The following is a 144,179-nucleotide window of genomic DNA, read 5'->3' as shown; positions in this document are numbered from 1 at the left end:
TCCTGAAACCTTTTACAATCAAACACAAAGATAGCGTCTATAATTGCAGATAACCACCTCAGTGTGTCACAGTCTAAGACAATAGGCAGCTGTTTACCTCGTGTAGTGCAGTAATCAGAGTCGCACTGTTTTTAGCCAAAATTAATTTAAATGGTAGAAATTTGAATATTCGCTAGTCCAGGATCTCAAATGTCAACTATTTACATCTTAAAAGAGCGAAAGCAGCATACAATCTGAACAGGCAAAGTATCTTATCACAGGGCAAGAATAAAGAGACAATAACACACACATATTCACTCTTATGGGCAATTTGAAGTCATCAGATGTTTTTGGACTGTGAGAGGTAGAACCTGTTAATAGTTCTGCTTCCACCGGCTACATATTAAGGTCCATTTATCCTCAAGACATAACAGGCATTTGGAAGCAAACTGCAGTCTTCTCTCGGTCTTCCGCGTTCATTATAGGCATAATTTGGTAAGTATGGAGACGGCTGACGGTTGCGTAGCAAATGGAGTAGGACCGCTGATTACGTGTGGGAGCAGTGTTGACGAGCTCATGCGAGACCAGCTGAATAATCACAGAATGCACACACCAGATTACCAACATAAAGAAAGCATTTTGGGGGCCTTTAGATGAATTTTCAGTTGGCTGAATTTTTAAAGGGGGACCACAATGGGAGTGTGAGTAGATTATTTCTCATGGGAGAAAATGCATCTATGATCTGATTTACATACAAAAGTGGCCAGTCTGAAATCCGTCCTCCGCTCACACATAAGCCACAACACAGATGTGCCGAAGTCACTTAACATGTTGTCAGCAGACTTATTAAACAACGTGTTGCATATGTACTGGTTTCACGTTTACAAGATTGCCATGGCAACAGTTGACCACCCTCACCGAGTTGCTGCTTGTTACAGCATATGTTCATGTTGGGTCGTGATACTTGGAGATCTTATTGGCAGCTTGCGAGTTTACAAAAAGTTTATCGATGGTTTGTGAAGTCGCTGTTAACCTCAGTTGAAGCTATATTGTTGAAAATCAATGAAATGTCTGGTACTTGGCTTGTTACTTTCGTCGTGCCTTCCCCTGCTGTAGCCCCAAGGACGAATGATCAATAAATCAAAATGTAACTATACAAACACTTGTTTAAGAAACTTGTATTGTATTGCTGTCACGACTGAGCCGTGCGCTTCCTGCCTGCCCTAATGAGATATTAATCAATGAATAATATTGGTGCAGTTATCTTTAGATAAGGTCCCCCACGCAGCTCAATAAGCCTGATGACTTCAGTGTGATTGGCCACTGTTCCTTCAACAGGAAGCAGCAGGACGGAGACTCAAAACAAATGCTGGATTTACCAATCGAACATTTCAGCGGCGCCTGCTCTCAATTTTAATCACAAGTCAATTTGAATGTGGATGCTGACTTAAATCCAGCTTAAAGCGCCACTGCCAAACTGGGATAACAATGCGTGGGTGCACTTGGAAATCACTGAAAGCTGTCAGCTTGTGGCCCTGGAGGAAATAAATAGTTGATATAATAAACACACAGAGAGCAACTGGTTGCTCCATTTAACAACACCCGATTGAGTGTGAATCATGTGTGCGGCAAGACAATGAAACCCTTTTCCTGACTATAAGCGGGGGTTAAAAATAGCGTGTCGGGCCTGTCACCAAGGTGCCGATGACATGCTTGGGGAAGATGAGCACCGCAGTCTGAAGCTGATCGGAGCCTGAAAGCGCACTCCCTGAACTCGGTGGCACTTGCTCGGCTGCCCGCAGCGGTACTTTAACAATGACTCACCGTACGTGAATACAAATAGCTGCTTAATGCAGACAATTTCACATCTGTGTACAGTATCCAGCATTCAAGCACATGTACCGTGTGCCTCTTCGATAAGGATGTGGGTTCAGAGTTTTAGATAATAGGCTGTTTTTATTGCTTTATTCGCAGAATTCAATGTGTGTATTTCGGAACACAAAAAGGGACAGGCCTTAAAATTCTTTTCACATGAAATCATAATCTGAAAAGAAATTAAGGGACATCAAAGGTAACTAGTATATCCTACTCATGCATCTCTTATACTGTCATTACCACTCAATTGTGTGAACATTGAAAACGAGTAAGAGACGTGTGTGGGAAGATTCTCATCTGCCAGAGTTCTTGCCGTCTACCTGAGAAATAAAGGAGGTTTTTAGTCACTACCTCTGTATGCCTTTTAAATAATGTCATCATTCCATCTGCTGGTTTATTGGAAAGATGAATTTCATTCAGTCTTACTATAATACATCCAAAGATTCTCCATGGAAACAAAGATTCATCGTGTATTTTCTATAATAATGGTGTCCACTTGATGTGCACAGTATATCTGAGTTGGTGAAAGCACATCTTATCATAACTGCATGTAGGGGAATGTTTCAAGGTTTGTATAATGTGAAGGTCTTGTGAAGATCATACAGTTAGAATTACACTGTTGGGTAAAAATGTATTTGGATGCTGTTAGACTGTGAACTTCCCAGACTTGTATTTGACATCATTCAACATGGCAGAAGTTTTTGTAAAATATAATAAGATAAGAAAAACAACAACCCACTACTATTCCCAGACCCTACGTCTCAGTGAAAGGTTAATATTATAATCACAGCTTCACTTATTCCGGATAATTTTTCTTTTAATCCTGTCAGCGCAAGAAATTGTTGCATGTTATTCGACTTCACTAGTCTTAATAATTGTCTCATTAAGCAACATGACACAACATAGGTGGGACCTTCAATGACTGAAATGGTAGTTGCGTTCATCGGGGTTCAAATGAATCGGGATCTGTCCTTTGCTCAGCAGGTGATTGGCTTATCGATCGAGCCGCATCCCTCTCTCAGCCTCTGTGTTAGTAATAAAGGCACATCACCGCATTGAATATGAAGGAATGAATAAAAAAAAATAAAAAAAATATCCTTTCGTTTCAGATCATTTAAACATTTGAATAAATATTGTCAAAGTTCAAGTTTGGCGGAAATTATTCTGTATACACTGAATCTCAAGGGACACGTGATTAAAGGTTTATCAGTCAATAGAAATGATGAGTCACTGCGAATGCAGTTGAAGTGAAGGAGGACTGAGAGCTTCATTTTCTCTCTGCAGCTGCTGGAGCTGTTCGACAGCGAGGACCCGAGAGAGAGGGACTTCCTGAAGACCATCCTCCATCGGATTTATGGGAAGTTCCTGGGGTTGCGAGCCTTCATAAGGAAGCAGATCAACAATATTTTCCTGCGGTGAGTTCATAACAGCCAGGAAACATCTTATTACTTAATTATATGAAAGGAATTTTATTCCCCTTCTTATTTCTCCACTATATCTTTATTTTATTTAATTTTTTTACTTCACTAAATTGGAATCTTGAATCCAAACTTTCAGAAATGGTTTGCGATGTGGTTTTCTTTGTGCTGTGGTACATGATCAGTTGCAAGAATAGAAAATCAAAAGGTTATCAGACAGTATTGTGTGAAGGCATTCTGACTGGTGTGCTGCTTTCAGAGAGTTACCTTTGCTTGTGTCCTTTAAAAAAAAAAAAAAAAAAAATCTGAGTTTCTCTGTTGATCATTAGTAAGAGGGGGAAGTATTTTAGAATGGTGAACTAGAGGCAACAGCTCCACAGTGAGATGAATTCACACACTAAATAGATTGTCCTTCACAAGGTCGTGGACTTCCAAGTCATGCATTTCAAACAGATCAACTAATGACTAAAATCTGCAGCAGTTTTCACTGATCGGTAAGTTGTGGACTGATGCAAACAAGCCCCACGACTCCAAGATGTGCTCTGCTTCATTAATGAGACAATATAGCCGCTATTAGCACTGATATTGGCACAAATGGAGGCAGTTTCTTCGGAAAGACTTTACCTTAAGTAGCGTGCGTATGACTAACATGACACGTCAACAGAAAGGTTCACAGTCTGTGAGATTTGGGACGTTTTTGTTCCCACTTTCAGTTGTGTGTCGTTTCTTTGGTTACACGTAGTTACTGTTAAGTATTTTGTCCAAAACTACAAATATCTGGTGCAGTGGACTTGCAATAGAAGCACGAATGCCATGAAAAAGGTGCAGAACGTGTGAGAATTCCTGACGAGCTCAATATGGGGTTTCTCCTCAGTCCAGAAATCATTTAGTTCTCAGATGTCGAACAAAATGAATCGCGGAGAATAAAAAAAAAAAGCTACTGGAAAACAATGTCATCCGCGATACAGATTTGGAATCGATTAGGGCCATTATTGATCATATTCATGGGTACAGTGAATACACGAGTCAGTGTTCATTAAAGTGTGTTCATCCAGCCCTTGTCGTGGTTGCTACTAACTTGAACAGCTGGGATAGCGTCAACTGGAGATAATAACACAATGCAATGATTTTCAGAGTTTATAAACCCGTATTTTCAGTTTTAGAAGTACGTTGTCACCTTGGTGTCTGATCAAGCATTCCAGCGGCTTGTTTTTCATTCCTGAACGTGTCAAATGTTTTGTGTGCATCCGTTTTGGACTGCAGACAGGCCGTCTATGCTCTGCTGTTGGGAGGAATGTAGATTGTCCGGCTGAGACATTCAAGGCCTTCCTTCCTTAAAAGTTTTTTTTTTTTTTCTTTCTGGTAAGGAGCTCTGAAAGCTCAATGTGCTTTTCATTCGAAAATGCAGCCTCTTCTAACCTGCCCATGCCACCGTGGTGGTTTTTGTACATCATGTTGACATGTTGTTTGTATGACGTAGCTTGTGGATTGCTGTATTGATGTAGATTTTCAGAAATGCAGTGCAGCAAGGGTTGGTCTTTAGTCTTGTCCTTTGTCCATATAAATTATTTCGATGCCTCAAATATACCTAAATCCTTCTGAAGTCGTTCCACTGGTTTTCGACAGTTTCTTTTAGATTTTTGAACCTCTGTCCATCCTCCAGTTATTATAAACTATATTTAATTATGCCTTTTCTTTAGAACGATCCTCCGCTACTAACATTTGGCGAGCTGAGGAGAGAGAAAGAAAGCACAGTTGATTCCAATTTGGTCAAATCTATTGATTAATGTACAAAATACACTTGAACGGACGTCTCGCCATTTCTATCAGAGCCGTCGAGGAGCTTTTCCTGGAGACGTCGCTCAGTGTCTCTGCCATTGCTGCGTGACAATGAGCCTCCGATGATTGAAACAAGGGACACTTGATGTCGTTTCCAACAGTCAAGGTGGCAAAACGGGTGCACCCACTTTGACCATCTGCCACCGGGGGATAAAAATAGGGCCGCAGTTGTCAGGCCCTGTCTGTGCATACCGGCGCTGCACAACAAGATGGAAATGCGTTAGCAAACAGACGGCATGACTGATGTATAGATCATTAAGTTACGTAATTGTATTTCAGCTCCCAGTTAAATAGGTTTAATTTTTCCCCAGTATAGTCGTAGTTCAACCTGACTTGAGCTTCCAGTCAATGAAAGATTTCGCAGGTCTCAAAACTGGCGGACAGAAAATGCGAGCAGCTTTTAGTTGCTTTCACGTTGCTTGTAAGTCGCTTTAAAGGATTATAACGCTCCGCATGTGACTTTTTATTCACTCAGCCCGGGTCTGAATGGGAGTATTTAAAACTTGAGTGCATTACTGGACACAGTCTGAATCAATTGTTCTGATCAGTGTGTTCTGCTCCCAGAGCCGCGATGTGTTTCGTAATGCTGTCGATGCGTTCCTGCAGGTTCATCTATGAAACCGAACACTTCAACGGAGTCGCTGAGCTGCTGGAGATTCTGGGAAGGTGAGGGAAGAAACGCGGAGAGAAGCGGTTGGATGAACTTGTTCCTTTTCCCGTAATGTGTGTGTGTGCGTGAGAAGTACGAGCACACACACTTTTAGTTTAGCTTTCTTGGCTCTCCTTGGGTCTTTTAAATAATAAATTCCTTTAAATACTGTGTTTTTATCCTTCAAGGACAGCAATGTCCATTTGTACCCTCATTGGGAAAAATCCACCAGATTTCCTGCAGACAGTTTGGACGTTAATGTGGACAACCCTTGTATATTATACGTCCCATCAGACTTCCCTTATCGTCTCTTTGGGCTGTTTCTGCAATAAAATTGCTCCAGATTTTCACAACAGATACCCGGCTCAGCTCCGACTTCACCGTGTTAGATGTCAGGCTGCTGTTTCGTCTTGTGATCCAACACTTCTCTGTGGTTTTGTCCGTTTGCAGTATCATAAACGGGTTCGCGCTGCCTCTGAAAGCAGAGCACAAGCAGTTCCTGATGAAGGTGCTCATCCCACTGCACACAGCCAAAGGACTGGCTCTGTTCCATGCACAGGTAGAAGAAAAACCTCACTCATACCCCTGACATAAGGCTTGTACTGCTTTTTTTTTGGAATAACTGGAATAAGCAGCTGTGAAGTCTCAGCTGGACTGATAGTACTGTAGATACTAGCTCATAGCGCCTTCTAGTGGCAAGCCATGGAAAATACCTTCATTTATTGGTTTCTATCATGTTACTGTGTATTTTTAGTCAGTCTTAGTTTGTACATTCATATAAACTAAAAAGTACTTTATGATTATGTCCTATGTCGAGAAACAGTCAAAATATCAATTAAAAATATCAGCTTTTATGAAATATTTTAATATTTGAGCTCCTGTATGCACAGAGATATTCAACAATAAAACAAAACAAATGATGATTTGTGTATAAATGATCTTTTCCCTTATCTCATTTTTATAGCGCGACCCCAATATTTAACTAAGAAATCTTTGTAACTCATGTTTCTGCAGATTATTTTTGCACCTTTAAAACACTCTGAAAGGAAGAGACTTGTCTCATTGTTTTTTTTTACCTAATACAAACATGCAGGCTTTTAAAAAAAATTCAGTAAAATTAAAAAGTTACCTGTTTTTTTTCAGTTGTTTCCACAGAAAGAAAATTGGGCATTTATAAAAAAAAAAACGATAAAAATCATCTTAAATGTGATTTCATATGCTGTATTTTTCATTTTCATGACTTATTAGTGGAGATCATGATGAACAAATCAAAAAGGCATGAAAATATCTGAAAGTTTCACAGTTTGTCCAGTTAAAAATACATCTTGAATGAAGTTTAATATGGAATTTCTCACTATGAAAGTGTCGTCGAGCTCCCAGCAGCTGCTGCAATGTCATTTATCAAAACATCTACTTTACTTTAACAGTTCGTGTGAAAACAACCAGACTTTTTGGAGGAATATGTAATCTTTATTGAATTCATTGTTTAATACGGGTGCTAATAATATCATAATAAATAATGTCATTTATCTGCAGATTTTAATGAACTTGTAGGTCCTATTTTTTATTTTTTTTAGGTATCTGCAACATGCACCATAATATATCTCTTTCCAACAAGAATGCCGCTTTCCGGCTGATGTTTGTGTGACACTCCAGACCTGTGTGCTTCTTTCTCTGCTCCTCAGCTGGCCTACTGTGTGGTCCAGTTCTTGGAGAAGGATCCTACGCTCACGGAGCCGGTACGTTTTATTCCGGTCCTTCCTCCTACTCAAAGCGCCAAGCCTTGAGCGCTAAATTTGTTCCCACTGCAGAGACATTTGTAGAAGCCGCCCACTCAGAGAATCACCAGGGAGATTTTTTATTTATTAATTTTTTTTAACACTCAAGAAAATGTTTCTCATCTCTGCAGGTGATCCGCGGCCTGCTGAAGTTCTGGCCTAAAACCTGCAGCCAGAAGGAGGTGGGCTATGGATTAAACACACTCTCGCGGCCGTGTTTGTTTTTTCTGCCCGATCACGTGTTCAAGGCTTCTTGTTCTGCGCCTCTGTCATGAACAGGTGATGTTCCTGGGCGAAATCGAAGAGATTCTCGACGTCATCGAACCGACGCAGTTCAAAAAGATCCAGGAGCCTTTGTTCAAACAGATCTCCAAATGTGTGGCCAATCCACATTTCCAGGTACAGGAAATGTTTATTTTAACCAGCTGGGTTCTTTGTCCAAATAACGGACACCTTTTTTTTTTCTTTTTTTCCCCCAAAATCCTGTTTACCTCTCTGGTTCTGTTGCAACAAACTGTTACGAGCCCCTTTGTGGTGAAAATGACTCTATTTGGTAACTTCCTCGTTTCGCTTTATTTTCTTCCAAATGAATATTGTCGAGTTAATGACACTAGAGACATGAAAAACAAAAAACCCTGATATAATATTCAATGTTCAATCACAGCACACACAAAAAAAACCAACTGGCATTGCGAACACTTTTAGAAATCTTTACGTGTACATTAATTTGGAAATATATTCAATTTAGAAAATAATTTAGCTATAAATGTGCAATTTTGATCAGTTGTACACTTCTTTCAGAGATATGTTTTTACATATTGTGAAAAAGAATTTAAAAAAAAGAGTTTGGGTTAAAAAAAAAAACTAAAATATGGTTGAGAAAGCTTTTTCAAGGCAAATAGGTGAAAAAAACTCCAACAGAAGTGTGAAGATTTGTCTTCATTTACACAAATTCTAATAGTCACACACAAGCAGCATCGATTACAAAGTAGTGTGAATGTTTTCCCATGTCATGTGTAAATCATTATTTCTTTACACAGTAAGAAATGAGGAAGTTACTAACCTGACAAAAAGGCTGAACATCGGTTTAAACTTTCCATTTCAATTCTATGTTTTTACTTGTAGCTCAATTGTGGCATTTGTTATTTCTAATATTTGTTGAATTTGATCAGCCTGTGCCGTCCCGGCCACTTCTCACCGTGGTTTTCCACCTTGTGCCTGCGCTGTCTGCGCCTCTCCGTCCTCGCAGGTGGCCGAGCGAGCGCTGTACTTCTGGAACAACGAGTACATCCTCAGCCTCATCGAGGAGAACATCGACAAGGTCCTTCCCATCATGTTCGGCAGCCTGTACAGGATCTCCAAAGAGCACTGGAACCCGTACGTGTGCCCTCACTACGGCTCAGACCCTTTCCTCTGCTTCACTTTTTATAACCGGGACCACGCCGACGCATTTGAGCCTTTTCTGTGAATTATCTCAACGTCAATCTAAATCTGATCTCATTTAATCTAAATTACAATCCTTTCACTCAAATGAGCTCATAAGAGTTTATCTCTTTGCAATAGTATTTTTTTAAGTTATGAGTGTTGAAATAAAGGAGAAAGGCGTTACCCTTTCAGTGAATGTTGGATTTATTTGAGATGTTATGAAGTGAAAACTCAAAAGTATCTCGCTGCGGTGAACAGTGATGTTTTCATTCAACGTCCTCTTGTTGGAAGTGATGGATGCTGCCTCCTTTTTCAGTTTAAAAAAAAAAGTCTTTTGACTTCATCTTCACTTGCCTTGCTCCATATAACAGCTTCATGTTCCTTTAAAGCTTCTCCTGGATCGTTATAAACTGCTTCCTGTGCGTGTCTGTGCTGCAGGACGATCGTCGCTCTGGTCTACAACGTCCTGAAGACGCTGATGGAGATGAACTGCACACTGTTCGACGAGCTGACCTCCTCTTATAAAGCAGACCGGCAGAGGTGAGGACCTGGAGCCGCCTCCTGTGGGCGAAGAATTAAAATAAAAAAACGGACGACTGAAATAACCGAGAGCTCCTTCAAGGTCCAAAGTTCCTGAGAAACTGTTAACATGATGTATTTCAGATCCTCTGCAAAGCAAACAATTGAACTAACTTTTGTTCTTTTGATTTGTTACAAAACCTCAAATGTTGAAAATTCAGATAATCAAAGATTTAAGAAAAATTTTTTTTGATACAGCTGACAAAATGCACAGCTCATGCACAGCTCATTCTAGAGATATATAAGATAAACACACTTTTCAGTGGTAAAAGAACAAGTTTTACAGGAAAGAGCAGGTTTCCTCACTACTTGTGCAGTTTCATTTCCCTGGATCTTCCCTCAACATTCAGTTGAGCTTGTTACAAATTCCTCGACTCAATCCGCAGCTGCAGTTCCATGAACCATCAGTAATCCTATTGAAACGGGGTCATGTAAATGCTTCTGTCAGATTATACTGCCCATTTTATTGAGATTGGAGGAGGTGTAATCCTGTTTATGATCCAATCAGACTCCACGTTAAGGGCAGATTGGGTTTTTTTTCTCGCCATCGTGTGTGTGTCTGTTACGCAACGTCACCACCGGATCGTTCACACATCTGAGAAATAACGGCAGGAGACGACGCCGAAAATACATTCCGGATCCGATTCTGAACGGTCAAACATTCTTTGGTGTTTCAAGCTTGATTATTCGAGCTCACGAATCCGTCGACAGTACTCGAGGTCAAGACGTGGGAATATGTGTCACGTTTTGTTTTTATGTGTGCAACATCTTCATCTTTTCTTTTTCCTCAGGGAGAAGAAGAAAGAGCAGGAGAGGGACGAGCTTTGGAAGAAGTTGGACGAGTTGAAGCTCAGCAACTCGACTCTGGTCCAGAACAACAGCCACGGGCTCCCCAACATCGCAAACAACAACAACAACAACAACAACAACAATAGTAAGAGTGATACCCAGGACAGGAGCGCTGATTCTGCTGCCGTCACTGCAGAGCATCAAGATCCTGAAGTGGCCGTTTCCGCCAGCGAGAGCAGCACATGTACCAAATGACAGCGGATATCGACTTTTGACTCCGTGACGGTTTGACACCGTGTTCAGGACTGCCGGGGGTGGAAATCAACGGAAAGAAAAACACACCGTAACAGTATATTAAATCTACTTATAGTGACTTAGCATTTCTTTGGCAGGTAAAAGAAAAGAAAGAAAAAAAAAAAGTATATATTTCAATTTAAGACTATTTTTGGATGTTACAAGTGTGGCTGCAGTATATTGTTTATTTGTCTGATCAAAGATTTATCCTTTCACATTTAGTTTCTTAACGGAAATTGATTTTTCTTTTTCTTCTTCTGTTCTACTCATTGTATGATACTTGGGGGAGGGGAGAAAATAATAATGACTTGAATTTAATGTTTCCGATCGTGCTGCACTTAGAAAAAGCTGAACAGCTATTTAAAGATGTCTATTTTTAATGTGCTTTTCCTCGTCGCTGCCAACACTTGAGTGCAAACCTTAAACGAGAAGGGAATGGCAGATTTTTGGGAGCTTCTTGTTTCATTTTTTCTTTTTTGTTTCTCCCCGGGGGTGGGGGACCAGACCCAAAATCAGGCATTTAGTGTTTATAATGAACTTACAGACCTGAAGACGGCGTCAGAAGAAGCTGGAAGACAGTCACAGAATGGGAGATGCACAAATCAAAAATGAGTAAATTAAAAAGAAAAAAAAAAAAAAAGATACAGAGCAGCAGCTCTGGAAGTGACTCTTACTTCATACCATGGATTTCACACTTGTTTTTTGTGTGTGTGTGTGTGTGTTTCGGGTGTTGGTGACTATTTTTACGTGAGCTGGGTAAAAAACATGAAGCTAATTATATTCTAACAAAGCAAATGATTTCGCACTAAAGTATTGAGAGAGGGCCTTCACGGGAGGAAATGTGTTTTGAAATGACTGAAATTCAAAGTAAAAGTTCAACATGTTTTAAGAGCTTAAAGAGGAAACTGCCACAGATAGAAATCCACCCTGCCCCCCCCCCCCCCCCCCCCCCCCCCCCCCAAAGAGATGCTGCTTGGTGGAATTTGTTCGATTCAGGCCGGCTGTTCGCCCCAAATGTTGAACTTTTCCTTAAAAGCAGTTGATCTTACGCAAGACCTACAGTACTATATTTTTCCAGAGTGTCGTTGAGGCGTATATTTTTGGATGTTTCCTTTTGCGGATGGATGCCGGTGGGATGCAGGATGTCTTTGAGTGTGTATTCGTACCGTTTGTGAATTCCGTCAAGTGTGGAGGCTACTTAAAGGGAAAACGCCACTTCTGTGTACAGTGTATGTGTCTCTGTGGTCCTAGGAAAGTGCAGTCAGTGGTTCTAGAGACATAAATGGTTCTTATTCAAGCCAAAGAGCTGAGACGAGTGTCTGAGCTCTGCTTTTCGTGTACACAGAAATCCGCTAATAACCGATCACCATGTAGAAAAATGACTCCATAAAACTCCACGGTGGCTGTTGTCGCAGCCACTATTTACCGGGTTGTTTTTTTTCGACACGCTTCATAGAAATCAGTGTTTGTTCTCCAGTTTCCAAGAACTGAATCTGACTGCCATAGATCATAGGACCGACTCCTGAGAGTGACTCTTGTTTTCTTTCTTCTTCTTTTTTTTTTTTTAAATCGACTGGTGTTCCCTGTGCAAACCTTGGCGTCTGCTCTCTTACTTTTAACGTTCATATATTAGGTCCAGTCTTTTCTGATGCCTTTCTGTCAGTACAGCATTCCAGCCTCTGTGACGTTTTAAGAAACTATGTGGGGAACCTGTTTTGTAATCACAGATCTTATTTAGGTTTCACCATCAAATAAAGTCTACTTTATCTTTCTACTCCGGCGTAAACCACCTGTTTCCTTTTGTTTTGGAGCTGCTGTACACCCCGGAGGCCAGTAGATGGTGGTATTGCTCCCCTTTTCCCCCCTCCCCTTAGTCGGTCTTCAACGTTCAGCTGCTACGCTCACAACAAGTTATATCTGTTAATACGTCGCCATATTGGACAAGGCAACTTGAATTCACGTGGACACGAGAGGTTTGTATGTCATTCTAAAACTACAGTTCACTTTAATAAGCAGATCACAGTCAGAAATGACAATTTAATGTGTTACATGGATATAAAGTAGTTCCTGACAGTTTTATTAAAATAATCTAATATCCTTGTATTCAGGGCTGCAGCCCCCTTTATTTTTTTTAAGTTATTTATATTTACTTTTATGATTAGATGCATGAAGTTAAATTGTTTATTTGATCACTATGCTAATGGATGATATTCCACTCATATTGCTCTCTGCCATAACTACAGCTTGGCTGATTGGGGTGTAGAAGCACCTATTTTTTTTTTTTAGGATTTGAAGGTCAAGTATTTCCTTCCAGGTATGGTGCTGGAGGTCACTCTCACCTCTCAGCTCCACTGTTGCAGCTTCTGTGTGGGGTTTGCATGTTCTCGCTGTGCAGTGGTGTTTTTCAGGTCCTCCAGTTTCCTCCCACCGAACAAGTCGAACCTTGAGATGAAGTGGAACAGAGACGGGATGGTTTGATGGACCTCCATGGGGAACAGGTGATGAACATTTCAGAATGTGAATGAAGGACATTTGGAGACACTCAAATAAGCATCCTTATGAATTATTTGCTTAAACTCCTCACATTTGTGACTCCAGCAGCAGTTGGCTGCTCACTATTTATCACCAACCGTCCCATCAGGACATGCATAAAATATAAGAACCATCAGTGTTTGGTTGATGCTTTACCTGTGGAAACCGTCGCCGCCGGAAAGTCTGTTAATTCTCCTTTTCAATAGTTACAACTTTTATAAAGGACATGCATTTGTGGGATGAGCAGCCATGAAACATTTGTCTTCTCTGTCAAAGGCAAACGTGTGTGAAGTTTTGATGCAGCAAAGACGTAATCTACTGAACTTTATTCTCCCTGGAGCACTTCTCACTGCTTCCTCCTCCTCATCCTCTCACTCCTGCTCTTCCTCCTCCTCCAGCTCCTCATCTTCCTCTCGTAGTCCTCTTCCTGCTCTTTCTTCCTCCTTTTCATCCAGCTTTTCGACCCCTTTCCCCTTCTCACCTTTTTCCTCCTCTTCCTGCCTTTTCTTCAGTTCTTCATACTTGGCCTTCCCCGTCCCCTCTTCTTCAACCTGCTTTTCTTCCTTCCCCTGCTCCTCCTCCTCCTCCTCCTCCTCCTCTCCCTTATCCCCTTCTTTTCCTAACCCTACACCCCCCCCTCCCTCCCTCCCTCCTCTCCATGCTCCTCCCCTGTCTGAGTAAACCTCTCCTCTTCAACTCGCATGCTTTAAACACACCAGCGCTGAGGCGTTACCATGGCGACTCCTGCCTGCATAAAAGAAAGTGAGGCTCCGGCAGAAACGCCTGCCTCCGACTGGAAATAAGTGCAGTCGTTTGTTTTGTTTAGTTTAGTTTTGTTCAATCCGCTCCCACAGCAGCAGGACCCGCAACAACCAATGCCTCTGAACCTGTCTGATGACAACCGGACCTCCTCTGCCTTCACCTCCAAACTCACCCCGGCTGCGGACATATGTGTGGGACTGGCCATCCTCTCAGTGGGTACGTAGGAGGACGTCCGTCTGTGGCATCATCTCGAGGAACGTCTTCGTTCTGTTTTTAATCGTATTTTATTACCCGGTCAATTCATTTTTATACATCTTCACTGTATTTTCAGCAGTTCAGCTTCAAGTTCTTTTATTTTTTCCCCCCCTCTCCCCGTTAGTTTTGACATGGCGTAAAAATAACATTTCAACAATTTGAACACTTTATTCAAATATTAGATTGAAGGGAATTCATTTTGTTGGGGCATATTTGCTTTCCTTAATCTCCTCAGGTTCACCACTTCTAACTACTTAGTTCTGGGTTTTTTACATATTGCCAAATTATTATTTGTTTATAGTTTCACATATTTTCACCATATATTATTTTTATCTTTCACACTTTATCTAATATGCAAACATTTAGTCTGCACTTATATTTTAAATCTTTTTTTTTTTTTCTTACCACTACCGGTATATATTGTTTTTAATTTGTTTTAAACATTTTGACCACTCTATGCACATGTTATTGTTTCAAATTTATTTACCATGTCTTTTTTGCTTTATAAAATAATCAAACCCGGTTCACCTTAATTTGATCTATTTTCCATTGCAGTGTACTTATTTTTACATTGTTTATTAATCCCCTAACTCACAAAAAGCATCAAAATCTCTATCTATTGATTGTTTATTCAAGATAAACAATTATTTTCTATAGCATATATAATTCATTGTTTACATTTCAATCTATTTTATTTTTTACTTCATTGTGATGCCTTAATTTCCATGTTTATGTGTTTAAACTAAAAGCTGCAGGGAAACACAGTGTTGTGACATTGGTGTAACTTCACTCCTTCGCCATCTGTCTGTGCAGTCCTGCTCTCCATCGTGGGCAATGGGCTGGTGCTGGTGATCTGCTACCATAGGAGGAAGAAGATGGCCGACTCGGAGCTGCTGTGCGTCAACCTGGCCGTGGTGGACTTCCTGAGCTGCATCTGCTTCTACCCGCTCTCCATCCTGTCCTCGTTCCACCACGCCTGGCTGGGGCAGAACGTCACCTGCATCTACTACGGCTTCGGCTGCTTCATCTTCGGCCTGTGCGGCATGTTCACCATCGCCGCCATCAGCCTCGTCCGATACTTGAAGACCTGCTACAGCCTGACCTACGGTGGGCGACCATTCGCGATTATTCTGCGTTCAGAGGCAAATACAAGCTTGTGGCTGGATGCATCCATTTTCACTAATGAAACAAATTAATCTTAAAGTGTCGTTATTTTATATCGGCTGTTGTTTCAAAGTGAAAATTATATTTAATTTAGCAGTTTATCGCTTAAAAGAAAATCTGCACATTTCGCCACTTAAAAATGAAAATCAGAAGTTGGTTATCCTCCAAAAAAAATCATAATATTATAAAAACTTGATATGAAAGTGAACACATTGAAATAGAACCGGTATATATATATACATATATTTTTCGATAGTTATTAGTTTTTACAAATAAAATGGGAGATTACATTTATTTTTATTACACGTTCAAGCTTGCGACAAATGGGATCCCTCACAGTCGAACCCGACGAGACGTTGTAACTCCAGATGTTGTCTGTCCTTCCAGCTGTGTGGATGAAGGGAGCAAACATCCGGGTGTTGTGCGGCTCCTTCTGGCTGGTGGCCACCGTTTGGTCCAGCTTCCCCCTGTTCGGCTGGGGCGAGTACGTGCCCGAGCCCTACGGCCTGTCCTGCACCGTGGCCTGGAGGGGCTACCACACCTCAGCCAAGGACGCCTTCTACGTCATCTGCTCCTTCGCCTGCTTCACGCTGGTGCCCGTCCTCCTCATCGTGGTGTCGCAGTGTCAGATCCTCTACAAGGTGTCCCGCTTCTCCTACTCGCTTTCTGCCAGAGGAACCCGGCACAACCTGCGCCACGCCGAGAGGCAGCTCTCCGTGGTGAGGAAACGGCTTTCATGACGGCTTCAGGAGGCAGCAGCTTTAAAAAAAAAAAAAAAAAATCATTCCCATGATGGAGGTGTACTATTGACTCCCAGGGGCGGGGGCCATAAGTCTCACTGAATTCTCCTCAATATTGACATTTTCCTGATAAAAAAGTTGCTTGGCGACTTTAGTTCTGAGTTTTTCTGCAGGTTTTCTCTCAAAAACTGCATTTTAAAGTGTAATCCTGAAACGTGTCCTCCGAGTTGTGACTTGAGTCAAGTTAGATCAACTCTTTTCTCTCCTTGGCCTGGCCAAAATGGCAGCATTAGAAACAAAGGATGAAGCCAGCAGGCATATCTATGTTATTCTTCTGAACTACTCTCCTTGTGGCTTTGAGTTACAAGGAGAGAGAGAGAGAAAAAAAAACAGCTCCAAGGAAACGCGTCTCATGTTTCCAGTGTGTCATTAAAGATGATTCGCCACGTCTTCACGGTGTCTCCAGGATACTGACACTCTGCCGTTACTTCCTCTTCCAGATGTTCTTCTGCATCAGCCTGGGCTTCGTGATCGCCTGGGCGCCGTACACCGTCGTGTCCTTCCTCTTCATATTCCACAAGGGCCACTGGTACATGGCCCCCGAGGGCTTCGTCTTCCCCGCCCTCTTCGCCAAGAGCTCCCACGTCTACAACCCCTTCATCTACTTCTACTTCAACAAGACGTTCCAGCGGGAGCTGCGCGGCCTGCTGCTCTCCTCCTACCGCAAGCTGGGCGGGAACCGCGTGGGGGTCCACATCACCACGGGCCACCAGGCGCCCTGCCCCATCCACATCCAGCTGCAGGAGCAGGGCCAGAGGAGGAGGTTCGGCTTGTCCCAGGACAGGACCCACAGCCGGAGCAAGGCCAAAGGCCGGGCGGCGCGGACGGGCAGCAGCCGCGGCCACGGCCGGCAGGTGTACGCCTGCTGGGGCTCCACGTCCAAGAACGTCCTGGACGGTAAACCTGCCAAGAATTCCCTGCCCGTCTCCATTTAAACAACTTGTTGCTTTTCTTTTCTTTTTCTTTTTTTTTTTCCATCGTCACAGTCGAATTGATTGGATAAAAGTTGGCGAGGTTCGAGAGGGACTGAGCTGGCAGAAGCGCTGTCTCTGTATTTTAATTTCACTTTTTTTCTTTTTCACACCACTTTTATAAACGGAAATATACCTGAACGTCGTGATGTTTCAGAAGATGGAACGACAGCGTACGCTCTAGTTTGTTGCGTTGGTAAATAGTCCACGTGAAAGTTCAATTTTGTTGTGCGTAGGTTTGTGTTTTTTAACCAAAACGATAAAAAAATAAATAGGAAGAGGTTTGACAGGTCAGTTCAAACCATTTTTTTCCCCCAAATTTGGTCAAATTTATTCTTAAACAGTGGTCCAATTCTTCTAATCCGAGTGTATAAATTAGTTAATAAGCACATTTGATCTATATAGCATTTTTACAGATCAGAAGAATCAGTTTTAGAAAATCACAATTAAGCTGAATAAAATGTAAAAACACAAAAATTTAAAGCTTTTTGGTATAACTAAAATAACGCCATCCCACTCTTCATCTAACATGAGCTGGATCACTTTGTTGTTCTATTTGCAGAGTTCAAACACATTTCTTTTGCGGTCGTCCCAAAAACAGAATAAGATGTCATTTATCTGCGCTCTCTTACAATGAATGAATGAATGAGCCACTTATATTGTGCACATTTGGTGATCATCGCTCTCATTTCTCAGCAGTTTGATCCTTTCAGTGTGGAGTTTCCATGTTCTCCCTTCAGAATGTCCTCGTTTTGCTGTCACAGTTCAAATACGTGTTTGAGGTTCGCAGACGACTCTAGAAATGTGTGCCACGATCAGGGATTTAAAAATCTGTCTTTTCCCCTCATTTTAGAATCTAAAAGAAAGGAAAATAAATTCATACTTTTAACTCATATTGAACTTAACTACACAGATTAGTGACCTGTTTACAAGACAGCACTTTCAAAAAGTCTGTAAACTTTTGTAGCATTTTTGTTTTTCAGAGTCGATGAAAAAGACACTTGTATCTCCTGTTCGCACACAGATTGACTGAAAAAAGCGTACATTTTTTTGTTGTTGCAGACGGCAAAATGAAAAAAAATAAATCAATCAATCTCGTGTAATGTAGTTTTCATGGAAGGCCACTAGTGGGTGCTGTTTTCATATAATTAAACTACAGAGAATTGTTCGCTGTTGAACATCAAAGCTCCTTTAATCTGTCTTTCTTTGTTGTTTTTGGTCCACTCACGTTTGTGTGCAAGAGAAAAAAAAGATGTTGGTTATGAATTGGATTGAGTTAAATGCAGAGAAATAATTCCCCCAGAGGAATTAATAAAGTGCTATTTCTTTCTTTCAGGCGCTGTTAACGCCACAACGTTTTCATCTGACATGCAAGCGCCGTCCTTTTCTGCGTTTCTGAGGTTTCCGTGTGTAAAAGGTGACCCTTTTCAAAATGTTGCTGTCTGAACGTAATTCCGATGCCATTCGGAGTCGATTGTTTACAATCCCTCACTTTCCACATAGATGAAGGCGGAGTGTTGTCAAAAAAGTATTTTTGTTTTCAATGGTTCAGAGAACTGCAACAAAAGTTTTCCGTTTCCATTTGAAAACATAATGGAAACAGAAGCCATGATTTTTTTTTTTTTCTTTCACTGTAAAATACACATGCTTTGTACCTCACACTGAAAATGACTCTGCTTTGCTTCTGAAGGAAGCAGATTTATTTTTGTTGGGCCGATTGAGGTTTAGCTCAGACTCCCACAGCACAGTGACTCAATATACCAGGAAAACATCCAGTTTACATTTTTTTTATTTTTTTTATGGAAAATAAGTTCAGTTGACTTTTCCTGTTATTTGTTTAGCCCCCTCCCGTGATAACGACCATCATCTTAATTAGCAAACAGAGATGCACAATATCCGATTGTTTTTAATCATGTGGACTCACGTAATGAAAACTTTGTGAGTTTCTTCCCATGCAGCACACAGCGCTAAATCCAACTCAAACTACTTGATGTTTTTCTAGTGTCCTGAAAACGGAAACATTTTAATTATTTAATCACTCAGTCAAACCGACCTTTCCATTTCATGCCTTCCTCTTTGTTCCAAACCTTTTTTTTTTTATCACTTACTTAACAAAATTGCATTTATTGCCCTAGAGTTTGCGTTTGAACCTGGAAAACTCCCCAAACATACATTTTCTTCTTGAGTCAATGACCTAAGAACTGATACAATCAGACATTCGGTGTTGTGCTGCATCTGCTAATCTCATTATAACTGAGATTTAGTTCCTTTGTAAAGTTTACTTTATAGGACACTTTAATGTGATTGAAGTATATTTTTATGCAACAAACGTTACATTCCAAGTGTGTTGCAACGTGGTGTAAAACTGAGAAGATTCATGCATATTTCAACATTTCTAGTTAAAAAAAACTTGGATCTTAATAAACCAACGGCCATATTTAGAAATTATTTATCAGAGAGACAGAAAGTGACGAGCAGTTTCAACCTACTACAGCATTGAAAGAAGTAAATAATGCAAAATAGTGTAATCAATTATTAAAAGTCTCACCAGATGGTATGTGGGGATCATGGTAGGGATTTACTTTTGATGCCAACATTTAAATGTGATCCAATATACATTTATTTCTGAAGTATTTGAAAAAACCGAACGGATCAATGTGGTTCACATGAAGATAATAAAAGCAATTAAAATATGTGAATAAAAACAGAAATACATATAACACAACATTTTTAAAACTGTACAGTATGACAGGATAAAAGTGTGCAAATAAAACCAAAAGCAAAACCAGAAAGTGTTAAAAGTTAAAGAAATTTGGTGAGTTAAAAAAAAAGAAAAGATTTTGAGTCCAGACTTCAAAGCAAAGAGCTAAACGTTAACTCTGTGACATCCTGGGAAAAGAAAATAAATAGAAAAGTGATGCACAGAAACGGCAGCTCACAAAAACAGTGACATAAACTTCCTTTTATCGAGAGATATTTGTAATTAAGCAAAAATGCAGTCAATTTGTGTATCTCAATGCGTAGAGAACAACTCTCCCACATTCACTTTATGTCTCAATTATACACCGTTCAGCAAGTGAAATAATTGCTAACCTCAGAAATATGTTAACTATAACCTTTGGGAGAAACACTTCATTTGAATTGTAGACATGTCCTCAGACCATTAATATACAAACATTCCTAAATGACGAATTTGATGCTGTGTCTTCGAACGAAATAACGTTTACTTTAACTTTTCATTTCTTGCTGGCCGACTCAAGTACATCCTTTCAGAAGTACACATGAAACTCCAGCACAGATGATCATCGAAGTCCTTCAGCATGCTCTTATTTCTATTCAGTCCACAACTCAATTACCCCGTGACTCAGAAAAATGAAAGGACATCAAATTTCCTCAGAGAGCACCACTGCCTTCATCTCATCTCTTGATTCCTCTCTCAATGATTTAACTGCTTCATGCATGTTAATAAGCCACATTTCTCATTGTTCAAGCATGTTTCTGCACTCCTCAATCACCAGACATTTGTAGCTGCTGATGGAATTAGAGGGACGTGTCCCTCACTGCCAGACCACAGTGGTCTCAGATAAACTGCTACAGCCTGATGTTTCACCATTCATCACCATTTTTGTCTGGAAATGTGTATTTTATGTAAAATTGTCCAAAAAGTGTATAATCTGCCTGTTTTCCCATGATGAGCTGATCGAGGGTTGATTCACAAAGCTACTCCGTGAAGAGTGCCAAATTAGATGCTCAAGAAACCCGATCGCACCGGCAGGTGATATCATTGTGTAAAATGTATTGGATGTATTAAATTGCATGTTGTACATTAACCTATTTGCATAAACTTCTCAAAATTCCACGTTCATGAGAGCAAACAAAGACAAACCTTCAGCCAAATTTTACCTATTTAAAATATGTGAAATGCATTAAAAGTGCGAGAAATTAAGTAAAAGATCAGCAGCGTGGCGGCCTTCCCCCTTCCAGCCCGAACCTTGTATAGAGCCCCCCCCCCCCCCCCCCCCGAGTTCTTCATTTTTAATCACAAGCGGGAGCTTCCTCTCCCCGGCACGTCAACACAGAGCGCATTGCCAACGGTAGACATTCATTCCTCCGTTTCCTGCTCGTTTTGGAATGGGGCAAAAACGAGCAGGAACTGGAGGGCGGTAAAAGGGTTAAAAGCCAAGTTTTCCTCAGTCTGTCTGCTAAAATGCATTATTTGTCCACAATTATTCATCAGTCTGAAGTTTAATCAGTTTGGTGGGAGTCTGTTTGAGACAGTCAGTCTTTGTTGCAATAAATTGTGAAGGTAAAAACGTATATATATATATATGTATATATATATATATATATATATAAATTTTTTTTTTTTTTTTAAATGCATGAGAATCCAGTGTGCATGAATCCACACCACATCAAAATTCATCCTAAAGAACTACATTTGGAAAAAGTAAAAGCTACATTTGATGGAATAAAAGGTATTTAATCGATAGTCCTGTAAAAAAAAATGTGTTGTGAAAGGGAGAAATAACTGTAGGCAATTTCTAAGAAAATGTTCACATCTACCCTAATGGAGCAAGCAATTACTATTATATTGTTCTGTTTCAGAGCTGTAATAATTGAGAACCTTTTAGTGTCAAAACAGGTTTTATTCAAAATTCACTTTCTAATAGTTTTCTAGCAATATGCGTCGCCAAGCGTATTGCTCCATCGAGCGAATCAGAAATCACACCCTGTATAGTGTCATCGGGGGTTTAGCCAATCCCAATCAAGGTAGGCTCCTCCCTTTGACTCCTCCCACAATTAGGCAGCTGTGCTCTGGCACATGACACCAGGAGAGGAAGCACTTCCTCCTCTTCCCAAGATGGGCATGTGTGGGCGGAGCCAGCCCAGCTCACGCGACACAGCAGATTCTGAATGGAGTTAATATGATCCAATGTTCAAATATACGAAAAGCTGGATTTGGAACAACAAACTTTGAATACAACGTCTTTAACACTGGAGGTTTCCCATTGAACAGAACAGAATGTAACTTTAGTGGTGATATTAATGTTACAGTGACAACATAAAGATAAGCAAAGCCCTTCAACGACAGCCAAGAAAAACAGCCATTCTGTCACTAAATGAACACGAGCAAAGTTTTAGATACTTTTTCATGCAATCAGACTGGAGTGTTTCCACGACGCAATTCACCTAAATAACCACAATTGTAATCACCTAAAGCCTGGGTGGAGTCCAGCAGGTGCATGTTGAAAAGCAGGACAGGACATTAAACTATTGTATCTTCACGGATTGGAAATGACGACCACAGACAGCCAGAGAAAATCTTCTGACACTGTTAGAAATTTCACAACCATCATCTCGCCACACTGCTCAGCGCTGCTGCAGCAGGTTACCGCTACGAGCAACCGGCAGAAACCAGAAGGAACAGATGTGAAGACAAAGTGACACCAAATAGAAGCTGTAGTTTGCGCCCAAGCTGCACAATACGTCACATGATTATCCTTATGGGAATATACTACTGGCTGCACTGTGATCATTTCAATTTGCATGCATTGAAGAACAACAATTTACCTGGTTCGGATTATTATGTGTCAGAGTTGTTTTCACTGTTTGCTTCTCTGGTACTATAGCAGGAAAGAATGATATTATTGATGCAAGCAGCAGGTAATTCTGGAGCCGTGCAGCGTAAATGCCAGACGTGATCAGTCCGCCTTATTAGGATTTCATCCGACATGCATGTACGCGTCTGTCGTATTTCCCAGGCTTAGCTCTCACAGCCTCTCTGGCAATGAAGTCACGTGCAGAAATCCCCCCACCATGGCAGTAACACCCTGAATCGATAAGTCGATAACATGACAAAGAGAGTGACATTTCAACTTCAAGCAGGCGATGCGCCAAAGTGAACTGCCAGGTACAGTATGTTTACCGTCGTCAGACTTTTGGGCATGAAAGGTCTTTAAAGATGAGCAGTGAGATGTTTACCGAGGCTTTTGTGTGTCTGCCGCTGATTACGTAAGATTCCCACAATAGGCCGCATTGATGGACGGAGCCACAAAGCAGCACAGTGTCCCCCCCCCCCCCCGTTCAACCAAAGGCTTAATTACATTTTCCCGAACAGAAGCTTCGTCGGGAGTTTCAGTGGGACTCAAACACAGAGGCGGAAAGAGGACCGAACATTTGTGCTCAAGTTCATCTATCCTCATGTCACATTGATTGATATCCTCCATGTCTCGACAATTAATGAAATAAAACTCGAGAGGACTTCCTTTAGCACAAATGGATTGGGGGGGGGGGGATGACGAGGACAGCCATTCAAATGATGGTTATCGCTGCCACTCAATGATACTGTATGAAGATTGTCATTGTGCTTTGAAATAGAGTGCTAATGGTAGAAATGGAGGACAGAAATGGAAATATAATAAATGTACGATTTGCGGAAGGAGGAATGGATTTTACAGTGTCAGACAGGACATGATGTCTTTGAGCCGTTGGGTGTGAATGGGTCCACTCTTTCCGTCTCAGTCGTATTGTACGTCTTTCTCAGTTAGATGGAGGATAAGTTGGTTTTTTGTTTGCCGGAGCCATTATGGTTTGAGTTTTAGGCAAGGCGAATGTATGTAGAGAGCACCATTCAAATCCAGGGCAATTCACAGTGCTTTACAGAGAAAAAAAAAAAAAAGGAAAGGTCTTGAAATAAGTTTTTACCAATTTTTTTATTTTTTAATTTTTTTTTATCAAAAGTTTCACATTCATCCGTACAATGTCAATCTTCAAGCTCCTTTAAACCGTCTTTCTTCATTGTATTTCACCGTCACAGTATCTGCTGTGTTAAAGAAATGTGATCACATATGATCCAGATGATGGTTTTGTGAATATATGCTTTACTGGAGGACTTGGAGTGGTGTTAAATTCAAAAGATCGAAGATTTATCTTCTTTATGCCAACAATGCAACCTGAACTGTATTCGCATCATTTTCTACAGATAACCTTCAATAAAGGAGAAGATTTCTTGATTTCTCGCTCTCTTGTAGTGTGTGTGAGCTACGGAAGAGTTTCAGGGCCACTGAAGAAAAAAAACAACAAACCTTCATGCACTTCGAAAATCAAAGTCGAGATTTTTTTTTTCTCGATATAAGCTATGAGCATTAACAATGGTGGGTGCACGGATTGGAGTGTTTGACTCTTTCCACGTGTGCATAGAGGAACGTGTGTTCATTCCTCAAGTAGAGCAACAACAAGAAATGCCGAATAGGAAGGTTTTTCTTGTAAAACTATTTCTCAGTATGAATCTCCCGTCCGCAGAAGTGCGGAGGGGGCCGGTCGGTGAGCCCCAGTTTGTCACGGCATCTCGCCCTCGTTAAGCCTGGAAATGGGGACGTGGCGGCCGGCCCTGGCGGGATGCACGGCGATCTCATTATAGGAGAGCGATGCCCCACTGGAGCGTAACAGGACAGGCTGTGACGGCGGGGCGGAGGGGAGGAGGACTCTGGAACGGGGCGGCTGGTCGTGGTGGCATTGTGTGGCGGCCAGGCCTCCATTGTAGCGACCCTCATTAGCAGCAGTTAGACGAAGTTGTTGTCATTCTGCAGCCGCTCTCCCAGCTCAGCCCCACAGCACGGCTTTCCAACCCCGCCTGCACACATCGGATGAGGCCGGGGCAGCAGGGGGCCGAGGGCTCGCTCGGAGGCTCCGGCATGGACGCTCCGGACAGCAGGGGAGCAGTGATGAGGAGAGGAAGCTACGACGATGCTGCGGCTTCACTGCGTCCTGTGAGTATCGATCCAACAGCGGCAAGAGGTGGAAAAGATCCTGTCTGTGACGACCGCTGAGTGTCGACTCTGTTCCAGGCTCAGGGGTCTGACACCTGGAGGAGCGTACTGATAGGATCCTCTGTTTTCTCTGTTACATAAAGAAGGTGAAGGGGTCATTTATCGTGTGATGAAATCGCCTTATTATCACTGAACTGTGATGAGGAGCTCAAACAGCACTGACGTATCCAACATGTGTCACTTCCAATGAGTGCAAACCAGTAGTATACCAGTTTTATATGAAGAGGTTTGTGCATCGTGTAAATACAGGCACATGGAAAACCTTTTTTTTTTTTTTTTAGCGTCATATAAACAAACAAGTTCCAAACCTCTAAAACTAAAAAAATTAAAAATTGTTAACGTATTATTATCACCTGTGTTACGAGTCGCCTTCTATATACCAATAAAATTGATTCACCAATAGTCTGGTGTTTATCTATTGTTCGGTTGTTTTCACAGCAACTTTATCGCACTTTGAAATTCAATATGATTTTTAAAATAATTTTTTGATCATTAACGTGACAAAATCCTTTCCGATGCCAAAGCAGCTTTTGGTTGCTGTTGACTTTTATTTGGTTTTGTTTTGTTGATGGGAGGAAAGACATCTAAAGAAACAATACATTGATTTAACAAACCGAAGCCTCTGTAGTATGTGGAACAACCAGAGATGTTCACGAAAGTCTCTTCATGTTATTCCCCAACTTTCTCACGCACTTTATCCACTCCTCCAAGTCAGTTCTTCTGTATCGGAAGCTCAGCAAAGAAACCCCTGAGAAAAGGTGTTGTTTTGTTTCATTGGTACCAACGTTTTACGTTCGGCACCACACTTTGAAAGAGAAATAAACATGATTTCAAATGGCAAATGACAAATTGCCAAAGAAAAGGAACTACTAAACTAAAGTGCTAAAATCGAAGCCACGTGTCTTTCGCTTCAACTTTCCAATACTACAACATGCAACATGAGTGATGCGTCCCTCACAACTGAAAGCATCACAATGGCTCTGGCTTCAATATGAGGAAGGTCAAGGCATTGGTGACTTGTGGATTGCTTTGACATCAAAGAGTTGTTCATATTTTCGCCACGATTTATGGATTTCTAATAAAAAAGGGAAAAGGGTCAAACTTGGGTGGGGGGGGGGGGGGAGAAAAAACTGCCAGACGTCAAAGATAAATTCATCTGTAAGGCCAAAGAATAGAGGAGAAAGAGTTTAACAGCAGAGTAAATCCTCTGGAACAATCAATACCTGAGAGTGAAGTCCTGATGTGTTGTGGTCCTTTGTGTCCGAGAGAGACGCATGCTTTGTCCCCTTTGTTTGTTTTGTCCCCAATTTCTTTTCCCTCTCATCTTGAACTCCACTTAACCCACTTTTTTTTTTTTTTGTTCAATGCGTCCAGCAATTAGAGGACAAGAGCAACAAGATGGACGGCCTGTTTGTTTTCAGTCGCGCAAACAAACAAATGTGGATGTGTGAATGGGAGCTTGTTCCCGCTGGGAATGATTAACAAATGGAACAAACAGGTGGTCTTCAACGTGTGGGGCTAGACGAGGTTTGGGGGGGGGGGGGCGTCTTTTTTTCCAGCAGGACCGTTTCCTTTCAATTTGTGAGTCGAAATCAGATTAAAATGAAAGACAATGTGATAAATAATTTGAATAATACGTACATACAACTGATTTTATTGTGAGTTTAATATCCAATGAAAATCCTGAAATAACAAAAACAATTCAACATTCAAAATGGAATCAAATATTATATTACAATGGTCATAATCATTATTTCAATCATTAAAATGGCTTTTTTTTTTAAATAAATATGATTGTAGATTGGTTGTGTTCTGCCTTCTTAAGAAATTTAAATATTTGTAGACTAATGAAAAGGAGATTAAAGCCTTTTCCTCACAGGAATAAATAACGACTAAACCTGTTAATGTTTTCATTAAAGCACATAATTTAAAACATGTAATGGAGATTAATGAATGGCAGAATTCTAAATGTGAATGAAAAGAGCTATTAATTAATACACACACAGCATAATTAATAAAAAAAGAAAATCGGATTTTCTTTTGACACTGTCGACAGTAAATACGCTGTGATAACTGCAGTGATTTCACAGTAATTTCACAGTCTTTCCTCTAAATGCAGTCCCTGCTGCTCGGCAATTCTCCAGTCAGACTATCAGCTCGTGAAAGAGCCTTTGTATGTCTGAACAAGAGGGACAAAACACACGTGGTGAACAACATTGTTGCTGCAGCACAGTATCCAGGATGCTTCTGCTTTCCGTTGCAGCATCTCAGACACCTGGCCCACAGAAGACGCTCGGCTCCTTCGCTCGTCTTCGGGAAGGCGCTGGGGATGTCGTGGACTCCTATACGGTGAGCGCATCGTCTCAAGCATTTTATTAATCTGTCGGACGGTTTTGTCACCGACGATTAACAACCCAGTGTTTCAGGAGTAAAACACAACCGAAAAATAGCTGCGGGAACCGTATACATTATGGTCTTATCGCAACAGTGTGACACCTAGTGGAAAAATGAGGAACAGCAGCTGCTTTGCACTCATTTTTTTTTTTTTTTTAACCTTTTGAAGTTCAGATTGAACTCTCACCAGTAAGTTTTGACCCACTGCCACATGTTAGGTAGCCAAACATTATCTACACGTCTTGGTGACGTTTGTGATGGAGAAAGTGCGCACGGAGATTTGTAGCAGCAAAAATTCAATTATGAGCCCAGTGACAGTCAGAATCATATGTGGCAGCACATGGGAGTTAAGAAAAAAAAAAAAAAAAAAAGATTGTTTTTTCTTCTTCTCACAGACAGAAACAAAAAAAATCGTATCGGTCTACATATTGAAGTATGTCAGATCAGGACGCCACCTCACTGTCACCTTGCTGCCCACAAGCACAGATGTCCCCAAGGGGATTTACACAGCAGAGTGTTGAAACTAGCGCCACAAACACTGAGAGACCCCACAAATACAATGTGTTGTTTTTAAATCTCATAATCAGCAGTTTCCTCAGTTTGGACTTAACTTTGACAATATGATGTATGATACACCCTATACTATGTTACTCAAGGATAAACTCAAGAAGCCTCGTTTTAGAGAAACTTTAGAGAAAATGTTTGCAATAATGAAACAACTTCATAGTTTATTTGAACAAAAATGTCCTTTTGCAACCTGGGGAAGTAAATATGATCCTTGATAATCTCTATTGCTGACTTTCACTTATTGTCGGCAGTATGGGTGGAATCATTCACTCATGAATATTGAAGACACTGTTGGAGGACTGACATGAACATGAACCCTGTAAAAAAAAAAAAAAAAAAGTTCAGGGTCATTACATCTCTTGGATCACAGTCGAGCTCTTGATGTAGAAGAGCAGCCAGAAAACTCACTATTGTCTTACATGACGACAAAACAGGCGATCGAAGATAGTAAATGCTATAATTTTACAAAAAAAACGTTATCAACTGTCAAACTTTTTCTTCTTTGATGTGATCAGGAAACACCTCCAGGGTGTTCAGTGTGTGATCTGATCAGCTGCGTGGGCTCAGAATCACCTCCTCTCATTTGTCTGTCATTTAACCTTTTCCAGTTCTCAAAAAAAAAAACACAGTCGGTATTGAGACCACCGGAGCAGATGGTGGGCGAGTCCTCCAGAGCAAACACACTCGCATCACACATTTCCGTGACACGTGGGCAGGCGGCCTGTGGGTGTTGGTTTCACTACAGTGGGAATGCCGCTGACGCAGAACAGCCCACCTTAAATAGAGAGGCTGTCCAACGGCTAAGTGTAAAGCTTTTAATTTTAAATGGTCTCTAATATGCTTGAGGGAAATTCAATGTTTCATATATTTTAGTGTTTTTCTGTGACATGTGATCCTGAGTTTACCAACTGCTAAGTTAAACTGTCATTGTACATTTCTGTCATCGCTTTGCCTTGAAGATGTTATTGAAAGAAATGTATTACATATGATCTTCTGATTGAATAGTAATGGCTGACTTTATACTCACAATGGGTTGAGGTCTACTTCCTTTTTTGTTTTTGATTTTTTAGCTTGTTTTGTTTATAGAGTGTACAAAAAGGTTCCTCCAGTGCCGGTATTTTATGTGTCACCTTCAGCAGACCACAAGGGGTGTAACGGGGAAAGTACCCCGGCTGGGGCAATTTGAATTTCTGCCCTTAGGTCAGGATCAGTGGGCAGCAACATCACCAGCACCGGTTTCACAATGACTGACAACAAACAACTCTTACTTCTCTGCTCTGCACCTTGACTTGACAAGTTTGATCCACAATAGAACATCAGCGTTACAACCAGACTCCTTACTATTAAGAAAACTAAACACTTACAGTTTTCATAAATGTCATCTGAAATGAAAAGAAATCTGTCTAATAATAAAGTAAAGACGACCAAAGCCACTGACTTTTTTTTTTTTTTGTACTTGTTTGTTTTGGGCCAAAATCCGATTTGCTCTCAGAGGATACAGATGCCACAAACACGACGCCTTTGTTCTCTGAGCGGAATAAATACTCAAAGTTCATTTGGTGAGCTAATGCTAGTTTATTCCTGTGTGATAAAATTAGATCATATCATTGATGTGATATTGATCTGGCGAGGTGGGAGATGTACTCACACACAGATCTGACATTTGTATTCTAATTAAAGCTCGGCTCCGTTATTGATGGACCATCGCAGTGTTTGGAGACACTGATTCAAGCGAGTTTGTTTGTTTTACAATACGAAAGGAGTTGGAAGACACAAAAAACTGCCACCAGTGAGTTCACCTCATTATTAAAACGGTTTGAATCAAGTTGGTGTTAAATAATTGATGTTAAAACACTTCAATTTCTTTCTTTTTTCTTGGTTTTTGTGCTTCTGAGTTTTGCCATTTTTCCACCAGGTATGAAAGGTTTTCTTAAATGTTATTATTTGAGCCGTTTTTACCAGTCCTGGTTTTTACTGTTTGTAATCCTTTTTAATGTCAGGTTTTAGTAAATGTAATTTTAGTTATTGTAGCTGTTTTAGGAAGATGTTTTCAGTTTTAATAATAATTTTCCTTTGGTGGATGGAGTTTTTGGTATTTTATCCTTTTTTTAATCACTTTTAGCCATTTTAGCTGATAATTGTTTTTCCGGAAAACTTTTGTGGCATCACGGGTGACCGTTTACACCACAACGGTCCTGGAGTCAGTGTAAACGCAACTTTTTGAAAACGCCTCCCGAAGTAGAACTTTTCGAAAATGTTCCAACACCGTCCCAGCGGAAATGAGGGGGGAAATTCAATTATTTGAGAATGCGCCAACTCCGTTTCCATGTAGACAGAGGAAAGTGTTGTCCCTTTAAGTATTAATATTATTTAGCTAAGCTATTTGAGAAAATGCGTTGATTGCTAAAATAATAATGTGACTGTTCTGGCGGTGGGTGTTCTTTCTCCGTTCTCAGGGAGGAGGCCCCCTGCTGGGTGTCTGTGGAGCAGAGCCCGTTCGTCCTCGGCCTCAGCGGCGAGAATGGGGAGCTGCTGCTGGACGAGTGCGTGCAGGTCACCGAGGGCGCCAAGACCCGCGAGAGACACCTCTTCCTCTTCAGAGACGTCATCGTCTTCGCCAAGCTCAAGTGAGATATTCACACACTCCAGTATTTATAGATGCTGTGATAATTGTTTGACAATCAAATCAGTGTGCAGATGAGGAAAAATACCCTTCGTCTAAAATAATAAAGGATACAGTTCTAATCCCGTGGTGCTATTTCAGCAGCTTTCAGTTGAAGATTTACGTGCAGCTGGACGTGGAGAGTGAAAGAGGAAGTGCAGAGTGAACGTGTACCAGTGGAGAGCACAGGGACAGTTGGGGAATCTCCAAACGTGTTGTGGCCTACCTTGACTCGAAAATAACAGACGGCGAGAGCTGGGTGGTTCCCGCTGACTGTTGTTACATCCACTAATAAAAAGTCCCAAATACTGTAGAAACCCTGTTTCGGTTTAGGTTGTTTACACACTCACGTTACAAGTTTAACCCGAGTTGGGAATTACAAATATCCAAAGTATATGTGACATGGCAAATTAAGCAGAAGAGTTTCGAAGTTTAGAGCAGCTCAAAAGTCCATATGGGAGTTTGTGGTGATTCCAGGAGCTCTTCTCTGAAACAAACATCAAATCTATTGTTTAAAAGATCCACCTCATTAGTTGGCTTGTATATGGCTCCTGGAGTAAAATGATGATGTTCAGTGTTAGAAAGAAAATTACATTTTGAAAGCTTTTTTTGTTGTTTAATCTGATGATTTTTGAATAGGTCTCTGCATCTGCTGATGTCATCCACAGGTTTTTTTTTTTTTTTTTTTTTTTGTTTATCTGGTCAAGTCAGTTTCTTTTCATTTCCTTTTTGACAGATGTGACGTACGTTCATGTGCGTCTTATATTCCTCGACATACGGTACACGTGCAAAACACCACCACAGCATCCAAAACTTCCAATCCTAACAACGGCAATATGCTATAGTTTTCATTTCACACAGTATCCCCACCTTAAATCTTACAAAATTGATTTAACACAAGCGCTACTGGCTGTAATCTGCTGAAATATAATGCACAATGCACGTGTTCAATAGATGGCTGCCTTTGCTCCTTTCCCATAGATTTTCTGTAACTTATCACTTCTCTACTTGTATTTCTACAGCACACACTGTGTATAACACCTCCTGCCTCCCCGAGCTCAGTCCATCTGTTGTTATACCTTTTGCTCGCCTCGCCTCTCTTTTTCTCCTCTAATGCTCCGGGATCCAATCAGCAAACACGGTCTACCTGTACGGCGGCGTAGTGGGGAGGTGAAGTCTCTCTGTAAACACGGCAACGTCAACAGTCTGAAGTCTATTTTTAAAGCACTTAGGGAGACGTTTCATTCAGACTCTTTTACTTTCAGCCAATTCCACTTCTTAGAATTCTTGTAATCAAACCGAGCTGGAAAGAAAAAGTGCTTCACTGGATTTTTAAGGTCACCATACTTAAAGCACTGAATCAATAAAAGCATCAATAATTCTGTAGTTATTACTTACTGATTGCCTCTCCAGGTACAGCTTCACAATTTATTTCAGAGCTTTTGACTCATCTGCATTACATGTTTACACATTTTGTAGAGCTGTATAGTATGTCACAAATTTATTATTATAGCAATATCAACACCTGTGATATACAGTACATATAGATAGATAGATAGATAGATAAATACTTTAATGATCTCCAAGAGAAATTCACAATTGTATTGTAAAAAAAAAAAAAAGACTGAACTGACTGAAAAGACTGAATTACTTTAAAATAATAGAATTTAGAGTATCAAATATAAGTTTAATTAATTATGAGTATTCACAATGACTAATTACTAACTCTCAAAGTACAAAAACAAAAACATCATGTAAGTGTTTGTTTATAAGGCAAAATCATGTTTACCTAATATTGCAGTATTTTGAATGAACACAACAAAACACATTTCATAAATGAAAGACAACAGACTAAATGTTTTAAATTATATTAATAGTTATTGATAATTTATCCCACATTTCTGTATTCCTCTTAAAGTCTACAAATACTTTGGCTGAATGAAAAAGCCACATTAGAAACAAACCCAAAATGTACTTTTGATTAAAAAAAATTCTATTTCTCTTTGTAATAAAAACAAAACACCATGCAAGAAAAAAAACAAAAAACATTCAAACAGCCTCAGCGTCTCACCGTTCACCAATTACTGTGATGTTGACATCTGCTCGCTGTCCCTTTATCCTCGACTCTCTCATTTCTCGTCACTTTGTGCCGGCACGTTGTTGCACTCCATGTTTTCATGTATGAAAATCAATTTTCCACTCGTCTGTAAGAAAGAATAAGTCATTTCTTTTCATGTCCTGTCATGTGTACATTTCAAAAGCAGCTCCGACTTGTGCTTTTCATTTCAACATTGTGGTTCAGGAAACAACCTCAAACTCTTTTTTTTTTTTTCAATCACCATTGTTGAGTTGGAACTGTGTGGAACTGAAACTTGGAGGGTCAGCTCGAAAATACCACTGAAGAAATAAGTTTTCCTTTCTGCAGGTCAGCTGCCAGCTACCGCCTGAAGCACAGAGTGAGCCTGGAGGACGTCTGGCTTCACGGCTTCGAGGACGAGGAGGGCACGATGGAGGACGTGGACCTCAGGTTGACCCTGGTCCTGGCCTGGGCCCTCACGTTCTGTCTGGTGTGTTTCCGGTAAGGAAACAGATTCATAAGCAAAAATCCAGATATCCGAGTGTGCATAAGGAAAACGGTGGATATTGGCCTTCTTCATGTTTAACCTCTTTTTCCCACCTTTACATCCTTTTATTCTGCTTTTGACTAGAAGTATTCGTGTCTCTAAAGTAACCGGGGATTTCCTGCAGCAGAGTTTTCTTTCTTCCAGAGCTGTGAAGCTTAAATACAAATATAACCAGTTAATGAACGTGACCAATTACCAGAGAAAGAAAGTGCAAATACATCATAAAATTAAATTAAATGCATCTGAACTGATTTCATTCATATTTTGAATAGAACATTTCAGTACTATCCCTCTCCATCTATCTATCCATCTTTTTATACCACTTTTTCCACCTCAGGGTCACAGTGAGCTGGAGCCAGTACGCTACCCTGGACAGGTCGCCAGTCCATCACAGTGTCCTTTCAACACCTTTCATTTTTAATTAGTAACCTTTAGAGACACCGGCACTGAGTTTAGTCATTCAGACAGGATCAGGTTTGCTGTTTTCTTTCTTTGAGCGCACAAGTAAAGTGCATAAATGTCAGGGCTCTTCATTTAATGGTCCTTTCATTCCTGTCTTGTCGTGACTCCATTCAAAAGTTGCTGGGAAGAATAGAAATAAAGTTTTGTGTTCGTAGCAGCCATTGGAGTGACTTCCACGGTGCGACAATGTTCCTCTGCGTGCCACATGTTTTATGGCCTTGGCCATTTGTTTCCACATGGCATTGTGATTTTACCCATTTGGATTGTTGCTGAGGCTCTGACTGCATTGGTTGGTGAATATCCTCAACTGAACAGACGGGTTGGGTTCTCTCAGTGTTTTCTCTCTCTCTTATAGCCCAGTAGGTGACAAAGGAAAGAGCACTGTTATTGGGAGGAACAAATCTCAACGCACAAAAACAGTAGCTTTTCTACTGCAATGCATCTGTTATTTTCCTTTTACTTCTTATGTTTGAAATTGAATTAAATAAATAAATAAATGTCAACTATTTAAGGTTTGTATTAATAAAAAATGATACCATTATCAGCTGTGGTTTTGGCAAGCATCACATCTGAAGCAAGGTCAATGATATTGTACAATACTGATTACAAACTTCATTCAGTCAATTATCACTGAATTCATATTAATCCCAATGTGGGGCTTGTGCTTTTTTGCAGTTTTCTTTTTTTTTTTATTATAACAAGCTGAATCATAGTTAGAGTAAGAGTGTGTTGATAAAGTCTAGATTATTTGAGAAAAACTGCGATATTGAAACACTGCCACATATTGAAAGTTGACTTCATTTAAAAAAAAAAAAAAAGAGGAGGCAATAACACACACTAATTGTACATTGTCTGGGACATTTCTAGAGCCATAATCATCAAAATATGTCCAGGCGGCTGAAGTTGATTTTAACAGAAAAACAAAGTCACACACGTGATTTTGCCCGTCATCGTGTCTGTGGCTGTCAGTGGAATATGTAGGTCGACGTGTAGTAAAACCATCATATGACTTGTTGCCTTCGTGAAAATGGAGAAGTAGCAAAGAGAAAGTCATTGGGGCCGAATCACAAGACAAGATGGGAAGTTTGAAGCTTCATGGGAGGTGATCGACATCAGCTGACTGTAAGCTTGGTCTTTACTGTAAAGATGAAACCCTCGTGTTCATCGGCGAGGCTGAGTGAAGAAAAAAAAAAAATGTCATTGTGGCGATGTGGCATCTGCTCCGATTCCCGATCAAAGGTCATCGTCTGAGAAAAGGCTTCGCATGTGGCAGTCATTTGTGATGTTCAACAACTCCCACGTTTAAACGAATCACAGTCAAACAATGAGTTAAAGTCTTTCAAGAAGCAGATGAGTACCCTGGCGGGGTTTGACTCGCGTTGGCACTCCTGCAATGACTTAGGGACACAATTTGCTTTGGTCACACGAGTTCCGCTGCTGAAAAGCTCCTTGTAAAATCCGAAATCAGGTCATCATCACACCGTGCAGGTATCTACGTAGGTGTGTGTATGTGACCGAGTGCTGTTTCCACTGGTGGACGGCACGCCGCAGCAGACGTAGCCGAGGAGGAAGTGGAAGGTGTCTGTACCGGGGGCCCGCCGTGACGCTGCTTCCTGTTCCCGTGACTGACACGCTGTTTCCAACGGAGTTATTAAAAGCGCCTGTGGGTGCACGCTCCGCTTTAGTCCTCCCTCTGCCGTCGGCCCCGTCTCTCTGTGGATCAGTAGCTCACACCATGCTGTTATTTCGCCCACAGCTCGCCTGAGGTGAAAGAACGCTGGTTAGATACTCTTCACAGGTAAGGACAAACGCACGGTTTATAAAGACACGCTATTTCTACTTGAGTTATCAACGATTTGAAGAGTCTCCGCGAGATCGGGGCTGAGCCATGGGACTTCTGCCTCAATTGAGTTGAACTCTACTTAAAGACAGTGTTACATGGTTTTAATGAGCAACCTCCCTGCATTGCATCAGTCGAATTCTTTCATTTCTTTTTGTTTCTTCTGTTAATGACAATCTTTCAATTCAGTGAAGATGGTTAAAAATATGCCAACAAATATGCGCTTTGCACATTGTAAAAATAATGGTGCTGCCTTGTATTGCAAGTATAACACAAACTTATTTTCATTGGATTTGTAATTTCTGCTTGACCTCTTGAGCAGTGCTCAAGGCGGCGTGAGGGCCGAGGGCACAAGAGATCATATTCAGACTCTATGGGCTCAGATTATGCTACGAATGTTGGTTCAACAAACTACATTGAGGAAAAGGTGTGTTTGACTATGAAGAGAGTGTCTTTAAACAATGAGGGATTGTAACCGAGAGGCCAGAGGTTAAACGTTTAAAATGTTAGCGAATGAAGCAGAGTTGGAATAATCACAGTGGGTTAACAGGATTACGGTTTGAGAGGGGATTTAATGTCAGTTTTCCTGTGAAGAACATGGAAGTTCAATTAAAAGGAAGACTGACCAATAACACCGACCACAAGTGGGACATAGTCATGTTTTTTTTTTTTTTTTTTTTTTTTTAACAACCCAATGACTACACAGTCCATTTTGTCAAGTCAAATATGAAAGTTTGAAGATTTTCAATTGCATTTTGTTCTCATCACAGAAACATTAAAGAGGCGAGAGCAAGGGCTGGCTGTGCTTCTTCTCCTCCAGACGTCCTCATGAAGGTGTTGAGCGGCAGCATCGCTGTAAGTCTGCTCGCTCATCCACGCTAACTGGAAATCGATGAGATCATCGAGAATAAATTGTAAACATTTTCTGTTCTTTTGTTTCCTCGCCGTGCTGCAGACTAAAACCCTGACTGGAGGTGGTATGGAACAATTGATTGAGTTTCCACTTGATGTAAGTAAAGAAACAACATTTCACTTGCTTTTCTGATCGAATCAACTCAAGCGAAAACACTGCCATGAAAACACACCTCCATCTGTCTGCGAGGCTTAAACGAGGCTACATTACTCAGGAGCCGCAGGAATTTCCTTAAATACTAGATAATGATGCATTGGATGAATCATCAGCTCATATTTTAGTCTTTTGAGAGGTTGTTAATTTCACTCTGTCACATGTTTGAAGGCATGAGCAGTGAGGGTGTGTGGCAATGAAAATAAAAAAAAATAAAAAAAGAACCAGCTCCTCCCTTTTCTGCTCTGGCTTACATAACCATGTTCCTCTTGCATTGTCATCACCATAAGACTTTTTTTTTCATTATTTTGTTGCCAGGGCGATGCAAAGATCCCGGTCGTGGCGAAGCTATTGAATAATCAAGAGGAGAAGCTGACACAGTCCGTTGGTAAGTTTGAAAAGTCTCTGCTGGTGCAGATGTCTCGTGGTGGCAGTTACTGCCGGTGGGTGTGCCCTGATGAAGTGTGCCATGAGCGGGGATGAGACCAAAGACAATAACAACTGATAAAGCAAATAGGAAATTAAACCACTGATAAGAGCTCAGTGGAATTCATATCTTGTTGCATTAGTTTTTTTTTGTTTTTTTTTGCATTGTCCACATCGGGAAAGTTAATGGAGAAACTTCTTCTACTGCCAACAGAAACCAAGTGGAACCTGGTGAAGAGGCTCAGGAAAGGCCCCAGCTTCATCGGCAAAGCATGTCGGACTGAAACAGACAGCAGGACTCAGCTGTTTGGACAGGCCCTCTGCAAGATCTGCCCGGATGACTGCTCACTGCCCAAACCAGTCACAGTAAGTGGATGTGTTGGAAGTTGTATTCTCATTTATATCTTTGTTAGATTTGAACAGTTTAAGACGTGTAACCTTAGATCAGTGGTGGGACGGGTGAGTTACAGAGCAGGAAAGCTGTGGGGGTCGTGGCCTTTACCTGCATTGGTTTTTCCATTTTAATGCTGAGGAACATTGAGATTTTGAGTGTAAGGACCCCGCTTTGTATCTAGTTAAAATAAATAAAGTGGAAGATAAAAATGTTAACTACTCAATATTGTGAGCATAATGGTGATGAAGTAGTAACGGTTCTGACTGTTGCAGATTTCATATAAAGACTAACTAGCTTTTTTTTTTTTTTTTTTTACTAACACAAGAGTTGTGTTTTTTACCGCCGGGGGGCAATGTGGTGAGAGACCACATTGGTGTGTGACCTACACACTTTGACAACACACCTCTCGGTTTTGTTTCCGCTAAGTCTCCATTCACCCCCGCCTCTTCTTCCTCGTCTGCCCCCAGGAGCTGCTGGTGCTGCTCAGGAAGAGAGGCCCGTCCACAGAGGGGGTGTTTCGCAAGCCATGCAACAGCAAGAACATGAGGGACCTCCGAGAGCGGCTGAACAGCGGCGTGGAGGTGGACCTGGAGGGTCTGCCGGTCGTCCTGCTCGTCGGGCTCCTCAAAGTACGTTTTCTGCAACCCGCTGCAAGCAGTGTCCAATCACATTGTAGATGAGCGCAACTCAAAGTCGTGGTCAATAAGTCCACACGACACCATGGGTTCATGATACGAAGAGGACTACTTCACTAACCAATGCATAGTTTAGGGGCGGTGGAATTAATGTAGCTTTTAATTATTCATGACATAATTTTGAAGAAGTAATAAAATACTTGTATACTTATGGTTCCTGATCTTCCCTTTAGTGATGATAATAACTCATTTCACCTCCTGTTTATAGAGTTTCCTGAAGGACCTCCCTGGCAGCCTGCTGCTGTCTGAACTTTATGATAAGTGGATGATGGCCCTGGATAACCGGGACACCCAGCAGAGAGCTCTGGAAATTACCAAGTAAGTACATGTCTAGTATAGAGGTCTGCAATCTTTGTGGCCAAAAGAGCCTTTTCTTCCCACTTCATGCCAAATACAATTTATCTGGGGCAGCAAATCATGTCTGACATGCAATTTTGTTATAAACACAGCTCATTAACTTCTGCATTTCATTTACATTCACCATATGAGACATGAACTTTACCTGAAACTTCTCTATAGTTGGAGTCATCCATGGTCAGAGAGGCGCAACACAATTCTGGAAATTTACCTCTTCCAGTGAAAAGCAGCAGATGTGTCGGGATGATATACAATGTGTTTTTAGTTGAAAATCTATTCAGCTATTCTTTTATTTATGTCTCACTTTTAGCTCCTCGAACTGGAAGATAAGAATCATGTTTAAAGATTTGAAGGGACAGAATGGAGGAACACCTCAAAATAACTTACACATGACGTCCTCCATTCATTAGCATTTTACATTTTACAGAATAAACAGTGTTAAATTTGGGTAGTTTCATGAATGGTTTTGCGGTTGTAAGTCGAATGGGGTTTTTATGGTGTGGAGTTTTGCAGATCTTTTCCAAGGTCCTCTTTCTGAAATATATTCCACTTCCCCTTTTTCAGTCTGTTGTCTGTTCGAAAAAAGGAAGAAACTTTGAACTGCTAACAAAAAAAAAGGGCGCGAAGTTAATGTTCTTCCTATTCCACCCCCCCCCCCCCCCTTCCTCTTTTCGCCGCCCATGAACCAGGGTGTTGGATGATCTGCCGCATCCCAACAAGCTCCTCCTTCAACATCTAATCTGCGTCCTCCATCACGTCCTCGAAAGCGCCGATACCAACAAGATGGACGCCCACAACCTGGCCGTGTGCATCGGGCCCACGCTGCTGTGGCTGGACGACACGCCGCTGGATGAGCAGCAGGGAAAAATGCAGAAGGTAGAGAGTCTGGTTATGATTAAGTTTTCTCACTTTTAGTGCTTTGAAGCTTTGTGGTATAGGGTGCACAAAACCTCAAAAAGGTTTCAGAAGCACAAAGCGTTTGTGTTTACACTGCAAATGAGAAGAAAAACAAAAACAGGACTGATCTGGATTTTTGATTTTTCATGTTGTTGTAAATGTGGGATGTAGAGTTAGTTACATGCTTTCATTGTGAAATACCTTCTAAGCTTTTATATCATCTGCAAATCTCTAACAGCAGTCACTTAATTTATTTTTATCAGGACTTTTTCCGAAACATGAAAAGGAAAATAATTATGCTTGGAAAAGGCTTCTGCTGGACATTTACATGTTTCCTGCTTTGAATTAAAGCTGATCTAGAAGAACTAAAGCTCCTCAGAATCTAAATTACACTTTTAGCATCACTTTTTATGACATTTATGATTTTACTCATCATGATTCATTTTTTCTCTGCTGCAGGCCACAGAATTAACTCAGTTCCTGATTGAGAATTACGAACTCCTCGGAGAAAACATCCCCAATCTGCTGGACACTGATAATGGTAAATATACACCCTACTCACATCATGACACATACATGTGTTTTGGTGTCTTACTAAATCCATCCATATTTAGATTGTCCTCCTTCTTACATTCATCATATCGGCTATGCGATTAACAAAAAAGACTCTGATGTCAACAAAGACATTAATATCGTCTACATCATTTGCAGAGTTGTTATTATCTTAGTACTCAACAGTATCTCATGTTTGCTTCTTGCCGTGCAGCTCTAGAGGGAATAATGCTCTTCTTACTGTTCACAGACTCGCTGTCCTCCCAGCATCAGGACTCGGCGTACGACAGCACCGACCCGGATGGAGACGGCGAGGCAGCGGGGAACAGACACGTGGAGTATGGATCGTCTTCCTCGTCTTGCTCTCTCAGCCCCTCGTGGATGTCGGACGGTGCCTCGAGCACGAAGCCGTCGGCCTTCAGCCGCCGCTGCTCCGAGCCCATCATCCTCCTCTCCGCCGACCTGGAGAGCCTCCGCGGCCACGCCCGGAGCCACGACGACTGCTCCGTGCGGAGGCGGGACTTTGACGGGCTGCCTCTGAAGAAGCAGATCTCCGACGACTCCTTCTTGCTCCGATGCCACGGGGGCGCCGACTCGGTTCTGTCTTTTCCCAAACTGAGCAGCAGCTCCAACATGGACCCTCTGCCCTACATGGGCAAAGACTGCTCCTGCTCCTCCCTGGAGAGCGCCGCCTCCAACCAATCAGACGGCTCCGTCTTCACCAGCTCTCCAGCGGCGTCACCAGGGTGCTCAAGACGAGCAGAGGCCGCCGCCACCCAGCCCTTAGCGGGGGCTCAGGCTCAGCAGGACATCGTCAGGCCGCAGGAGAAGCGGCGCTCACATTCGCTGAGAGTGGCCACCAAAGTCCTCATGAGGACCCGGAGCTTAGGGGGCTTCGGCAGGAGCAGCCTGAAGAAAGACTGCCAGAAAGAAAACTCCTTCCCCTGCGAGACCCTCAGGGAGGACTCGCAGAGCGAGGCAGACCCCCTGGCCGAGCACCTGCAGAAGCCCCGCCCCCTGTCGGCCATCGAGGTGTTCAAGCACGTGGACAGCAGGCGGCCGTGCAGTCCCCCGTCGTACGAGCAGGCCACGCAGAACACCGGTCTCCCCCCTCAGTATCACTCCATGACGGTACAAGACGCAGTGGAGCTGGAGAGGAGGTCCCGCCCCTCGTCTGTGAGCTACGACTTCCAGTCAGGGTACAGTCAGGACTTTGGTGCAGTGGTGCACGGCTCAGCCAACGTGGCGGAGCGACGGCCTTTCCGCCAGAGGGCCATGTCTGAGACCGCCTCCGGTGGCCGCCACGAGGCCGTGTCACGGAGATGCAGCCAGCCGGTGTTCGAGGAGTTCTCCTATGCCAAGGAGTCGTATGTGTGAACCCGAGCTGGACAAAGACAGAAATACTCAAAGGGCACCAGTGGAACTGCTTGCTTCCTTTGAGTTCCACTTCTTCACGGCCTTCAGAGGTTCCTCCTCTCCCAATCTTCTCACTCGCATTTTTGGAAATTGAGCGGCTGATTTGAAGATAAGTGGAAGATGGACTTATGTCGCGCATTTTACAACTTCTCCTCGATCACATTTTCTCCCCTGCGAGGTGCTCATGCATCGTTAGCAGCTCAAGGACACTTCCACACATGTACAGAGTGAGATCGGGATCAAACCGCCAACGCCCACATTGGAAGACGAGCCACTCTCCCAGCTGAGCCACATCCACCCTCCCAAATCTTTCTATTGTTTCACTAGTGTGCCATCTTCACGGTCGCACGTTCCCAGTAGTGCTATTAAGAGTACGAGTAATTAACACGATAGATATTTAGTCTATCACCATAAAGCTATGTACACACAGAGTGAACTATGCTACCACTTTGTGTTTGGTTTGCAGTGTGACATGTACAGAATGTGATTTCTATGTTTCTCTATGTGCACTTTACCGTGCATCTCTTTCTTCCACTACACGAGAGCACTTTTCTGACCATTAACGATGCTTTCTTTTTTTTTAAACTTGCATATGCTGAGTTGTAAATAAAGTGAGATAATAATGCAGTTTGATGTGTGATTCTTCTCTAAAAAAAAAAGACAAACTATTTAAGACCTGATAACATTTCACTTTGCTAGAAGTGTTACCTAACTGCAGCTTGAAGACTCGTTGAGAGAACATCGTGTTCCGCTGCATAAAACAGAAGGAAACCAGATGCAGTCACATGGGCGGATTTGGTTTTTCTCTGAATCGCTCTTCCTCTCGTCTACAACTGCACGACGAACCGATGTCACCCGCGGCTCATTTCCTTTCTAAAATATTTGTATCCTTCCTCTCGACAAGTAGATTTGGCTGATAAAGCGCAACAAACCACTGAATCTGATTGCGACAGATGGTAAGATGTATTCTGAATGTTGAGATGATCCCAGGTAGTATTTATATTTGACATTTCTCAATGTAAGGACACAAAACTACATCAAATATCAAGTATTCCTGGCATCATGTCAGTGGGATCTGACATTGTTCTGGCCAACAGACTGAATGAAACTCACTGTCATTTTAAAATCTGACTGAAAGTCACTCCACTGAATCCAAAATCGCATGTTTTGCATCGTAGCAGAGCTCCGCTGGTCCTTATGGATGAAGTTTTGAAAATTTGTACATGTTTTTCTCGGATGTGTCGCTGAGGTTGAGTTTGACCAGGAAGGATCAGTAAGAGTCACTTACTGAAGTTCACTTATAACTTTGCAGTTAGTTATGTCTTCAAATCAGTAGATTTTTGATATTATGTTGAGCCTTCCAGTTCATGTTATTTCTAAATGTTTTTTCTTCACTCGATGACGAAAGTAATCCATTTTGAGTTCTGTTCTTTAGAAATCCATTTTTAAAACTTATTTTTCCATCTTGCATGCATTCAATCGGCTTTTTAATGCGGGTTTATGAGCAGCTCTCTCTTGTTGTTATAATCGGCCCACGTATGATGACATATCACTTTATAAATGTAGAAGATGGATGAGCACTGCGCAGTGGTGAAGTGGTTAACTTTGCATGTTCTTCCTGTGCATGTGTTGATTTATTCCAGTTCGTCTGATTTTCTCCAACTTTAAACAGAAAAAGTCTAAAGCACAAACCTGGAATCAAATCACTGTGAGGCACTAGTACCCATCCTGCAGACACACACTCCTCTCACATTTTTAAAATGTGTGTATCTTTAATTGGTACCTCTAATTGGAGCTGCACACTGTGTTTTTTAGCGGAATGTACAATAAAAGACATTTCATGAAAACATCAATCCTGATTACGGATTTTGGAAATACCAGTGAAGCTTCAAGACTACCAGGGTTGCAATAAGAATTTGTTGTGAGGAGCAAACTTAGAAGGACCAGTGAACATTTTTACTCAAATAAAACTACGGTTGCACTGCTTTACTCACTACAAGTAGAAATACTGTTTGTAAGTCAATGAAAAAAGTATTAGGTATATTTTTGAATCATCTGTATGACATATTTCCAGTTTTAAAATCTAATTTTTTCTCAGAAAATCACATTAAAAAACAAAAGTCTAAATATGGTCTGATTGGCTCTAAAAATGCAGATTAATAATCATCCAAACAATAAGGAAGTAGAGTGGATTTCATGTTGTAACTTGTACTTAAAGATTAGTAAATGTACATACTAGATGTACCATGATGCAAGTGAATACACAACACTACTTTTTAAAACAATGAAGTCGTATAGTATTGGATAATACAGTATATAAAAAACTGTAGATTCAGTGAGATTTAAGATAACATAGAATAGATATTGGAGCATGAGTAAAGTCACACACTTGGAAATTACTCTTGAGAATGACTTATACCAGAAAATACAAGATCGCATTTCAAAAGTAGTAAAGTAGATTACATGGTGTCGAAGATCCCATACTTGGAAAGATACTCGTAAAGGTAAAAGTCACCAAAGTAGTGATTGATAAAGGGATAACAGGGGGATTAATAAAGTGTGATTCTTCTTCTTAAAACAATTGAAACAGATGATTACAACTTCATACCACTAAAAGTATAAGTACATAAACAAAGTACAAAAAGGATTTATTACATCCTCGTAGATCCTGCTGGGGGAGATATTTATGAAAGTACTTGAAACACTATTTAATGAGAGCAGCGTAGTACTCCATTACTCCCTCGTGGTGTGTGGAAATGTGCTTGTTGCGTAACAGCTCTGCTGTGGGGCAACACTAATGAGAAGAGGCTAAGACGGAGTAGTTTACCCTTTAATAACGTGTAACCACTTGTGACAGCTCCGGCATCAACAATGCAGCAGCACCCCCCCCCCCCCCCCCCCGCCCCCCTGCTTTGAATGAGAAAGTCATTAATGATCACAAACACACATTTTCTCCACCGTGTTACATAATGAAGCTTTATTTAGACGCCATCCACACACAGAATCTAATCCCTGACGTGGAAGCGACACCTCGTCAGTCACCCTTGTACAGCGTGGCATCGACCCTGGTGGGTTGTTTTCCTCTCAGACGGTTTCAGACAGGTGTCAACAATGATCTCTGTGGTTTGACTTCACCCGGAGTAAAGTGTCTTCCTTTAACTGAGTAAAACCAGTTCAGAGTGGACTGCAAAAAAAAACAACTGAGCGGTTTCCAGCAAAGCTGGAACAGTACAAGTAAAGATACTTGTGTAAACAATCACTGACTCAAATTTACTCTTTTGCATGAACCTACACACACACATATTAGAGTAAGTGTTCTCTTTGTTCCTGTCATTCTGTCTACAATCGTTGGTGTTTTGATCTTTGTCTTGACGGTAATGTCAATCTTTGTGGGCTGCTTGCTCCACCTCCTCTTTCCTCAATGCTTCAAATAAATCAACCTCAGTGTTCGGCCTCCTGAATCCTTTATCCAGCCGTCCATGACAGAACGAACCGGCCAACGTATGGACTCAGTCACGCTGTAGTGAGAACTTAGAAGATTCTCTGTTGCTCCAAGATAACCAAGGCCTTGCTGCTTACAGCTGTTGTCTCCTTACAGGGGTTCTGCTCCAGTCAGTCTGTCCCACACCAGATAGCGTCTTGCGTGGCCCCCTGGAAACGCTCCACATGCCCGGCCTCCTGACCTCCTCCCCCCACCTAGACCTACCTGGGCCATCAGGAGCAGGCTGTTGAGAGGGAGGTACTGTCATGGTGTTTCCTTTATTTCCATGATGCGCTTCACTTGTGCCTGAATGTGTGATCGTCTTCACCTGGTGACAGCGGCACGTATTGGACCTGGGGTTTGTCTCTTTCAGCCTCAGGCCACGTTTACATGTACTCGAGTATTTCTTTTCTTTTCTTTTAAAGTATATTTCTCTACATTTGGGTCTTGCATTTAAACATAAAAGCAGCTCTGAGTCTCCACAAATGAGGATTCCTTGAAACTCCGGGCACAGTGGAGATCTGCAAAAACTCTGCGTCTCTGTTTGCATCTAAAAGTGGGTTTATTTGAATCTGAACACTGTGGGAGTTAATTCAACTCTGGGCTTTTTGCTGTGTAGGCGAATATTTATGTCTCAATTAGTGATGTAGTGTTTTTTCAAGAATTCTGATTGATTATCATTTGATTGATTTAATCATGAAATCTATTTGATTTAATGATCAAAGATACACATCATGTTTCTATACAGATGAACAAAAACTGAGGCTACAGTGGAAACTAAAGGCTGTATCAGTATGTACTCAGGTCGAACGGCTCACATACAGTTCATAAAATAGTTAATGTAACTTGTTGAAAACTTTCCCGAATTAAGCAAAAAAGGCAAAGAATAAATGAAAAAACAAAATCAGAAATGCACCAGTTTTATTTCACAAATGCATTATTTAAGGCTTCACTTAATGAAAGCGTCGTCTGGGATTTTGCCCTCCGCCTGTAAAGAAACGACAAAGTGTTTCAGAGTTTTGGCGCTACAACAATGTTTTTACACAAAGGTTAAGGGTAAAACAATCGAGATATTAAAGTCACCTTCAAATCAGTGAAGTCCTGTGCCGCCTTGTAGAAGTCCCACTGGTTTCCCTGAAGACACCTGCGAGAGGAAACGAGTGGTGCGATATTCAGAACTTATCTTGCCTCATCAAGGCCAAGTGTGGAAAAAACGAGACTTACATTTGGGACCATTCGAAATTCATGCCCGACTGCTGTGAGAAAGCCGTGAGCATCTCCTGCTGCAGGGCACTGAGGGTGGGGACGGAACTGGAAGGCGGGGTCGGGGCAGGAGCCACAGCCGCTGGGTCGATCTCCTCAGTGGTAGCCACAGCCGCTTTGTCGAACTCCGTAGTCGTAGCCACAGCCGCTTGGTCAAAATCCTGAGTCGTAGCCACTTGCACAGAAAGCTGGTCATTGACGATGCGCAAACTGTCAGGATGAACACAGAAGATGAACAATTAGGTGGATTTGAAGGTTGGTTTGATGAAGAAAAACAAATAAATTAGAGTCTCATCGCTGTGTTTTCGCAGCAAAGAGCTTCTTGTTCAAAGCCGATACAGACAAAATTAGTTAAATCGATGGACGACAACAGGAGGAAAATGCAAGCAGCTGGGAGCTCTGTACTTACCCAGAATTCCCTACCGGGACTGCGACGAAAACTCGAGAGAATGCCTTTGTAGACTCCCGAGATTTCCCATCAACTGAAATACAGACGCGACCAGTAATTTAGCAACTGAAACACCCAGAGGGAGTGAATGAACATGACACCTGATAAATAGGTTAAAATGACTCACCTTCTTTGAAGACTCCACTCACGGTAAACGAGAGTAAAGTGGTCTGTCGGTAGAAAACATGGAAGCAGGGTAAGGACAAAAAAAATCAAAGAGTGACAAGGACACGTGCCCCTCTGCAGAATGAACCGGGGGACTCACCGTGTACATGTTCACGTCGACGGTGAAAGACGCAACGTCGTGGTGAGTTTTTGGCAGCTCACTGAGGAAGGCCACCACGTTCAGCCGCGTGTGTTTCAGCAGCCGGTGGCGCATGTCTAAAGGCAGGCGCGGTTCACAGAGGGAAACATTAGAGATCGTCTCACACAAAATGGTCGTACTATGAAACACACGATGAAGGAAAACTCACTTGGGTTTTTCAGCCTCTTCAGGTTCCGACTGTGTCTGCGATACTCTCCCAGGCTGCTCCTAAACACCGGGGGAATAGAGACAGATATGCTCACTATGAGACAAAGGCTGGCAGCGATGGAGGACACCGATACTATACTATACTGGAAAATCTAAAAAAATATATATATCCCCCAATTCCTTTTAATTGGTTTTTGTTCTCACTTGGACGGATTCTGGCTGGAGGACGGTGTTGAGAAGGATAAAGATGCTCCTTCGTGGTAGGCATCCAGGAGAGGCTGCCGGTCCCCCGAGTCATAGATAGTGTAGTACCTGTGACACACACATCACAAAGTTATGAGTAACTGGTGTTCAGTCCTATGATTCCTATTTAGTGTGTAGCGCTTTTCTAGACTTTAAAGTGCAATCAAATTGATGCAAACACTCACAAAAAACCCTCTTTTTTACATTAAAGAGGCAGAAACTTACTGATTCAGGAACCGGTAGACGAAGTCCTTGATTTCATCGGTGCAGAAGTAGCTGCCCTGGAAGTTCACAGTGGAAAGATTTGTCAGGTATTAGAAAGAAAAACAAACGTCTTCCTCCAATCAGGAAGAAGTCAACACACCTTAAAGTGTAAAAACGCTCGAGGAAACAGTGCGTCAGTTCTAAAGCACAAACCCTACTACGACTACGTTAAAAATAGCAAATGGATTTCACTGAGAAAGAGCTTTTCCAAACATTAATCAACTGACCTTGCATTCTGGGATGGTGGTGGGACCTTCCAGTCCAAAGTTGCTGGGTGGAGGGAGGTCATTACCATCCTTAAAACAAAGATCACAGAGAAACAACATAAGAAAAATGCATTGTGGGCATTTGTGTCTTACTGTGTACACTTTGTTCAGCAGACATTTTTTTTATATCGAGTTTCTTAATCACAGGTACATTTAAAAAAACAAGATTATAGAAAAGTTTTTTTATTACGTGAGGTCATTTTCAAAACAAATTAAAAAGTTTCCAGCACTTTAAATATTGCATTTGTGGTAATAATAATATCATGTAAAAAAAAAAAAAAAGGGAAACTCAGAAAACTCGTGGCCAAACTACGGCTTCAGGATTTTGTGACGCATTGTAAAGTACCAAAAAACTATCACATAATCATATTGAAAAGAGAAATGTTTTATACTTCTAATCAACTCACCTCATTACGTTGATGGTTGCTGTCTCCTCTTTTGCCTCTGTCATCTCTGCCATGTCTGTCATCTCTGCCTCCTCTGCCATCTCTGCCTCCTCCCACCTTGCCTTTTCGGCGTCGGTTAAAGCGGGCCTTCCGTGCCGGTCTTGAAATTGGGTTGCTACAGAAGACAAAGAGAATTCACTTTAAAACCTATACGCGAAGACGACAAGTCAAGTAGAGAACCGGTTGTCACAGTTTCAGCTGCTTCAGAGCACTTGACATGCAAGGTGAGCAACTTATGGATTTCCTCAATTAGACTTCAAGCTTCCTTTCAACTCTAATGCAATTACAGTAACTCAAATGCACCATTTCTATAAGAAACCTAAAGAACAATAACTGCATTGTGACAAATGAGAGAGCTAACCCATTTCAAATCACACTTTCATTAGAGACGAGGGACTCTATTTTACAAGAAGAATGACTAAACAGCCAGTGATGTTTTCCTTTATTCTATTAAAACCAGCAACTGCACCTCCTGCACCACCAGCTGCCAAGAGGTTAAACCCGATTCTATTTTAATACTTATACATATTTTAAAGAAGGCTTTTCATCTCATACCAGGAAGTAGAGTATTGTATTGAAATCATGAGGGAATCTTCCAACACTTACTCTCTCTGCTGGGCGTTGTGAGACCTGCCACCAGGACCATGGAATGTCGTAGACTGGGCCCCCTGCTCACGGTCTCTGCGGGCCCTGTCACGCCTGGTGCCTCTGCCTTTCCTTTTCAGAATGGCTTCGCCATCATACTCTGTGAAAAGGAATTGTGTGTGAATTTAAATATCACCATGATGAATATGATAAAAAAAGGTTACAAAAATTCACCCTCAAGAACAAAATATACAGATTCTAACGCTATTTTGTTTTAATTTTTCAAGACAACAAGGCTCATATGCAGATGCAAGGCTCAGATGCAATAAAGTATAACCATAATGGGGAGGTAGAGAAAAAAATAAATTAATACAAAATTGGAACAGGAACTCAGTCAACAGCTGTTGTATCTTTTTTTCAAAATGAGCAAGAAATGGATTCCAAAAGTTAGTGAAACTTTTCATGGAGCCATAGCGGAGTCTTTCCATTGGTACTACAGATAACATGTAACTAAAATGAGGTATGACAAGGACTACACAAAGGATAAGCCTTTCTGTAGGTTTAGTTAAATAAACGTCCTCCACGTTCCCTGAAGTGGAAGTATGGTTCTGAATTCCTAAGCATGTTGTCACAATCGTGAACTACAACATTGGGCTGTACTAACAAAAACATTGAGCATATAAACATGAGATTTAAAATAAAATCTTAGCTCTAAGGTAATCTATAAATAGAGGAAAAAATGAGAAGTGTTGTTAAATCCATAATTTCCTCCTAAATAATGGAAATGGTGATGCTTCTAATCAAGCCCAAGATTAAATACTAAAATGGATCTTCTCTCATGGGCCGCAGCCTTTTGTTTCTCATCGTTATTAAACTGAGCATCTGATCACCAAACAGTCATTTTCTATTAAGACTGAGATCACAGAGTCCTGGACACAACGTTACCTCTTTGAGCCATGATTCCGATGCTGCTGACTTCTCTTTTCATAGTTGAGTCAATTATTGTGTTCAATCGAAGCAGGGAGGGAGAACTTTTCTCGTGCGAAACACAGACAAAATATCTTCCTGTCGCTCACTCGGTCTTGCAAACACATGTGACATTGACAGAGGTATTATCTAGCATGGGAAAACCACCTCATTGAGGAGACCAAAGAAATCAAAGGAAGCAAAGGTATCAAAGGAAGCAAAGGAGATCAAAGGACAGCCTGCCTGTTCAATGTTTGACCTACATTGTAAAAACATAAACATAACATGTTGATGTCAATTTTTATTAAAATATGCAAATTCATTGCCTTATAAAAACTAATTGATGTTAACTTCAGGTTACATCCACACAATGAAAAGGAAAATTTTCTTTTTTCTACCCAGCCTTCTCCAGAAAAATTCTGTCCACACCTCACTATGAACACGGCTCAACGGGAGGCTTCAGGGCATGTTGTACACATGCCTGGCCTTTAGGAGTTCTGTGACTCACCAAACACACCAAAAACACAGAAGAATACAGGGCATTATAGTAGTTTAGAAGTAGATTCCTGCTCATAAACCTGTATATAACTCTAGTTCTATAGGTCTATGGCCACGCTCTCCCTCCTGTTAGCGTTATGTAGCTTCCGCAGCTCCATCGGAGCTTGTAGAGGACCTGCAGTGGTTTTAGTCATGCTTCTATTTTATTTTTATCGTCCGTATGTAGCTTTATAGTTGAAACTCACACACGTCTACTCTGTGTAATTTCATTCCAAAATCAAGAAACAGCACCCTCCTGTGACCCGGCATACTAACTAAATCGTTTTCTCTGTGTCTGCTACAGCGTAAACACTCTCTTTTTTTCCCAACGGATTAAGTGTAATTGTGAAACCTGCGTTCCGCAGAATGTTGGAAAGGAAGACGACTTTTTATTTTATCTGTAAAAACGCTTTATTGCTGAACAATACCAGACAGCTCCTTCATTCTGCTTTAACTAGACACAGACACAACATCATCATTAAACATTATCATTGCGACAAGAACACAACTGCAGACATGTTTCACTATTTTTTGTAATTTTCCTGAATAAAAAGATATATTGGCAGGAGTTGTTGTAAGTCATCAACACAACCACAGAGGCTGACCGATTAAACGTAACCTCCTGTCCTCTGACGTATCCCAGGACATTGATATTGTTCTAGTGCCATCTAGTGCTGCTTGATTAACATTACAGAAGTCATGGCTGATTTATTGATCATTATCCTGCTTAAAAGAGACAGAGATCAACTTTCATTTAATAGTCGCCAATTCCACCGCATTCCCATTTTTGTGAAGAAACCAAAGACATTTCTTAAATGTATTAAGCTTAAAGTGTTTTGCGTTTAAAGAAACACAACATGTAAATAAATCTATTTAAGACCATTTTAATACTTACATTATGAGAACTTGTTGTAAATATGACGTGCAAGTGGTTGTAGTTTTATCCCTCACAGATTTGTATCTTTCAAAATTAAAGATACAGTGTTTTTTGGTTTGATTAAAAAAAGGAAAGAGAAAGGTTTGAAGAGAGCACCAGGATCACTCTGAAGAACATTCAAAGTACTTTACAGTGACTTTAACCATTTGCATCTGTCATGCATAACTAAATAAACCGTTCATTTCAAAGCACCAAAATTCAAATTCAATGTTTTGCATTACATGTGATTATTTCACCACAATAAAACTGTTGCATCTTAATGTTCCTGCTCCATTTGTTAGTGTGTTTGTTGGTCTGTACACTTTAGATCGATCACATAACAGAGGGTTTGTACTTAAGTGCAATTTACAGCTACCTAAACTTACAGGAGTATTTATTTTACTTTTACTTTCTGCATTCAAACACAAATGTCTGTACTTTCACTTGCTTACATTCATGAAACTATCTTGTTTCTTGTTATAACAACTATAATGATATTTACAGTTGGAAAATGGAATAATCTCATACACGATTAATTATTGTGGATAAAAACGATGATACAAATTTAATCTTTACTCTGTGTCAATGCTACCAACGAGTCTTATATACCGACAGTACATACCTTTCACCTCTACTTAACCCTTTCCTGTTCACATTTGGCAACTGTCACTTTTCTCAGTTTTATCTTGTAATATATCAACTGTGATTAACTGTTATTATGATATTAAGTAATATAGTTTCATATCACACAATTATATTGTAGAACTATGGTGCTCAAACATTTGGATTATTTGCTGTTAAGAACAGGTGAAAATTGGCACATGTGCCTACATGACTTTCAAAAATATGAACCCTCTAATAAATTATATTTAGGGGCTTATTTTTAATGTATTGGATACATAATACAATAGAAATGCTTTATGAATCCCAGTGGGAAATTCTCAGTGGTGTCACATTTAATGATAGCACCCAATGATGAGCTACTAATTGTGAGGTATGTGTGGTTTTGGTGATATTGATTATTTCTAACACATTCAAAGGCAGATTTCTTCTAATCAGTGTCATGCTGCTGATGGAGGTATGAGTAGTTGTACAGGATGAAGTAGTTAATGTGATAAGAGGAAGAGGTATGCAGGTCTGTCACCTCACCCATGACTTTGGCATTCTGGTGAGAAGAAGATCTGACCTCTGATTTATACGGCTCTATTTTAATCCTCTCACCTCATTGGTCGGCTCCGCTCTGGACCCGCCCAATACACCCTTCAGCATTTCCTGGATTGAGCAGTCATGCAATTTTCATTTTAAATCCGCGAATGTATAAATATTCTGTTAAAAATGCAATAAAAATGAGTTAGTTAAAATGAGTTAGTTAAAATTGGGTCAAGTGGAAATATGTATTTGTGTGATGAAGAAAATGATAACTAAAGAGGATTTAAAAGTGCACAGCAGCTTCTACTAGAGACATCATATCTATTTTCACCCGTGACCCGATGCAGGCTGTGTAGGTATCTGGAACAAAAAAGATTCAAAAAGTAGGAAACACCAATCCATGTTCAAAATGCTCCTTTAATGATAATAACTCGGATGTTTAGATGGATTTGAGTCCACACTTCCCACAAAGCCCACACTGTAAACCCGAACAAGCTCACAGAACTTTTTGTGTACCTGTTGTCTCACTGTAGGGGGCAAATAGGTTTATATTTGTTAGTAGCCTATAATTTAATAATTTCTTTAAAAAAAATATAATTATAACAATATTTTCGATTTCATAATGGCCCTGTCATGTTGTGTGTATCTTTTGAATTGTCTTATCTAATCAACAAACTTTCAGTCAACTATTTTCTTATTTTTTCTAAGTGATGAGTTTAGTAAAAACAATGATGTAAAATGAAAAAAAAAAAAAAAAAAAAAAAAGCTGTGATATGATATGAAACCAGTACTCAATGGATTATAATTTTTCGTTCTTATTTGGGTCCTTAAGTGTGAAATGTATGGTATGATCAATTTATTTCATTGTTTGCAAAAACTACTTTTTCTGGGGTTGGATTTTTCTTTTTTCTGTAACGTAATGAAGGGGTGCACAAGTGCTGTCTTCAATATATCACATTAGGCTCAGATTATATATCATTTATGGAATTAGATTGTAATCTTTAAGGTAAATGGATCCTGTCTGATAGTGGACCTCTTGGCCGCAGACAGAACCTCTGAGGTTTGTGCGCCTCTGCCGGCTGCGCTCCGGAGCTCCAGCAGCGCGCACAGCTGATGGCTGAGCGCCATATTGCGCTCGGCTGAGCAGACAGACAGAGGGAGGGAGGAAGGGAGGGAGGGCAAATCTGCGGCTGCCGTCCTTCCTCACCTCCGTGATATCCACCACCGGACTTCACCAGCTCCGGTAAGAATCCACCTGAGCTGCTCTGTGGGTCTGTCAGCCGCTCTCACCACTGCCAGATGAAGCTTCAGCCCCCAAAAGTAGATATGTAAAGACAGTTTCCGCACTTTTTCCCCCCCTGTTCTGCTTTACACAAAGGAGGCAAATCTCCCAACAACAACAGGTGTCTGCGGGATTACCGAGAGGATGCGCGTGGCTGCCGCTGCGCGCACGGAGCGGCTGCGCGCGGAGACGCGCAGTCACAACAGAGACAGTGGCAGTATTACACGTCTGAAGGTTTTGTTGTGACATCACTGATGGGAAAGGTGGATTTTCTCGTATGCTGGGTTTGAGTTTGTTCCCTTGCTCCTCTGTGGGTGTGTGTAACCAGCAGCGCCCACAGATCCTCACCCTGCAGGGTCAACACCTCTGAAATCGACTGTGTTTGCGCCTGAGCGCAGCTTCTTGCCGGGGTACAGCAAGTTCGCTGTTTTTTTTTAAAATTTTGATTAAAAAAAAAAAAAAATCCTTTAACGTGTTTATTATAAAGGTAAAAACGCACAGGGCGCTGGCAGGAGGCGTCACACTGCGTGAGGTGCGGGATTACTGACGGTTGAAGGTGTCAGAATGAAAGCCTGGAAACAGAGACGGGTGGAGACGACAAATTCATCATAGGCGGGAGAGAATGTTAGGCACCAAACACAACCTGAGTGCCTGAATCATTCAGACACGTCAAGATAGGACAGGAAGGAAGAACATCCGGTGTTATAATTCAAAATAAAATCCTTCTTTGCCCCTATTTTTAGCTGAGGAGAAAGATTCAGCGCATAAAAGGACATGAGTCATTTATAAAGAAATGTGTTTGACATGAAAGGAGAAAAAAACTAAGTGAGTCGGATTTAGACCAAACAAGCAAGTTGTCTGTCATCCGTTAACCCTGATCAACTGTTGAATCTATAGATATTCACAGTAATAAAGTAACCTAGTCATATATATTGTGGGATGATTATACACATAGTGCCACTTTAACTCTGTAACTGGTGACTGAGCATATTCATTTACTTCAACATTTCTTGTAAACCAACTTCTAAGTTAACTAAAATCTTATAGTAAATGCTTACTTTGCTCACATGCAGCTAATTTGTACAGTCAGTAAAATTTGAGGCAGTTTTTGCAACTCATCACACATAATAATGAATGTGCACTCAATCAAGGTCTTCATACCAAGTCCATGAAAATGTGTTTAATCGAGAAACAATTTGAAGACGATAATCACCATGTGTGTCAATCACCTATGTCCATGTTGCAGACTGAGATTGGCTCTAGTATAGCAGTGTAGAAGATCAATTGATGATGGATTTCTTCATAAAGCCTGTTGGCTCATCTTAATCTCCAAATAGTGCAAGTGATGTGCAGAAACAAATGTTTTTATAGAATAGAATTAGCTTATTATGGTTACTTTTAATGAACCAAAAAAAGCTAGCAGTGACCAGATGTGGTTATTTGCCATATAAGGTGTTAAATGCACAAACTTAATGCAATAGAAAAGGACAAACCATATAAAATATGATTAAAAAAGAATGAAACGATTTCAAAATAAAGTGGGATTAAAGTGAAAAATAGTAAACAGATTGCTTTGACCATACACTGTCATTTTCCAGTTGCTAAATGTAGATTTTATTTTGCTCCTGTTTTAAAAATAAAAGTGAGACTTTAGTGTGGGCAGCTCTTATGTTGAAGGCCGGGGCCGGCCCCTCGTGTTCTGCGAGTGACTTGTCGGTCGGTCGTCCGTAAGTTGCGGGTTTCGGCGGTGATTCATGCTGATGACTGTCGCTCGCAGGAGTGTCGAGCTGCTCTCAGCCGCTTTAAGAGAGGCAGAAGTGGCTGAAACTCGTTTCTCCTCTTTTCTCTCTCTTCAGGAAGGCGCACCGAGGAGCGCACACGGACGCGCGGAGACACGCTCAGATCAGCTTTCTTCTCTGGAAAAAAGAAAGAAAAACAATTTTTTACCCCCTCATTATAAATATTATTTAACAGCTCCTCGCACAGAGCCAGGAAAAAAGACGGAAAAATGCCCAAAGCGGTAAGTACACATTTGATTTATTCATCTTTATTACGCATAGCTTTGTCAAGACACCTGGAACGATTATAGCTTCCTGGAACCAGAGTATTATTCTGTATTTGGCCATTTATTAATCAAAACCTCAAGAATTATTCACAGTTATGGTAGTACATTAATATTATAATGATAGAACTTTATATTTAAAAAAAATCTAATTTAAGCCCAGAAACATTGAAAATCAGTACAGACCTTGATTATGAATGGATTTGTTGAGATCTGTTGCGTAGTGTTTCGTGTTTTCACAAAAAAAAAAGAAAAAAAAAAAGATCTCGAAAATTTCGGTGATTGAGTAACATACCAAGCTATACGCGGAGCTTGAAAAACCACAAATCACTTCCAGTTTTCACTGCTTATTCATGTCATTGAAATGTTAAATAAGGGTCTGCGTTAAAGGGAAATGCCACTCAAGTCACATGTCCATCATGTATCCTGAGGGTGTCCCACATTTATGGGAACATTTTGCACCATAGAAGTCATTGGACATTTACTCTTGAACATATTCATGAAAAGAAAAGTGGTGTGTTTACGTTGTTGGTGGATATCGTCACAGATTCAGATCATATAGAGCAGAGGTTCTTAAAGTGATCAAGGATGAGTCCTGACAGAGCTTCAATCACATTGCTCTGCTTTTATAGACTCTAATATAATGTTTTTCACCATATAAGAGATTATTGTTGGGATCCATAATCAATAGAAAGCAAATAGCTGCTCTGAATTAGAAATCTCTGGGAGAGCTTGATATAAAGTCTGCAACCGTCATAACAGTTATTCAGTTTAATGCACATTTAACATTTTTAATCATCATTCTGTTACACAAACAATAAATTCAGCTAGAAAAAGTGACTCTTGATCAGATAATTAATAAGTTTGTGACTTGCTTGTTCCATTTTATTAACAATCATGCTGGGGAAATTCATCTCCCCGACCTGCAGATTTCCCAGACGCTTGTGGCTCTCTGGCGCCCCCTATGGTTGCCTTGCTCCACACTTTAATAAACACTTTTTGGGATTAACTAAATCTGTGCTGTGCCAGTTAGCTTCTTTTGAATTGTAATATCTGGCAGGTCTTTGTATATAATTTGCAACGGTCATAGTGTTTATTGTTTTTGCACTAAAACATTTTTTTATATATTTTAGTGATCATTTCATCTCTTAATTAATTCACTTCTAAAAATGTGAAGCAAGTAAAACCTTTTTTTATCCTCTACTTGCTTCCTTTTGGTCAAAAGGCATTTCCCTGACCGCTCAAATTCTTCTGGATGCTGAAGCTCTCATGAACAATCTGACCTCATGTTATAACTAATCAATATCTTCTGGGGTTAATGCAGATGTTGGATATATAAATTTTGGGCTCTTAAAGTCTTTTTTGAAACGTCTGTGTTTTGTTTTCATTTCATCAGGCTGTATTTTTAGTTTGACTGAGGTGCTCCTGGCTCATGATGCCCCACCCCGTCTATGTAACTCACATCTCTCTCTCACTGGTTGGAAATTTCTAGTAGGCACGTGTATTCGAGTCCACTTGAGTCTACTTCATATGGAAAGAGCGAGAACCAGCTTCTGCTTTTTGCATTGAGGTCATGATGGAAACATGAGTTGCTGCCGAACAGAGTGGTATTGTGATAACAATGACTGAAGCCTTGATCGGCGTCATAAAGTGTGTTGTGGGTTTGTTTAGAAAAGGCCTCGGGGTTGTCATGAGCGCCGCTGTGGAAGTGACATCATGGACGTCTGATAGCAGCATCAACTCATTGCATGCATTTTCCACAAACAAAACACACTTTTTCCTTTACAGCCACCTCAGCCCGTTTTGGTGAATGACTTGAGCTCTGTGACGAAAGTCTGTTTTAATGAAGCCAGCTTCTTAATGTTGGTTTAATCCTGCAGGTGCTGACTCTCACTTCTCACATAGGGTAGATATGTAAAGAAGGCTTGTGTGAAAACGCTGAAATTGCATTAGTGCTTGAAAAGTGTGATGAAGCACATCGGGTCTGGAGGCAGAAACATGTGGGCGAGCAGAGCAGGGAGGTGTGATGTGAAGGAAGCAGCACTCTACATGCACAGCGCCAACGATCCTCTGTTTTGATTCTCACCTTCATTTCAAGTAGCTTGTTTTCAGTTGAAAATGCACAAATGCTCAATAATAATTAAGTAAATCGTCACGTATGAGATGTTGAAACATTTATAAACGTGCAGTAGAAAAATGTCTGAAGCAATGAATCGATAACTCTTTGAAATATATGTGGCTAAAATTGCTTGATTTTTCCCACTTGTCCTCCTGTTATTTATGGTCTAGCTATCCCACTGAGAGTCACGATAGCTGGAAGCTTTCCCAGCTCACACAGCATCAGACATTAGTCATGAAAAGATGTACAGTAACTAATGATAAAAGCTGATGTGTTTGACTTACTTTGCAGCAATACATATCCATAATTCCTTCAAAAATCGTATTTTACTTGAAATGTCTAACAATCTTACTTTGCATATGTTTTTGATTGGATCTTAAATCGAACTGTTCATCAGTTTGATTCCAGATAATGAATATAATTATAAAAATGTACAATATCACTGGCACGGAAATTTTAAAGACGACCGCAAAGTTTCAGCTTTCTATATATTGTATATTTTATTCTAGATTTTTTTTCATCCAAGGTAGAAATCATATGTTCTGAATATTAGAGGTCGCTCCTGTGTCTGTAGCTGCAGTCTTCCTAAGAAGCACATAGGAAAGAGAATTAAAGTGTCACTTTCCTCTCAGATCTGGTCAAACTTGTGACTGGCACAGGAGCCTTCAGGAAGTCTGAGATGTGACGACTCGAATGTTTGGCCTCTTATCGAATATTCCAACACTGTGTGTTTGGAAAGTAGATACTCCCTTATTTAAATACAAAACAACCAGAGTTGGGGAGTTTGGATCAGGTTGGAGGAGCAGTGAAGTCTCCAGTGTTGACGCTGGTGTGACTCAGGTTTCACCTGCATCAATGACACATTGTCACAGGTAAACGATAGCGCTCCTTGGCTCTCCCACAATCCTGCATTCTCCCGCAGTCACAGCCCGTGACACAAGCCACACAAGGCGTGGCCGCCATCAACATGGATGGGTGTTTCCTCTTCATGGTCAATTTCCATTGTTAGTTTGTTCTTTTAATCATAGATAACCCAATCGAACCTGCAACACCCTGAAGGTGTGATTCACCAATGGGAGCTGACTTCATGTCTTTGAACGATCGTTCTCAACCCTTTAAATAAATCTCTGCCTCTACCAACATCACGTATCGCGCAGGATGTGTCGGGGCGATTGGAGCAACAACCACATTAAGTTAAACGTTTGGCTGCTGATACTGCTAACTATGCTGGGTAGTCACGCTGGCTAGTTTGACTTTGTTTGAGCTCTTATCCGTCTGACACGGTTCACCAGCACACATGACCTCGCAAAAAGCACTTCCACCTAAGTTTGGTGAAGTTGACGGCGACAGGAAGTTGTTACGTTGAGTTAACTGACAAAACGCTAACTTCCAGAGGAGTGTACGCTCCTCTGGAAGCAGCAGCTTTTAAGTTCCAATGTGGTCAGTGAAGGCTGTAATTAAAGACTTCAAATGTAATATTCACTTATATTACGTTAAATCGTCATCTTACATATTAGATTAAACAGAGGAACATCCGCTACAACAAGATACTGTATATATTTCTAACCCTATTTCAGAGAATCTGTCATTCCATGCCCCCCCCCCCCCCCCCCCCCACACACACACACACACACACACCTTAACAAATCAAAGCATGCACTCAACATGAGAATATAAGGGAGTATCATTTTTGAGCACAAGCCTACAAAATAAGCATAGTAAATAAGTCATTAAGCTACCTGCCTACAAAGCTTTTTTTTTTTTTTTTTACACCATCCTTCTTGTATGGCCACTTTGGACTTTTATGGCCCTTTTGTTGTCTGAGAAATCACCATAGCAACTCCTCTGCGTAACACACCCCGCTAAAGCCATGCAAACTATGCAGAGGGTTAAATATTGAATAGTCTTCAGCGAAGAAAGCAGCATGGCCCAATTACAGTTTAACTACTGAGGTGAAGACTGACTTGACCTCACCACTGAGTAGTCTGAAGGAAAGTTACTCAGTTCATGATTGTCCAGAAAAGGGAAGGGTGGCCTGATGGGACACTATAGAGAGAGAGAGAGAGAGAGTCCTGGGAGGAAATAGCTTGAATGCTTGAGGAGGACTGGCTTGATTGATTAATTGACAGAATAGCACCTGACTTTACTAAGTACTAAGAGGATCACTAATTTTTACTCCAATAAAAGTTGAATAAAAATAAAATATAGTCTCTTACTCTTCATTGGGGCAATAATTGGAAAAGCATGTTACAGACAGTTATTGAAGGTTTTTTTTTTCCAAGACTGAGGTCAATGATATTGAAGTGCCCTCAATACGTTTTGCCATTTGTATTTTTTTACTTTGGTCGACACAGTAAGTGTTTGATCCAGACATTGTAGACTTGGCTCGTAGTGCTGCAACCACAACTTTAGCCAGAGTCCCTCATTCTCAAGGTTTAGACTAATCTGACTGTAAAAGCTGTTAACATGTAAGGGACCCCCCCCCCCCCCTTTTTTTTTTTTTTTTTTTAGCTTTTTAAGGCAGTAATTTGAAAATCCAGGTTCTTATTGCTGAGTTCACAAAATCTACATAATGATGTCAAAAATTGTGTTTACAGACAACATTTTATTAGACTTTTGGATGTATTTTCTGCCCCACCCCGGCTCTCACACATCATCCAGTTGCACCTGGCTCAGGCTCTCCCTCAGACCTGTTTTGACATTTCTCGTAACAGGACACTTGCGGAATGTTTTTTAAGGATATCTGAACTTCTGGTTACAAGTTTGCTGCCTTTCCTTCAAGGCCACCACTGCTCCCTGTTAAAAGTTTCAAATAGTGATACTATTATAATGACCAAATTTGCTCATATTTCACCAGTCTCCAAATTTAAAGGTCTTTCAATTGCATAAATATGTCACTAGATGTCTTTAGAAGAATAGATGCACAGTGTTTAGTGCCACTCTAGTGTTACATATGCAGAAAGGACTCATATTTATCACACACATTTTGTAACATTGACTATGTTACGAAATGTGCCACTATGCCACAGGCTGAAGACTGGAAACTGAGACAAACAGCTTTAGCACAGCGGCTGATCTGATAAGAACGGTGTCATTTAGTTTCCAGGCTTTATGTTTAACAGATAATTTTCTCTTCATATACCGGAAAAAGCTCCGCACCATTGGTTTTCTCACCTGACTCCCTAACAGAAAGCAAATCATTGTCCTTCCTCAAAAAAAAAAGAACGATAGAAATAGAGCTGATACCGCAGTGTTTCTGTGGACTGTTTGCACTTTGCACCATATACCGGCATCTGAACTGTAAATATGTAGCAAGAAGCATGGAGACTGCCTCAGCAAAGACTCGACACTCACCCTGACTCCCAGTCTCACTGTGGTATTTTCAACTTGCACAGTTAATGCAACACTAACACACAGACGAAGCCAATCAACTTTCGTTACATTTATGATTGTCTTCCAAAAGGATGACGAGGAGTTAATATTGTTATTTGTCAAGGAAATACACTTTAAAAACTCATGTTCAGGCATTAGCCTATTCCGTTCTATGTTAATCTATTTGATAATCACAAATCTGGACGTTCCAAAAAATGGGATTGATTCTGTCTATCAAACATTTTTCCAAAAAGTTCCTTTTTTGGACACAGTGAGAACACGTTTACTCCAGGAGCCATGGTACCACAGTGTAAATATGTAATAACTGGCACAGAGTCTGCACTAGCAGGCACTGGAAACCAGGAGAAATTGCTAGCTTCAGCAGTGACTTTATGCTAAGCTAAGCAAATAGTTGGAACCATCCAGCCATGTGTTCAATCTTCTGACCTCACCCTAAAGCAGAAAGTAAACCAGCTCCATCCAAAAGCGCTTTTTTTTGTTGTTGTTGTATTTCTGAGTCTTCACTACGTTTCCATAGTGCTTCTGTGTTGTTTCCTAGTGACCAGCACTTAGTACCACTAATGGAGAACTTTTAGGTGCTTTGTGTCATAATAGAAGATTAGTTTTGGAAACGGGGTCTTCACAGCTACAGTGATCAAGTCAGGTCCTACTGCACTGACCTGTGAGGCTGGGATATAAACAGTTAATGTGACCCCCCCCCCCCCCCCCGGACTTTCCTCTGACTGAATTTGCTCATTGTGGAACTCTGGGTCTTTGCCCGGTATATTTTTAGAAATACACGTCATGTTTTCTTTACCGCTGTGAATGGCCTTAGTTTATTGTGAGTTACCGTTGGAGAACTCAGTTTGAGATCAGATATCCCTCACTCAGTGGTTTCTGTTGGCTCCTCTGCTCTGCACATTCACATGTTCCATTCTCTACTGGTTTGGGTGTGTTTTTCTAGGTGCTCCCTCTTTGGCTGCTGTAAATATAGACCATTATGTTAGGAGAAGCATTCAAAACTGCCAGAGTTGCAAAACCATCTGTCAAACAAGTGAAATCCGACAAAGGAACTCTTAATAGAACAACTTTGGGGTCTCTTTTGGTAGGAAGGTTTTAAAGTAATCTGGCTCTATGAGGATGCAGAGGACGATAGGAAGGGAATGCTGGGGCTCTGCAGCTGAAAGGGGATCTTTGTTTTGCGGTGTAAAGTAAATGCAGGGTTTTCCCCTCCTTCCCCCGCTTTTTAGCAGTGAATTGGAGCTGGTATGAGCCGGTTAACCCTTTAAAACCAAACCTATTTTTTCAGGTTTCTGCTTGAAAATGATAAACATTTAAATTGTCTGTTGTCAATGTCTGTCAATGGGGTATCATCTGAAAACTGGCAAATGGCAAAATTGGAGTCCATGGTTTTCTTATGAAAAGATAAGCAGGTTTGAGGTCTTATTCACAAATCGATGGAAGAAGGATTGCATATTTGCAATCTGATGTTTGTAGTAGAGGTTTCCATCTGTGTCTCAATGGAACGGGTCCAATCTACACTCTAATTACAGCCACATGTCCTTGTGGGTCTCAGTGCATCCTTATTTGATTAACTTGATTTACTTTGCTGAAGTTTCAAGAGTTTTGAGGCTAAGTTAGTTGTCTTTGCTAACCTCACTTGACACCAGCAGACTCACGGTTGAATAAATATGGCATGTTGAATATTCACTGTCTAGACTACTGTGTTCTTATGACATCCTCAGCAGCACAGTGCTGAGGTGCTTCCCGAACCAAAGCTGCGGTTGGATTTGCCCTCGCTTTGGGATTTGCTCCTGTCAGTTACCGGCGCAGTCTGCATCTATCTTCATGGGAATCGGTGGAGCACTGAGTCATCGGTCGAGTCGCTGCCTCAGCCCAGACGTCCCTTTTCCAGTGGGCGTCATTGAATTTGTGCACAATGGAGAGGAGATGAAAGATGTCACTGGAGGCTTCTGTTCGCGGGCTTCCTCTCCTCACTGTGTCCACCAACCTCTTTGTATCACTTTCACTGGGCTTTAATATGTTCGGTCAATACCAGGAGGGTCTGTGTCATTTCATAACCCCCCGCAAATACCAGAGACATGTGACATCACACACACACACACACACACACACACACACACACACACACACACACACACACACACACACACACACACACACACACACACACACACACACACACACACACGCACACACACATATTCAGTACATCCATAACCTCAAAGCAGCCATTGTAAATATTTGTGCGTTGTTGTATGGCCTTTGCACGTTACTAACCAAACGTACAATGTACAATATTGTTTCTGTCCATTATGGGACACAGTTGACGTCAGTTTTTATTGTCTTGTGTGGCACGCCAGTCATACTGTTTGCAATGATTTTGTGCATTAATCATTGGGGTGGTTCCCTGTGAGTGGACATTAAGTCCTCTGCACATGAAGGTAGGTTTCATTTGGGTCTTTCTTTTTTGTGTACTCACAGGCCAGCCTGATCAGTCATTAACCACAGATCTGAATCACAGGCCTTATTTCTTTTTAATGGGGCTGAGTGACTTCAATCGAAACACCCAAAATTAAATGACTAGAGATCATGTATTATTTCCTTTCTCAATCATCCTCCTTGTTTAATCGTTGGACTTATGACTGAATACTTAAAACAGTAAAACCTCAGATTTGGAGTTCAGTTCAAACAGCCCGTCTGGCTCTGAGAAAGCAGCGCCCCATGTGTTTACTCTGCAAATACCCCCCCCCCACACCACCACCAACGACCCATATACATACTGCTCTGCTGTAGTTTACTATGCTTTACCTATGTTGACAGCTCTCTGAGTCTCGGTAAGTCATTGAACTCCTGTTTATTTTCTCCGACAGGTCAATGTTCGCGTCACCACCATGGACGCTGAGCTGGAGTTTGCCATCCAGCCCAGCACCACTGGGAAACAGCTGTTTGACCAGGTACAGAAAAAACCCCCAAAACAAAACACTTGCTATATTTATAGTCTCATCTCATGTCACATTTAGGGTCGCTGAAAACATAACCCCTGTGTCTGTTTCTCCTACATCCATGAATCTTATCTGAGGTCTTCCTGATCCCATCTTCACCTGCCCTCTCCAGCTTTTATCTCTGAACTCAACCTGCTGCTCATTCCCAAATAAAATCTCATCATCCACATCTCTACTCCCACCAACTCAGCCTCCCGTCTCTCTCTCAAACCCACACATCGTAGCATGCCTTACTCTTTCATTACTTAAATGCATACACTGCTGTGTAAAACCATTAGTAAAGTTTTAAGTGATATTATCTCAAAGGTTTTAAATTTCAAATTCAATAGAGGAGGCCGGCCCCTAACATACAGCCATCAAATAAAAGATTATTTCCAGCATAAAGACGAACTGGGGGTCTTAGAACTGATGGTGTAGCTCTTTTCTTATTTGTTTAAAGTGATAGAAAGGGACACAGATTATATCAAGCTTACATCCACAGACGGATGGACAGATGAATGTATAGGAAGATGCCTGTTGATGCCAAATACCCTGTTGTCTCAGCAGCATTTGATACGGTGGATCATTCAATCCTCCCGTCTCGATTAAAGAATTCCATTGGCATGCGAGGTACTGCACTCAAGTGGTCACAGACATTAAGCTGTGGTTCGGGAAACATTTCCTCCATTTAAATCAGGACAAAACAGAGTACATCCAATTTGGTGAAAATGTTCCTTTGCTTTCTGATTCTTTGTCCTCACAGAATCAGCACTTTGGTCACTGTGTGTGTTGTAAAGCGCTTCACAAATATTGTTGATTGATTGATTGATTGATTGATTGATCGATTGATTGATTGATTGATTGATTGATTGATTGATTGATTGATTGATTGATTGATTGGATAGATGGATGGCTGGTTACAATGACAGATGAATGTTGAATTGATAGATTAATGGATACATAGATAGATAGATAGATAGATAGATAGATAGATGGATGGAGGGAGGGAGGGAGGGAGGGAGGGAGGGAGGGATGGATGGATGGATGGATGGATGGATGGATAGATAGATAGATAGATAGATAGATAGATAGATAGATAGATAGATAGATAGATAGATAGATAGATATGGTAAATGGACGTGACTTATATAGTGCCTTTTCACTGAGAGCAGCCCCAAAGCGCTTTACATGATTCGTCACATTCACCCATTCACACATACATTCACACATGCAGCCTCCAACGGTGACACGCAAACAAAGATTGATTAGCTGGACAGACATCCTGTGTGAGGAGAAAGTGTCCTCCGTCATTATCCTCCCTCAAAAGCTCTTTCCATTCATCACATCCAGGTCTGGAAAGTTATCTCCGCCACAGATGAGATTACAGGAGCTTTTGGCCTCAAGAGTCCTGACCTGTCTGTGCGCTGTCTCAGTCTGTGTGTCCGTCCCTTTGGAGAGATCCAGGAGCGGTTTGTGGTGGTTTTCCCCGATGAATAATGGAAGTTAAACACCAGAAGTGAACAAGCAGAACTTGGCGTTCATCACGTTGATGGTTAGTGGCATCAGAGGCGTTTGATAAGAGTTACGCAGAAAAAAAAAGTGTTGCCACAATAAAAGCCTTCTTGTGGTTGCTGCTCTTGATTATTTATGATCATCAGTCCTGTTTTCCTATTATTTGGTGAAATCATGTTTTGACTGTACTTTTCAAATATATATTTTGCAAGTTGAAACATTATTTTCCTCCGTCACAGCTGATGAAGCCATGTAGGTTACTTCCTTTATTTTCTGCCTCTGTATTTTGATTTTGCGTGTTCCTCTCGCCATGAGGCTAAGCAATTTAGGGCCAGGTGACATGTCATCAGTGCGAGCATGTCAGTGACATTATGACAGCACCGGGGGAGGAAAGAATGATTTTTGTTTGAGCTTCTTCCTGTAAAACCTGTTTTTCAGCGGCAACTGTAGCACTTTGCATGTGGAGTGGCTGCATGTCAGGGGATTCAGACTTTATTTCAACAGAAACCATTTAAGCAAAGACATGTTTCAGTTCAATCGTGGACTTTGATATCCTTGAAAAGTCAACTATAGCAGCAGGTTTATTATTCAGAGAACGTCTATTTAGTTTTCTGTCTCTAATCAGGGAACAAGTGTCTTTCACCTTGACATATTTGACTAGACGTGTTTTCAGAGGTTTGTATTTTCAGCTTTGTTATTAGAAAGACCTCAGTATTTGAATGTCATACCTCTATTAATACACTATCAGGCAAGTGACTGTTTAGTAACATGTGTTTTCCTCAAACTAACTAATACTCAATTAACACTTTATTTTAAAATTGTATAAATTAGAGAATTAAATTTATAATTGGACTAAAGTGAAATTCTTCATTTGAATTAAAATATCTACTTTGTTTCTGACGGGAGAGTTTGACAGATAAAATAAATTCATGAAGCGGTGCAACACTGGACCATGAAATAATTAAATAGTGAAATAAAAAGGATGTACGGTTTTTTTACATCAAATGAATTGGTATTTTAATGAATTAATGACACATTTAATGATACATCTACATAATTAGATTCCAACTTAAATTCATTAATGACACATGTAGTTGATTATTTAATGGTATATTTATTTATTTAATTTTGGCACATTTAGTCCTCCATATACTTCAGTCCTACATTTGAATGTGTTAAATGCGAAACAGCTCCCTGATATCATTTATTAGACTCAGTAAATATTTTCCATATCAAGCGTGCACAAATACACACGCCATCAAATCAAGCCACAGTTTTGTATTTCGTCTCTGCCACAAAGTATATATTCCCATTGCTGTTGGTTGGTTGGCTGTTTGTTTGGTTTGTTTGTTGATCGTTTTGAACAGGATAACTCAAAAACTTGTGATCGGATTTTGATAAAAAAAAAAAAAAACGATTTTCAGAGGCTAACATATGGGTTTAGAGTTGTAAATGGATTGACTGTGACTGTGCTGTATCTGGTGCTATATGGATAAATACAATTTAATTGAAATTGAATAATGGGACAATGGAGAATCATATTCTCACTAAGGTCTCTGGGTGCCTTCTTTACGTTTTCAATTGATTTAATTATTTAGATGGATTTTTTTTATGACTCTCTCTTGAAAATATTACAAAAAGTAACTCAGACAGCCTAATGTCTTTTACCACATCAGGTTTGAATTTAGCTATTTCCAAGTATTTTTTGAGTTGACTTTAGGTGCTCCGCCTCAGATAATCACACACTCCCTGTGATAGTGTCTGACAGAGTTCAGTGCGCTATTTTCATGCAAAGATGTAATTTTCCAACTTGAGCATTGCGGAAACTCATATTAGCCTGACAAACGTGTCTGTGGTTCAAAGGCCATTTGCGGAGTCACATTAGCTGTCAAATGTGTTCAGCCTGGGATGAGTGGAGCGTCTGATGAGTGCACTCGTGGTCTGTTCGACAGGTTCTGTGGAAATGCTGAGTAACAGCAGTGCGCTCACTGCCGGAGCGAGTGTGAGGCCTGGTGTGGCCCGTGTGGCCGCCGCTGATCATAGCCTTAGTGCCTGTCATGCCACTCTCAGAGAGAAAAGCCTGCCACTCCCCGACACACCCTCACGCAGTTTCACTTCCATATGAATGCACACTGCGGCTCCTCCTTTCATTTGCTTTAACCTGAAGCTTCAGTTAAAAAAAAAAAAAAAAAAAGTGTTTAGGATGATGTACTCGTTCGATGTATTTGCATCAAGTTCAGCTTCCTCCATGTGCTTTGTCTTTTAATCAATGTGGCTTTAAAGGTTTATTTTTAAGTTCCAGTTTGATTCTTTCATTCATATTATGTCACCACTGAAAAGATTCAGCATACCAAACTGCCATAACTATAACTCATTACATCATTTAGGATATCTAAAAAGCTCAAAAAGCACCAAAAACCAGAGAAATGGGGCTTTTATATGTGTATCCTAGCTAATGCAGGGGCATGTCTAGACACTCTGGGGGCCACAGCCAGAAGCACTGAGGACGCCTCAGTGTTGGTAAATGTGCAATGAGGAAAAGTATCAACCAGAACAAAATGACTTAAATTAAATGAATTCATTTAAAGGAGCATCAGTCCTTTAAATGCTCATTGAGTCCTCATTAAGGCCCTTTAATTATAGCCCTTTTGGTTGTCGCTGACCATTCTGAAGGAGCTCAGTGAGAAATTACGAATAAAATAAAAAAGTGGACGCATGCAATACAACCTATTTACTTCTGGCGAAAAGAAGTTTGCGAGAGCTGCTGATGCATGAAACAAATGAGAGAAAGACTTTTAGAATCTCGACAGAGTAAACGAATTGGTATATTCACCTTTACTAATTTCTTATCAACGACTGCATACCTTCACCATCTCGACTGAAAGCAGTGCAACAATGTCTTGAACTCCATCCAAGTTGAGATAGTGTGTCTGACAGGTGCCAGGGGGCAAAATGTGTCCATGTAGTCACACAACCCACATGACAAAGCTGCTTTCAAAAGCCTTCAAAAGCCAACCTCCTTCATATCTGTGCAGTCGTATTGTAGTCGAGCTTCTTGGATATCAAAGTGCAGCTTTGCCGTTCACATCAGTCACTGTGAGCAATGCGGTCGCACTGTAAAAGGCCGGTTCCCTCTTCTTTCTGTGCCAGTCCCCACTGAGCCCCTCCACTGCTCACCTATACCTTGAAACACACTCCTTCCTCTTGGTCCCTTTATGAGTCCTGACTGGGCGGACCCCTCCCTTCCCCTCGCTGGAAGACTCTTGAGTTATTCAGCCCGGAGGATGCAGGGAGCAACGCTGTTACACCACAGAGCCTCAGTCCCATAAACTTTCACTCTGTCGAATAACGTTCAAGTTCAGGCTGCAGATTTGACTTTCGCTGTAACGTTGTTGCCTTCAGAATGATTCCGAATCTATCAAAGTGTAGCTCTCTTCCACTCTGAGTGCAGTTTCTTTAATTGTTGCCAGGGCGAAGCAGGTTTGCCTCTATCAGCTCATGATCTTGTCCTTTTGCATATCCATGGGCCTACTTTTTCACAGTATTTCATAGGTGTCTACATCCATCCATCTTCTATACTGCTTTATCCAGCTTGGGGTCGCAGGGCAGAATAAACCCTCACACACACACATTCCTTCCTAATGTCAGTTTTAAAGTCACCAATTAACCTCAAGTGAATGTTTCTGGACTGTGGAAACCAGAGTACCAGAGGAAACGTCATTCATGCACAGAGAGACCATGCAAACTCAACACAGAAAAGCAACCAGTCTTTATGTTTGCAGTCTTTATTTAAAACATGGTTATTTATGTGGCATGAATCATTATTGTCTATTGATTGTTAGGATTAGTGCCACTTGCTGCAGCTATTCTTCTTTCATATGATCAGCACACATTTACATAATATTGCTTTTGCTTCTTGTCATTATATACTACTATAACTTCTTTGGAGCTAAAAGCAATTAAACCGTTTTTAAATTATCATTGTCAACTAAAAGAGTTTTCAGAGTAACAGAAAAAAATCAGATTAATGGAGTGACTTGTATTTTTTCAGTGGAAAACACACACACACACACAAGCTCACAAATCTAAAGGGTCAAATTAATGGAGCTTGAGCTTTTAGTGTTTCGTTCTGATCAGCGTCACATGAACTGAAGTGTTTGGTGCTCAGTGTTCTCACCGGACGCTGAAGCGAACTTGCAGCCCATTAAAGTCGGTGCTGCATGCCAAACTCACCTGCTGTGATGTCAGTTTACTAAACCAGCGTCTCCAGACTCACATTTAATCCTCCTTTAATGAACCTTAATCACTTTCAGCGTCCTCACGCAGCGGCGCAGCACACAGAACATTCTTGTTGCCAGTTTATGTATACAGGTGGAACACAGAGTCGTTCGAGGCTGGTGAGAGTTGTTAACCGTGTTTTAATGCAGTAGATCTGTGTTTGTTCAGTGCGTTTCATGCCTTTCTGCCTCTGCTCTCAAAAGTACCATGAAAGGGCTGATTGTTTCCTGAGGCCTTATGAGTTTCATTACAGGTGAGATACAGCCTGAGCCACTCTCTCATTTCAGACCTCATCTGGAGCTACTTGTTGTCGAGGCTCACTTCAATCCATCAGGAGGTTTTCCTGAATCCAAGCCATTCATTTTCACTCCTCCAGGTCGACCTGCCCTGTATTCAGTGTCGGCTACTGGGGAGGGGGGGGGATTTTAATTTGAACTTTGGCTGCAGCTTATCATTGGGAATGGGCTCACATGTTGACTCAAACTTCTCTCGTGTAGTTCAGCACCTCACCTGGTGACAGCGTGGAGAATTTAGCAGGCATGCATTGAAAAAGGCATAGCTCAGGAGTTTGACTTAATCATGCACACATGCACCAAAAAAAAGAAAAGAAAAAAAAAGACATGATTTTCTCGACTGTTCTGTTGGAAAACCTCTCACTCATCCATAAAGAGCTGGTGGTGGTTTCCTTCAGCAGCCAAGTGGAAAAATTGTGACTCCTCCTGCAGCAGGAGCGATTATCCCGGAGCTATAACTGTCTTCTCAATCTGCCCTCGGCTGCATGGTCTTTAAAAAAAAGTCTCCAAAATGCTGGCCATGAAAACATTCTTGTAACGTTATATGTGAAGTGTTTCCAGTGAGGCTGAAATTTCATAAGCTGCGTTTTTGGTTGATAATAAGGAGAAGCTGCAGTTCGGGTGCAGACTCTTCCTCCTCCTCCTCCTCCTCCTGCGTATGTTCCTGGAGTCAGAAACAGGATGGGAGTCATGCAGCACACCCTCATTTTACAGCGTCACTCCCCTTCTCCATGCTAACATTAGTATCATTATGTTAAAGATCAGCTCATCCGGCGACAAAGGTCTGAACTGAATGTGCAAGTCGAGAAAAACGTTGATTTAACATCAGCTGTGAAGCTTTTTGCGCCATTGTAATGACGGAAAGGTCTTTTTCGGTGCTTTCTGGTAGTTTTTGTATTTTCTAGATGTTATTCAGTCTTATTTATGAGAAGTACCACATCTTGTTTTGTGTGATGGGACAAGAGGTTTTCTGTATCCAGGCAGGTGAGGTCTGTGAGAGTGTCACTCTCTGAGGTCTGTTCTGCAGATTAGTGGTTGGATTCTTCACACCTCGTCAGAGGAAAGGCCATTTCGCTGCTGAGTGAACTGAAGGCATGATCTTATTTCTGTTGATGGCTTCACTTAAATATCTTATATCACCTCCACATTTCTGTTCACTGATTGGCTTCTTCTTTATTTTAGGATAAAATAAAACTGCTGACCTGCTAACTCTTCCTGACACAACCAAGTACTTCTAAACTTCTCCCCACTTATTCTTCTCGTATTAAGACTCGTAGTGAGGAAGGCCTTAATACTTTCTTATGGTCACAGGCATTCCACTGTAGAGTCTTTAATCCAGTTGCACTTCCGGCTGCAGCTGGGATTTGAACCGGCATCCCCCACACGCTGATGTGCCAGATACACGATGGACCTACACTTTGAAACATTTTAACACTTTAACCTGAAGTTTTCCGAGATAACCAGCAGGTTATGACTCCATATAAGTAATTGTTGCAGCTCAAATGTGTCTTTTCATTGTGCAGGTGGTGAAGACCATCGGCTTACGGGAGATCTGGTATTTTGGACTTCAATATATGGACACCAAAGGTTACACCACTTGGCTAAGACTTGACAAAAAGGTAAGATCACATTTGAAACTGTGTATTATTCTGTCTTGAATGACACATGACCGACTGCGCAGTGTGTTTTCCGCTTCACTCTCACTCATTTAACGGGACCAATCTGGTTTCGGAGGTTTTTCGTTTCATTATTTCATGAATGGAGGTAGATTCCTCCAGGTTCAACCCAGCTGCTCAGGTTTCGCAACACTCTTCCCCTGCGGTGTGATATTGACTAATACCCAAAGAATGTATTGTTTGAAGGGAACGATGCAATCAAAAGCTCCAGTGTTTGCCTTTCAGTCAATCAGTAGCCACCATACTACAGTAACCTCACATACTGTGTTCCTCCCTTTCCGACATGGCAGCTGATGTGAAGCCCTGCCTGCTTTCTGTCTGCGCTCAAGGGGCTCTGAGCTGCAGGTTATCAGCTGAACGTGGGTTATTGGGCGAGAGCTCGAACTCTTTGTGAACCACAGCTGCCTTTCTCTGTTACCCCGAGTAAACAGCAGCAACCCGGACAGTTTCTGTTAGATTGGTCAAATCTGCAGCTTTATAGATCCTTTCAATTCTTTATAATCATATTGGAAAAGGAAGTTACATAGATTTTTACATATACAAAAAAATATATATTTCCACCGTTAGTGCACACAATGATACTGTCAAGCTGAAAATTACACATTATAATGGACAGTTGCACTCAGTAATCTTATATGATTTACAACCGTTATCAGAAATCCAATGCTAAATCTGTCCTATTGAGAAATATATTAAAGCTCTAAATTGTGCAATGTGTGACATTTGCAAAACTTATACCTTCCAAATGATTTTATTACGTATAAAATGCATACAGGCTGCAGATTATGGTGCAAATACATTGTTTTTGCAATACCAATATGCACAATATACTTTAAGGAATTATTGCGAAAGATGAACTTAAATGCACGAAATTATCTTTACATGAATTCTGCATTCATAACCTGCAAATTCTGAATGACCAATTTTTTAAAAAGAAAAGTGCAGAAAAACATAATTGATTTACAAAAACTGTGCGATGATCTAATGAAAACAAAATGGACAGGGGACATTGTTATTGTAGGAAACAAATCTCAAAGCGCAAGGACCTGAACATCTTTTAAGTATTTTTTTGTATTTTATTTCCAAATCTTAACGTTATCGCAACACTGAACAGTATGACATGTTGCATGGTCACCTGATATTGTGCAGTTTTAACGCACTGTGCTTTCACTCTCATATTCACGTCAACGCATACGGCCAACCAGAAAGAGCTGAACGCTCATGAGGTTTAGAGCTGGTGTGAATTAGAGGAAAAAGAAAGCGCACTGTTGCATAGGAGAAAAAAGCTGAAAGCACAAAGTCATTTACCTCATCTATTTAAGCGAATCAAACCGTGATCCGATTACTTGACAAGATCATCGCATCGTCTGCTGATCTCATGCAGCTGTAGTATGAAACGCAAAAGCATTGCTGCCCAGTAAAGAGTTAAGTGGTGCCACACTCCTCGTCCATGAGGATTTTTGCCAAATCTTCTCTAATAATACCGAAACAGCTTTTCTTTGACAATGACTTTTTGACTTTAAGGTGCTGACAGTGACGCATTCTGTAATATTCTATACTTTAAGAGTCACGTGAGACTCTTTCTAGGTCAGACATGATAAGAAAGGTGCTTGCGTGTTTTGATCCCAGAGGAGTGTGACTCGGGGGGGGCCGAGAGCGTTGCGTCGGGCCGTTCGCTGTGTGTGCTGACACATCGCTGCAGCTCATCAGCACAATGCAAAGCTCTGGCTGGAATATTCCCGGCCCCGGTCTCTCCATCAAGACCGCTCTGTTCCTGTTTTGTAATTAGAGGAAGAGCCACGTTGTGTAAACACACCCTGCAGCCAGCAGCTAATATAGTGTATTTTATATAAATGAGAGGCTACATCCTCTTTTCTGTGATGCCACTATCTACAACTTTCCAGCCGTCCAAGCGGTGACATCCTTTTTTGTTCCATTTGTCACAGATGTAGTTAATGTAGCTGACGGAGAAAACAAGCTTTTTTATTCTCTGCATAACTTTTAGCTGATTTTCTTTCTGAATGAAATTAAAATCACTCTTTAACTCTCTTTAACTGGATTGACTGGATTTATGTTGATTTTATGTCCCAGAATGTACAATGAGTTTCCCTCTTTCCAAGAAAACCTTCAACTTTTCATATCTGACAGTTTTATTTTTGTATTACTGTGTGCTTTTGACAGTACATAGCTGAATGTGTGACACATTAATGAATCAGTATTGGACTTATGGCACTGATCACACATTGTTTTAGTTGCATGAATATACAGTAATGTCCAATTCATGAATGTTTTACACAAATCCACCAAGTCATCTTTCCCACTCAGAAACATTTTAAAACTGGTAAAAGGTCAAAGGTCAAGTGACCAGTTTTTTTCGATCTTGTGGAAACCCAGTAAGACAAGAACTTTGCATTTAGCTGAAACGTAAATATGGTTTTGTGCCAAAAAGAAATGAATTAAATTACAAGAATGTGAGTGTATGTATTCCATAATTAATACAATAATAATGATTAAAATACAAACTCCACAAATTTTTCTCTGCAGGTGTCGTCTCAGGACGTGAAGAAGGACAATCCGCTGCAGTTCAAGTTTCGGGCCAAGTTCTTCCCCGAGGACGTTTCCGAGGAGCTGATCCAGGAGATCACCCAGAAGCTCTTCTTCCTGCAGGTGAAGGAAGGCATCCTGAGCGACGAGGTCTACTGCCCCCCGGAGACGGCCGTGCTGCTGGCGTCCTACGCCGTTCAGGCCAAGTACGGAGACTACAACAAGGAACTCCACCGACCCGGATACCTGGTGTCTGAACGGCTGCTGACGCAAAGGTGAGCGACGGATGGGAACGTCCTCCAGAGCGAGAAATGGGGCTTTGCGTTCGTATTAGAGGAAAGGCAACTCAAAGCTCTGCAAAAAATACGATCCGCACCCAATCAAATGGAAGAGGAGGACAATGTTTATACAACATTACTTCTCCCTGAGTAATAATACATGATTCACGCTTTTGACATGTTCTCTCTGCGTGCAGAGTCTTGGAGCAGCACAAGTTATCCAAAGAGCAGTGGGAGGAGAGGATCCAGGTGTGGCACGAGGAGCACAATGGGATGATGAAGTGAGCGAAAAGAGCTGAAACCTGAATTCAAAACAACATCTTATCGTAATGCTGTTGTAATAATCGTTGACCTGTCTGCGCTCACAGGGAGGACGCCATGCTGGAGTACCTCAAGATCGCTCAGGACCTGGAGATGTACGGACTCAACTACTTTGACATCAAGAACAAGAAGGGGACAGAACTGTGGCTGGGAGTGGACGCCCTGGGACTCAACATCTACGAGAGGGAGGACAAGTAAGCAGTGTGTGTTGATGAGCGCTCGGAATGAGCGGTCTTGTTTTGAGCACGTTGCTAGCTGCAAACCAGTCTCACACACACACGCGCACACACACACACACACAGCTGAACTGGCTGAGCCAGGTACACGTCTGCACTTAATCACCGTTTCAGTTTCCCAACAGAAGAGCTGAGCAGGTCAACTGAATGCAGAGTTTGTAAAATTAGGAGCTCGTAAACATTTAAAAGCTGCATTGTTGCAGTGATACAACTTTGGTGAAATAGTGAGTTTTAGTTTGGGCCTTTTAATGATTCTGGTGAGTTCTCTCAGAGGTTGCCAGGCTTGAATCTCACTGCATACACTGTGTGTGTCTCTGAGCATGACATTTGACCCCACAGCAACTCCCCTGTTGCTGTATAGCCTCGCTAGGCAAACTAGGGAAAAAATCAGTTCAAGGCAGAGTAAAAATATAGAAATTAATCAAATTAAAAAATCTTTATCTCATGTGTCTTTTCAACTGCAGATATTAAATGTTGTTACAATAATAAATAACAATCAACAATAAGTAGAGCACATGAGTTAACTTATAATAACAGCCTATCAGAAGGTAATTAAACAGAGCTGCTTCATCAAAGTGACATTCATTTGTTCAATCAGATAAGACTTTAAACCAAAGCTCAATTGTCGACTTGTGGTGAAAGCAAACTGAGCAAATATACATATTTCACAATTTAGACACATTTATTCCAAATTTACACAAAAGTTAGAAAATGATCAAAGTGTTTTACAGTGTGCAGTTTAGAAATCAAAGACAGATTTTGTTATAATAAATCTTTTGTCTTTATAGACATAGACCTCATTGCCTTGTGAGGGAATTAGATGTGACAAAAAACTGTTCATGATTGATAACATACTCAACGTATATTTTGACTAGTGTCCTACTTGTATGAGTTTTTAAAAAAATTTAAAGGTTAACCTACATTTTCAACGTTTGGCCGTGTATTTCCACAAGCTCGTGTGGTTTTTCTTATGAATTGTATTTGAGGGTCCGGTGGTTTTTGTTTCGGGGACAATAACCGTCTCTTTGCTGAATGATTTCTGTTCTGTGCTCTGGCTGTTGTTGCCCTCCTCTGTGGAGCCACTGGAGTGAAGCACTCCGTGTTAAAGGATCACTTCATCCACAGGTGACTTGCCTTTCAGTCACTGACCCTGCACTTGAAATGCGGCTGACTGAGCCGGGCTGCTCGCTCACTGTTTGCCCCGTGGGGGCCCTGAATGCAGCATGTTGGTGGCGGCGTAATGACAAAGTTTAGTTGCCCCATGCGGCCTCTAATTGAACCTTTACTGGCTGATTCTTTATCATCTTAACTCTAAGTGGTTTAATTACTGCCAGTCCTCATGTGGTTTAGGTTTTCTGTCCGAGGAAACGCGTTGCAGCGAGAAAACTGTGAATCCTGGTCTGTGTCTTTTGTGTTCTCTCTGGGATCAGCAAAGAAATGCCCTGTGCTGTAACCATGGCTATGGACTGGTTTTTCAAGCTTTGCGGCACTTAAGAATGTGAGGCCAACCTACAACAGTGTCTCTCAAATGTGGGCAGCCGGCCCACAATGCAACGCTGCAGCCGAGGCTTGAGCGAGGAGCTGGTTTAACTCCTTCTGCACCTGCTGCTGCAGCAACGCTCAGCACAGACACTGTTTTCTGCTTCAAACACACACGGACACTGCAGCCGTGATCTGCTGAAACAAGATTAGCAGTTAATGCAGTTAAAATTAATTGGATGAAAATGATTTTGCGCGCTCACTTTTCCCAATAAACCCCTGAAGACTTAACAGTTTAACAAGCTAGTGACTATTTCTGGTAACTTCTAATCTTCTGAATCAACAAAGATAAATTGAAGGATATATTAGTGTGTAGGGGAGAAGAGGAAGTGCCAATTATTGGGATAAGTGTTATTTGTTTAGGATATCTTGCAATTGCATAAACAACATCATGTTTACTTGTACTACTTGAAAAGTATAATTTAACATGATTGAAATACATAACGTTACTTTTGAATTTTCATGTCTCCTTGCTGGGTTTTAGCAGTTCTGCTTCAAATACATGCTATAAGTTATATTTCAAATGTCATTAGAATAAAATCGCGAGTCTCGCAAGCTTATAAAATATTTTTTCTTGCAGGTTGCATTTTAATTTATTCATAAAAAAGCTGAACAAGCAGTAAAACTTGAACGGACGTCATGATAAAATAACCTGCACATTGTTTTCTTGATTCCACATGTATGTGTCAGGATGTGAACTGGAGTGAAATTCCTGTTCAGGGAGTTCGGTTTCACAGCAGTTTTGCCGTGAGGAGGATGACTGCTTCTCTTGATTGCAACACTATCGGCTTGTCCATGTTTACAGTATTGTGTTGAATGAAATTGGCACCAGTTCAATTTGTCTGGTACGACAGAAGTGCTGGCCACTCCCCCGATTCATCCGTCGTACCTGAAAAGTTGGTCTTAGTAATCTATGTTCGCAGTCTACCGATCTAAAGCTGTTTGATGTTTTCTGTGTCACTGTAATAAACACATCTCTAACTGACAATTAGTTTTTTATGAACAGTTAATCCGCCAAGTGTTAGAAAGGTTTCATCACATACGCGCAGGTGAAACAAGTAAGCAGCCCAAATATTGCTATTTATAGTCGTCAAGAGAATGGGTGAAATATTTCACATTTTTGCTTTTAGATTAAAGATATGATTTCGCTCCCAAATTTTTTGCTGATTAATTTAGATTTATTATTGTAGCTCTAATTACTAGTATATAGGTCCCGACAAAAGTCTTGACCTGTTTTTGATGCAGTGGTACCAAAGGATCTGAACACAATGTGAGGAGTCATTGTTTTTTGCAAAATTATTGTAAATGAGATATAATTTCACAGGTTAGAAGCTCATGGGAAACAGACTGAAATATAATGTTTAAAGGACTTTTGATGAGACACTCAAGTGTCATCACTTATTAGTTCATGTTTTATGTGGTTTTTTTCAGATTGACCCCAAAGATCGGCTTCCCCTGGAGTGAAATCAGAAACATTTCCTTCAACGACAAAAAGTTCATCATCAAGCCAATCGACAAAAAGTCTCCGGTAAGTAAAAACGCATATTTCTCTTTTTTTAACACTTAATAAGCTTATGAGACACTGTCGAGTGATCTTCTTGTATTTAAGCTCTCGGCTTCAGTTTCACCTTCAGCATCACGTTTCTCTGTAATAGAGGCGAACCACGACACATATCTTCAGTGTGATCTCGCAAAGCAAATAGCCGGAGCTGTTTCCTGAGCAATGCGACTCGTGATTGACCACAAACACTCACACAAAAGCAAGTGGTATAAACCTTATCTCACTGCCTCAGGCGACTTTACCTTTTACCGTATGTAGAGCTGCTCTGATGGAAGTAAAGGTTTTTTTCTCTGGACTGACACAATAGACAAGCGGGAGGTTTTTTATCAGCATTGTGTGTGTGTCTGTGTGTGTGTGTCTGTGTGTGTGTGTGCACACGCACGCGCTGTCTTCCCTGTCTTATTCTTCTCTTTGGCCTGTGTGTTGTTGTTTTCAGGACTTTGTGTTTTATGCGCCCAGACTGCGCATCAACAAGCGCATCCTCCAGCTGTGCATGGGCAACCACGAGCTGTACATGCGTCGCCGCAAGCCCGACACGATCGAGGTGCAGCAGATGAAGACTCAGGCTAAAGAGGAGAAGCAGGCGAGGCTGACGGAGAGGTACGCTGTGGTTTTCACACAAGCCTGTCGCGCACTTTTGTTCCTCCCTCGTTTTTCTCACCAGGAGGTTGTTTTGCACGCATAGTGGGTAAATGCATCACTGGGGCCCCCTGCTAGTGTTTCCGCTGTATGTTTCCTGAACACTTACGTCATATAAAATACAAGTCAGCTATCCATTTGTGTGCGTTTGTTCAATTGACAGGCGGTTTTCAGTCCAAAAATGAGACTCAATATCACTCACTTATTCATCTGCTAATATGCACCTGACTTCAGGCAAAAGAAAAGAAAGAATAAATGCTAAATTTGAGTTCTTACACACTGTATGCTGTGGTTTCAGCAAGGTTTATTGAAAGTATGTGATTATTGTACAACACATAAGTTGTAAAAACTCATTCTTAATTTATTACAATGTTTCCTAATATAAGAATTTTGAAATGCATTTTTAACTTAATTATCACACTTGAAACTATTTAGTTTATATATTAAACAAATTGACATATTTTTTTTTTATTGCTTTCCTTCCTAAATTGGCAGACATTTAAATAATGACTTCTGTGTTTGACTCATAATATAAAAAAAATCAGTATTTAAAGAAATATTGTTTCTTTCAGACTATACATACAGTGAATTATTGCTTTGAGTAGATTAAACCATATAGCTCCTCTTTATGGTATCTGAAAACTTTCAAAACCAACCAGAAAAGAAGAGAAATAAAGCTTTGCGCCAATATACTCATCATTATTGTTGAGCACTAGACACACAGAGTAAATTCTAAAAGTAACTAAAAGTTGAAGTTATCTTGTAAAAATGGGAAATTCCACAGACGTCCACAGACGTCCCAGTTACATGTGGATTAAGGTCAGCAAAGCACCAAAATAGTTTCACCTGGTTGAGTTGGAACAGCTTCATCACTAACCGATCCAGTTCTTACCTAATCTGGCAGAGAGTTCACTGACACCGACAGCATTCCTTCTCAAAATCCAGAACATCCACTTCCTGCACTGGATGAGCTGGAAGTCGAGTGGATGTTGACCCCGGTTTGGGCGACAGCTGTCTGTCCCGCCGTCTGTCCCACACAGCTGTTTAAACACGGTGACGCAACGGCGGGCAGACAGCACGGCGAACACCAGAGGGACGGCCCAGGGTCACACACAGGAGCAGAAAGAGGTCAAACAGAGCAAGACAAAAAAAAAAAAAAAAAAAGGATTCAACATGAGTAAAATTTAAGGAGGATACCAGGATGGTTGCAGCAGCATGATTAACGTAATTTGAATAGCAGTTATTTTTAACCACTTTATGATGAAAGCAGGTGTGAGCTGCAGTCAGGGTTGGCCAGCATGCAGAACTTTTCTAACCACCTATTAAAAACCATAGCAACCAGAAATAGTGAGGAAAAACCCTGCGGATGTTTACTGCTGTCCGATACTGTCACATGCACAAGGGTGGATCAACAGGTGGCGCACCACGTCAGCCTGGACCCCAAGAAGTGTCATTTACTGATTAATTTACCTGTGCTCTATTGTTTTGGCTTTAACCCTGATATTCCTATCCTGTGACTGCTGACAGGATTTGGCATGCATGCTTCTCATAGCCCAAAATCCTGGCTTGCTTATGATATTTAGAAGATTTTAAAACTACCAGAAAGATGAAAAATGGTTGTTTGCGTCCGATATGCTCGTCATTAAAGTCACCTCTCGGTATTCTGCATGAGCACCGTACGATCACAGACAAACGTCCCTGGGCTGATTAATCAAAGTTGAAGGTAACCTTGAGGAAGAAGGCGCTGGAACGCTCACATACGACACATATTTTTGACAAATCTGCACATATAAAAAAACGTTGTAAGGAAAGTGGTATGAATATACGTATAACCATGAGAGACATGTTTTTGCTATTTTCCTGCACACATGCAAACTCAGCATTTTTGGGTATTTTTTTTCTGCCTAACTCTATTCTTTTTCATGCATCCTATCATTTGCATTACACATTTGCTAATTTTCCAACTACAATTTGCATAATGAAAAAACATTGAAAAACATTTCCTGATGGATACGACTTGGAACGGTTTGGTTCGCTTCTTGCAGCTTCTGTGCAGCTTTTTGGGGGGGATCTCATTAAACTTTAAAAGGAATTACTGTAAGACTTCACCTATTGTCAAATACTGGTGGATGTCGCACCTTTTCAAACCACAAAGTAAACTGTCACCATGTGAAAGAAATTATATTTACATTGAAGTTGTACTATGCAGCGTGTGACCAAGTCTGATGCAGCGGTGAATCTGTGTGTGTGTGTGTATGTGTGTGTGTGTGTGTGTGTGTGTGTGTGTGTGTGTGTGTGTGTGTGTGTGTGTGTGTGTGTGTGTGTGTGTGTGTGTGTGTGTGTGTGTGTGTGTGTGTGTGCGACATGCATCACCTACAGCATGTCAGCTCTTGTTGTTGGCTCACGCTGCCTGTGTCTTATCTGCAGAGCCCACCTGGAGAATGAGAAGAAGAAGAGGGAGGCCATCGAGAGAGAGAAGGAGCAGATGGAGCATGAGAAGCAGCAGCTGATGATGAGACTTTACCAGTTCGAGGAGAAGACCAGGAAGGCGGAGAAAGGTGAGGGATGGGGAGGGAGGCACCTCTTCATTTAACCTCGAGGACACAAAATGTGAACTATAATGTCACTCCAAGATAAATTTAAAGGGGATGACATGAACCAGTGAACAACTCCAGTTCGACACTACAAGTAGAAATGTCATTGCAATTTGATGTTTATTGTTCAAGTTTCCCTAAAATGACTACTACTCTGACTTACTACTCTGTGACAGCTTCGACTGACATTAATCTCTGAGCAGAGTAGAGCTCAGTGAAGGAGGAGCTGACTTAAGTTTATGTCGATCAGTAGACTATATATTAACGATTGAAGCAATGATTGTCTTGATGCCAGGCGGTGCGCATTTAAAGTAATTCCAAGAATTGCAATTGCATTATCATGTACTCTGAGACAAAGGAAGTACTCTTACTTGTAATCAGCCTGTAAAGAAAATGTTATTGGTGCATCCCTACAAGCCAAACACATGAAGTGACTTCAGACTTCTGCTTGAGTTTCCGCCTCATAACTTAGCTCTTTACTAGGGGCAGTGTTTGTTTTGAAATGCTTCACATACCAAGTGAACCTTGAATAACGCACGTAACATACGGCTTACACAGTGACAGTTTCACTTGACACTTTTTTGCTCATAATCGCTTGAAACAGGTTTCACTTCTCATTGTCTGCACTTCTTTTACAACATTATGTGTCCAAATTATGATTTGTATGACCCATTTTTTTTGTCATTTCCAATTTAATTGGGTGAAAAACAGAAGGTAAAATGATACAAAACCGCTAAAGTGCATAACAAATGCATCATATATAAAGTTGTTGACACTGAAACTGTTTTGGAGGATCAATTAAATGGTGAATCGATTCCCAAAAGTATAAAATCAGCAAATGAATTCTAAAGATAAGCTATGATTGTTTATTACAACGAGGTGATATAAACAGGCTTAAATGATTTAAGTCTGAATAATTTGATAAAAGTCATCAAACTAAAAGAAGCAGAATTTAAATACCAAATAATTTAAATCTTTTAACACTAAACTTCCTTCAGATCAAGTCCAAGATGTTTATTTGATTCCTCAGCAAACAATTGCATTTTTACAAACTTTATTTTCGAATGAAAGAGTGCAGAAAGAAGAAATATCTCAAACACAAAGTTATTGCAGGATTTCTCACCAAAGGTCCTGGTTTGACATTTCCTGGCCGTTTGAGTCATGTTCCATAATCTAAGGTATCACACTCCGAAAAACAAAAGGATAAGCAGCTGAATTAACTTTTATTACAGGATGAGCTTTACTGGCTTTGTATGAATTAGATCAAGATAGTTTGGTTGGTTATCAGTGATAAAACAGAAAAGAAATGTGATGGTTTAAAAAACTGGCATGAGCAGCAGGAAAAGTGTCTTTCTCTTGCTGTGAGCATCAAGTTTATCATTCACCTTTATGATTCCCCCCCCCCCCCCCCCCCCCCCCCCTCTCTCTGTATTTCAGACTTGCAGGAGCAGCAGCAGAGGGCCATGTCTCTGGAGCAGGAGAGGAGGAGAGCTGAGGAGGAGGCGGCGCGTCTGGAGTCGGAGCGACAGGTCGCCCTGCTGGAGAAAGAGGAGCTGGCCCGCCACGCCGAGAGCCAAAAGAAAAGCCAGGAGGAGCTGGTCAGTGTTTCCTCTCGAAAGAATGTTCCCAGGTTTTTCAGTGACACATGGCGGATTCACTGGTGGGCTGCTGCTCTGCAGGACGGTCGATCTTTTCTTTATGTTTTTAATGGTCACCTTGCAGCCGTCTGTAGCATCCAGCAGGACCACACCTCCCGCCCCCTCGCCGGACCACACACACACACACGACCGCTCGTTTGCTTTTCACAGTCCTGACACTGAAGCTGTGGTTTTCACTCCACGGTTACACACCCGGACAGCTTTATTGGGCAGACACCTGCTGTGAAACCTTTATTCTCTCAAACTTAAACCCTATTAGGACGCCATGGATTAAGTCTCAGTGGAGCGTCTCCTGACCGTGACCGAGGGCATGTGCCAGCCGCGTCATTAACTTGTTGAAAAGCAAGCCCCCGAATAATGATAGTGTCCTGAATTTACCAGCCGAGTACCTTTTTACATCACAATTTCACGGCTTGGTGCTGCGCTGCAGGATGAGACAGGTGCAGAGAAGAGAGGTTCACATTGTTGGCAGAATGAAGCACAGAGGCGGCACAGAGCGGTCACATTTAATCAAGACGTCCTCAAGGACCCTGACGGCTTTCCAGTACTGTCAAACCTTATTTTTCAAACATAATGTGCCCCTGGTAGCTGTTTTAAAGCCAATATGTTATTCAACTGAAACATATTTACCCTTAACAAACAATTATAAAAACCTTTCTAGTTGTATTTAATGCTTTGAATACAATGCAATATCACAATATACAGTAGCATACCAAATTAATAAAGCAAAAAGTTATTCGGAAAAAAATATTTTTTAAATAGTAATCTGTGTTGAGGAGTCACAATGAATTGAGGGAGGATCAGCGCTGGATGGGAAAGGAAGACTTTGGCGCCAGATCAGAGCTGCCGACGTCCGTTTTCATGCTTCCATATTATCTCTATTCACCACTGTTGTAGTTCTCAATATTTTCCATTTTATCTTTTCGCTTTCACAATCCTTCTCATCTTTCTTGACAGCTAACAGAAGAAGATATTACAAAAAAATAGCACTGTGATCAAGGTATAGTACCTTTATGAAGGTGGTTGCTGAAGTGACTTGGTCACATGGCGACACGCTGCCTGCTGTCTTGATCCAATGTCTTCCAAATTGCTAGAAGTTTTTAATTCACAGATAGGCTTATTTTGAGCCACTAAAGATCAAGAATGTAATATTTTTCATTGGAATCCTCAAAAAAAAAAAATAAGTGAACCATGCAAAACTACAGTCATAATGTCATTTGATGAATTGTCTATATGTTATGATGTTATGCTGTCCGTATCAATACTAATAATAGCATGTTAACCAGATAGTATCAGCTTGTCCAGTCTTGTAAATTTCAGCATCCAACAAGAGCAATGGGTGGACTGCAAAGTGAACAACAGAGGCTGGAACAGTTTGTAATTATTAACTAAAAAAAGAAAAAATAAATCCTGAACTTTTGAAGAACCTCTATGAAAGACAAGCTGAATGCTCCACTGACTCACTACTGCCATCTAATGCACAACATGAGCTTTATTTGAATTTTACAAACTGCACCTTGAACATTAAAAAAAAAAGCTTTTTCATAAATTGAAGTTTAAAATGAATTATTTAAGTGAATGTTTGTTACTGTGCATCACTTATAAATAGTAGATTCTGGTTGTTGTACAGATGCTGGTTCAAAGCAAAATAATTCAATGCACACAGTCATCAACAGAGATCCCATACTCCAAGCAATATGTGTTCATTTAGTTGTTTTCCTATATTTGAAATATTTGGCTTAGCTGTAGGTCAAGGAGCTTGTTCTCGTCTTATTTTGAGGGCACCAAACTCCATTGACAAAAATGATAATCGTGCCTGGTATTACCTGGGAGTTGCTGGCCTGCTGCTTACTTGATTGGTTAGTTTGTGTTATTGTGTAACTTTAGTCACATGACAACATGGCACACTTTAGTCACGCTGACGAGGTGAACAAACTGAAGGAGGAGTTCAGCAACTCTGACTGTTTTCTGCAGGTTTAAAAAGCCATTTTTTTCTCAAGGAGGTCTGGTACCTTTAAAGAGAAGCTAAATAATTGTGCGTTTACATACTTGAACCTCACACAAACACTAAACCTGACCATCATTTAAACTTATTTCTTGTTGTAAGCGGTGCTAAATACACTTATAGTTTTAGTCTTTTTAGTCACTGCAGTTTTTAACTAGTGATTCAAAGTAACAGAGTAAATTTAAGTTCAGCAAATGATGCCAGTCTTCTGTTCTTTAATGTTTAGATGCTAGGATGTGGCCTTTTGTGTCATGTGTTCTTAAACTTCCCATGTTTACTATTCGATTACATTGATGAAGATCTAAATCGATTCCCAACATGTCAAAGGAATTCAGAATAAGACACATTTAGTGACAGTGGTGAGAGTGGGTGTGTCCATTAGCATTTGGTTTCTTTCAAAACCATCATCTTATCCACAGGCAATCTTGGGTCATCAATAAGACATGGTTTGTGTAAAGGATGGATTCCAGTTGGACTGAAGCAAAACCCCTTATGATTCCAATCCTTGACTAAAACTGGTGCATCCTTTGTTGCTTCTCAGTGTCTTTATCTCTATTAAATGGCTCCTTTTTCTTTCTTTTGTAGGCTGCAGAGCTGGCAGAGCAGTCCGCCAAGATCAGCCTGCTGGAAGAGTCCCGGAAGCGCAAGGAGGAGGAGGCCAGCACATGGCAACTGAAGGTGAGAGCGTCGACTGGCAGCTGACTGAAGAACAATCTAAGATTTCTCTCCCCTGGGAAATTATACCACAGTCAAGTGCAGCAATGCAGCTCGATTTCAGACTCCCTACCCGGCCAATGTTGTTTTAATAAAGAATACTCTCAGTTTTTACTTCAATACTTCAAATATCACATACATCCTTGTCCACTCAAGCTAGCACACTTAAAGCAGGAGCAGATTCTGGTTTTCTGATGTTTAGAGAATCTCAAACTTCATAAGTCACCCTGAAGATTTTGTCTGATGGGATCAAAATTACACACACGATGCCTTTACTTCATTAGTTTCAGTGGGAATCATTTCCTCAATGGCCTCCCTTGACTTAATTGACTATTAATATTTTTTCTATGCTTTGTGTTATTCGTGTTGTTCTTTACTGCTGCATTGACTTTGTGAAAGATCATCCATCACATTATGTTTCTCATTGTCATAATTCAGATATTTTTACCGTAATTCTCCAATACAGTTGCTAACATGAAGTTGGAAGTGTTGGTGGATGAAGTTAAGAAATTATTTTTGTTAAATATACATTTTTGAATGTTATCAGATGTTGCTGCACTTCACTGAAATAGATCAGCCCCACACTTTAAGAACAATTATTGAAGGAACTTTATTTGGAGTGTGGTATAAATTATGCTGTTATTCTTTGTTGCTCCTCAATGAAGCATAAGAAAACCGAAAGAACAATTCGTTTCCTAATATTTATTTTAAATCCTTACAAATCAGTCTGTTACTGAGAAAGAGAAAGCTAACTGAGTATTTGTTTTGCCCTCAGGCCTGGGAGGCAAACAGGGACCTGGAGAAGACCAAGGAGGAGCTGCTGATGGCCATAAGACAGGACACGCCCCCACCTCCACCTCCTCCTCCTCCCATGTATGACCATCTGGATGACAACAGCGACAGCGAGGAGAACAACAGCACGCACAGCGCCGACCTGCAGATGGAGGGCATCAATGACCACCGCAAGGAGGAGGACCGCCAGACCGAGGCCATGAAGAACGAGCGCGTCCAGAAACAGCTGGAGGTGAGCCATCGTCCAAAAAAGAAACACTTTTCTTATTTTCAGTGATCTGGAGTCTCTTATTTTATGTAGATATTCTCCGGTGGATTCACCAGTAGTTCTGGATTCAGATTTTTACTTAAATAACTCAAACTTCATTAACGAGTTAAGTTGTTTTTATAACTTTTAAATCCCCAGCAGTCACTAGTTTCTGCGAAACTTTCTTTGGTTGTTCAATCTGCTCAAGGGTTGTGTTGATTCGTGATGCGATGAACGATGATTGTTTCTTTTATTTGTTGATTTTGCCAGACGTTTTGAAAAATGTGCCATTAAGCCTTAATTCACATCAAACCACATCTATTTGTCAATGCTGGTGTTTCTACCTGAGATGAGAAAAAAAACAACAAGTCATCTGTTGACAAGATTTCACATTTTCCTTTATTAGTTCAACATTACATATTACTTGGTGGAAAAACTTCAAACTTCAAAAGCTTAACTAATGTTTATGACATGCAGTAGCGAAACTTGGAGAGTGAGACTGGAAAGAAGCACAGTGCAGGTCTCCCATCAGTCTTAACCGAGAGCATCTTCACTGGAAAACGGTCCAGAGTGGCCCGAAACAGCCCCAACTGTGAGCTTTACTAAATAGAAAAATCTCTGAAACTGGGAGTTGGTTCCACATGAGAGGAGCCTGAGAGCTGGACGCTCTGCCTGCCATTCTACTGTTAGAAAACCTCCAGTGAGCAGCACTTTGATCTCAAGTTGGTTCTCCTTTGTGATCTCCAGGCCCTGACCTCGGAGCTGGCCCACGCACGTGACGAAAGCAAGAAGAACGACATGGACTTCCTTCACGCCAACAACGTAATGCAGGGCCGAGACAAATACAAGACCCTGAAGCAGATCAGGCAGGGCAACACCAAGCAGAGGATCGACGAGTTCGAAGCCTTGTAAGAAGCCTTCGGCGCGCGGCCTGCGCACCCTTTCTGAATGGTCACGACATCTTGCTCCTCGGCCGACACATCAGCACACACATGCTAAACACACGTGGGTTACAGACTAAACTGGAGCAGCATAAGCACAGCAGAGGCTCCTGTTGCTAGCAGGCAGGATGCAGGGCTTTGCAGAAGCTTGGAAGGAAACTTAGTGCCAAAACCTTCTTTATTTTTTCTCTTCTTAGTGTTTTAACACCCGTTCGTGTACTTGATTGTGTGTAATCGGATCCGCTTCAACCAAAATCATTGTTTTTATCCAGCGGTGTGACAGAGTAGCCGGATTTCATCAGTACTTCCTCATACGACATGTAATCAAGCGCCTCGATTGTTTCTTTAATGTCTGTCATCCGTTTGTTCAGGAAGAAAAGGAGTTAGTGGTTTATAGCGACCACTCAGAAAGGGAAAAACAGTATAAGCAGAAAAAAAGTATGTTTTTGTTTTTCATTATATTATGAACACTTCCATTCATGTTTATTGTTGCTATAAATTAGGTTAAAATCATACCTAGTTATATATTTATACTGTATAGGGGACATTAAAAGGGTATTTTCTCTTGGTTTGTATATTTTTGTTATTTTGCTATCTACTAATGATAACAAAAACATTGGATATGTTTTAAAGATTTTATATATTGACCAAAATGAGAAGTCTTATGTTCCATACAAAGCATCTTTAGATTACTAAATTAAAGAGATTTAATTGTAAATTATTATTTTTTACTGTAGGAAATATACAACTGCACGCCATCAAAAATCACTGAAGGAGATTGCTAACCATCCGGGTACTTTGATTAGTTTATGTATGTGTTGTTGTTTGCAGCTCACAGCGTGCTGTGGAACGTCCTCATCTTCAGAGCACTGGGACACTTAGGTCTTAATATATTTTTCTTCTGTCCGTTCTGTGTCTTGTCGTTTTAGAGTGAGGGCTGAGCACCGGTTGTGTGCTTTCACCCGTTTAAGTGGCCTTTCTCTCTGGCTGCACCCATGTCGGCTCAGTCCAAGATGGTTGATGTGTATAATCACTAAAACGTTTGGATGTAACTCTGAAAACCTTTTAGATTATGTTTTTTTTTTTTTTTTTTTTTTAATAGTGTTAGACCTCCAGTAAGGTTGAAATGAGTAAGGTTGAAGATTTTTCATCCTGCAGCTTGGTCATAATGGACTGACCTGAACAGTATGACACCAACCTCCTCCTCTGCTCTCTCTGGACATGGACTAGAGTAGCATTTATTGACACTGTAATAGAAACACAGCTATGCTGGCCTTTGTATTAAGAAAAGGATTTTATAATGAGGTGTTCTACATACTGGCAATAAAGAAATCTGATTATACATCGTGTGTGGTCACTTTCTACAATATGTGATAGAAAGTCTGTCAACGCCCTACCTTTATGGACTCAGAATTTTTTCATGTGTTTTTTTTTTTATCAAGCAGATATTGAACACTGCAATGGTTAAATGATAAATCTGGGTAATTCAATGCAATCCATTTTTTTTTTTTTTTTTTTTTAATAAAGCACTCAAATCAACTGCAGGGTGGGATACATGCACTGAAAAACAAAAAACTTTAAAAGACAAAATAAGTACAGAGAACTCATGTTTTAGATACATTTTGGGGTTTTAAAGCATTTTTTCTTCATTAAATATTGAATGATTTCTCAGCTGCTCCCTTCAGACAGTAATGTGACCCGGCATACTTGAATTGGCTCGCGATTTACTTGAGGGAGGTTTGCAATAGTAATAAGCCTTACTTATTCCCACCTGTAGGCCACTAAGAAAAACAAGGTATCTCCACTGCAGCTTCACTACAACAGTACAATTGTGAGTGTTATCTGGTTTTGACAAGTAGTAAAGTGAGATATTCAATTTGGTGGAGTAAAACAGGTTATTTGACAAACACAATATCAAAAAAAAGCTAAGATTCGCAGAGTCATTAACCAAGTGAGAGCAACTACATGGAAGTGAATAAAGATTGGAACTATATAGGAACAAAGATATAGATGATCTGACATACAACACACCACTTATATACTCACAGAGGGTATTCCTTATCAATACAAACAATGTGTGAAAATTGGGCAAGGTGTGTGATGTGTGAGTTCTAGAACGTCTCTAGAATGCGTCATTGAGATTTTTGAGTCTTCTAGAATATTTGAGAGTTCTATAATGTGTTGTGGTTTGAGAATGTATTAAAATATCCTGCGCCCCCCCCCCCCAAAAAAAAAATGTGTTCCATGTGCCTACGTGGAAAATACGTTGCTTCAATTAATATACTACTTGGAAAATCAATGTATGTCTGCTTAGAAATAAATAGAGTGACTCAATGACGTTGAGTGTCATCATGTTCCAGAACTATCAAGCTAACGTCATGCCAGTTGTTGGGCTTCCTGTTGCCATGGTGACCTGCTGGTACAGGTTGTTACCAGAATTCCAGGTCAAGACGTCACCGCCTCTTCCACAGTAACGCTCTTCTTTCCTGTCTTGTTCTCCTGTGAAACCAGAGACTGACTGAGTCTTTCACATGCTGCTTCCACACAGACAAGAAAGCCTTTATTGTCCACCGAGGAAACGCTGAGGAGACTCTGGTCTAATGTGGCTCACTTTGAATTAACTCCAACCACTCCCCGCTGCTGGGCCGGTGTGACTCCAGATTTCATCTTGTCGGAATATTAGACCACTTTCTTTTGTTAGTAATGTTATTTGTATGGACATCTGCCGGCTGACAGAAGAACATCACATTAAAGATGAAACCCAATCTGATTCAGAATGAAGTAGAAGGGCCTCTAACTGAAGTAGTAACACATTAACATTTAAAAATCTTATCATGTTACCTATTCTGTGTAGGTTCTGAGAAAAGAAGTCATGGACTTAAAGAAGATTACAATAGATTAATGGCAAGAAAACGTGTCAGTTGTCTTTTAAACAGAAAGTTTTACTTTGTTTGTACAAGCAGGCTGGTAAAGTTTTGTATTCCTTCATTAAAAAAAAAAAATTAGTTCCATAGATTTTGAACTGCATTAATGTTAGCTAGCGGCTTCATTTTGAATGTAAGGTTGCTTCCCAGTCGTCACCACCACAAACTGTACACATCATTCACATAAAAAGGTGAAGATGATTGAGAAAGGAAAGGGAAAAAAGCAACACACATAAAATTATATTTATAACCTATTGTTCGCTGCATGCATGTGTGTGTGCTTTCATTTAAAAAAAAGAAATGACAGCGACAACATGTGGACAGGTATGCTTACTACATTGTTTTCAGCCTTTCTGCTATTTACATGTAAACTGAAATCATTTTCAGAATGTTGCCATATAAACACGAAACTTCTCTGAATTGAAAACGCGTGGAAGCTCAGTTAATCATCTGTGGCTTGGTCCAGCTTACAGAGGTCATTGTAACTAAAAACAATGTTAGATGTTGTGTTGAACGGGAGTTCCACAGAAATGTCCCACTTTCTCCAGTTGGATGGTGTTCAGATGTTTTTTACGAATGTATTTACGCTATCATGGCTGATTCATGTCTACGAAATTTAGATTTCTGTTATTTTGTCATTGATGTAATGAAAAGATATTTTGTCCATGACAATTTATTAGAATCAACATGTTTTTGACAAGTCTTGCAAAAAACTTTTCGTTCGAGTTTCGGTTTAATGGTTCAGATACTTATTACATGCAGCTGCAGGTGAGACGCCCAACTTCATCACGAAAGGGCGCTGTCTGGAGGAACTCCCTGCCTCCTGCCAGAGAGAGACACCTAAACACAACTCACAAATAGCTGAACAAGCACACCCACAAACTTATTAAACACTTACAATTCTTGATGCATTGATAAATGCACACCAGAGCACACATGACACACCTTGCCAGACGGCAGACATTGAAGTGCACTCACAAAGAAACACGCCGCTCCACAATGGAGGTGTGTTTGTACTCTGACGCAGGTGCTATGACACCGGTTTGCATTAATAGGAAGGTGTTTTCACCTTTAATGAGGGCAGTGGATCATTGCCATGTGGCTGGGCCTGGCTGGTTCCTTCTATCAGGAACACTATTGTCATGGAGGACCGAATAGCCCCGTGTTACACTGACCTCTAGTGCAGGAATACTGTAACTGAAGGAGAGCTGGCGCTAAAGTGCCTAAAAAGACTTATTTCAGCTTTATCTTGAAATGTCAAAACGATGCACGATGGAAGTCTTGGTTACCCGCACAATAAAATATCAACATCAATATTATTGTAATTCAATGGTTTCCTAGAAAATGGTTTGAAGAAGTCAGATCTTCTTGTATTCAAGGTCAAATGTTCTGTAAACAACAGCAACCTGGCCTCAGAAACTTAATGTTGCCTCTTCAATACTTTAGAAGATATTGAGGATGAGGTGCTGTAGGAGGAGCAGGTTAAACAAGCCCGTGAGAATGTCAATGAAAGCAACACGGCGGTAGAGCGGTGTGAGCAAGGACACGTGTGACTATTCATTTATTCATTCTTTCATTTATTTATTTTTATTTCAAATATAATAAGCATAAACAAAATACATTGAAGCTGAAAAGGAGTAGGAGGTAGCACAAGTTTATTAGATATGGGTGGGGGGCTTGTTAAATGTCTAATACTCCCGCCCTATTTCTTCTATGTCTATATCTAGATTGTATTGAAATAAAAACAAAAGTCAACTTTAATCAGGTTTATTTGCAATTTATTAGAATAAATACTAATTGGGAACATTTCCAATGCAAAGTAACAACAGCATTCTTTTCACAGTGGAATGATTTAATATTAACAGATCAAATGGAAAACACAAAGAAATAAAACAAAGTATACTCCAATCTTGCATTACTGTAGTGTTCTTCTGTGTGTTTGCCAACACTTACAAGAGTGTGTTCAGATTTGAAAACGTTTCATTGAATAATAATATTAGCACAATATTTAATCATCTTTAAATTAAAGTTAAATAATTAGTAAATGATCCAACAGACTTCATTTAAATCTGGAATGAAGAAGGTCACTATGACCAACAGTCTTATCCCACAGTGCCTCCATCTGGACTCTCAACCTGATGAATACAAAAAATGGAGAAAGATAAGAAACACAAACCCGCCTTCTTTCACTAAAATAGCTATCTGAATACACAAGCATCAAGTTTTGAGCATAATCACGAGGTAGAAAAAAGTATTATTAAACATATGTTATAAATAGATAAGATACAAGAGCTGGTGTATTTCAGTCACAGGCAATCAGTGTATGACTTTTCCTTTCATGCTTGAACACTTGTTGAATTGCTCATTATCTGTATCTGTTGTACCTTCGGACACAGCGGGTACCAGTTGAAGCGCTGGGAGACCTTGTCATCGACTGTCCAGCCGTCCAACGGGAGCAGCACCTCACCGAGGAAAGTTTTCCTTCTCAGGGTCCCTGAATGCCACACAGAGGCCTGCAGCCGCTTCCCAATGAGCAGATGGCGCTCTATGTGAAACTGGAAAGCAATATAGAGATTCAGTTTAATTCAAACAGATCAACTCAAGGATGACTCTCCAGCAGCTGAAGTAGAAGAGATCCCTCATATTTACCTTTAAGACCTCGTTGTAAACCGGATCTGTTGTGTTCCTCTTCATTGATGTCTTCACCTTGAGGCTTTTATCCGGCAGCACGTAGAGTTTGATGTATCTACACATAAATTAAACAAGGAACCGTGAGTTACTGATGCAGGATCAGAGATGAAAGATGTGATACTGTAAATGTCGACAGTCGTCCTCACGGGTGACACTTCTTCTTCTTGCTGTCTCCGTACATCAGGTTCCTGCAGGCGCCCACTGTGACCTCCAGGCAGGAGGTGCCGGTGTTGTAGGCCAGAGCCAGCTCCAGCTCCCCGCCTACGGCGACGCTCTCGAAGAGGCCGCAGTCTGTGCTGATGCTGCTGCTGCTGCCCTGAGGAAGCCAACGAGAAGGCTGTAGACTCACATTTTATGTCTAAAAGTGCGATAAGATAAGCCTTCTTCATTCAGTCTTAGTACAGCCATGAAGAGGAAGTTATTCTGAGAAGAAGCTCTTTAATCTGATTTATTCACTCACTCTCTTTCCACCAGAATACTCAGAACTGAAGGAAGCGTCTTCTTCTGCTCCGGTGGATGAGCCCTCCTGATCACTGTCTTTGTTTTTCTTGAACAGATTTGGAAGACTTGGGACTTTAAAGAGCTGCAAAGAGAAAAGTCAATCATTGATTTGTTTTTACTGCACCTTCAAAACGTTTCTGACTGAAGTCCTTTGAATGTTGATTCTAGCTTCATGTGAGTAACTCAAATCATTATATTAGGACAACTTAACACTGAAAACCAAAGTGACAGCTCACATTTTACTCTGCCAATCTCATTTAATCACATTACAAGCATATAATATTAAATATTAAAGCTTTTCTCTCCCTGCGTTCATTAAAAATAAACATTGAGTAGAACAAAAAACAATTAACGACTTGGAGAACTTATTGTAATTGGTTTCTCTCACCAGCAGAGGCCGCTAAAAAGTACTGAATTAATATCCATTGGGAGCCACTTGGATTTTAGTGTCTCGACCCGAGGACTCTCACCCATTATGATGTTTAACACCTGACTCACAGCTGAGGTCGACTTACATGTATGGCTTTGCTGATGTCACTTTCTGACAGGCTCTTCTGGCTGCTGTAAGTCAAACCCGATTGCCTTCTGCTGCTGTCAACCCTCAGCTGGTCTGTTCTCACGTCATTCTGAGAGGTGGAAATCTCTGCAAGGACATGAGCCACTCGAGACATTACACATTATGGAAAAGACAACATCCAAGTATTGTTTGCTTGAAGAAATCCTCCACTGTCTCCCACCAATGTTAAATACATGCCAGCACAATGTTGAGGCTCAAAGACACTTGGTGAAGGAGTGGAGTGGGGATCAAACCAACAGTTGTGGGATTGTACTTCCAATGAGCCACAGTTGTCCCATGATGGTTACAACTAAGCTGAAACACTGTCTGCAGGAGAATCTCCACGATAACAATCGACTTTTGCAGGTTTAATGACGTCAATGAGGGTTTTGCACCTAATGTCCTTCCTGTGTCGTTGCTGATGTGAGCAGGTTGTGATATAATCTGCAGGATGTCATGCTGATACAGAATCCTGCACTCAACATTTCACACTAAAATATTCACTGTATCAGAAATACAAAAATTCATTTAAAAAAAAAGAAAACAATAAGCAGTGCTGATATCACTCAAAAACAAAGTAAATATAGCAGAACAGAATAGAGATGTTTTATTAATTATCGGGAGTAATTGTGGAGGATCAGCGCTCCAGGTCTGCAAGGTGTGTGTGAAGTGTTGCATGTTGTTACAATTATGAAGAAATCCCTTGTTTTGCAAGTATTCGGTCAGGGTGAATCACTCACTTTTAATGTGACTCGTGAAGGAAGCCATCAAATCTTCCACTGAACTGGTGAAAGGCTTGGAGTTTTTAGAATCCTGAAAAAAATTAAAATGGTAAATCACAACCAATTCACATTTTACACTTGAACTAATACAAGAAACGTACAAATTCCTTACCCCAGATCTGCTGAGAAACTGATAATCCAAGTGTGGTGGAGGCGTTGGGGGCACAACAGATATATGACTGTAGAAAATACAGCAAACACTCATTATAAAGTTCAATGAATCCAAGATGGAAAACTTAGATTCATAATGTGGAGGTGAATCTTACCTCAGCACGCCATAAGTCTTCATCAGCTTCTCTCCGACTGTCTCGTATTTATCTGTAAAGATCACAGATATTGTGCAACGTTACAGTGGCGTCTATTAGAGCAATCATAGAGATACTTAGAAAATAAAACAGTTCAACCAAAGATTTTATTCTTTATTTTTGAGCCTATAAAGTCATTTAAAATATTGCATGATATTCACAGGTTCTAAAACCCATTTGAAGGTGCAAAAGTATGAAAACTATCCATATTCACGGTGTGCATTCATATTACAATTATTTCATCATACCATCTGGATAAATGTGAAAAAAATCAGAAATTACTACACAATATTAATCAGAAAGTTTTACATGATGATGTTTTAGCTTAACTTCAAAAGGACCAAAACTACTTCGTATATTGATGAAAGGTTCCACATTGCATAAAGACATTGCCTGTTATTGTTATTTTGTTTTTCTATTTTAGTTACTGTCATTAGCATAGGTTACATAGATCTGCTATTGTTTTTTTGCTTCTACATACCGATGTAATGTAACAGACACACTGGGCTTGTATGTTATGTATATTTTATATATATTATAATACCCTAACCCATTGTGAAAATGGTCACTCTATATGCACGTGTCATATAATGTGAATAAACTAAATTACAGTGTAAACTCTTAATAAGGAATACCCTCTAAACTAGACTTAAAGCAACAACTTAAACAAACAACAAGGTTCATAAATTTTTTTAAATTATCTATTGTGGTAAAAGTGGATAATATGAAGGAAGCATCAATAAATAATGACTATGAATTTACAAAAGAGAGCAGTGGTGTGTGACGTAAACAAACCTCCAGTGACTGGAAATTTCTTTGCCTTTTCCAATAAAAACCACTCTCCTGACCGGATCTTCACCTCCCTGTGAAGAAGGGAAAAAAAACAAAGCAATGAGCAGGTGGAAAATAAAATAAAATATCACACAGACAGAAAACTATTCTGATGCCATTGAGCTATTACAACTGGAGTTGATGGTGCCACCACTGAAAAACATCTAATAGATTCCTAAAGTGGGGTCGCTCTCTTCAGAAAGGGCAGAGAGCCCTTCCAGAGGCGCGCAGCTGAGCGATGTGATGCTAATCTTCATGTTTACTATATTTTTCCTCTCTCACAGTGATTGTGTTTTAAAAGCAATTTTTGAACAGAGAGACTATTTTGAGAATAAATCTTGAAAGTACTGAATGATGAAAATTTAAACGTTATAATGCAATAATTCTAAAATTAGATTTTTTTAAAACTTTGTTTTATGTACCGGTACTTTATATTAAATTTGCAATTTAGTGCAAAATAACTGGTGAAAAGAAATCTATCAGAGTTTGAATGTTGGTATTCCTAGAAATGGATTTGTGTAAATCTGCCCTTTCATTGCGGAAGTGTTTTGGTTTCCCTCTGTCATTGCTCTTATAAAACCGTTTATATGAAACCGACATGAGTGAATGGGTGAATGGTTTAACTGAAACTGGGTGAAGACTATCAGTCTTAGTAACCCACAGAGAGTCACTCAGTGCAGTGATTTAACAGCCGCATAGTCACGTGTTTCTTCCCTCTCCGCATCTCTTTCTCTTTCGCTACCTGTAGGCGTGGCACACCGTGCACTTCCAGTTTGACACTCCCACGCGACACTTGTTGCAGATGCGGTGGCTGCAGCCATGACAGATCGAACCCGAGTTCCAGAACTTTCCCAGCGGCCTCTGGCATCGGGCGCAGGTCCGCTCGCCGTACTGCCGGGTGAAACTCTTCGCCCCCCTTCTCCGAAGCTCCTGCAGCTCGTATTTCATCCTCCTGAAGGGAGACGGAGAGTGAAAAACACCTTTAATCAAAGCCTTAACCCATTAACTGAGCTAATGTGCAATATCTATAACCGGTTGAGCTTTGAGACGAGACGAGACGGGGCAACATAAGACAAGACAACACAGCATAAGATGAGACAAGACATAAAAACGACTTCATTCATCCCAACATGTGGAGGTTCAGTCATTATATCAGCTCTGCATTGTACAAAGAAGTCAAAATAAGAATATTAAAGAATAATAGATATTAAAATGCAATGGATATATGACATGTACACGACATTAAGGTTCTGCAATGAAACCTCAAGTAACAACAAAACCTCAAGTAACTGTGCAGCTAACAACCAGTGAAACAACACTAGACACAAACTCGAAGCCTTAAATCATTAATGGTTGCCTGAACGATTCTTGCTATTTGAATTTGAGTTGAAGTTAATTACAAAACCTTTATGAATCGATCACAACTAATCTCACTTTCCTTGAATATTTAAAACGCTGTTGTTTTGCATCTGCACGTGCTTGTGCTCAGTGCCTGGGTGATTAGATGAGAGGACTGACCCCACGACCATGAGCATCTGTTAAATCATGAAAGCACTCAATATGAGGTATACAAAGATCCCAATTGTGACAGAAGTGATGAAACATTTGTTCGCAAGAGAAAGCAGAGAAACTGTTACTCTGTGTGTGTGTTGTTTTTCTGTGTGTCATCTTCATCTCTGCCTCACCGAGGAGCAAGTTAACCACTGAACCAATGACATGACTCACCTGATCCTGTCCTCCTCAATAATACGCAGCTGCTTGTCCCTGCGAAGCACCTCCAGGACTTTCTCTCTCTCCAGAAATTGAAGTAAACTTAAATCCATCGTTAGCAGAGGGTGTGATGATGTGTCACCATCTATGCTCTTCTTCTTTCTGTCTGTCCTCCCATCTGCATGCTTGTCTTCTTCTGGTCTCTGTCTGTCTCCACCTCCTCTCCTCTTGAACCCTCCCCCTCTCTGGACTCAACCCTCAGACCTCGCTTCAGTCCCCGGGGGCGAGAAGATTACAAAAGGAAACGGTAAAGGTTATTCTCTGTGCACTGCTCCTCCTGATTGTGATCTCCTCTGAGCTTCCCTCCGCACCACAATCACAGAAATCTCACTTTCTACACTCATAGTTGGAGCTCAAAGTTGTACAGATCGTGTCGGGGGGGAAATGGGCTTGTCAGATCTCTTGTCTCGTCTTCCTGCGAAAGACCTGAAATGTGCAACCTGATGACGCAGTTTTGTCAGAAATCCTTGCAGCACAGGATCTGACGACACAACCGGGGCTCACATTTCAGACTATGTTTGATTTCCCCCTGTCCTCAGGATCCCCTCCTGGGTCTGTGGCTCAGCCCTTTTCTGCTCCCTCAGCAGGAGGAGCAGCGACGCTTCACTGATGTCAGGACGGCAAACCAAACCAAATGCCAACCGTTGCATTATTGATGGCTGACGTGTGTCCCACTTCCGTTCTTTCTTTCTTCCTGGATTTGTTTTACATCATGAGAAATTTACTTATTCAAAGCAGCGTAGGGTTTTGAGGACCTTCAGAAGTTTTCAAAGGAAATGCCGGGGCAGTGTGGGCGTCGCGGAGCTGTCTCTTCCAAGCATGATTATTTTGCTTTTAATTTGGGACATGATGATAACTGGAGGGTTAAGAGAGTAAATATTTTTTTAAACACATTTGAGGAGAAAACACAAAAAACTGCGTGCATAGACTGATATTTCCAAAGCAACCATTCTTATTAATGCTTAATTTTCATAAATCATTATGAGACGGGTCACAGGAATGCTTTCACCAATTAACAACAAAACGATTTTCAAAATGAAGTTTGAGAAAAAGGCACTTTGGAGACAAAGGGAAGGCTCTCAAAGCTCACAGTTAACCTCAAACACACACGTTTCTGGACTGTGGAAGGAAATTGGAGTAATTGTTGAAAAAACCTGAGGAGGCAGGGGGAAAACATGTAAACTCACAGGAAGGTCCCAACCTGGACTGGAGACTGTGCAGCCTCCAAAGCTTATAAGATGATGAGAATTGTATTCAATGGATGTTACTTTATTATACTATATGATTATTCACTGGGTGCAACTACTGATATTTATCCATGTGCATAGTCAGATTGTTGCATTATGCTTTGTCTCACTTATGTCTCATTCACTTCTAGTCATCCAGAAGAAAAGAAAAATTGAGATAAGACATTGCAGACACATCTCTGCATGACCAACCAACCAACCAATCTTGGGTTGCCAGACTTTTCTGTCAATGCTGCTGCAAAATATATGAATTCTCTCAATTTGACCATAATAGTCCCATAAAATAGAATCCATTGTTTCACTATTGCCTTGGTGATGGGCGGTTATTTTCATTCTTTATTTAAGACAGCAGCTTCACCCTCCAATCAAGTCTAATGAATATTGTCATCTCAGTCTGTGCAGCAATCCTAATAAATGTGTTTTGTGAAAAGCCAAACCCTCCTTCTTTTGCCCTATATTTCATTGTGGTGTCTAATTTCCATGCAGTTAAACAAAATGAAGCATTTTCTCCTCTCCAGCTGCGGATATATTGAAGCATGATGGGACACAGCAGAGGTGGGCTGCTGAATGCCGGCCTGTGCTGACAGATAAGCGCCTGTCGCTTGTTACTAAGCAGAGCTGCCAAGAGGCCTGAGAAAACAATCAGCGTCAGGGGCAATTAGGCCTTTGAGGGGGGACACAGCTGGTATCTGCCCTTTACTAAAAACCACATCACTGTCAAGACACAAATACCAACCAGGAATTATGCTGCTGAAAAGGGTTTTGCTGTGGTTTTCAACTGGTCTGTTTCAGTGCATAACAGCACTTATTGATGACCCAAATCAAAATGTACTAAATTAAATTAGAATCCAGTTTGAACTTCATTAAAACTAAAATTCTAAAGCAATTTTTTCTAACTGAATCAAATGCGTCTTCAAGCACAACTATACAATTTCAAAAGAAGTTGATACACTCATAAGGTGCAGTTATTTAAGGTGAAGTGGGCCGTGGCCACCTCAGTCAGAATGTTCTACACGCACCGCTGAGTACATTCATTCCACGCCAGCCTCCAGAGTGAATCAGACGGCGTGTGACTCAGTAATGACTTCACATCCGAGAAGCGATAGTGGGACACCATGTGAGCCCACCACAGCGCAGCAGTGACAGTAAAGACCACCTGACTCCACGTGGAGCCCAAATACGGTATGACAGTGCAACCATGAGAACGACCAGACCAGCCTCCGACACATTTCCCACCCAGAGAGGAGTTTCTTAGAAAAGGCCTGAGCGTGTGGAGCGGCGTCCACCTAAAAACCCAGACTGTGGCAGTTCTCATTCTCACACAATGTTGTGGCTCTTCTATTTTAGAAAGGACCTGATGCAAACCATGGCTTCAGAAATACTGTGCAAAGGGATGACATGTGTGCAAACCTGAGACCCTGATGAGGAGGGAATATAAGAAGAAAGAAGAAAAAAAAGTGAACAGAAATTTCAACTCTGTTGCGACAAATATGGAAAGTTTTGTATTTAGTTTTTTTCCTATGCTGCAGTATGACACATGCATCCACCTCGGTGAACAGTCATACTAGACGTTCTCATGAAAGGAAGGTGTAGCTACCTCAAGTTTATTTTAATGGTTTGATCTCACTTATGCCGGGCCAGCTAGAAGACAACACAATGACTTATGAATACACACAATTCCAAATGTTTTCCTGGAGAAGGGAAAAAGAACATAATGGAACACGCGTTTAACAAACTTTCTACTAGACAATCCACTGCACACCGTCCACTGAACTTGGTTCCTCTGAAGTGGCTCCCTGATGCTTTCAGAAAGTCATGTGAAAATTGGTTTGTATTGTGCTATTTCACTGTGGTATCAGACTTCTTTTCAAGACCGGACAAATGTTTGCAACCCCAGTGTGAATGCTGAGCTAAACAAAAGCCACACAATATCAACAGAAACAATATTAAACTGCACTGATAGAGGAAACTTCCACTTTGTTTTTGATTTTCTCATACTATGATGACTACAAGAGTCTGCGATTGCAAGAAATTTCTCAACCCGCCACTGTTTCATTGCTCAATCTCAACATACATAGAAAGGAAGCACCATGATAATAATCATGCTTGTATTAAAAAAAAATCTAAAATCAAACAACACCTCAGCTCTGTGACATGAGAACTGGGTTGCTGTAGCGTGCAGAAAGCTGCAGCATCTTACTCCCTGGCTTCGTGCACAAACGGAGCGGTCAGCCCGAGGAAGTGGCAGGTTTTTTTATACCGGGGGAAACGTGCAGAGGCCGGCTTCCTTCCTTTGTGCGCGTTGCTGCTGCAACGTGAAGACACAGTTCACTTTCATCTTAGAGCGTTTGCTTGCCCTCCTGTGTGTTTGCATCTTCGGTCTATGAAAATAAGAGTTGACAAAGACAACAAGTCAGTAGACAGGAGGTTTTTTTTTTTTATGTGGAATTGTGATTTTCTTCTTTTTACAAAATAAAAGCTGCAACAAAAAACTATTTTTCTCTCTCTCTCTCTCTCCGCAACATAACTGTCAACCTGAATTTCCACACACACAGGGATTACTCAACTTTGAGCAGACTACACACAGCAACTACACCTCCTAAACTTTGCAACATGTTGAAAATTCACAATTTGGTGAAAGAACTAAACAACTTGAACTGCTAGACTGATAAATTATTGCAGCTAAAACAGCAAAAAAAAAAAAAAAAAGCTAAAATGACTATAGCTGTTTAATACAATAAGAAAAAAGTTACTACTTCGTAGTTTTTTCACAATTTTCATCACTATAGGAAAATTTTACGCTGTTATCTTTATGTTTTGGATTCAATGCAAATTTACTTGGTGGCAAAAATGTCTCTTTTGGACGTTTTACTCGTCTGTTAAAAGATTCTGAGCAGGATGTAGCTGAGCTGTCAGCAGTATGTGGTCAGACATGACTCATGTTCAGCTGAATCTACATCACTTAATAATGTGTAACAATTCTTTAAGGGGCAGGTTTGACAGACAGTAATGTAATAATAGCCAATGCCGAATTAATAATGTATTATTACATTATTGCCTGTAGTTATTACATTTCCAAAGGTATTTCAATGCCACCTTAATAATGGAATAACCAGAAAATACTGTAATGTGATTGTCAAAATGTTATTACTCAATTACATGATTGGCTTTATGTATAGTGGCTAAAATCCTTATGTTATAGGCAGATATTACATTATTGGCCATGAATACATTATTGGCTGCTACAGCAGGGTAACAGCAGTCTCAGGGAGAGACAGCAGCTCTGCAACTGATGACAAATAGAAACTGTAACGGCATCACTGATTTCATAAAAGCAGACATTAACTGTCAAAACATGTAGAAACATGTTTCTTTATTACACTGGCAGGAGCCTCAAATGTCAAGTAATCCACCTATGCAGACAGTTGTCATATATCCAGGCACGCAAACAACAAATAATCATCTAAAAAATATGCAAAATCCTAAAAATAACACTGACTTTGTAAAAATAAAGAAAAAAAAAGAAGAGGAAATATAAAAACATGAAAATATAAGAGCAAATTTGGCAGGAAGAGAACAAATCTATGATGGAGGCTTTTCCAGCTGCTTGCCGAGATTCCCTTGGTAACGTTTCCATTGCTTCAGATCTCAGAGGTGAAGTTTCCTAAAACGTTACAATCAAAATATTTGTCTGTGGGATCAAAAGTCCTTCAATCAATAAAAGTTTGCTTTTCCCTTCGTTTTTTTTTTTTTTTTTTTTTTTTTTAAAGTTCCTGTTTCCCACAGTGAGGAAATTCTTTGGAGCAGTTCAGGAGACGTGACGATGTCTTCTACTGTTCATGTATAAATGAGAACAAATGTACAGCTTCCACTACATAAAAAAAAAAAAAAAGATTCAGACGTGTAAGGGAAAAAAATGGATGGAATCAAAAGTTGTGATTGATTTGGTCTGAAAACAGGAAACCCTTTAACCTTTTTAACTGTTTCCTGACTGTGTGTCCATAATATTGATTCCCTCGGTATTTAAAAGCTTCACTGGATCAATGTCTCGGGCTTTAAGCAGTCTGTAGGAAGGTCTTGAGCTGTAGCGTCTCGTCCACTGATATCCTGTCGTGGTAGAAACTGAGTCCGGTCAGGAGCTCGATGTCTCGGACTCGAGCGGAGTGAAGCTGCAGCCAGTCCTCCACCCATGAGAAGTCCAGCCCATCCTGGAGAGAAACAGAGGAGAACGTCATCCATTGATCAGGTTTAGCTTTTTTGGTTTTTTCTCCCCACAGTGTGTGAGGAGTCGGAGGGGGTAACTCACCGCGCAGCTCTCGGTGTGGTCCAGTCTGTTGGGCAGAATGAAGGTCCGGGTCCGGAGTGGACCCACACAGGCCACAGGACTGAAGGTGGAGTTCCTGCAGCTCGTCAGGATCAGGTAGAAATGTGTCGGGATGGGAGCCTCGTTCCTGAACAGACACAATGGTGGATGGGTTCAGCAAACTGTTGCATCCATCCAACTTCTATAAAAAAAATTAACTCATCACAGGACAAACAGAGAGAGAGAGGCAACCACACTATGTGGTGAAACCACTAAACACAACACCAACTAAAACTGCAACACCCAAATGTGATAAACTAGATTTTGACCTCTGAACCGAAATCAGCTTGACTGATTGGTATATTATAAAAGTATTAATTACTTAGACATGATATTTCAGCACTGTAACAACCTGTAATGTAGTACTGGCCAATTATGTAATAAGTGAAATGAATGCAGCCAAAAATGTCCTAATACATGAATATAGCTGGATTTCCTAGAAATACAAGATATTTTATGCAGTTTTTGTGCAGTTTGGTTATTATGTTATTGACTTTATTACATTACACAATTGGTTAATACAAGCACCATCAACATAAGGAATTCTGCATTCATTTTATTTGTCCTTTCCTACACTGTCACAACGATATAAGTTATTTTATACAGATTTCTCACCTGAAATGACTGAACAACCTAATAGATAATTATGTTTTAAATTTCTAAAAGTCTTTTGATGTTATTACACTAAAAGCTACATTATCTGATCAAACAACGAACAAATTAACTGCAAAGTGACGTCAGTGTCCTGAAAGGTGCTTCTAAATAAAATGCATTGACCTGAAGATGGTCAGCCTGCGGCTGCCTTACCCTGTAATTTTTCTGAGTGCGTCAACATTTCCATCATAGTTCTCGTCGAATATGGGCCCACTCATGACGTTGACTCCATTCAGCTCCTGAGAGTATTTTGGAAGCTGGACATCGTGGAAATAAGTCCAAACATCTGCAAAAACAACCCCCAAACAACAGGGTTTATGCTCAGGAATATAACTGAAGTCATTGTGGTCTGCAGAGAGGGGAAAAAAATGAAAGCACTATGTGCTTTATGCCACTGGGGGGCAGCACCCGCCAAATTATTATGTTTAAACTTCCAAAACATATAGACTTAATTTTGTCTTTCATGACCTCAAATGAGTTCCAGACTTTCCGCAGTCTGAGTGGGCTCACATATAACCCAGCAGGAGCCTCGTTGTCTATGATATTCACTTTATACAATTTGTTCTCAGATGACAAATTAGCAACAAAACCAACAAGTCGCAACAGAAAATGTAATTCAGCACAGGTGAATAGAAAGAAAGTAATTGGGCAAAGACGTGTCTGTATTTTCACAAACGACCCAGCAGATTTCTGTGAGGGCAAGACTCCAACAAGATCCGTGACTGGACTGAATTAAGCAATAAACACATGATATTGGAGCCACATCAAAACCCATTCAGTTGAGAAGCGAGCTGGTTAAGTTAAAACTTCACAGAGGGGCTCATCTTGTGTTTTGTCACCTCACAGTTCAGTGAGAAAACAAACAAAATTGATTCTGACTGTGAAGTAAACTGCTTTGTCTATTGGAAGAAGGCCCACAGTGGAAATGTTCCCTTTAACTCGAGTAAATTTAACATTTTAGCTCCCGGGTGCTGTTGAATAATTACACTATACTTCAAGACTTTACAGTAAATATTTTGATAGAACATTACTAGATAATTACACTATCTTCTACTTGCAAAGTGGCATAAAACGGGACATAATCCCACATATTGAAGCATTTCTACATAAAAACGGTGCGCTACTGCATGTTTTTGGTAACAGAGAAAGACAGATAGATATTTGCAAAAGTGCCTGACCTTTGAATGCAGGAAACATGGGTGCCATGTTGCTGGTGATTAAAGAGTCTGCCACTGGACCACTGGCATTCAGATCTGTGGAGCAAATAAGAGGGGAGAGAAATGCTGAGAGTACGTAGCGGTGGATTTGGCACAGGAATCAAATCTAGATTACACGTTGGGAAAGTCTGATATGTCTACTGGGAAGAATTAAGATTTCCACAGCGGTGGGGATAAATGCAGGTAAAGGTGAGGTAATTAGAGGCTGCAGTCGACACTGATTGATGCATAAACATAAAAAAAAGTTCAGTTTTAGAGCATTTAAAGCAAAGAAAATGTGCAAAAAGTAAAAAACATAGATTGACATTTGAATCTGAACTTGATTTAATATAATAATGAATAGTCAAAGCATAAACTATAGCGCTTTATTAAACTACACATACAGCAGGGTGGGATAACTGCCAACCACAGCCAGATAAAGATAGATTCAATTCTGGTAGCTCAAACTTTCTGTGGTTATTCAAATACTCTACTGCAGCTGTTGAGGAGCGTTCACTCTTCAAGTTCCTCCTTTTTTCTTTTCTTTTTTTTTTTAAATGTGAAACTACCTGGAAAAAAAAATAAAAAATCTGCATTTCTTTATAAATGCACCCTATCTCTGGGGGGATGGGACGCTCTCCTCTGCCACAGCATTTTTACATGATAATGTGGCTCTGAAACGCGTCAACTTGAATTCGACACCGTGGACGGCGAGCTGCGAGCCCCCCCGTCTGGACGCCACACACACACATGCCACACACACACACACTCACTGGGGGGATGCAGGAGGCCGGAGGACAGAGCGGGGTCGTTCTCGTAGCGCGTACACAGCTGGCTGGATGCCGGGGGGATACGGACGTCAGCACGGACACACGCCTCCGCCTCGGGGCTCAGGGGTCTCACTGCGGCCTGAGAGAGGTGGACGGGACAGTTCTGAGCGTTGCGCAACATCATTTGGCTTTGGTTTCACTTCGCCTGTGTATGTGGGTCACTGAGGGGATCGCACGTCAGTGATTGCAGGGCTCTCTAAAAACAATAATCTCCTCACGTCTTTCTGGCACACAAAGGAAAGATGGCAGTTTTGTTTCTGTTTTTAACGGTTAAACACTAAGGGAAGGGTTATTTTAAACCTGATGAACGTAATGTAACGTAATGCGACGTCTCAATTCGTATGTTTGCATTACATTTTGCAACTCTAATAGCGAGTCTCTGCAACCAAAAATGTCAAGGTTTTGCATTTTTTCTGCATAATTTTATACATTTATGACTTTTTTCATAATAATGACAACATTAATTTGTAGTGGAAACTCATTTTATATATATATATGTATAACAGACAGAATATTAACAAAAGCCTCACAGCACTTAAACGCTGCTCCTCATCCCTTCAGGTTTCACTGTTCAATGTCACATCACTGCAGCGCGGTCGTCTTATTTCTCAGGCTCAGGATGAATGTTAGATGTAAATGTAAAGCAGCCCCATATTTACAGAGCTATTTTCAGGACAAATCCATCTTTAAGACAGTTTTATGATGATGTCTAATCGTTTCTTGTGTCAGTGTGTTATGCGTCTAACATCTCTGAGTGTGTCAGCAGGTCACATGGATGTTCATTGGCTGCAGCCTGAACAGCAGAGGATCACTGATTGGGCCATTTAAACACATCAGAGGCGTCCAACACTGTCTGGCGTCCAAAATGAGATCCAAGAGCAGTAGGATTTATCTTTTTCAGTTTAACTTGAGTTCAGTCAACTTGTTTTATTCAAGGTGGTTTTCTTCTGTGTTGTTTCCCTGTTCTTTGTTCATTTGTATTTCCTTCTCAGGGATAGTGAGTTTTATTGGGAGTCAGTGGAATGTATTGTTGATTGATTTTGTTTTTGCATACAGAATAACTTTTTTTCTCGCTTTTTTTGGTTGTCCATAGAAACAATTATAATAAATTGCCTCTCTCTCTGGCACAGATTCTCCCTCCATCTATTTCCTTCCCAGTCCTAGACCAGGGGCATAACGGACAAGTTGGAAAATGAGCTTGAGGCTGACTTTATATGGAGATGTTGGTGTTGGAGTGAAATTGATTTGGAATGGTCTGAATGTAATGCCATGGCACAGTCACAAACACTTTGGTGAGAGGCTAGTTTCCAACCATAATTAAAGCAGAGCATACAGGATACACACACACACAAACACACACACGCTATATTTTGCTTGTATAGTATCGAGATGACACTGGAAGGGAAACAAATCCTAAACCTCGCTGAGGACATGATCATTAGACGAAGCAGGGAGACGTTTGGAATGATTTAGACTGGACTGTACGACAGTGTAAACTCTTCACTGAGGTCATGATTTACACTGCAGCTTAACCGCACGGCGAGAGAGAAGAGAAGTGTCCACCGTGAGCAGGAAAGATGAGTTACAGCTGCTCGGTGGACGGATCGAAACACAGCTTTCCAAAAAAAGAGGTTTAGAGAATAAAGCGGAGGCGCTCACCAGAGGCTGGAGGGTGTACGACACCCAGAGGGGCATGAGGCGGTCTCTACTGTAGCCGCTGAGGTAGTCCGAGTGGTGCAGCAGGCAGAAGGAGGCGTCTGGCTGGACGACGCGGGGAGTGCCGAAAGGCTGGTGGAGGCGACGTAAGTTGGCTTTGAAACCTGAAGAGAGGAAATCATGATCCTCACACAGAAATATCTCCTGGGAAAAACGTCACACGCACAAATGAAGACATACTCACTTGAATCGGGTGACAAGAGATTTATGTTCATCCTCGTCTCCTGAAAGGGAAGTCACACATATAAACGTTAACGTAACCACTTAACGTCACTAAACTGGCCAATATATTACCACTGACAGATTTGTGGGATCAATAATTATTTATCTTATCTTGAGATAACGGACAGAAAAAGTATTTCAAAGTTTGCTGTATCACTTTTTTACGTTACATTTGAGTCAAATATTTAAAAAAACCAAAAAACCCCAGCACAGAATTGATTGAAATCTTTCCCAATCAGACACTGACTGACCATATCTGGGGTCTGCGAGAGGCAGCTACACTGCAGTCTGTTGGAGGAGACGGGGTCGGTGGTCTCGCAGGGCGTGTCGTGGGAGAGCTGCGCCGGGTGGACGGGCAGGTGGACGGGATTCTTCAGCAGGTGGTTCAGACTGCCGTGGCTCCCGTTGTTCGGAGCGGGACGGACGCCCAGAACATCTGGCGTAAGAAGAGGACGTAAACATTTGAAATAACAAGTCCAGGTTGATCTACTTTACGTAAGAAAACATAATAAATCAGCTGAAAATTACACAACAGTTCGACACCCGGCCTGACAAGTGCATTTCCAGAACAGTGACATTTCTTACCACACATCAGGTTATACAGTTCAATGTTTTCAAAAGGAGGAACAACTGTGTTGACTTTAAATGCTGGTCCGTAGCCAATGAAGATAGCCTGAAACACAGACAAAGAACTATTATTACTTCTTATTAACTCGGAGATGGAGTTACAGGACAACAAACACCTGAAACCTCAAATTAAACATTTACCCGTCAACAAAACGTCAAACACTCAGTTAACCATTGTGTATTCATTTTAAAATAACTGTAGTGGTAAAAAGACCTCATGTGGCCTAAAAGCAGCTGTCAGTCGTAGGAACGATGATTCGGATATTTGTAGATGAGCAAACCATCTATTTCAACCATTTATTTTAGACAAGTCAACAGCATTCTGAGCTAATTTTACCAGGCATATTTCCAGTTACATCACGTACGGAAACATCAGTGTGAGTGGAAAGAAAATGTCTCAACAGGAGTAATTGCAGCACCTCAGGAAGCTTTGACAGTATTTTAGTATTTCCTGATTTGAATTTGCCATTTTATTTCTGCAGACGAGGCTCTTTTGAGTCATAATATCCAAATCAAATAAGCAAGAAACACCATTTAAACTATTCTGAAACTAATTCTGAAGCATTCCCAAGTGTACATGTAAGCCTTTGCTATAATCCTGAACAAACCGTCACTAGCTAATACAGCTTTTGCAGCATTTGCTGTCACAATGAGTGTTTCGCATCACTGGTTCACACATGGGTGTCAAAAACTGCGAGAATAAATGTGAGAAGCTGTGAAATGGAGAACAGAAACAGAAAGTATCATCTGTTTGGTCACATAGAAGCTGTTAGTTTTTCATTATATATATATATATATATATATATATATATATATATATATATATATATATATATATAAAAAGCATTAACACAAGATAAATTGTAGAAATTACGTTCAACATCTTGTAAATCTGCTGTTTGATTCTTTACTCTAGTTGAGCTAAAAGAACAGTTTCATCAGTTTGTATTTTGAGTATCGTATGTTTTAGGCCTTTAGATTGCGACTATGTGATCTGTAGAAGATCGGCACTTTTTAGTTTTTGTCGACGATAACGAAAACTTGAAAAATGATCCAGTGCGTTGGGTAACATGGAAGTTTGCGCTGCTCATGCAGAACATACATAGACTACTCAGATTGGTGTCACACTTCTTTTCAAGCTTGTATATTGACTCATGTACCTCCAACAGGAGGAATGATGTGATATATATCTGGGTTTTCTTGTTTGTTTACAGGATAACTAGAAAAAAGTGGAGACAGATTTTGATCAAATTTGGCAGACTAACATAATATGCAAAGGAAAGTATAATGAGAAAGTATGAAGAGTCATAATATAATCCAGTATACATGGACTATCTGGAGGGGTACGTATGGTTTAAGCTGGGCCTTTTCTTAGTGTGTAAATGTGAAAATTACCCAATAAAAGTAATAAAAATGCTCAATTTCATAGCAGATTAAATCATAATAAAAATTCTCAGGACCTGAATTTATTCAATAATATTAGTATTTTAACATGCCCACTTTATTCACTGTGTTGTTTTATGAGCTAAAAACAAAAGGGTACTTGTTAATGTCAACAATGATGCAGACAACAATTGTCCTGCTCCTTTAAAGAGACACGTGTGCAGATGGAAAATGTAAACAGAACATGGAGATTAAAGTCCTTCCTTCCTCTGACCTGCATGTTGGGGAAGACGTTATCCGAGCCGTGGAAACCTCCGCTGCAGTACTTGATCTCCTTCCTGCTCCTGCTCAGACACACAGAAAGACATTTTTGTGAACACTAAAGACCATTTTAATGTTGTTTAGAGATAACCTAATAACCAGTGGATTGTGCTTCTGTGACGACTTTGTTTGCCATTGATTTATTTCTGCAGCCTGAAGCAATTTTCTGTGATTACACAGTCGCTATTCATGAAAGGATTCTTTCATATGCAGAGTTTTTATGCATCCCTCATGATTGTTATTATAAATTACAAATACTTCAACTTCTGGGTGGCCAAACATAGATACAATGACTCATGTGTAATTCTCACTTCAGTATGGGACCGACAACAATCTGCAAAAGGTTTCTATTATCCCAGATAAACATCTTCTCTTCTCTTTCTTGAAATAATTTTAACAAACCAACAAAAATGGAACAGATGATGCAATTTGTTTTGGATGTAAACGTCTTGTGCATCATTGAATCTATCTCATATTTGACATGATCTTGTTGTTTTTATGCAACATTGTGAGAAACTTCTAAAGCAGATCTTAACGTATGGTGGCCCCTGATTGGTCCATGAGAAATAGTGAATGAAATAAAGGTCAGTATGCATGATGCATGCAATATTACAGCTTTGCTGTGTATAAAGTTTTTACGTTTTTGTAATATTATTATTATTGTTATGATGCGAGATGCTGAAGTCAAAGATAACAGATCAGTGCATTCAAGAATGACCGTTTGAATAACAATCACCAGAAAAAACACGATGAAATTCATCATAGAGCCTTTTCAGAGAGTAAACCGACTGTGCGATGAAATCAAAGATCATGTGACAAACCTTAGGCCACTCTCTGTGACACTGACTTGAAACTGAGGCCATGAGCAGGTGAACATTAACAGAGATGTTTGGAGGAGATGCAATTCGTACTTTGAACTCTGAGTTAATGGAGGAGAGGTCACTGAAATACATTTGTGTGAAAGTAACAGTTTCTTGTCTGAGTGAAACTTCAGTCTGTTTGCTTTTCCCGTCGTACCACCGCTCTACATATTCGGACTCATTCGTGTTACGTAGAACTCCCCAGCTTTTTTTTATTCCTTCCAGTTTGGAGTTTGCATGTTCTTCTTCCACAGTCCCAAAACATGTGTGTGTATGTGACTGTCTAAACTCTGTGACGAACTGGTGACCGGTCCAGATTGAACTTTGCCTTCACTCAGTCAAAAAGTGCGACTTGTAAAAATAATATTGTATAACTGACAATGTTCCTAAAAACTTAAATTAAAAATGTATTTCAAAAATGTAAATGAGAATTAGAAATCAGATTTCAATCCATGTTATTTTAACTGTACTTGTAAAAGTCTTATTTACATTTTCTCCCATATTGGTTTCTTGCTTACCTTCTGTAAAATCTTGAATAGACCTACAAATCTTCTCAAAACATGTAGAACCGACCGGGTCTATAGAGTACTATCTGATCCCAGCACAATACTTTGTTCATAGACTGCTGCTCATTGAAGGCTCCTGAAGTTTAAGTAGAATAACAATCAGAGGGTTCAGCCATCAGACTCCACTCATGTGGAGGTTCAAGTTAGAGAGGCTCACACAATCTCTACCTTTAAGATCATGAACTTCCTTACTTGGTAAAGCTTTGAATTGGCTTAGGTTATTCGATCCATTTTTTTAGTTAAGCTCCTTTCGGAAGTATTGTACTGTCATATCAAATTTAACTGTATTCAAATGATGGTTTGTGTGTATCAAGACTTGTTTATTGGAGAATGATCTGTTGGAAACAATAGTGCCTGTGTTCGATTACATGCGTTGTCCATGGAGTGGATTGGAAGGAATCCAACCCTGTGGTATTACGGACATGTTAGTGGAGAACATTAGAAAATAATAAATCGGAAGCTTGCTTATGTAAATGTTGTTGTCAGAAAACAACAGAGAAGAATCAGAATAAGAAGACCCATGACACAGAAAATATCCTAAAAATGACAAATAAAGTTTGTGATGTGCCAGCTGAGGAAATGCCTCTCATTACACTCACTGCAGTGTCTCTGCTGAAGGTTGAGTGGATTTGACAACATTTTAAAACACAATAAAACCAGATCAATGCAACGTTTTCAGATGTAGATTAATGGCTGACTCACAGCGCTGCCTGCCAGCCCGACTTCATGTAGAGGTGACCCCGTTCGATGCGCTTGTTGTTGGCAAAGTGCAACCTTTTGGGGAGGTTTTCTTTGAGGTACGGCCTCATTGGCTGGTCAGTGGTCCTGCACTTCAGAACAGACAAAGGCAAGGAGGATAAACGCAGCAAGAGGGAGAATGGAATTGTTTGACCTGAAATCAAGCAAGCAGATAATTCTTCATTCTTCTTCTAAATACAAAAGACACATTGGGAATATTTGGCATACCGACAGGTGCTTCACCAGACCCTCGTAGTCGACTAGGGAAAGAAAGTCAGCAGAGGCTCAGTGATTCTCGTTCCTAACAGTGTGACAGAGAGACGTGGTGGGCTGGTCCAACAGCAGGAACTCACAGGAGAAGAAATCGTCTGGGAGGAGGTTCGGTCGGATGCGAGCTGCTGGGCCTTGGATCACGGTGAAGTTGGACACATCATCCAGGTAATCTGCCACGAATGAGGCCTTTTCGCAGGAAGCCTCCTCCATGCCTGGTGAGAGCATAGTAATGGATAAGATATTAAACAAAATGAATTATAGTTACCTGATTTTTCTTTTTTTTTCCATAAAGTTGCAGGCCAAAAGTATCTGCCTAAATCCTCTCTAACGGGAACATCTTCTATGTAGAAATACACTTAATACACTTTGATTCCTGCAGTTTCTGTGCTGTTCAAACTTCTATAAGTTCAAGAGCTGTTTTCCAGTGAAGACGCCCTCCTGATGACTTCTAAGACTTTTGTCAGACTCATTTGTGAAGATATTTGCAGTCTTTTTCAAATTGAAATCCTGTAGATAGGATTTCTAGACTTAAATTAACAGTATGATAGGATTCTATTTTATTTTCAAACTTTCATAACCAGTTTCCCACTAATCACTACTCCTGCCCATTAGATTTATACCCTGCTTTGGTCGTAATGTCTTTCTCGCGAATATGTGGGAAATCGCCCGCTTTCGCTCCAGTGCATTCGTCTTTATCGCACGTAATTACAAGGCTGAACATATGGTCTCTAGATATGCGGAGAAACTCGTGCCTGCCAAGTAACTTCGGTGTGTCCTCTGCACTGTGTCTCAGTTCAGCTCATTTTTCACGGACTTCCTGTCTGATTCCGTCCTGCAGCTTCCTCCACAGCAGGTGCAGTGACTCACCAAGGCAAACATTTGGAGCAGCCATCAAGCCACAAAAGCCTCTCCTCACTGGCACTCGCGCTCGAAAATGATGCTGCACCTCACTATTGTGAAACCACAGATACTTGTGACTGCTGCACCAAGTCTGTATTAGTAAGAAAATAGTCTGTAATGGGACAATTCATATACAAAACAACCCCTACTAGACCTCAGTGAGCTGTTCAAGAACTTTTTAAAACTTGCATTTCTTTTAAAACACAGTTGTGTGCCACTTACCCATGGCCAATTATCTTTAAAAGCATTATATTAATCAAAATCACACATTTACTCTTATTTTCTATCTTAATCTTTAAGTTGGATAAAAATCTGCCAGGATTTCTGTGAAATAATGGTACCCTAAATATGATTTATCTAAAGTACATGCCTAAAATGCACACTCAGATTTCACATAGATGCAATGTAAAGTTTTTAAAAAATGGGAATATCTTTGGAAAGTCAATAGTTTTGTCAGTTATTTTGAGAGTCATAACATATAAATTAAAATGTGTCAAGATATCAATAGCCATTGAAAAGAAAAACATTTAATCGTGTGGCATTTTCAGATATTTTATAACACAGTATTTATATGGTGAACATATCAACAATACAACTTTTTATAATTTACTTTATGTGTAAAAATAAATCTTAAGATAGGAAATTTTGACTACAAGTTAAATTCCATACATCTTTCAAGATGTATACATTTCTGTGTTTGTATGAGCACATTAATTACTGGTTACCTTGATGTTTTATTTTCAGGATTCTTTTCACGATTCACCTGTTTTCTACTTTACATGTCCTTGTTAAAAATCATAATTTTAAAATACAAATAAAATAAAAGGATTGACTTTTAATTTTAAATATTCTCTTTCATCCTTCCTTTTGAAATAGGGTATTTCGCATTACACTCTCTTTATTTATTCAGGTTTGGTAATGGAATTTTAAAAATTACAACATGAAGCAAAACGTTTACATCTTTAGGTCAAAGGTGAAGAAGGGAGATTCTGTCAAACTATTAGAATGTCATCAAGTATTTACCAGTCCAATACGGCTTATTATGTTAATGGTTGCAAGCATTTAATGCATTAATGATTTTTAATGATCACTTAATGATTAATGCACCTAATCATGTTTTTTTTAATGATTGTCATTGATGTGACATCAGTCGATTCAAAGAATTAGGCCAAATGCAGCCACTTACCCAATCCAAAGTAAACATTTTCATCACCTGTAAAGTGTTTTAAAGCCATGAGGACATGGGTGACAATCTTACCGTGATCAGAAACAACCATGATGTTGACACAGTGGTGGAGGTCTCTCATCATCAGGCCGTCCATCAGCAGACCCACAATCTTGTCCACATTTTCCAAGGCCTCAATTACCTGAAGGCACAACATGCAGTACAAACATCAACAGCATTAATATGTGGTTCACAAACACACATTACAGGAAGCCATTCAGAGATATTAAAATTAAACATCTCCAATGCTTTGAATGGCGAGAATGACACACTATGGGAGGAGCAAGAGTTGCCAGACCGTGACAGATCCTGGAGACAACGACTGTTTACTGTAAGTGTATATATGTGACCAGGAAACATCCAAAAATATCTGTAAAGTTGCTGGTAAAGCCCGAGTCATACGTTACACAAGTGCCACAGTCTGTTGTTACAACATCAAAACTGAACTGCGTCTGTGACAGTGACACACGCTCTGTACTGCAGTTTCAGGGAAACTTACGAGTTAGGTTCTTCATTTCTCCACTAAATCACTTGTTCTTTGAATGAACAAGTAACCTAATATTGCAACCTCAGTGAATAACTCACCTCTTTACTTGCTGGCCCGTAACGATGTCCTGACGAGTCAGGTTGCTCCAAGTACAAAGTGTAGAAGTCAGGTCTGACAGGAGGAAAAAGACAATTGTAAAGCACAGCATTCTGCTTGCTGACAAGCCGACCTCTGAAACAGACAATGAGGAGAGCTGTACCTTTGTTCTTCAGGTAAACTGAGCCAGTCAAACACCGTTGACACTCTGTTTTCAAATGAAATGGTCCTGTCGGAGGAAAAGACTTGTGATTTGTGAATTCATTCATATAGCAATGTATAATTCTTTGAAACAAAAATTCACAAAACCCACTTCTCAAGTTCTATAAATTGTTCTGGAATATTTGTTTCTTAAATAACACATCATATCAGGCCTCATCACAGCAGCGAGGTAACAAAATATCCAGAATCAGAAAGAAGAAAGTTCCAGCCAGTGTTCAAAGTGAAAGTTGGGATTGAAAATCATGATGATCTTACTTATCGTAGAGTTTGTAGAAAGTTGGAAAGGTGCCATTGATGGCAACGTCAGAGCCTGGCCAGAAGAAAGTCGCCGTTTTCAGCTTTTGACGTGAAGCGGTGACCCACACCTTGATGAGCGGAAAGAGAAAAAAAAACCCAACAAAAATAATAATTGAAGGGAAAAAAGGTTAAAAAAGAATCCAATGCACTGAATTGGACAGGAGTAGAAAAAGTAAAAAAGTATCATAAGGATGAAAAGAGAGATAAAACCCTGAAAAATCATCAAAAATGTACATAAATGTTATGAGAAAATGGGTGGTGCAGGAATGTGAAGTAATGAGAGATGATGAGATGGAAAGAGATGGAGGAAAAGAGGTGAGGGGACAGAAAAGAAGAAAAAAAAGAATACTGAGAGGAGAACGGGGTGTCATCTGGGTTCATGATTAACTCGGATCCAGTGAGTTGTAGTTGAGGAGCAAACTCCTCCTTCACAGTGCATCACAGCCCGTGTTTCATCCATTAGGATGAAAGTGTAATCTCTCACAGCCCTGTCAAATCTAACAGCACATTCTTAATCCAAATCGATATCTATTTGACCAATCTGCATTTAGACTACTGTCTTATTTATGCAGCTGGCTGGTAAACACATTTTGGCAGATATGCACTTAGTCGTATTGGATTGAAGGTCATTAAGAGAAGATCCATTCCAGCAGAAAAACATGGCTGGACGGGAGTCATCCATCTCCCCCTTCCTCCTGAAGCGTCATAAGGCCGCAGTGTGGTGTATTTTGAAGAGGAGCAGCTTGTCACATGGTTGAGGAATGTGATTTAAGGGGCCCCACATTTAAATGAAAACCACATTGCATTAAACACAAGAGCAACCCCTTTACATTACAATCCAGAGCTCTATCATGAAAGCTCAGTATGCAGAGACAGATAAAACTCTCTTAGTGTCTTTAGGCAAAGTTACAGCAGGATCAAGGGCAGCGATAGCTCTGGCGGTAGAGCGCTACAGGCTCGATCCCCGTCTCCCCTTCTTGAGCAAGACACTGAACCCCAAATGGCTCCCAATGAATGACTGCATGCCTTCACCATAGATGTGTGAGTGTGTAACCTAACCTTGTGTAACCTAACCTTGAAAAAAATGGTAATATAAACAAAGAATCCACGGGCTCAGGAAACACTGAAAACATTCATGTCTTCACTCAGTTTGGTTCACTTTCCCACTGCACACTCATGCAGTTACATGGGCCACTGCATCCCCAAATCAACATGGACTCATCCTGTCCCACACAATGTAAAAGAAAATCCAGCTCATGGACGCGACAGGACTGAAAACAGGAATCCACCATGTTAAACACGTGACACACCAAACCCCAACATCTGGTGACCAAAGACTGTGAAAGTGATAGATAGAACATAGAGATGCTGAAAAAGATAGCAATAGAAAGTAACAGTATAAATCGCGGTAGAAACTTACAGAGGGAAATAGACATAGAAAGTTACTCTTTAGACAAGTCTTGTTTCTAATAAAATGCAGTGTGATCTACCCCATTTTAACGCCTGACTTTTGGTGTCGAGTGTACTAATAGTGACTGAACAATTGTTATTTTCTTCTGAATGTCATATGGTGATCAGACACTGACTTACTGGCTCTCCTTGGTACCAGTTTGGGTTGAACTTCTCATCACTTTTCAAAGTGAATAAAGTGTTTCGGGTCACATCGTACATCTTGTTGTCCACGATCCCATGGGACTCGGGATAAAGACCCTGCAGATATCAGAGGCGAAACCAACACACAGTCACAGTGAGGAACTTTGATCAAATAAGCGATCTCCTCCTCTCTCTCTCTCTAATCTTTCAAATCTAAGTGTTACTTTAACCGCAGCAGTTTAGTTTAATTATAGGGTCTGTTTCCAACTACACAGAGGTGGATTCCACTTGGTAGAGCCTAAATTCTGCTGTGGTTCGTTGCCAAGCACATGTAAACCATTAAGACTCAACAGTGCAGGACCTTTTTTTCTATCACAAAGAGAGGCTAAGTAGAAAAAGTGAGTAATTGCTGGGAAAAGCCCCATCGCTCACTGTTACACTGGGGCAGTAGCAGCATGGTGCTAACATGCAGTAAACAACATGCTTTACATTGAGAGCTAGTTATACCTACTTATCTACACGTCAGAACGAAACACAGAACTTCGAGTAACTGTTCAGGTTAAAACATTGACACACATATCTTATTCAGTGTGTAGATTGAAAGAAATACTTCACCCTGGAAACTCCCTCACAAAAAGTTCTGTTTTCCTGGAGACCCACAAAAGACACACTCCCTTTACAATTCTGTGCGGATGTTTTAAATTTAAATGAGTATTTGGGTTCAAGAACATAAACCAATTACAGGAAATAATCACTGAGTTACAACAGTTTACGCATGTTTTTGTTTCACAAAGGTTTGGCTTTTCTGTTTTTCACCTCTGCGCAAGACTTTTTCAGATTTACCTTGTTACTTTAAGGAGAGACTTTAATCACATACAACAGTATGTCATTTAAACTGGAAGCATTGTTGGGCGTAACAAGGAGGAGTGCAAATCTGATCATTCTTATGAAAATAGTAATGCACTTACAATAACTGACGTATCCATGAAAACTGCTAAAAGGCTATTATGTCTCAATCCTACTCCCACAGCTGTTTGCACCAAAAGTAACTGAATACTATTACGAAATGAACGCAGTTACAATTACCCAAGTCTCCCAGATGTTAGCCTGCCTCCACAGTGCCATTACTTACTGATTACAGTTATCAAATAGAGCTACTGAAATCATGTGAGATGAATTGGACTTACAGTCACGATGCTGTAGTGGTTGGGGAAGGTCTTTGTGGGATAAACAGGTCTGATGTATGGCGTTGTTGTTCCGGTGTTTCCTGTAACAAAGTGACACTCAGTCACAGGACACCAGGATGCCAAGTAAAGCATGAAGTGGGGGGGTGGGGGCAACGGTGGCGGCAACTTACGTAACTTGTTGATGACGGGTATGTGCGCGATGTGATCTTTTAAATAACTTGCCCGGAAACCGTCCAAGGAGAGCAGGAGGAGAGGAGGCCTGGAAAAGCTGGGCAGGAAAATATATGAATGTGAATTCTTTATCGGCAGACATGGATATCTTTGGCACCAGCGGTGAAGAGGTCATGTTGTACAGTCGCTTGCGAGGACAAAGCGGCTCCCTGAGTGAGTCACTGGGAGGAGAAACAACGTCAAGTCACAGCCACAGAGAGGAGAAGTGTGACAAAAGCTAAGAGAAGGAATCTTAGTGGATTTTTGTTCCTTAAAATGACACAAATCTGTGTAGCTGTTCATCTTGTGAAGTGTTACAAGTCTATAACCCCTTTATTATGTATCTTCATTATATATGATGAAATATATCTTATGAACATGGATTAGTGCAGGGTTGTCAAATACATTGCCTGTCAGAGGCTCTGATTCGGCATGTAAGAGGACTAAAACTTACAAACTTACTGGAAATATTGAATAGAAATACCTACATGTGCTAGTTTGTTTATTAGAAATTGCATTGCTGTGCTTTAGTGAGACGAGAGGACATATAATACCGATTCCCAAAGAGGTCAATAGTGTAGCATTGAACACTGTAATCATGGCTCGTTCATTGAAACATTTGCATCTAAAAACTCACAATGTCATCCTAAAGAAATGCTTGTTATTAGCATTTTTAAGAACAGTGGAGACAGAACCACATATATGAATCACACACACACACACACACACACACACACACACACACACACACACACACACACACACACACACACACACACACACACACACACACACACACACACACACACACACACACACACACACACACACACACACACACCACACTAATACATGCCTGATTACTCACAGTCATTCGCCCAGTTTCCCTAGCAACTGTTTATTTCCCCAATAAAGTGACACCATTGGAAAAAAAGAGTCAACTAAAAATACAAAAAGTGAACGACAAATAACTTGGCTACAGAGTGACTGGATAGTTTTATTTGAAGTTACAGCTCCAGTTCTGCGACTACTTTAGAGAACAATAGTTTCAACTCATGAAAACTGTGGGCGAAGCCATTGAATAGTTTCTTTCTCAGCACCCAAATATGCTGAACCCTAAGTCAGCTGAGATGGGAGTCATTATTTTCCATAGCAGCGGTAGAAAAAAAAAGAAAAGAAAGAGTATTTTATTACCCTGATGGACACCGGGGCTGCTGAACTTCTTCAGATGCAACATGGAGCCACAGTTCTCCTTCTGCAGGACACAAGAAAGGTCATCATTGTAATACATATATATATATATACACATATATATATATACATATATATATATACATATATATATATAAACATTTGCCATTTTAAGTACAATAAATCCGATAAAGTAATACTCGTCAAAGGTATGATAGAATATCCTAACAATATATTTTGTTCCATAACTGAAGGAGGTTTCAAACAATCTTATTCAGCCAAAAATATATCAATACATAAATAAGCCTAAGACTTCATGACTGCTCGTTCTTTGTTGTAAATCATTAAGATTTGACATGACATTTCCAAACTTTCCTCATGTATATTTATGATGGAAGTAAATCTGTGATGTAGCGGCGGACTGAACAGGGAACTGATCTGTAGATACAACAAGCTGTTCTCTATTCTCTCTACTGATGTGTCTCTGCTCCATGCAGACTCAGACTATAACTCCCGAACTGTTGGTCGTCCTGCTGGTTGACTTTTCGCCTTAATTCCCTTCAGGCTGTAACTTATTCTCCATTCACTTACATGAGATTGTTTCTTCTCCTTCGCAGTTTGAATAATCTTTTTTTTCTGGGTTTGGTTGTAAATCTTCCAGGGGAATTCTATTCATGTCACGATGCCACTGTCCTGCCACTTGTCACTGTCTTTATGGCCAAGCGACGACCCTAGGGCTCGACCTTAGTTAAGTGTACAGACATAATCAGCACATCAGTGATTTGCAGACTTTATTATAAGAAACTTTCTGTGTTGCACTACTTCTCAGGTTTTGCAACTTTTTCTGAATCTCTTCTTTTACCCTCCTTTTACCTAGAGCAAATCGGACCCTATATGTTTCACAAACAAATGCCATCATGGTAACTTGAGTTATCATGCACAGTACAAAATCCCAAATTTCTAGAATCAGAAAGAAGAAAGAAATTTCACTAGATTTTTAAATTCAAATAAATACACCATGGATAGAAATGTAAAAATGCCAGATTAATTGCCATCTTCATTCCTTTGGTCAGCAAAATTCACTATTGACAACAAATTTAGAAAGAACATGATCAAATGGGATTTGTGAATCGTCTCTGCCATAAAACAGGATGTGAAAGTGCTCAAACAGACATTAAATCTGCTTTGTTGTCCACATTTGTGATGTAAGCACAAACAATGAGTAACTAAGAGGTTTCCGCTCTCTGGTAACCAGTGGAGTCTTTCCACTGTGTTTCTGGAACAAGAAAACAGCACAACTCTTCCAAAATAGCCACAAATAGAACAGACCTCATGAACCGAGAAAAAAATGTCTGATCATCACATTTTTATGGCAGATTTTGTTCTGGACAGTATATTGAGGAGCCAAATATAATGAAAACCATCTGGATATTGTTCTTGAAGAAGTAAAGAAGCAGGAAGTAAGAAGGAGAAAACCACAAGTAAGTAAATTCAGGTGATGAGAGGACATTTTTGTGTTTGAACCACTTCCTCATACGTATGTACTAACAGTGGCTGTGAAATATAAATTAAAATATCTACAGTAGTAAAGTTGTTGATGGTACTTTAAACCCATCCATCCATCCATCCATGGCAAAGACAAAGTCACAGTCAAACAGTCAGATTCACACCTACATGCAGAATCATAAAGTCACCAACACACACCTCTTTGGAGGAAACCCATGCATACACAGGCAAAACATGCAAACCCAGGATCAAACCAGTTACACCCTCATTGTGAAACTGTGTTAAGCACTGACATGTGACGTTGTGAACTTTCCAGGCAACACTTGCAGAAATTAAGGGATATTACCAATATTGAGAAGACTGAGTTGCATCGGTTTCCTCTGAGTACTCTTGATTCCTCCTTGGTGTGTTTGAGGTTAATAGGTGCGTCGATGCTGCTCCGAGGTTTGAATGCGACTGTGTGACCTGTCCAGGGTGTAACGAGCCTTCACCCACAGTCAGCGCGTACTAATGTTGGTTTGCCAATAAAGTGTGAGGTGAGAACATACACCATGATGTTGTAACAGTGTGGACATAAACCTAAAAGCAAATACAACCACCTTACTCAAGGACTTTCCCACAGACAACATGACACCCACCAGGAAGCTCAGAACTTCGTCTTTCTCCGTTTTTTTTTTTTTTTAAACAACATGTCTTCCCAACACATTAGTTAACGACCCTGTGGCTGACTGGACCTATGACAGAGGCAGCCTCTGCACGCTGGTGAGAAATCCCCTCCTCACGGCATCTCCAGGCCAGCAGTGTGGTTTGGACCGAACACGGCGACGCTCTATCACAGGAGACAAGTTGCTGTGGTCTGTAATCCACTGGAAAACCCGCTCTCTGCATTTCGTACTGCACACTCCCGAGTCTCCAGGAAGAAGTGGAGTTATTTTCACTTCTTTTAATCTGTTTCCAAAGGCCTCCCCATGAGAGCTCTATGAAAGACGTGGAGGTTTCCAACAAAGCTGCACGGATGTGAATAACTTATAAATAAGAGTCCGGGTGAGTGAAAAGTCAAGACGTATTCTTCCCATATGGTTTTCATGTTGGTTGAGTAGGAAATATAAGTTGAAGGGGAATGCCACAGCAGAGGGAGCACCCCACCCAGGCTGAGGACAGCTGCCCACATTTACCACTGCTGCCCCCAAAATGGAAGAGGAGTGTTTTGGCCTAGTAGTTTGCAACAAAGAACGCACTGATGCCACAGCCCTCGTCGAACCGGAGTGAATCTGAAATTGCAGGCAACACTCCTGTCTCTAACCTGGGCTCACCAGACCTTTTGGGCAACAGAAACAAAACAAAACAAAAAATCTGGTCCAAAACATTAGGGCGATTCATACTGTGAGGTGAAGAGTCACCTCTGCTTTCCTCATTCATGGGCTGGTTGGTAACTTGAGCTTTCCTCCTCTGCGCCTCTAAATACTCTCAAGTCTCAAGTTTCTAAACGCCTGCAGTGAGCTGTGCACTCGTCACATTACTGTAAGTTGCTTCACAATGCAGCCTTGGATTGTTTTTCCGCCTTCTGACCACAGAGCCAAACTCATTTTCAGTCAGAGAAAAAACCCTAAACGTAACCTGGGACGAGGCTTCTCACACTGATGTTCTTTAGTCCACGTTGAATGAAAACAGTGACTTTAGAAAATGTAGCTTTGGTGCTTCTAAATATAGGGGAAAGTAAAAAACAACACTGTCTGACCTGCATATAAGGAATCTTCACACATAATGACGTCTTGACAAAGAGAAAAGATGTGAAGTGTGAATGTTGCTGCCCTGTTTCTCTAGTTTTCATAGCTTTTGTATCCAGAAGTTAATTTTTAACCAGACTGACCTTAAAAATACCTCTAACCGTGTGTTTTCAACATATTTTCGGAGTCAGTCTGTCGCTTTGTGTTTCAGTGTTTTCGAAGGGTGGGCCACTGATTTATTTTTATCCATGCAGTGCTCACAGCGCTTCTCAATTCGTTAATATGCCAGCCAGGAATGAAGACGACCGCCTACCAGTTTCAAGTGAAAGGAAACAATGTGGGTATGAAATGACACAGCAGAAGTTTTCATGACAGAGTAAAAAGACATTAAATTAGTTTATTAGAAGGACGACAACATCATAATCAGTTTTTAAAGGGAAAATGTCTCAGATATCTTCACTTATATAATAATTTGTACTGTTTGGGCAGTTTGGTTACACTACAAGGATCCATTACATTCACAGACTCACACACCAATGGTGACGGCTGAGAAAACCAAAGGCCTCCAGTCAACTCCAGACCATGGAGAGCACCTTAAACACAGGTAACCGGGCCACCCTGATACACCAGCGTAACTAACCTGGGGCTGTGAGCAACTATAATAGCCCTTAGAGACCATGAGAGTAGCCTGTAGGGCATCATCCACACATATCCAGACAAAATAAATACAACCCGAAATTTCAATTCACAAAATTTAAATCATGGTTGCAATCTCATTGTGTAGCTTACATAAGAAAATTGTGCTGTGCAAACCAGCACAAACAAGATTTTCAAGAAGCTGTTGCTTTGATTAAATCATACAAATAAAAAGACACCAAATGCATTTGAAGATAAGAAGCTATCAGAGTGTGCAGAAAGTGTGACGCTATATCAAGATAACTTAACCAGGCAGCAGCAGTGTTGAATGAAAACATTACCACAGGTATGGTAAATGCTAAAAATGGCAAAATGTTAAGGTGAGTTATGTGTTATGAAAAGAGCAGAAGAGGTTTGCTAACCTATGCCGAGTTTTTAACCCTGTGGTAAGTCTGGACTCCACCAAGCATATTCAATGAAATACTGAGAAGCACAATCAAAACGGTTTGAAAATCCTTACTTTTTAAGTTTGTAACCGTTACCTTCGCTGCTCCCTCTGCAGCCAGGAACTGTTGTACAGACTTGTGAAATGCACAGACATCCATTAAAACATGCTATCAATGTACCAGTGAACATTAAAATGTGCTTTCATCGTAATGAACCTGGTAACAAGGCTTGCGCTCAGGCTCACCTGCTCCGCTGCTGCTGTTCCTCAGAGAGAGCGCCACGGCCAGGATGACCACCAGTAAGCACAGCAGCAGCACCTAAAACCCACACAACAAATGGCAGCATGTGTTAAAACCACACATATGTGTGAAATACAGCTGCTGGTGATAATCTCAAACTCTGTGTTGAAGAAAGAAAAATACATCCCGATAAGAACAAACAATCTGTGTAGATTATAACAAGGATATTGCAAGTGATTTAAAATAATTCAGGATTTGAATGTGCCAGACAGAATGTTGCGCATGATGACTGATACCAAAACGTCTTTACTGAATGATATACAGTAGTAGAGGGAGGATTCCGCTTCACTTTTCTTGCGCTGGCCCTTCACAGACACACGCCAGTGTCTGCTGCATGCCTTTGTGACCATAACACAAACACACTGGAACAGACCTTTGGCTGCGAGAGAGGAGCCATAAATCAACCCCATTGGTAAATATAACAGCTGCTCACACACACTCTCGAAGCATTAACAACTTTCACCCCGTTCAGACTGACAGCTCAGAATAAATATGCGTGGCCCCCAGAGGATGATCCTATTTGACATGATTCGCTTACTTGATGAGCACTATACGGTTTAGCGTTTACTTTATTGGTTTTTTTCACCAAATAAGGGAACAAATGGATGGACCTTCATATTGGTACAAGGAGAGACCCAACAGGGATTATTTTTGTCTCACCAACAGACCGACCCATTCAGATTACGCAACTTTGACATTAGTAGGTTCAAATCCACAATTATTCTCAAAATTGCCATGAAATTTTGCTAAAAACAACTGCAATCCGAGTTGCCGATTACCACATATAATGTTATAATGCTAAACTTTGAGGGCAACCCCCACCTCCCTCTCCAAGCTGGCACGGCCATTATGAGCATGTAAACATGCCGACATCAGCATTTAGTTCAAAGCACCGCTGTGTCCAAACAGTCTGCTGATGTGGCTGTAAACCTTTTGTGCAGCCGTTTTGTTTATTTATCCATCCATCATTTTGTTTTTTATCTGTAACTTCACTTTTTTTGCCAAGAGATTCTGTGAAGAAAAGTGTTGTTGGCTTTGACTCTGTCCACATGTTACTCATGTAGCTCATATCTGGCCGGAGCAGATCACAGGAAGGTGGTGGGGTGTTTGTAATTAGACGGGCGCTTCAAAGTTTGTGAATGAGTGTATTTAGAGATCCCAGTTTGCTGCTGCGCTGTCAACGTTGCTCATTTTGAATCCCACACAAGTCCCAAACCAGGCCAGCAGTGGCCATTATCGTCATTTACTGATCACAGTAGTGGAGCAAAGCTCTGTGTTTACCCGTCTGTTTACAGCCACGCAGTTTGGGCCATGACCTGGTTTAAAGGGGGAAAAAAAGAAAACGATTGCAAATACGTACAAGCGAATTATATGCACTTCCTCTGTAGTAGGGTGATTTTTAGTGAGAAAAATTAAGCAAATTGACCATCTGGGTGAGGCTACAGAGGAAATAGTTATGGAGGTTCGATCATTGGTTTACCTCCCATTGGAGGTCTACCAGCCACGACCAACTGTGACAAGGCCATGATGTTAACCCTAACCTGCTGGAGGGGTTATGTCTCAGCTCAGGACTTTTAACAGCTTAATATAAGATATAGTTACAAGATCAAGAGCAGATAGACAAATAATACAGTCTGTAGTAAAGCACCGCTTCCGTCAGATTCAGGGTAGAGAAGTTATTATGACCTGGAAGAACAACCAAAGTTTGGTGACAGCTATTTCAAAAAAATAAATACAAGATTAAGCTGAATGGATCCAGAGCGGAAAGCTATTTTCATAACTTGTCCGAAAACAAACAAAAGGTTAAAGAGAAGTTTCTCTCTGAACAAGTCACCACCAAAAAAAAGAAGTGAAATGTGAAATGAAAGTTTCTTTTAAAACTTGATATCGGTATGAAACAGACTTATGTGCCATTTGCACATGATAAAATATGTTAAAAACTAAAACAACCACCAAACTTTACATACCGGTAAACTGAATATTTACACATTTGTGTTTGAAAATTCTCAAAACTGGATACATTTGTCCTTCGATTTCTGTAAAAGTTTAACTAGAGACTTTTGAACACAATGTACATAAATGTACAAAAAATAAGTGTCACTCACTAAAAGCATTAGTATGTTTGAAAACTTGCACTGAAGTTTTATGATACATTGTTTTTATGCAGTGTTTAAAGGACAAGTTAATCATGTGGAAAACTGTAAAATTGACATCAGTGTACAATCAACTTTGCTAGTAAAAGATTAATGAGTTGTTATTTTAGACCTTCTTACTCAGCTTTGTCTTCAGGGCAAATACTTTAAATACAGAAACCATAAGAACATTTACATGTGAGGGGATTTGTGGAGGAAAAACATGGATTTACAGTGAAAACAAGCTAAGCTGGGGGTCACATTTTTACTTGTTTTAACACAAATATGACCTCCTGACTCAAAAGTCGACCTCTTGACCATTCCAGTGTCAAAACGTTTTCTGCAGCTCACTCTCAAAAACATGATTGTGGGAGATCATCAACCGCAAGTCATCCACTTGGTGCGACACAGATGTGGAAGTCCCAGACAGGCATGATGAAAATATGCTCTGCTGTGTGTGTGTGTGTGTGTGTGTGTACGGCGTCTGGGTATGTGCTCTTATTTTCTCCAGCTATAGGTGCAAAGAGTGGAAAAACCTGGAGGGGCTTCTTGGGGAAAACCTTCAAACATGGTCCTTGTGGGATGTGAAAGTAAACAACCCGTCTGGTGGAAAGCTACAGTCTGACTTGGAAAGACGTTTTACTGCCTGCATCAATTTATTCCAACGCCCTGTCTCTACATTCTCCTCATTAAAAAAAAAAAAAAATGTAACGATTAAGCCAAGGGTGTCAAGCCTAAAGCCCAGAGAAGAGAATCTGCCTGTCAGAGGGTCCGACCTGATCAGCGAGAACAACATGCAAAGATTAAAAGTTACAAGTAAGATTTTAAGTAGATTTCTTATAATGGAAGTGAACGTTTACAACTGTCCACTGCTGGTCGCAGAGTTTTAGTGAGATTAGCTGCTGTATGTCTTAATGTCCTCAGAAATCTTCCAACGTGTGAAGCATCAGGATTTGTCCAAATCTTCTAATCTGCCCCTGATTTAGAAAGGTCTCGTATAAGTTGGGTTAAATTAAACAAACGCATGAAAAGATTCCATTTTTGGTTCACAAGCACTTTTCAGGTGATCAGGTGCATTAGGTCTGACTTGAAGCAGGCCAATTCAGAGGCTCCTGTTAATGTCAATCTTGTGTTTTTTGGAGTGAGGGAGTAAACTCTAGTGCCTGGAGAAACCAGTCACACCCAAAATTTTTTTTGCCATTTTTGTTAGTTGACTGTAAAGACACCACTGTCGTAACATCAACACAAAGAGTGATGCTCACAGTCTACAGAAATGTGGGTGTTATCTTTAAATAACCACTCCCTGCATTAGCTATTTAAAAATGGTGTGGGGACAAATATAAAACCGGCCTGGGTGTAAAGCTGTCTAGACTTTGCCCACGTTTACCCGACCAATGCCAAGCAGCCTGCAACTCTGTGGTTTAGAGCTGTAGTTTACAAAGGAATAGTTAGAAACGTGTGTGTGTGTGTGTGTGTGTGTGTGTGTGTGTGTGTGTGTGTGTGTGTGTGTGTGTGTGTGTGTGTGTGTGTGTGTGTGTGTGTGTGTGTGTGTGTGTGTGTGTGTGTCGTCATATGACTTCATGTGTCCATCTTTCATTTTTCAGTCATGCGCTGGATGGCACAAATTCCTTACATTTTTCATTCCCAACATACCAAATGCTTCCATATGTTTCACCACTCAACAGTAAACAAAGAAACTCACCACAACGTCTTTAAAAAAAAAAAAAAAAACACCACTTAAAGCAAAAAGGCCTTTTTTTTTACCCCTCCAAGACATTTCTTACAATTATGGTTTTTAGACTTCACGTAAAGACTGTGATGTTTTACAGATTTAGCTCTTGAAAAGCAATATGACATTTTTCTCAGTGGCTCAAAGAGAGGCAAACAACTGAAGCCGTTATTTTTGTGTTGGAGTGATAAAGTGAAGAGAACTTGTGTAAATGACCAATGAAAATACATTTAAATGAGTTTGTTGTTTACGCCAACATAGATTGATTAACCATTATCAAGCATTCATTGACATTCATCACTCACTTACACTCATTACTTTGCCACTTTTGAAAGTCAAGCTAACAAAAACATATACAAATTTTATTTATAGTAATGAAAATCTGCCTGAAAGTACAAATATGATCAAATTACATCATATTAACTTGTAGTTTAAAAAATGTCTCTAAACAAGTTCACACTGGCTGTCATGGGGAAGCTTGACAATGAAATTGGTGGTGTTTATGGTTATTGGGTATTGGTAGAGTTTAAAAACCACTCTGGTCTATATATCCCTCCTCAAATGTGTCCCCCTCACACAGAGATTAAAACTACTTCCATAAAACAAAAAAGTGGATTATTTGTTTACATTTTTTTTTTTTTAGGTGTTTTAGGTTTTAGGTCTGACAGTGTAAAACAGAGATTCAGTTTTTAACTCTTCCCTTTCACATTTCATGAACAAAACTTTAAAAACAACTTGCTCGACTACATAGTGTCTATGCTCCTCCACTGCAGCTCTTTACACTGCAAGAACAGCTAAAATAATATGGTGGATTGTTTGTTTAAAATTACTGTTGTGTCAAAATGTGTTGACGTTTAAGGCGCGAGAGTACTTAGGATACTATACTAGTAAGTTTTGAAAAGTTATAACTTCGTTGACAATTCCACTTTTTTCCACTTTTAGGATCTCAAGTCTTAAGTTTTCACACATTGTATAAGCCAACTGTTAAAAAAAAACAACATAAGAAATACATGTTAATTTAATCTATAACCTCCACATATGAACATCTTCTGTAGAACTGTGAACTGGATAAAAAACAACAGCAACAACAGTTCAAATCCCTTGTCTCTGACTTTCTCGGTGCATGAAGAGTTCAGCAGGAACTCCGGAGGTCTGGTCCCGCCTCGCACTAACAAGCGTGGGTCAGGTCCACCTGCAGAGACGCTGCTGGCCTCCGTCTCTTTGCAGCAGGGTGAGAACGTTTAGTTTCCACGTTCACGCCGGCGGCACTGACCGGCTCGGCCGTGTGACAGCTGTGGATTAACCACATGTGAGAGCAAACAGTGCAGCAGAGTCGACCCGAGGCTGAGGTTTACAAGTCTGACAGGGATCTTTACCGAGAAGAGTCACGTTTACTGTCTGGTGACTCGTTTTGGATTCATCTGACACTCAGGCACAATTCACAGAGGTGAGAGAAGGTCTGACTGACACGCCTCGGGGCCCGTAAGGAGCCGGAATAGATCAGTTTGATTTAATGTCGAAAAATGTTACTCCTTATTGTTTTTTCCACTAAATTGTCATGAAGATGTTTGTTTTCAGTGTTTCTTTTGAAAAAGCAGACGGGTATTCACTTTAGTCACTCTAAACTCTGTGTATGACTAAAGCTTCAGGCCATACAATGACACAACATCTTACAAACTGAGAATTTGGATAAAAGACTGAGACCAACACTAGTCCAACAACTATAAAGACATAATCTGCAACTATGGAGCAAAGGAAGGGAATGAAAAATGTCGCTGCAAATATCATGTTTGTACTTATATGACTATTCATACATATAATCTACTTCATTACTTTTAATATCATCAAGCAAAAACAGCTACAGGATAAATATGTGTGTTTACAGTCAGCAACTGGGAATTACTACTTCCATTTGTTAACCACAGAGATCACTACGATATAATGTGTGACCTTTGCTCGTCTGGGAAATGTGCATCATTTCACCAGGTGAAGGGCTTTTATATATAAATTATACAAACTAAGCTTAGATTTTGATCACTTTCCATTTTAGCTTCTTGAAGACGTTGACTTTGAATGGAAAGTTTTCGATGTGCAGGTTTAAAGCCAATAAGTTCGAAACGACTCCAATAAAATACTTAAGACCATCTGAACAGATGTACGAGTACTTTTTTCGAATCTATGTATTTATTTTAACAAACTTTCAGCACTTTCATTTGACTCACACAGCATGTCCTCGTCCTGTATGTGTTGGAGGCGAGCACAGGAAGGAGGTGAGGTGAAGTTAAACGTACCCCAGTAATGATTTTACAGTGGTTCTTCCTCTTCTGGCCTCGCTCAGTGTCGCTCCTCTGACTCTCCAGCTGTGGAGTCCCAAATAAAGACGCAGCCTGCTCAGCAGAGCGCTCCTCCGCCTTGCTCCCGTCCATGCTGCAGAGCGCACAGATCCTCCAGCCACACTGTGCGTGAGCGTGTGTGTGTGTGTGTGTGTGTTTGTGTGTGTGTGTGTGTGAGCAATGTGCAAGGGGAAAGTAGGATGTGACCCGGTGCTGGAGTGTGTAGCACCGCCTTTTCTGACGTCTTCCAGGCTGCAGCAGAGCTTCATCTGTGAGGAGGAGGCTGATTAAGCCCCTGCTTGCTTTGGCTCCTTCAAACACTCAGAGAAAACTTTCACAGCTTTTAAACAGAAATAGGAGGCGGAAACAATAGCTACATCTCAAAAAAAGTATGGGTAAAAACGCTTAAACGTGATTGGAAAAATAAAAGGTTCTAAACTATAAATTCTCGCCTGTGAGTCAAACACGCGCAACAGTTGTTATTAAAAATGAGAAACGCTGCCATCTGATGGTCAGACTGGGGTAGTGCGTTTATTTTATTTGTAGAACGATCCCGGAAACGCGAACCAGATGGTTTCTTTTAAGAGGAGAGCATTATTGCTCAGGTTTATCGGATCTCAAGTGCTGCCCCCAAATTCCTTTTGTGGTCTAAATTTATTGAGGATCAAAAATTATGTGGAATTATTATTACTATTTTTATTATTATTATTATTATTATTATTATTATTATTATTATTATTATTATTATTATTATTATTAATAATAATAATATACCATCACCATCATCATCATTATTATTATTATTATTATTATTATTATTATTATTATTGTTGTTGTTGTTATTTTTAATTCTTGTTTTAAAAAAAATATATTTATTCATTTATATATTTACACATTTTTAATAGTCTGTGTATTTTGCTAGATTACTACAGCTGTAACAGCAGGACCTTGCTGTTAAAACAATGTAGGGAACATCACAAGAGGCAGGTGGTACATCTGCATGAGTCACACTGAAAAGGTTGATGTATTTGCAGCCACTTCAGAAGTGGGATAACATCAACTCAAAGTTTTGTTTTTTCTGGGATAACTTGTTGTATGAAAAAATGTATAGTTAAAAAAAAAAGAATGCCTGAGTGATCTGATAAGCCCACATCCACCATAGAGGAAATTGTAGATCAAAATATATATATCTTGAGGTGTTTTGCATCAAAAAGTCCTAGTTTCTGATTGTATATGATTGTATATCCAGTCTATATACACTCACAGTGAAACAACACAGAGACACGCTGGGAGAATAACAAAAAGCAGCATCCATGTAGCAGTGTTTAGAAATCATACAATATTCTTTATTAATCATTCTTTGATTTCACCAACCTCAGTGCATCTTGCACAAACTGTCTCAAACTGCAACTGTATGCTGTAACTCATAATTTAATAGGCCCTCAAAATAATATCAATTTAATAAATGTTGAAATGTTTAAGAAATTGTGAAATACCATTCATTGACAATTTTTGGCTAATTTTGACATTGATATGAGCATCACATCTTAAAAAAACAACAACCTTCAATATGAAAGGCTGAAAAAGTGAGTTGCGCAACTCAAAATCAACCAAAGGAGGAAACCCATGAATGCACAGGGAGAACATGCAGGCTCCTCATTTTACTAAACCGTAACTGGAACCAGAGAGATTGTCACTGAGTGAAAAGCGCATTTGGTGTTGTACTGAAAATATCCACAAGATGGTGGTGCTGCAGCAGCACATTTTCAGTGATTTCCTCCCACTCAGCTGAGGTTTGTATGTCAGGTGGAAACTGTGATGGGATCCAGCACATCTCTGACAGCTTCAGCACACTTCATCTCTGTGAGGTCCGTGTTTGTTTCAGATCCCTCTGTTCTGCGTGATGATAGAAATCACACGTGGCCAGTTCCCCCGACCTCTGACCTCTGACCTCTGTGTTGGAGAGTCCAGTGTTGCATGTTCTTTCTGTGTGTGTGTGTGTGTGTGTGTGTGTGTGTGTGTGTGTGTGTGTGTGTGTGTGTGTGTGTGTGTGTGTGTGTGTGTGTGTGTGAGTGAGAGAGAGAAAGCTCCAAAGCACACTTTAATTTAGACTTTACATTTTAAAAGGTTATGAAAATTGTCCACACAGAATAAAAATAGGAATCATTATTTTTACATACATCTTCTGATCTTTGGTGAGCTGAACCAGTAAACTAACAGTTTAATAACGAGTACAAACATTTTTGATGAATCTACATTTTCCAAATTTAAAAAAATAAACTCTGATTCTCTGTGAATATATCAGAAACAGCAGCAACTTAAATATTGAAACTAATGCATACATTAGTATACATTAATATATTCTTTACAAATTACATGATTTGAAGTCTGGTTGGTTTGCCCAAATGCCTGACACTAACGATTTAAATCATAGTAGAAGATAGCTGTAAACAATATGCTATAATTGTCTCACACAGCATATCAGAATCAAGATGTCTCATTTTAAAACTGTAACTACTTAAAATGACTCCGTGAACTTGGAGCAACCTTCCTCAGGGGCTTTTCTTCTCCCCCCTACTGCATATTCATGTGTCACACATCCACATTCCCTTTCCCCAACACTTAATTGAATTCAGGAGGTCATGGATGCAGTTCTGGATAACAAATTAGTCTAAAATAAGAAAGCTTTGCTTCACTGTCAGTTTAATAAATACTAGTGAGTCTCATAGCTGCAAAGGTTCCTCAAATATGAAGGTTAAGAGCTTAAATGACGTCCGGAGGGCACATTTCTACCCACTGACCTTTGCATTTCATTTGCTTTTGACCACATTCCCATAATGCAAGTTGATTTATTTAATATTTGAACTTCGGAAGCAGTTAAATTCCCTTTTCTTTAGAAATGTATTTTCTGTGTCATCATAAAGAAAAAAAATCCACTACTTCTCGTCATAAAGTGAGACTTTGTCTTGACTTGCAACAGGTTTGAGCAACAGGTGGATTTATGCGGGTTTTCAAAGGCCCCACTGGTTGAATCTGATGCTGTTGGGACGATTCAAAGCCTCCGGCGGGGCTTGAAGTGAAGTGAGGGGGTCTGAACTCGGGCCGAGCCCTGATTCATGAATGATGCATCGGGGAAGGAGCAGCAGTGGATGTGCTTAAAGAATTCATCAGCTGACAGTTAGAAGCACACTTGTCCCGTGAGATTTACTGTAGGTCCTTGTAAATCTGCCATGCATTATTCAGGCTACAGCGCGATATTCAGCACAAAGTATTGAAGTGCTGCCGTCCGCTCAGACACATCACCGGCTACCTGTCACTTTTCTGTTGTTGTCCTGAGATAATGAGCACCTGTCAAAAGCTCCTCACATAAACACACCCACAGTTTGGGATAAAATAGTGCCTCCCACTCGCTGACTTAGGGCACATGTTTATTTTCTAATTTTAAGAAAGAAGAGTGAATTGCAGACTTGGTATTTTTTCAAGGCTTGATAAACATCTGAACTGTAGCTGTTAAGAGATATTTACAGAATGTCACAATCTAATTTGTCCTGAAATAGGCCCTTTCACGCCTCCAGAACATCAATCTGTTCGGAAGCAGAATGGAGGAGTGAGAGCTGCTCACAGTTTTGAGAGCTTCACGCGTGCTAAATGATGCTGTGGACATCGTGAGGTGGCATGTGATGTTTAAATAAAGACATGAGAAGTGGAGAGATACTGTTATATAATCTCTTTTAAGGTGTGGAATTTTTGCACAACAGGCTCAACTCACTATAAACAATCCATCCATGAGGGGTGCTGCTCGACCTAAAGCTCTACTGGGGCACAGACCCCCCCCCCCCCCCCCCCCCCCAGCTTGTCAGTCTGTACTCTGGACGAGAGCACACAGTGGAAGGGTCGCCTGAAAACCCTTGTAAAGAGAACATGCAAACTTGTTGTCATCACAAGGAAAACACATTCATACCCTAATATTTCTAGGAAGCATGTTATCCAAGTGTTGGAAAAAGCTGAAGTTCCTGGGAAAACCAATATTAAAATTTGCTCATGTATAAGAAAAATAAGTCTCCACAAATTGCACCGCAATGTTCTGTAACTGCTTTTCTCCATCTCATATCTCATCTCCATATCCTGTGTACTCCATGTTCAGAAGCAGAGGATTTTTCTTCCATGCTCAGATACATATACGTATACTGTATAACATGCAATCTCCACATAGGGAACACTCAAGCCAAGAATCGAAGCCGTGATGTGAAAGTGAACCAGTATCCACAAGTAGTCTGTAACGTCAATGTGTATTTTCAATGTTTAGAACGAGTCTTATATTTGTAGATAACATGCAAACTGCAACACAGAAAGACACCAATCACAGAATCACCAAGGTCCATGAACCAACCACAAGAAAAAGAGGGACAACTTTCTACTGTCCTCATAGAAAAGAAGAGATTAAACTAATAAAACTCAATGCAGATCAATCACTAAAGTTTGAGTCCAAGTACAACCACAGTTAAATGTTTTACATTGCAAAAAAACTACAAGCTACAAAATACAAGTACAACAAGTAAATGTACAACCTTTTTCAAAAGATACACAGAATATTTGTATTTATTTATCACGATACACTTTATTGTGTAATAGTAGGCTAGTATGTAATCGATTCAGCTTATGTGTATAAAATGTCTACATTTAAAGCACATTTCAGTACTCAAATCAAAAATTATATAAAATCATATAAATGGGGCAATGGAGGCCTGGAGGTTTTGAATCTCTGACGTGTCGCAACTGTGGATCCCTGAGTATGACCCTTGACCCCCATCAGCTCCCTGGAGCACCATAATGTGGCTGCACATCCACATCCAAGAAATAGGATCGGTCATTGTGGAAAAAAAAAAAAAAAATTTCCCGAAGGCAACTAATAAAATACAATTGGTTTAGTTAGAAATGGTAAACAAATGTACAATTGTATTCAATAAACTCACATAATAATACTTAGAAGTTAAGATGTCAGCTCTGAAGTGCCAAAATGGTTCAATAATGTGCAGATGTTTAAATATAGAAGAGCTTCAAAGGAAAGCAGAGTTTTAGTCAATGTGGATTGACTTTCCAGATTCCAAGGTTTAAGGATCAAGCCCCCATCTCCACTTGTAAATAAGTCTTGAAACAAGGCACCAAACCCCAAAGTTTTCCAATGCAGTCGAAGTACTTTGCATGGCAGCAGTGTATAATAGAACAAAACCCATTGACAGAGTTGAATCACTGAAAAATTGCACCAAAAGTAAAGGTCATTTAGCTGTATCTTTGAGAAGTGGAGAGAACATCACAAACAATTGAAAAAAACAAAGAGCTGAAACAACATAAACGCTTAAAATAAATTAAGGCTAAAAGAGTGAAAAGCCAAAACTGCATGTGGTCTATAATTATAGTTCTGATTTAATCATTTAATAATTGCAATATAAACCACACTTATGCTTTAAGCAACAAAAGTAGCCACCAGACATGCATGTTTGTAGGTTATGTTTAATTAATCAGTTAGTGATTATGTTATAATATGTGCTTGTATATTTGTAAAGGAAGTAAGAGTCATTCTGAGGATTTAAAAAACTGCTAAATTTGTCAAGTTGAAAACATTGTTTCCACCTAAATATCTATGACCATTTTTCTAACATATAACTGTTGTCAAGTTTTTCAGGGAATATGAAGAAATCAGGAAATCACGTGCTGATGGATTTACTTGTGGACTACTTTTATGGTTGACACTGGAGTTAAACCAGTTGTCAATGTACACACACCTATATTAAATTTAACTCAATTATCATGGCTGTTACTTTAAGTCTATGAAGAATAATTTGTGTTCAGTAACCAAAAATATTATAATCAATATTGCACTAACATTTTGCTAAGAAATTAAGAATGTATTACAATATTTTCTGATCCAAACATGTCCATGTAAGAACGCCTGGTGAAAAGCTTGTTAATCAACTGATACATCAGTCAAACTATAGTTGACAAGCTTTTTATATACCACCATTAATCAAGGACGATGTGCTTAATTATTCAAATGAATCGAAACAATCGACCCTGACATCTGCATGAATTATGGTAATAACCAAACAGCAAATGATGGAGAAGGTTGGAGGAACATAATCCAACTGTCAGATAGTGTCATGTTCAGACGACGAGCTGCACATCTAGAGAATAATACTTATCTGTCCGTGTGTGTGTGTGTGTGTGTGTGTGTGTGTGTGTGTGCGCGCATGTGTGTGTGTTTGTTTGTTGGACCTGCAGCAACACAAACCCAGACTTCACTTTCTTAATTGTTATCATCCATCAATAATACAAATGCTGTAACCGCAGAGTGTTCTTGTTTTTTCTTAAGCAAGAGAGACATTTATTATTTGACCCACATGGTCCTGAAGGCCTCCTGGTGTCTTCAAGTGTGCATGATTTATAGACGCATCCCGGGAATTCATGCGATCCTCATCGATCCGATTCAGATAAATCAAACACCGGGAGTCCGTACGTGACCTTTCCCCCTGTAGGTCTGATGAGGGCCATGCTGGTGACGAGCTGGTGACAGGGCGAGTGATCGTGGCTGAAACACTCATCTGCAGAGACAGGCGTTATGTAATGAGACAACAGACATGTGACAGCTTTCATTAGAGCAGGGGGTGATAATGCAGGCAGCAGGGGTGGTGGTGACAGGAGGGTGTCCACATGGTGTAAAACAAGCGCTCCCACGGTGCAATCGAGAATTAAAGAGCACATCATTTCATAATGATCATCAATGCAGGGAAATTTGAGGCAACATCAACAGTTGGTACATGGTGTGACCACCGTTTGCCTCACGCAATGCAACACATCTCATTTGCGTATCAACGTTGTTGATTGTGGCCTTTGGAATGTTGGTCCATTCCTCTTTAATGGCAGTGCCAAGTTGCTGCTGGATATTGGCTCAATGGGGGACATGTCCCCTGAGTACGCCGGCCATGCAAGAACTGAGATGGTTTCAGCTTCTTGGAATTGTGCCGCAACATGAGGTGATGGTCGTGGATGAATGGCACAACAATTGTACCATGGAGACGGCTGAGAAATGAACAGTGACTTTACGGGCTACAACTTTGGTGGACATTTCTGAAGTCAGCATACTAATTACACGCTCCCTCAAAACCTGCGACATCAGTGGCCTTGTGCTGTGTGATAAAACTGCTCATTTTAGAGTGTCCTTCATTTTATTGTGGCTAGACTGAGTCACACAACGATCCTGCTGTCTAAATCAGTATCTGAAGAGATGCGTGGATTATCTCGGCAAAGAAGAAGTGCACACTAACATCGCTTTAGATACATTTCTGAATGATATTTAAGAGAAATAGGTCTTTTGAGTACATAGAAAAAGTCTTAGATCTCTGAGTGCAGCTCATGAATCAAAAGAGTTGCATTTATATTGTTTTTCAGTGTATTTAACATCATCCCTATATTATTAAGCCAAACTATTTGATGTTAATTATACACGTTCACACTGACCCTGCACTGACAAAGACGGTTTCGGATCAGTGGATTTACAGTTTATTCGCCTGAAATTTAGTAAGCTCTGCATAGTTTAGTCACCTTTAATGGCAGCCTCTACTCTTCTGATTATGTTCTCTGTTTTGGGGATATTATTGACGTTATTAAATGTGCTTCATTTTTTTTTTTGTCTTCCCATGGTAAAGTTTCAGATCAATAACCCATCATGAAGTGAAATGGCGACAAGCTTCGGTGCTCCAGAATGCTTTCCAGACACTCCTGGAGTAAGGACAGGCATTTCAGATTAGATCGATTTCATGAAGACAAATCTGACAGATTTTCAAGTAGAAAAACCCAAAGAGTTAATCCAGTTTAAAGTTGTTTTTGGTTGGCGGGCTGGTAAGTGATGGCCATCATTCAAAAAAAAAAAAAAAAAAAATGCTCCAGTGATGCTGTGATCAACCATCACTAAATATTCAAATGGCTCCAGGTTGGTGAGGACAAATGAATCCAACCTTTCTGCTTTGTCTTAAACCTTCACATTACTCTGAAGAAACCTCAATTCCGTGGAGCAGCACAGGTGTGTTTCACTTAGCAGGAGGGGGGCTAATAAACAGTTACACCTCTAATTGAGGGGATGTTTGGAATAATTAGTAAGTGACAGCGGGAGCGGCGGCGGAGTCATGGAGCCGGAGCGGATGACGGGAAAATGAAGGAGTCTAATTGAATGTCAGCAGGACGCTGTGGGCCACATTGAACCTCGTGTAATGAGATGTGGGCGGATGAAGGGCGCCCCTCCCAGGATGTTTCGAGGGGAAGTGGGGAGGAGAGGGTGGGCCTGCTCCAGTCTCCCTGGCATTGCCTTAATGAGGTCCTCATATCAAGGCATTATGTAATTTGTTCCCCCATAAGTTTAGTCAGCCTGGTTCACCCTGCTAACGAGTGCAAACATGGGCCTGTATGTGTGTGTGTGTGTGTGTGTGTGTGTGTGTGTGTGTGTGTGTGTGTGTGTTTGGGTTACTTTTGCCTCAATAACTTCAGAATCAATATATATACAGTTGCAAAAAATGCAACTCGCTCTACGAATATAACATACAGATATTAAATGTATACACAAGCGAAGAAACTTCCCGGATCAAACGTATAAATAATGAATTTACATGAGTGGACGAAGCATTTCACTACATCAACTCAAAGATTAATCCATGGTTCAGTTTTAAATAGTTCTCCTGCACAGTGCACATGCTCAGAAGATGGACAAAAACAACAATGGCCTCCAGAGTGTCATGACATTCGGTCCAGATTCTCCTGGGATTTTATAGTTTTATAGTTGAGATTCACCTGCAAAAGCAATACTTCGTCTTCTGTCCATACAAATGTCTGTAGGATCAAAATTGTTCACCTTTATTGCATAATGTTCTTTGTGTGCATGTGTATGTGGTGCCTCCTCTAGTGCCACAATGTGAAAATCACATAGTTTTCAGCATTTCTGCCGTTTCCATGTAAACGGACATCGTTTTCAAAACATTGCCATGTAAATGAAAAACCTTATTGAAGGGAAAAATCTTTAGCCTGAGCTCATTGAGAAGGTGATTCTGGTCATGTGCCTAACATTGTGTGTTTGGTTTTTTGTGTGTGTAAATTCTCAGAAAGGTCTTGGAGAAGAGGAAAACAAACTCGTGAAGGCAAGTTCGGGTTTACTAACTTAAGCACAAGGTCGACACACTTCCTCCAGCTCGGGTCACCGCCCCGCATTTATTGTTTCCTCCCAGAAATCTTCCGTTGAGTGCTCCGAGATCATCCGAGTGTCGGGGCACATCACGGAGGACACGTTTCAGAGGGGGACGCCGTCAAACTGAAGTCCTGTCTGAGTGAGACGGGATGACGGAGTCACCGTTTAAAGACACGCCACAAACACTCCTCCTCTCCTCCACCTGAATTGTTGCTTCTGCTGTTTGCATAATTCACTTTACACCGTCGTTCATTTAAAGATGCTCGTTAAGTAGCAATCTGTCCTTTCTCCTCATTATATTTCACTTTTTTATTATTTTGCCAGTAGCTAGCTGTCTCTCATCCCATTTACTTTGATAAGGAGTGAAACAGAAGTCAAGCGAGTAGCATTTTTAGTACACAGTCCACGTTATCTAATGTGAAGTCACCAAGGGGAAGTACTGGAGTACTTTTAAGGTTTCTATGAGGAAAATCTTTGAGGTTCAAAGGACAACAGAACTGTAACCCCCGTGTGGACACTGCAGCATCTCTAAAATCGCAGTAATGAGGATTTTGGCTTCTTCCCTGTCAGCAGGAAGTTTTGTGTGACGGGTCAGTGGCTGCAGGAAGTGCTCAGACTGGTGAGGATGCATTAGTGATCACGCAGAGGGTGAAGCCCTGCAGGTCTGCAGGACTCCACAGCCAAGATTGCTTCTCCTGTTTTACACAAATCAAAAAGTTTTCCTGATGGAAGAGTGTTTATGTGAGCATTTACAATCATTTGGGCTTTACTTTGATATTTGTCAATATTTTTCAAATTAAGCTTTTTACTCAGGAAATGGCACACATAAGTGTAATTACTGACTTAACTGACTTACCTTAACACCGGAGCTTTATAACTGACTCACACAATATATTTACAATCTCTGGGATTCAAGTTGTATAAAATTAAAGCCACCATGATTTTCTTTTACAGTGGTAAGGGTGTTTTCACCATTATTTTTGAAGCATAGCATTGACTCATTTTACCACAGTAAGAGTAGTGAGTATTCTACAATAGGATGCATTTATGTGCAATTTACTGTATTAAAATGAACAGGACAGTTGCATTTTTCAGAGTATTTTATGTAAACACCAATGTTTTTCTTGTACTGTGTTATTCTACAGTAGGATCAATATGGTTACATTTTTCACATCATATAATGAAAATTAATAGAATTTTAAAAAGGGAAAACACCATTTACTTTATTGTTTGTTACTGCAGTCTGTGTATAACACCATGCTTTACAGTAAAATGTTGATTTCTAGGTTTTTTAAGACTACACAGAACAGAAATTATCTGTCAAAAACATCATATTTTTGTTTCTGTCTGATGTAAATAGTGTCAGACAATTATTTTCTTCCTGTTAAGATTTTCTCTTACAACTTTAAACAACATAAGCATTCTATAAATAAATTAGATTAACCTGTATCTACCTGTTACCTTTTAGAGTATTAATGATGTTATGTGTCTTTACATTCGAAGGCCAATCCCTGATCAGAGGGATTAATTGATGTATTGATGGGCTCAGGATTGCAGTGCTTTGGTTGGAGAAGGGAGGATTTATGCAGGCTCAGTCACGGTTGACTTGACTGACCTGTTTATTGGAGTTATTTTTGGCTTCGTGGCTCGCAGTGAGGAACATAAGATTGGCCGCGATCTATCAGTCACTGATCGAGGCGGCGAGGTGCAGCTCCAGTTTGGGTCACAGAGACAGTTTGTACAGTTAGGACAGCTTCATGTTTGTGAATGGTCAGCAAAGCGTCATAAAAGAAGCTAAAATGTCATATTTGTCCTGTGAAGTCTGCGTTTATTAATCGATTAACAAACCGCTTTCTCCTGATGTAGGACACATAAGGGAATTATTTAGTGGAAACCACTGACTCTGAGGTCCTCATATTTGGCCTTTCACTTGACATTTTGTCCCTTTGCGTCATCACCATCATCATCATCATCATCATCATCATCATCATCATCATCATCATCATCATCATGAAATATTTAGGTTTTTTTCCTTGAACTCATTTCTCCCACACCTCTCACAGAGTGTAAACATTGGGTATTTTAACAAGGCTGGAAACTTTTATCACCCTCAGGCTTTAAGTCAAGGTCAGAGAGCAGACATGTGAGTTTTCTCCTCCGAGCCAAAAGAACAGCTGGATTAGGAATAAATTTGGGAGTGAGTCATGCCAGAAGCATTAGTCAGAGAGGAGTTTCCCTCTCACAGCTCACAACAGGGTGAGGGGTGCCTCTTTCCCTCTTTGCCTCCAGCTGGTCTGCTGATGTAGATCAGCCGTCACCAAAACAAAAAAAACTGTAATCTGCGTTGTCTTGCAGCAATTCAGACCACTTCCTTCAAAAAGGAAACAATCTTATGTTATTGTTGAGCCTGAAGGTTCACTTTGAGGTTGAAACTAATATTAGTGCTCTGTTTTCAGTTTCTCTCTCAAAAATATAGGACATGCATTTGTGGGATGAGCCGCTGCCAAGCAACATTTTCGAGCATGACCTCTTTCTGAGCAGGAGCACGACAACATGTTGTGTGTTCGGTGATGAGTTTAACTTTGATGTACAACAAAGCAAAACAGGAAATCCTCCTTGATACTCAGCACTCCATATCGAATGCATTACTAAAGCAAGTATTTCAAGGCAGGAGCATTCTTTTTTTTTTTTGTTTACAAGTTTTATCATTGTTTCAGGGACAAATTCCAAATGGTAGTGCAAAATAAATAGAAACAAAGTAATATTACAATAAAAAAAATATGTAAATCAGATTTCATGGATTTGTATTATTTTGCACATGAAGACATGAAACAAATATATCTTCCAACAGCTCAATGTAACACCTTATATTACTAGTTAAAAGTGATGTCGAACAAAGAAAGCAGGAACTCGGCAGCAATGCTCAGTATTGCATAACAAATGGTTTACTAAAATAAACATTTCCAGTCCAGTGCATTCATGTTTTAAACTCCCAGCGGATTTCTTATTGCAGACATGTTTCCTTTAGCAATTAGTAAAAACAGAACGGAATAGCAATGTTGATATTGTTGTTTAGTAAATGGCAAGAGAACCTTCAGGAGATCTTGATTAATAAATATCCATCTTCTATACCACAGAGTCAATCCCAGCCTACTATGGCAAGGGCAGGATACGCAATTTAGGGGTCACCAATTAACCTCACCTGCATGCATTTGCACTGTTATATTGAGTGAACTATCATAGGTGAAGCAGACCCCCACCACCCCCTGTGCCCCAGCAGTAGAGCATGAATAGATCCACCCCTGCTCAAACGTGACACATTTAAGAAATCAAATGTGGGGTTGGTTCCTCTGACATGAACATTTCGAGTGCAGGCAGGAGTG

General features: G+C 40.5%; 6 protein-coding genes across 6 annotated transcripts in view; 4 read left to right on the top strand and 2 right to left on the bottom strand.

The window, feature by feature from the left end:
- ppp2r5a (protein phosphatase 2, regulatory subunit B', alpha isoform) overlaps positions 1-11,557 on the top strand; it is a 46,435-nt gene extending 34,878 nt beyond the window's left edge. Inside the window, exons 5-13 of the mRNA XM_080514407.1 lie at positions 3,139-3,269; positions 5,718-5,777; positions 6,211-6,319; positions 7,446-7,499; positions 7,670-7,720; positions 7,818-7,937; positions 8,788-8,915; positions 9,402-9,503; positions 10,334-11,557. Coding sequence (XP_080370533.1) covers positions 3,139-3,269; positions 5,718-5,777; positions 6,211-6,319; positions 7,446-7,499; positions 7,670-7,720; positions 7,818-7,937; positions 8,788-8,915; positions 9,402-9,503; positions 10,334-10,586 — 1,008 coding nt within the window. The 3' untranslated portion in view covers positions 10,587-11,557. The remainder of the gene's footprint in view (positions 1-3,138; positions 3,270-5,717; positions 5,778-6,210; positions 6,320-7,445; positions 7,500-7,669; positions 7,721-7,817; positions 7,938-8,787; positions 8,916-9,401; positions 9,504-10,333) is intronic.
- A 2,475-nt stretch (positions 11,558-14,032) lies between these two features.
- On the top strand, positions 14,033-18,555 carry opn8c (opsin 8, group member c; the record flags this gene model as incomplete). Its single annotated transcript, XM_080514009.1, has 5 exons — positions 14,033-14,135; positions 14,988-15,281; positions 15,726-16,057; positions 16,579-17,035; positions 18,446-18,555. The coding sequence occupies 5 exons, from the start codon at positions 14,033-14,035 to the stop codon at positions 18,553-18,555; spliced, it is 1,296 nt and encodes a 431-aa protein (XP_080370135.1).
- A 6,248-nt stretch (positions 18,556-24,803) lies between these two features.
- Positions 24,804-41,842, top strand: tagapb (T cell activation RhoGTPase activating protein b; the record flags this gene model as incomplete). The annotated part of the gene is made up of 14 exons (XM_080514528.1): positions 24,804-24,878; positions 27,202-27,287; positions 30,356-30,526; positions 32,987-33,139; positions 35,404-35,445; positions 36,258-36,342; positions 36,443-36,496; positions 36,872-36,941; positions 37,194-37,345; positions 37,841-38,002; positions 38,277-38,386; positions 39,115-39,301; positions 39,782-39,863; positions 40,125-41,842. The coding sequence occupies 14 exons, from the start codon at positions 24,804-24,806 to the stop codon at positions 41,249-41,251; spliced, it is 2,556 nt and encodes an 851-aa protein (XP_080370654.1). The 3' UTR covers positions 41,252-41,842.
- Positions 41,843-55,425: 13,583 nt separating this feature from the next.
- On the top strand, positions 55,426-89,330 carry ezrb (ezrin b). The gene is made up of 13 exons (XM_080513771.1): positions 55,426-55,628; positions 64,056-64,139; positions 71,773-71,868; positions 74,470-74,744; positions 74,945-75,028; positions 75,116-75,262; positions 78,275-78,371; positions 78,841-79,004; positions 81,471-81,601; positions 83,075-83,235; positions 85,886-85,978; positions 86,790-87,038; positions 87,801-89,330. Exons 1-13 carry the CDS (start codon positions 55,617-55,619, stop codon positions 87,963-87,965), a joined length of 1,758 nt encoding a protein of 585 aa, XP_080369897.1. The 5' UTR covers positions 55,426-55,616; the 3' UTR covers positions 87,966-89,330.
- A 3,676-nt stretch (positions 89,331-93,006) lies between these two features.
- sytl3 (synaptotagmin-like 3) lies at positions 93,007-98,407 on the bottom strand (the record flags this gene model as incomplete). The annotated part of the gene is made up of 12 exons (XM_080514480.1): positions 93,007-93,053; positions 93,303-93,473; positions 93,568-93,664; positions 93,756-93,925; positions 94,070-94,192; positions 94,626-94,753; positions 95,407-95,479; positions 95,561-95,627; positions 95,715-95,766; positions 96,549-96,616; positions 97,327-97,536; positions 98,310-98,407. The coding sequence occupies 12 exons, from the start codon at positions 98,405-98,407 to the stop codon at positions 93,021-93,023; spliced, it is 1,290 nt and encodes a 429-aa protein (XP_080370606.1). The 3' UTR covers positions 93,007-93,020.
- Positions 98,408-102,014: 3,607 nt separating this feature from the next.
- On the bottom strand, positions 102,015-131,697 carry enpp1 (ectonucleotide pyrophosphatase/phosphodiesterase 1). Its single transcript, XM_080514373.1, has 23 exons — positions 131,526-131,697; positions 125,319-125,391; positions 120,762-120,822; positions 119,528-119,625; positions 119,358-119,437; positions 118,168-118,287; positions 116,536-116,645; positions 116,222-116,287; positions 116,061-116,133; positions 115,509-115,617; positions 113,431-113,562; positions 113,306-113,337; positions 113,042-113,169; positions 110,867-110,936; positions 109,168-109,255; positions 108,834-109,018; positions 108,545-108,584; positions 108,304-108,464; positions 106,588-106,723; positions 105,797-105,871; positions 104,772-104,904; positions 103,908-104,052; positions 102,015-103,809 (listed from the first exon to the last, which is right to left on the bottom strand). The coding sequence occupies exons 1-23, from the start codon at positions 131,658-131,660 to the stop codon at positions 103,657-103,659; spliced, it is 2,403 nt and encodes an 800-aa protein (XP_080370499.1). The 5' UTR covers positions 131,661-131,697; the 3' UTR covers positions 102,015-103,656.
- Positions 131,698-144,179: the final 12,482 nt, after the last annotated feature.

The sequence above is a fragment of the Blennius ocellaris genome, assembly GCF_963422515.1.
Source record: "Blennius ocellaris genome assembly, chromosome: 18".
Classification (NCBI taxonomy): Eukaryota; Metazoa; Chordata; class Actinopteri; order Blenniiformes; family Blenniidae; genus Blennius; species Blennius ocellaris.
Note: the sequence above shows the minus strand (reverse complement) of the source record. Positions and strands in the feature narration are given on the sequence as shown.

Bases quoted from the DNA above. Each gene is read 5' to 3' on its own strand.
- ezrb (XM_080513771.1), top strand. The intron at 75,263-78,274 runs GTAAGCAGTGTG...GGTTTTTTTCAG, and splicing joins ATCTACGAGAGGGAGGACAA to ATTGACCCCAAAGATCGGCT. The intron at 79,005-81,470 runs GTACGCTGTGGT...TCTTATCTGCAG, and splicing joins CAGGCGAGGCTGACGGAGAG to AGCCCACCTGGAGAATGAGA.
- enpp1 (XM_080514373.1), bottom strand. From the start codon at position 131,660: ATGGACGGGAGCAAGGCGGAGGAGCGCTCTGCTGAGCAGGCTGCGTCT. The intron at 110,937-113,041 runs GTGAGTCAGCCA...GTGTCTGAGCAG, and splicing joins TCGGGCTGGCAGGCAGCGCT to GAGCAGGAAGGAGATCAAGT. The intron at 108,465-108,544 runs GTGAGTATGTCT...TCCTCTCTTCAG, and splicing joins TCTCTTGTCACCCGATTCAA to GTTTCAAAGCCAACTTACGT.